This window comes from Spermophilus citellus, assembly GCF_964194105.1.
Source record: "Spermophilus citellus genome assembly, chromosome: 13".
Taxonomy (NCBI): Eukaryota; Metazoa; Chordata; class Mammalia; order Rodentia; family Sciuridae; genus Spermophilus; species Spermophilus citellus.
Window position 1 is genome coordinate 95,688,444 of NC_138193.1, and position 125,312 is coordinate 95,813,755.

At 44.1% G+C, this 125,312-nt stretch overlaps 1 protein-coding gene across 1 annotated transcript; it reads right to left on the reverse strand.

Annotated features, from left to right (window-relative positions):
* Window positions 1–15,732: 15,732 nt before the first annotated feature.
* On the reverse strand, window positions 15,733–99,225 carry DPYSL5 (dihydropyrimidinase like 5). The gene is made up of 13 exons (XM_081265388.1): window positions 98,942–99,225; window positions 63,406–63,670; window positions 38,686–38,844; window positions 36,491–36,670; window positions 35,607–35,675; window positions 34,128–34,172; window positions 32,334–32,409; window positions 31,007–31,163; window positions 26,928–27,069; window positions 24,906–25,048; window positions 24,236–24,443; window positions 20,746–20,914; window positions 15,733–18,400 (listed from the first exon to the last, which is right to left on the reverse strand). The coding sequence occupies exons 2-13, from the start codon at window positions 63,664–63,666 to the stop codon at window positions 18,315–18,317; spliced, it is 1,695 nt and encodes a 564-aa protein (XP_081121514.1). The 5' UTR covers window positions 63,667–63,670; window positions 98,942–99,225; the 3' UTR covers window positions 15,733–18,314.
* Window positions 99,226–125,312: the final 26,087 nt, after the last annotated feature.

Sequence of the window (125,312 nt, forward strand, 5' to 3'; positions counted from 1 at the left end):
AGGGTTCTAGTGGACAATAAGTTTCAAGACAAATCAGTGACTAAGAGAGTAGAAACCCAGGCTACACTTATTCCTAGGAACAAAGGTGAAAAACTGAAGCTGTTCCTAACTGCACCTACAAGGTTTCTGGGAGCTCTAAAGAAAGACAAGGGAGAAAATTCAAGCTCAGATTATTTTTACTTCCTTCCCTTTTCTGAAGTTCCAGCTCAACTCAATGGTTGTATATGAAGAGTTGAGAGGTATAGACTTCCCGAGTAACTCTGAGAAGAGGCAAAGATCCTCTTATCCCTACAAAGTGGAGGACAATTCCACAAAGAATCACTATATACCAGTACCTAGACTCTTCACATGTTCACATTTTAAGCTGTGCCAATCATCTATTTCTACAAAATGAATCACTCAAACTTGTTGGTGTAAGACAACAACCATTTAATTATCTCTATTTCTGTGGGATGGGAGTTCAGTAGGAGCTCAGTTGGGTGGTTCTAGCTCAGGATGTAATTGCAGTCACATGGTGACTGGAACTCAAGCATCAGGGGCTAGCTGGGCAACCCTCTCTCATCATGTTGTCTTAGAGCTAGTTTGAATTTCTCACCACATGGTGGTTTCAGTACTCACTTACTTGGTAGTTGAAGGTTTCAAGTTAAGTATTTCAGTGAACAATAGAGAAGTTGTATTCTGAATCATACACTTATTCATTGGAAAAAAAATCACAAAAAAATCACAGTGGCCTATCCAATGACAAGAGGAGGGAACATAGAATTCATCTCTCAATGGGATATAAATCACATAAGAATGCAGTAAGTCTCAAAGTCACACAATAAGTTGTGAATGGAAATATTGTTAAAGCTGATATTTTGGAAAATATAATTTGTCACACCTTGCCCTCTGATCACAATTTGCCGCAGTCTGGCTGGGCAAAATAACCGGGAGGTGACAAGCAACTTGAAGGTTGAAGCGGGAACTGCTTTATTGCGAAGGAACTCAGTGGGAACTCAGCGGGCACCCAAGGTAGCGGGAGCCGCTTCATTGCAAAACAGCAGAGGTATATATACCTAACTGATTACACACAGCTTGACTCAATTAGCATCATCCAGTTACAGCAATCAGCCAATAAGGAATCCCTACCATTTTAATGGCTCCGTGGCATTGCCTCACAAACTACTCCTCCTGGCAAACTGCCAGGTGCCATCTTGACTTGATTTGCGGCCCCCAATAACAATTCACATCACACTCAATGCAAAATACACTCATCTCCTCCAAGACCTTCAAATCTCATCCCATGACATCATCAGCTCAAAATCAGAATCTTGTGATCTGAATCAGGTCCCAGTGTGGATATAGCTCCTTAGGTCAAGGACCTTGGGTACAACTCCTGAGTACCAGTACCACTCCTTTGATCTGAAGACCTGTAAGGTCAGGAGACACACCATCTACCTCTTATATACCCAACACACATTATTGGCCCAGGTGTAGGATAATTGTTATGGACATTCTCAACTCAAGAAGGAGGAAAACAAAAGGCACACACAGCAGTTCTTAGTTCATAGTGACTCTGAAATCTGGCCAGGTGCATGATACCAGGATCATGATCCAGGTTCAGCTCTACTCCCATTTATTTGTATCAATGAAGATATGGATTTCTTTGCCAGTGGGTTGCAATTCTTTCCTAAGATTATTTGATTTGATGTTCAATATATCAAAGATTTGACCAGTGAAAGAAACTTCAAGCAGTCCCGTGTCCTTAGGAATTGTCCCCATTTTTCTTTGAGCACTTCCTAACTTCTGGTACAAGATGTTACAGGCTCATCTTGCACATCCCTTGCCCTAGCCCTGGAGTCAGCTACTTCTCCAAGAAGCCATAGATTCTCCTGTTCTTATTTTTTCCAAATGCTTCATGTGGTAAAATATACTTAAAATATACCATCTTGCTCTGGAGTTGTAGCTTAGTGTTAGAGTACTTACCTAGCATGTGTGAGACTCTGGATTCAATCCTCAGCCCCGCATAAAAATAAATAAAATAAATGTATTGTGTCCATCTACAACTTAAAAAGTAAAATATACCATTTTAACCATTTTAAAGTATATAGTTCAATGGTATAAATCACCACTGTTGACTGTCATCTTTCTGTCACTGTGACAAAATATCTGCAAAACACAACTTACAGGAGGAAAAATTTACTTGGGCTCATGGTTTCAGTCCATGGTCACCTGGCTCCATTGCTTCTGGGTACGTGGTGAGGCAGAATGTCATAGTGAGCAATGAGTAGTGGAACAAAACTGCTCACCTCATGGTGGCCAGGAAGGAGGGAGAGAAATAGAGAAAGAGAGAGAGAGGGAGAAGGAGGGAGAGAGATAGAGGGGGGGGGCAGGGAAAAGATACACCCTTTCATGGCATGCCCCCAGTGACCTACTTTTTTCAACTAGGTCCCACCTCCTAGTTTCTCCCACCTCCCAATTATCCCTTCAACCCAAGTCCATCAGTGGATTAATCCACTGATGATATCAGACCCCTCATGATTCAAGCATTTCCCCAAAGCCTCATCCTGAATATTGCTACATTGGGGACCAAGACTTCAACACATGAGCCTTTGGAGAACATTTCAGAGCTAAACCATGACAACCACTATCCATTTCCAAACTTTTTTCATCTTGTAAATGAAACTCTGTACCCATTAAACAATAACTCCCATCCCCTTCTCCCTCCAGCCCTGGAAACCACCGTTCTCTTGTTTGTCTCTGATTTTGACCAAGTGTCTCATATATGTAGAGTCATACTGCATTTATCTTTTTGTACCTGTCTTATTTCACTTAACATAGTGTCTTCAAGGTTCATGTAGCATATGTATCAGAATTTGTTGTAGCATATAATAGAATTTCCTTCTTTTTTAAGGCTTAATAATAGAGTCCACTATATTTTTATAACACAATTTGCTTATTCATTCATCCATCAAAGAGTATTCTGTTTGTTTCTACCTTTTAGTTGTGCTATATGTTGCTATGTACATGGGTGTACAGACATCATTTTTAGACCCTGTTTTAAATTTCTTGGGGTATCTGATCAGAAGTGGAACTGAAGGATCATATAGTAAACCTATGTTTAATATTTTGAGGAACTGCCATACTGTTTCTGTAACACCTGAACAATTTTCCACTTCCACTAACTGTGAAAGCATTCTATTTTCTCCAAATCTGCACCAACATTTATTATTTTCTGTTTTTTTGATAGTAGCTTATCATAATGGCTGTGAGTTGGTATTTCATTACAGTTTTGATTTGCATTTCCCTAGTAATTATGATATTGAGCATCTTTTCATGTGCTATTTGGCCATTTGTATATCTTCTTTGGAGAAACCTTTATTCAAGTCTCGTTTTCCAGTATTTAATTTGGTGGGGGTTTTGTTTTTTTGGTTGTTATTGAGTTTTAGGGGGTTTCTATATATTCTAGATAGTAACCTCTTAGCAGATCTATGACTTGCAAATATTTTTTCCCATTCTATGTGTTGCTCTTTTATTCTGTTGATAGTCTTTAGATGCACCAATTTTTTAAATTTTCATGAAGTCTAGTTTGTCCATTTTTAAAATTTTGTTACCTATGCCTTTGATATCATACTCCTGACCTTTTGACATTCCTTTGCCCAGTCTCCCTTGTTCCCTAAATCTGCCATTAGATATTGATGATTCCCAGGGTTTCCATCTCACTTTCCTCTCTCTATCCAGGTTCTCTGAGTAGCCTCATCTATTCAGTGACTTCTGAGTCTATATCTCCATCCTAAGTAGTTCTCCCAACTCTCAGACCTGTATGTGCCATTGCCTTCTAGACAGTTTTACCCCTCTTTCCATAGTCACCTCAAACTCAGTGTGCTTAAATTATTTGCCCTTCCCCTATTGTTGTTAATAGCATCATTCTCTAAAACACATTGGGGGTAGTCCTAACCCATCTCTCTCCCCAGTTCCCAGGACAGTTTTCTATTATTATCAGTTCTACTTCTTAAATGTCTACTTCTTAAATGTCTCTCAAATCTGTTCCCTTCTTTATCTCCCTCATCTTGACCATCTCTGGCCTGGCTATTACTGCAGAATGTCCAACCTGCTCTCTCTTGACTTTCCTTACCTTTGATCCAACCTCAGCACTAGTGCCAGAAGCCTCTTTCTAGAAGATAAAGCTTTTCACATAACTCCCTGCTTAAATCCTATGACTCTCTTAAACTGGCTTAGACAACTTCTGGGAAAGGGAGATCCATGGAAGTACATAGGATGGAAGAGCTTTAGAACTGGTAAAGTCTAATTTTTTATTTGGAGTTTCAGGAAAAGAATATTTTTATATTAAAATGAATAGACATATGTAATAGAATACAAAAGACTTTTTAAGGGAGATGGGCTTGTTACAGTTTAGATCTGGAATAGTCCACAAAGCCTCATGTGTTGAAGTCTTGGTCCCCAGTGCGGCAATCATCAGAGATGGGGCTTTGGGGAAGTGCTTGGCTCATGAAGTCCCTGACTTCATCAATGGGTTAACCCATTTATGGACTCAAAATTGAATAGACTATTGGGAGTTGGTAGAAACTGTAGGAAGTAAGGTCCAGTTGGAGGAAGTAGGTCACTGGGGGCATACCCTGGAAGGGTGTTTCTTGTCCCTGGACCCCTTCCCTCATTCTGCTTCCTGCCACCATGAAGTAAATAGCTTAGGTCCACTACTTGTTCTTTCATGATGTTCTGCCATACCACAAGCCCACAAAGATGGGGACTGAAACCTCTGGAACCATGAGCCCAAATAAATCTTTCCCCCTTTTAAATTGGTTTTCTCAAGGATTTTGTCACCGTGGTGGAAAGCTGATGGATACACGGCTCAAGACTGGGTGCTGTCCACTCCTAGGCCTGTGCTGCCCACTGCCTTTGGGATTCTTCAGTGAAAACGTTTAAGAAATATTGACTTAAAAGTTCAGACGCCTTCATATGGTGGATGAACCCTTACAATCTGGCCCCTACCAACCACTTTCACTTCATCTCCACTCCTTTCACGCCCTACCCCACCTCACATTTCTCATCTTGTATGTCAGTCATGAAAGCAACCACTTGCAGTTGTCCAACCAAACAGTTCTGCTTTGTGGCTGAACCTACAAGGGGTCATTCCTTCTTTTTCTTCATCAGACAAACTTCTAACTATTCTCCAAGACCAGCCCTAATATCAGCTCCTCTGTGGCTCTGTCATGAACTCCCCCAGTCCCATGCCAACCCCAAAATGGCAGATTCTTTCTCTTTGGCACCAAGTACATTTTTTGTTAAGTCCCTCTTTGTGTTACTATGATTGTTCACATCTTTCTCTGAGGAGGCCCTCACACTCAACACCATGTCTTTATTTACCTTTGTATCCTTAGCACCTTGCACAGGACTGGAAACAGTCACATAAGTTAAAAACAATCTGACCTTTTTATGCTTTTCCTAGGGTGACTGGGGAAGCCAAGAGAATGGCTAAGAGAAGGGGTTAACTCTGCTGATCGGGGGGATAAAGGTAGATTAGAATTTGGTTTTGAGATACTGTGGCCTTGCTGTGAGGTAGAGGTGAGGTGTTGCAGGACTGGTAACTGCTACCAACCCTGTTCATTATTTATGGGAAACTAGCTAAAAGTGGAACAGGGCACTAAAATAGGACTGGTGCTCACAATATAGTAACTCCTCAACATGGTTTTGAACTTTTATAGGGGACTCATATAAGCAATATGTAATTTTGCCATGGAAATAGATTTTAATTACACACCTTGAGTAAATGAGTCTTTATTTAGAGAGTGAATCAACCCTCCACCCTACTAGAGCCCCATGAACACCAGGCCCAATACTTTCTGAGTATGTGACTTTGACCTTGGTTTTCCTATGGTTGTGATGATGGCTAAATGAGATAATATATGAAAACTGCCTAGCAGTATCTGATACACTGTAAATACACAATACATGGTGATTATCATTAATAATCAAAACCGAATTGGAGTCAATAAGTCATTTGTCACCCTTCTGCCTCAATTATGCTTTATTATATTACAAATTTGCAAACTGAAAATTTGTGAAGTTCTTCTTAAGACAAATCTCCTGTGAACATTAACAACTTAGTGTACTCAGAATGACCAACAACGCTAGTCCAGTGGCTTAGATTTCAATATGTTAACCTGCAGAGAGCTCTGCCCTTGAGAAGCAGGTAGGTGATAAAAACTTGGATGAACCTGGAAGAGCTTGAGGCAGTGTCAGGACCTCAGGACTCTTCTTCCATCTTCTCGTCTTTTGCATTTACATCAGCTGCCCTTGCAGCTGGGCAGACACAAATGGTACTTTTTTTCTCAAGTGATCATACACTCAAACCTCAAGGGCCAATTCATGCAAGGTGGCATAAGTTGTAGGTGAGGGGTAGGGACTGCCTGAGTGGAAATGCTAAATCTTCCACTTAATGGCTCTACAGCAAGTTACTTAACTCAGTTTCTCCATCTGTAAGGTGGAGATCATAATAGTAAGTACCACAGAGAGTTAATGTAAGGATAAAACATGATCATGTTTATCAGGTGCTTAGGATAATGCTTAGCATGTTGTGAACATTTGATAAATGATATCAGCTATTATTTTTATTTAAAAAATGAAGCATTACTTCCTTTGTAAAGATCTTCTCAAAACTCATTTCTACTATGGCATTTTATGTGCCCTCTATTAAATAGCATTTCTTATTTGTAAAAGGGACACTAGAGGTTGGGGATACAACTCAGTGGTAGAATGCTTGCCTAGCCTGGGAAAGACCCTGGGTTTGATACCCAGCACCACAAAAGGTGGGTGTGGACTAATGTTTATTTAGCTCCTACTATAGCCAGGCATGAAATGTGTATAATTTTTGATGACCTCCTTGGTCTTAACAGGGTGGTATTATTCACATTTTCTCAACAGAAGCCCAGAGGTTCATAACTTGACGAAGACACACAATTAGTGGCCATCATATGTGGACTTTGAATCTAAACCTAACATGAAAATCCAATTTTCTTCCACTAATTCTTTGCTTCCTATACTTTCTATACTATAACTGTCAATATGTCTTTTCCTCAACTCACTTTTGAATGCAGGAGCTGCTTTGATTCATTTTTGTGGGGTGTAACATAAGCCTGGTAGACATTCCATTAACTCATTAAACAGAAAGGGGGAAATTCACGTGCATAAGCCCAAACCAGAATTTCCAGATAAATGTATGATACCTTAGAGAAAGCTAGGGGGAATCTCATGACAATTGAAGGGAGATCAGTAGAGTAGAGAAAAGGGACCAAGAGGGAAAGGGGAGAGAGAAGGAGAAATTCTGGGGAATGATATTGGCCAAATTATATTGTTATATTCTGTGTATATATAAATATGAGACAACTAATCCCCCATTATGTACAACTATAATGCACCAATAAAAATATGGAAAAAATGTGAGACAACTTAGTTAAATTTGGATTTCAGGTAACTTTTTTTTTCAGCATTAGTATTCCACAAACACTATTTAGGACATATTTATACTTAAAGAGTATTTTTATATGAAATTCAAATTTAAGTGGGTGTCCTATATTTTGATTTGCTAAATCTGGCAACCTTATCCATATATGAAAATAGACCACGAAAGGGACAACTTCCCCAGAGGAGTTCCAGATGCGAGAAAGGTCACTCCTGCCCTGACCCTGAGCAGCTCTGGGGGCTGGGACTGAGGATGATGGTACCTTGACCAGAACTACCTTTTGCTGAGCCTTACCTGTTATATACTTAGGTTAACGTTTGCATCTTTAAACCAAAGAAGCAGCCATCAATGAGCTTAAAGCACCCTCTGGAGGTCTCTCTGGGTGGTGCATGGGAGCAGAAAAAAGCCAAACAAGGCATTGACAAGAGGAAGGCAGTAAGAAGAGAACCTTTCCTAGCATTTTCAGTTTGCTGCTGCTGTTGCTGCTCTGGCCCCTGGGAACTGAGGTATTCTCCAAAGGAGGTTACTACCAAGGATTTCCCTTTCCCAGAATCCTCTAGCAGTTCCCGGCTTTTTCCCAGGCCAAAATCATTGTTTTAGGAGAAAGGTCATGATCTGGATTGGCTGAGAGTACTATGGCTCATGCTTTTTTTTTTTTTTTTTTTTTTTTTTTTTTTCATTTTCTTTTTGCACTGCTAGGGTTGGAACCTAGGGCCTCAGGATGCTAGGCAATCCTCTTCATCCCCAGCCCATGGCCTGTGCTTAAGTTTGGTTTTTTAAACAATGTTACTTTTCTTCTTAGAGGTTTGTTAGACATCATTATCTTCCAGAGAAAAACAAAATCTTTGGGGCCAACAATAAAGGGAATTTCTGCCCATCTGACATCAAGAACACATAAAGTCTACAGCAAAGTACTTGGCACATTGTAGGCTATTAATACTTGTCACTTTCCTTTTCCCTAGGGATGGGGATGGACTGTTGCCAGTGGGAATGCCTCTTTTTGTCTCCTTGTCTTCCCAGGCTACCCTCAGAAGTACCTTCTTCCTCGGTGTGTGTGTGTGTGTGTGTGTGTGTGTGTGTGTGTGTGAGAGAGAGAGAGAGAGAGAGAGAGAGAGAGAGAGAGAGAGGACTTCCTGCTGCCCAGAGGGCGGTTCTCAAGCAAGCAAGGCCTGCCTCTGTCCATCGAATCCTCTCAGAGCAGTGGAAAACCAGCTTCTCATCATCTCTGGCAGCTCAGGGTTCAGATTTTGGATCTGGTCTTGGAGAGATTAATAAAAAGCTGTGGCAAATAATCCAGGAAAACAAAATCATGGAAGAAATTTAAGGGTGAGGAAGAGTCACAAAAATTGAAAGACTGGGAAGGAGACATCTTGGAGGAAGACATGTTCAAGACAGTTCATTCCCAAAGATGTCCACCCAAAGCATTTCCCTGGGGGTGGAAGTCTTGGGCCAGAGAGGTTCACAGTTCCTTGGAAACCTCAGTAAGGGCCCTGAACAGGCTGGCTGGGACTCTTAAATTCCTGGGGATGGCTGTTTTGGAGGAGTCCCCAGGCAACTCCTGTATACCAGCTGAATTCATCACTGCTCAGCTGGTTAATGGTTGGGGGCTCTATCTTTGCTCCTGCAAAGCACCATCAGTCCTTTCCTCTGCATTGGTGGGCACTCTCTCCTGGATGCCTTTGGTCAGAGAACTCTGTTCTGGTGCACACATTACAGTGCTGGGAATCAAACCCAGGGCCTCCTGGCATGCTGGGCAGATGCTCTACCACTGAGCTACATCCCCAGGCTGCTACATTTTAAGATGAAGATGAGTGGCATGAAAAGAATTCTATGGAGGAATGGGAGTTGTTTTTTTAGAGCAGTATTTCTCAAAGCTTAGTTTTCAGCATACTTGGGAACTGGTAAGAAATGCAAATTCTTTAGTCTGACAGAGCCACTAAGTCAGAAATTCTGGGGGTGGGGCCCAAGAAATTATTTAAGCAAGCCCTCTGGGTGATTGTGATGCCCTCCCAAGAACTACTGGCTTAGAGAAAACAGTAGTGTGGTAGGCACAGACAGAGTCTGCAACAATGTGCAAATATTGTTGCATGAATAAGATTGTGGCTCTGGAGGGAAGAGTTAGGACAAATGGGCACAAGTTGCAGAGATAAAATTCTGTTTCAATTAAGGAAGTAATATTGGATAAACAGCTTGAGGGCAGAGGCATAGTAAACCTGGTAAAATCATTTCCCTGTCACTTATTTAAATGTCCTGTATCCTAGGCTAGATGATCTGTCAGAGATATGGTAGAAATTTCTACAGAGGATAAATTATATGTGTGTAAGAAACCTCCAAACTCGGAGACTCCATGATTCATTCTTCCAAATAAATATGCTTCTTAGGTTCTTAAAAATATATATATATTTGTTGATGGACCTTTATTTAATTTATTTATATGTGGTACTGAGAATTGAACCCAGTGCCTCATACATGCCAGGCAAGTGCTCTACCACTGAGTCACAACCCCAGTCCCTCTCTGGTTTTTTTTTTTTTTTTTTTTTTTTTTTTTTTTTTTTTTTTTTTTAGAGAGAGTGAGAGAGGAGAGAGAGAGTGAGAGAATTTTTAATATTTATTTTTTAGTTCTCGGCGGACACAACATCTTTGTTGGTATGTGGTGCTGAGGATCGAACCCGGGCCGCACGCATGCCAGGCGAGCGCGCTACCGCTTGAGCCACATCCCCAGCCCCTCTGGTTTCTTTATCAAGAGCTAGGGCTATACTTGCTGGTTGTTCTGTCATTTCTGAAGAAATTTGTCAGCTAGGTATTTGTAAAACATTGTTACAAATGAGCAAATACTGAGAGCAGGTGTCTGTCTTAGCCTCCTGGTCAGGATTTTCTCAGGACTGTGTTCCTCTGGACCAGTTGTTCTCTGCTGCACAGTTGTCTTCTAGAGCTTTCCCTCTGCACTACCCCAAGACTGCTTTTCCTCTCTCACCTCTCAGCTATATGATTTGCAGATGTTCTCTTCCATTCTATGGGTTCTTTTCTCTTTCTTGGTGGTTTCTTTTGAAGTACAAAAAAATTTAATTTTGATGAAGTCGAATATTTCTATTTTTTTTCTTTTGTTGCTTGTGGTTTTGGTATCTGACCTATCAATCTATTGCCATATCAAGCTTATAAAGGTTTTTCTCTGCATTCATCTAAGAGTTTCAGCTTGAGCTCTTAAATACTTGATCCATTTTGAGTTATTTTTGCACATAGTATGAGGCAAAGCTCCAATTTCATTCTTTTGTATGTGGATATCTAGTTGTTTAAGCATCATTTGTTGAAAACACTATTTTTTCCCCATTAAATCAACTTGGTATTTGCTATGGTTTGAATATGGTTTAAATGTTACCCCCAAGGGCTAATGAGCTGGAAGCTTGGTCTCCAGAATGGCAGTATCGAGGTGGTGGAAATTTTAAGAGGCAGGCCTAGTGGAAGGTAATTAGGTCATTGAGGGCTCTGCTCTCACGAATGCTTTAATTCTGGTCTTCCAGAGTGGGTTGGGTCTTGAGGAGTTAGTTCCCACAAGAATGGCAAAAAAAGAGCAAGCCTGGCCTCTTTCACCTTCTTCCTTCCCATCTTGCCACATGATACTTCATTCTGGAATATACTCCTGTCATGATGCCATCTGCCATGTTGTCCTGTTGACAGAAGGTCGACAAAGCTGAGCAGATGCTGGTGCCGTGTTCTTGGGCTTCAGCAACTGCAAACTAAATAAACCTTTTTCCTTTCTTTTTTTTTAAAAAATTATCCAGCTTCAGATATTTTAGTATAGCAAAACAAAATGGACTGAGACAGTATCTTGTTCAAAAATCAGTTGATTATAGACATCCCCCCCCCACTTTCAATTCTATTCAGTTGATCTGTAGTCTCTCCTTCTACCAACTTTACACTGTCTTGATTACTGTTTTGTAGCACCTTCTGAAATCAGGTAATGTGAGCCCTCCAGTTTATTCATTCATATATATATATATATATATATATATATATATATATATATATATATATATTTTACCCTTCTGGATCCCTTGTAATTTCAAATGAATTAATTGTAATTTTACAATGTAAAATTTATGTAATTTTACAATGTAAAATTTATGTAATTTTACAATGTAAAATTTATACAATTTTACATTGTAATTTTACAATGAAGGTGTCCATTTTTATAAAGAAGCCATCTGGGATTCTTACAGACTATAGTGAATCTATAGGTCAATTTGGGGAGTACTGCAATCTTAATGATATTTAATCTGATTTGTGGATACGGGATTTTTTCATTCATTTAATAGATCTTTCAAAATTTCTTTCAATACTTTCATAGTTTTCAGAGTACAAATGTTGCATTTGTTTTGTTAAACTTATCACTAAACTTTGGGGAGCCACTCTGAATGATTCATGGCTTTCATACTGGAGAGGAGAGGTTTTGACTGGTCACTACACTAAACACTTTATTCTTTTTGATGCTACTGTAAATGAAACTGTTTTCTTCACTTTTAAAATTTTTCATTGTTAGTTGGTAGAAATAAAATTGAGTATTGTATGTATATCATTGTGTTCTATAACTTTGATGAATTTGTTTATTAATTCTAATAGCATTTTAATGGATTCCTTGTGATATTTCTGAACATAAGATCATGCTATCTACAAATAGTTTTATTTCTTCCTTTTCAATTTGGATGCCTATATTTCTTCTATTTTCCTAATTACTCTGATTAAGACCTTTAGTATAATGTTGAATGTCTTATTCCTGACCTTGGGGAGTTAGTATGTCTTTCATCATTCAGTATGATGTTAACTGTAGGGTTTTAATAAATGTCCTTTATCAGGTTGAAGAAGACATCTTCTGTTTCTGGTGTGTTGAGGATTTTATTTTTACTTTTTTGTAGTTGTAGATGGACAGCATGTCTTTATTTTATTTGTTTATTCTTATGTTTATTCTTATGTGGTGGATTGAACCCAATGCCTCACAAATGCAAGGCAAGTGCTCTGCCACTGAGCCATAGCCCAGCCTGAGTTGTTTTTGTTGTTTTGTTTTGTATAATAATGGAATAGTTTTTCCTGCATTTATTGAGATTATCCCATTTTTTATTCTATTGAGATGGTATATTATATTAATTGAATGCTGTCATATAAGGTAGTACCATAAACTGAGCTACCTCTCCCTACCTCTTAAATTTTCCCTATATGATTTTCTAAAATGACTGACTAAATCTCCTTTTACCTGTAAGCTAGACAGGGGTTTCTGAAGCTCAGTGCTATTGACACTTTGGGTTGGATAATTCTTTACTGTGGAGGCTGTCCTGTGTATTGTAGGCTTATTAGCAGCACCCCTGATCTGTACTCACTAGATCCCAAGGGCCCTAAGTTGTCCCCCGCTAAGTTGTGACAACAAAAAACTGTGTTTGAACATTGCCAAATTTCTCCTGGAGGACAAAATTGTCCCTGGTCAAGAACATGGGGCTGGATTGACCTATGGGTTGCTTCAGCCCAAGGGCAGGAAGGGAGCCCGGTCACTGCTCAGATCATATTAAATCATTCTGATTCTCAACATACTGGATTTGTTTAAAGAATGGAATTGGAGAGCAGGATGTCCAAATTACCATCATCTTGATCGTTCACATGATAATGATGCCAGATGTGGTATCTGTCAAAAAGTAAGAATTACAAAAGGCAAAACTCTTTCATTGCTTCCCACACTGGGAGATGGTGCAAACCCATGTTATAGACATAAAGTAGGAACAATAAAGTGCTCCTAAAAGCATAAGCTCAAACCCTTACAACTTAGAAGAGGGAGCCAACAGGTCACATTGGGGACAATTCATCTATGGAAGTCTGGCCATTGGAACACTAAATGTCCAAATAAACCTCTGCAGCTCTCACATATTGGCACCTTCTCCTAAGATACCCTTGGTGGAGCCTCCAGATTTCCTTTCCTTCAGACCAGAAAATGGCTGATGGAAACAGGCCCTCAAGGCACTGCCACTGAGGTCTCCTTTACTCTAGGGCTCAAAATACCCCAAGAAAAATTGTTTTCCAGGGGCTTCTACACTCTGAGCTGTGAAAGGATCAGACTATCCTGAGAGGTCTTTGTTACTGATATTGACCTCTCTCATGGTTTGAAACTTGATGTAACTAGGAACTGATCAAAAAGGAGTAATCTACATGGCAAAACTTCGCAGGTAGTGTACAATTAAGAATTTCATCTGAGTGTGGTGGCACATGCCTGTAATCCCAGTGACTCAGGAGGCTGGGGCAGGATGATTGCAAGTTCAAGGCCAGTTTCAGCAACTTTGCAAGACCCTCAGCAATTTAGCAAGACCCTGCTCAAAATAAAAAACAAAAAGGGTGGGAATGCAGCTCAGTGGTAAAGAACCCTAGGGTTCAATCCCCGGTAATCCTCCCAACCCCCAAATTTTCATTTTAAGGAAAAATATCTCAAGCATTTGTATGATTCTAAGTCAGAAAGATAGTACTAGATGAGTGTATTTATTAAAGCTAAAAACTGAAACACAAGATGTTTTTAAACCAAAACTTTAGCATAGACTTAAGTTCAGAAGGAAAATGTATGTTATCAGCAACGCCATCAAAGAGTTTTATTAACATTTGTAACATCTACCCTTCCATATTGTCTAACCTCATGAGGTTTCTTCTTTGTGCTTAGGGTGCCATGATGCCCTTCCTCCTCCAGACTGCAAGGCAGTTCTTAGCATCAGCTGTACTGCATGTGAAAGTCAACCTGCGACTCGGAGTTAATAAATTAAGGCTGTTGGTTACTTAGCTGCAGACTGGCCTGGGTTTCTCACAATGCAAATTCTCCTAAATAACTGAGCCTTAAAGTCTGAATCTGTGGTCTTTATTTTTCAAACACATACATGCTAAAGTATTCACTGTCTTCATAAGCACCTTCTTTTTTCTCCATAGACTGATAAATGCACATGGCTCGTCCCACGTTGGGTCATGCTATTTTCCCATCCAAATGTTTACTATGGATTTTAGGCAGTTAATATCTGATGACCTCCCAAATGTGGTGTGCAGAGTCCCCACACACTACCTACAATCCCCTCCACAGTATTAGAAACGATTTCATTTTCTTATGAGTGTGAAAGAGTTGGATTGGATAATCCCTCCCAACAACAGGCTTGAGATCTAAAGAGAAGATGGGAGTGGGGGTGGTCTGGACGCTGGAAGAGACTTGAGGGTATAGCAGGCCAACCCCTGTAGCAGCTGTACTGCATGTGAAAGTTTTTTTCTATCAGGTATTGAACCCAGGGATGCGTAACCACTGAGCCACATCCCCAGCCCCTTTTATTTTTTGAGACAGGTCTCACTAAGTTGCTTAGGGCCTTGCTAAGTTGCTGGGGCTGGCTTTGAACTTGTGATCCTCCTGCCTCAGCTTCCCAAGCTGCTGGGATTACAGGCATGTGCCACCGAACTCAAGGTGAGGTTTTTGAAAGCCAAAGAGCAGTCAGAAGGCCCTGCAATGACACAGAGGCCTTGGGACAGCCCCTTTTCTTGTGATTTTTGTGAGGCCATGAGTCAAGGTTCTGATTTGAATGGAGAGGGGGCATGGGCTTCCAGAATGGTAGCCAAAAAAACAAGTGACAAAGGGTACATGGAGGGAATCTGGTTTTTTACCCTCTTAAATCTAATGATTCCCCCTAGTTATTCCTGTTTCAGATGATTGAGCAACCTTGTCCTGGGAAATCTGGCACCAAAAACTTTGGTTTTATTCCCATAAGAAATTCTGGGATTTCAGAAGAGAGGCTGATCTTCAAAGCAATTTTTTTTTTTAAATCTCCAGACTCTGATCAAGCCTCTCAGAGAGTTGCCACTCCACAGGAGTGATGGGTCAAAGCTGAGTTTTCCTAGCCACTGCAGAAAGCTGAAAGTCTCCGCCACCCACTGCAGAAGAGGTCCCCTGCCAAACTCCTTCTTCCTTGAATAAACACAACAGAGACCGAGTGAGAAGTAGCTACAGTTTAATGCAAACCTGCACCAGAACACAACGTGTCGGGCTGTTTTGTTTTTGCCTCAAACGGTGGCCAAAGCACAGGGCTGTGTGTCATCTTGGGGTTGACACTGTCTTAGCACCATGACATTTACAGAGGAGTGAGGAAGTCACTTGGGTGCTGGAGGCTCCATCCCGACCCCAGGGTGTGCCCGCCGCCTTGGCAGCTGGAGGGGGTTTGGGTTTCCGCGTGGTTCTGTGGTTTCTGGGTCAGTATGGGTCATCATGGCATCGGCTCGACAGAGACCTACTGTGCACTCCTAGCACTACACACACGCACACACACGCACACACGGTAGCACAATTTTCTGGTAACTTAACCCCACAAACCTAGAGAGCAGCTAAGGCAAGAACAACAGTATTTATTCAGTAAGTACAAGACCAGTTTGAGAGCTGCAGTCGGTGCAACCAGAAACCCTTTCCATCCCAGCAGGGAGCCGTCGGGGCTGGGGATGGAGCTGGCTGGGATCTGCACGGGGCAGGGAGTGGATGGTGGGGATGACTATTCGTTTGCTCCTTGAACCTCCTTCTGATTTCCATCTAGAAGCTCCTGGGTGAGGGTCGGGTCTATGCAGGGTGGGAGTGGATGAAGTGGGAGGCCTCCAGTGGGCCCCTCCAAGATGTGGTCTCCCAGCACCCTGGGTCATGCATCTCTTGGGCGGAGGCACTCAGAGAAGGTAAAGCTTTGCTAGCCCAAGCAGGGTGCTCTGCCCAGCTGGCCTCACCACCACTTGGCTCTTTGGCATCTGCCCAAGGCCCATGACCCAGCTAGAGCTGAAAGGGATAAAGATGGTGTGCATTGTACCAGGGGTCAGTGTCACAGTTTCCCTGTCCATTGTGGCTTTCCCAGGCCTGGGTCCCTACCTACTGTCCCCATAGCTGCCTCTGTTCCCTGGGTTACCATCTATCCTTTCAGCCCCTAAGTGAGATTAAGGGGAGTGAAGGGAGGATGTGGATGAAGCTCAGATGACACAGGAGGACCCCAACATTTGGCTAGTCCTGACTCAAACCAAGAATGTGCATTAATTTGTTTACAACAGAGAAAAATCTATTTGTGCAAAACAAAGCAGAATGCCTACCGGGGAGTAAGTCTTCTAGTTAGTTGTTGGTGGGTTTGACAGCAGACACCACCCCATACCTCCTTCTCCATAGGCTAGGCTAGAGAGCTATGGTCACAGGGCAGTCATGGGCACTTCTGGGGCCAGAGGGTCTAAATTTTCTGGGCCTCAGTTCCATCATCTGTAAAGTGGGAAGAATAATAGGTGTGCTCTATTGTTGTGAGGAGTGAGTGAAATCTTTATATGGAAGAGCTTTGATATGCAGAAGCGCTCTAGAAATGCGCAGGGTATGACCTTTAACCAAGAGTCCAGGGGCCTCCTGAAAGCTTGGGGAGGATCAAACCAAAGGCTCGACATGAAATCACTTCCCGAGGGGGAAACAAGGCTTATCAAGGGGAGGTGGCTGGGCCACTTCCCATACCACCAGGGATAGATGGACATCACCTGCCTCCAGGGCTCCCGTGAGAATCTCTATGGAACGTGGGAGGAGATGAGGCCACCAGCCAGTGAAGGTGGGGTGCTGACTACGTGAGTCCACGGCACTTATGCAGTGATGTGGATTTACCATTGTCCCTGTGGCTGGCGTCTCCCTCCCTGGCCCTGGGCATTTGGCCAGTCCCTCTTCCACTCCCCCTCTCTCAGCAGGCATGAGGCCTCTTGCCAATCACACAGGAGGAGTGGCCAGGCCTCTGTCCAGCAAGAGGAAGTTACAGGGAGCTGTGTGTGTGTGTTGGGAGTGGTTAGTGCTGGGAATGACCAGGGCCAGAGATGGGAGGGGCTGACCTGCTGCCTGAAGGTTTCAAGGGCCAGTGTCCGGGTCCCCTCTTAGAATGAAGAAAATACAAATGAAGGAGGGAAGTGGGTCCTGGCCCAGGAAGCCTGGGGGAGGGGCCCATGGGGCCTGGCCCCATCAACTCTGCCCTGTGCTGTCTGGTTGGTGGCGAGTGCAGCATCTCCTAAGGACCACATCTATTCCTGTTTCTATGCTATGCTAGTGACACGAAGCACCGTTATTTTCCACAGGATGCACAAACAAGTCAAACCAAACCACTGCGCAAACCAAACGTGCAAAACAAAACCATTTACACGCGCCTGGCACCAGCCTTACACCCCTGCCCAGCTACCCCTTGGGGCCTGGGTCTCACAGAGGGTATGGGTTTGGAGCTGAAAGAGGCTGGCAAAGGGCACAGGGTGTCCCAACCACACCCACACCCAGAGTGTCCCGACTACACCCACACAGGACTAGAGGTGTGTTAGGAGAGATAGGATGTCCTAGGCGTGGCTGGGAAGCTGACACCTGTCTGACTTGGGAAATGTCACCAAGGGGCCTAAGAGGGTGGGGGAGGGAGGCCATTACTTATAAAACACATTTGCTAAAGTGCTCTGGACACCTGGTGGGGTGGCCAGGGGCAGGGCACTAGAGTCTGGGCCTTCCCAGAGCCAGCAGAGGTGGCAGTGGTGGGAGGAGGGGCTGGGCCAGGGCTATGCATTGCTCCCCTCCATGCATAGTGTGGGCTTCTGGGGCCGGAGAAGCCCCTGCCGCAGGAAGGGAGCACAGCAGGAGGGATAGCTCAAAGTGCCTGTTAGGGTGGCTCGAAGCCCAGCGAATCACGTTCAGATGTGGGGAGGCTCCCTGGTCTGGGGGGGGCCCCCCCCCGCAGGTGGTGCTGCCAGCCCAGCCTCTCCAGCCCCCTGTAGCTGTGGCCGGAAGGTGTGCAGGTGGGTGGCAGTGGCGCATCCTCACTTGGGGGGCCGGTCAGGGCCTTTACCAAATGCCGCTGGACCTGCCTCCAGGGGGCGCGAGGATCCGAGCTGAGGCTCGCTTTGGAACATGGTCATCAATCTGAGAACCTGCAGGGAGGGAAGCCGAGGGTGAGCCACGCAGCTCCTGCTTGGGTAACAGGCCACGGCTGCCTCCAGGAGACAACCGACTAAATTAAGCCCCTTGTAGGTATTATCTCAACACCATCCCATTTTACAGATGAGGACTCAGGCTCAGGGACAGTGAGTAACTGTCCCTGTTAAGGAGTGGAGCCTGAATTCGAACCTAGGTTTTCCTGACTCAGTCTACTCTATCAGCTGCCCCCCTCCCTGTGGGCTTGTGGCCTGCAGCCAGGGCACAGTCTGTCACCATGCAGACCACGGATCAGCCTCTCAGCCAGGACCTCTATACATGTGCCTCAGTGAGTAGGTGAGAGGGGGAGAAGGGAAGATGCTCCATTGTTTTGGAAAATGAAAGACCCACACCCCAAAGGCCCCCTATCTGAAATTCCAAAATTTACTTAGAAAGGGAGGGGCTAAACTTAGTGAGACCTTGTCTCAAAATGAAAAACAAAAAGGAAAAGGGGCTGGGGTGTAGCTCAGTGATAGAGCACCCCTGGGTTCAATCCCTAGAGTCAAAAAAAGACAGAAGTGGCCCAGGGAGCACAGTGGGGCAGCGGGCAGTCTTTGGCCTGACCCATTTGGAGTAGACAAGAGAGGTGAGGATGGGCTGCCTGAGCCTGCAGTGCTTGAGCAGAGCTCTGCCCAGATGTGGCTCTTGGGTGGGGGCCACAGGGCCCTGAGGTCGTGTTCCTTCTCCTGGGGCTGGGAACTGGGGGCAGGACTGTACCCAGGCAGCCTGGGGGATTCACACCTCCAGTGAGGCCTGAGGGTGCCAGGACAAGTCCTCCAGGCACAGATGCTTCTGACTCCCTACATTCATGTCCTGTCACAGGTGGAAGTGGCAGTGGCCCTCAGCGTGTTTGTGTGTGTGGACCCTGACCCACAGGTCACCACTACCTCTGATGGGAACTTTATGGCGGCGCTGCCGCAGGCTGCTCCTACTGTGCAGGAGGGGCCTCTGCAGGCAGGTTCCCTCGCCAGCCCTCACTCAGCCTCTGCCTGTCCTAGGGAGTGGTCTGTGCTCTGGGTGGGATGATGGGGGTCTTACTTTTCTTGCTGTCCCCACCCCAAGCATAGCCCTGGCAGAGAGGACTCTCTCTGGGCTGGTCCTGAGGGCTACTGGGCCGAGGTTGGGAGGACCCAAGCCCCCTGCTCCTTTCAAGCGGTGGTGACAGTTTCCACCAAAGTCTCCAGAAGGACCAAGACATCTCACAGCCTCTACCTGTCCTCCACTGAAGGCTACCACTTATGAGGCAGTGATCGCATCCCAGTTCCATACAGGGAGGTCCCTGTGCACACATGGCCATGGCTGAGGGGAGCCTAGGGCTCTGCTGTTGGTGTCGGTAGGAGATTATGGCATAAAGAATGGAGACAGAAGGGCTAGGGACATATCTAAGTTGGCAGAGTGCCTGTCTGGCATGCACAAGGCCCTGGGTTCAATCCCCAGCACCACAAAAAAAAAAAAAAAAAAAAAAAAAAAAAAAAAAAAAAAAGAATTTGGGGCTGGGGTTGTGGCTCAGTGGTAGAGCACTTGCCTAGCATGCATGAGACACTGGGTTCAATCCTCAGCACCACATAAATGTAAAATAAAGATATTGTGTCCACCTAAAACTTTATTTCTTTTTTTTTTAATTTTAATATTTACTTTTTAGTTTTCGGCGGACACAACATCTTTGTTTGTATGTGGTGCTGGGGATTGAACTTGGGCCATACACACGCCAGGCGAGCGCCTACCACTTGAGCCACATCCCCAGCCCCCACCTAAAACTTAAGAATAAATATTAAACAAAAAAAAAAAAAAAAAAGAATGAGGACAGGACACAGCCAAGGAGCTCAGAGATTCTGCAGACAGACGGGGGCTAGGACATGGCCCAAGGGACAGAGAGATAAGAAAAGGAACTGGGAGTCAGAGGTCAAGAGACAGAAAATATTTAAAATAAATGGAGTGTGTGTGTGTGTGTGTGTGTGTGTGTGTGAGAGAGAGAGAGAGAGAGAGAGAGAATTAAATATATATAATATAGTTCCTGTTTTTTTTTTTTTTTTAAAGATGGAAACAGAGGAAAAGTGAGGATGGTGAGGCAGGGTCAGAGAGAAACAAAGAGCAGGATGACCGGCCCCCAGAGGAGCTGCCGAGGGCCGTGAACCGCAGCGGCCCGCGCATCGCTGGGGCACCCGTGTGTGGGAAGCCCTGGTGCTGCTCATCCCTCCCCATATTTGTGTGTCTACAGCAGGCCCAGCGCTCCTCCCGGGGGAGGAGGGATGCCGAGGACCAGCAGGCCTTCCAGGCCCTGGCCCCGCCATCCCACCCTTACCAGAGAGGCTGAAGCTGGATTCGTGAAGGTCCCGCATGCCCCCGTGCCGGGTGACCGGCCGTGTGGGCGTGTCTGCCAGCGGTGTGCCCATCTCTTTTTTCCCAGGATGCACAACGACAGCGACGTCCCCCAGGTAGGGAGTACGGTCCACTCCCCTCACCTTTAAGGTCTGGTGAAGGCAAAGGACAGTAGTGTCAGAGTCGAGGGAAACGCGAGGGGACCTGAGTCAGGCGTCAGCGAGGCTTCCCGTGCCTCAGCTCAGAGGTTGGGGGTTCTTTTCTTGCTCCCCCTAAACAGCGCCTATCTGCATGTGCTCAGGGGGTCGTGTGCTAGAGAGAGACCCAAGGCTCCCCTCAAAACTGGCGGAACTCTCGTGACTAGTCTAGCATGGGACAATGCTACCCCTCTGTGCCGGGCTCCCAAGGGGCCATGCCTTTTACTATGGTCTGATAACTGTGGGAATAGAGGCTCTAGAGCTGATCTGGAGACCCTGAGTTGGAAGGCTAGTTAATCCTATACTCCCCAAACCAGCAGGGTTAAGAGCAACCAGGCTGCCTGGGTTCCAATCCTAACGGCCAGTTGTAAGCCGTGTGACGGTGTGTAAATCACTTAATCTCTCCTTCCTCTTTTTGCAACATTAGGATGGTAACTGTACCTACATCACAAGAGTTGTCATGAGATACAATAAATGAATAGGAGTAAAGCTCTTAGAACTGCTCCAGCCCAGGTTGTTTTTGGTGCTTCACAGTGTTCAGAAGTGCTGTTGTGGGCAGGAAGATGTGTGTGGGGGTGTGTGCACGTAAATGTGAAGGAGCAGCAGAGACCATCTACACTCTGCCACCCCTCAGGGATGCAGCGTCAACTGCATTGCTGCTTAATGCTTATTGACAATCTTGTTAAGAGAGAACAGATCTGGGTGATTTCTCAAAGTCCATTCCTTCATGTTCTCTGACAACAGATTGTTTTCCTCTTCCAAGTGGGAAAGAGAGTGATCATATGTATCAAGCACTCAGATGCCATTATAAGGACTTGATATTTATTAACACATTTAATTCTCACACAACTTTATGAGGAAGTGCTGTTATTACCCCACGTGGCAGCTGAGTTCCAGAGAGGTTAAGCAATTTGCTCAAGGTTACACAGCTGTTAAACAGTAGAGCCAGTACACAAGTCTAACTCTGGGGCTTGCTGGCCAACACTGGCTGCTACACAAGCTGGGTGACATCCTACTTGTTATTGATTTCCAGGCCTTTGCAGCCTTACCCCAAACCTGTTTTTTTTTTCTTTTTCTTGTTGTTCATTAAAAACTTTCTCCATCTATCTATAGTCTTGTCACTTTGCCCAATTTTCTGTATCATGTTTTGCAAAAGTAACCCTCCACGGGGGAAGGTAGCTTGATCCCAGCTTTGCTATCAGCAGGGCTTTCTGTCCTTGGGTCCATTGTCAGGTTTCCTGAGCAGCGCTCTGGCTGCTCTGGGCCCCACCTTCCCCACAGCTGACCAGCTGGACATCAGAGATTGCAGTTTCACTGAAGTCCCAAGGTCAAGGTGGAGGAAGGAAGTGTTGCTCAAAAGTGGAGATGTGGTCTTCCTAGGTTGCTGGGCAGGCAGAACAAATTCCAGACACCCGGCCTGTGGCGGAAGATCAGGTTCCTTAAACGGGCAGCGTTAAGGACTCTGTGGTCTAAGTGGGACTTAGTCACACTGCACATTTGGCAGGGTCTGGACCTCAAGGCTTCCTGAGTCTCAGCTGGGGCGCTGCATTCATGAGACAGCAAGAACATCCTCAAGATCGGCAGACCTTCCTCTGTAGTATATTTCTGAGAACATGGGGACTCAGGTGCCCTCCCAGCGGGCAGGTTCCATCCCTTGGTCTGACCTGCAAACACAGTCTGTGCCTTTCCCCCTACTTGCTGCTTCTTGGAACTGTCACTGGCCTTGGCCCACAAGCTCTGGGGAGCTTCCTCCTGAGGCCCGGGGCTGCTCCCCCACCCACTGGCCCACAGTGAGGCTGGCTCCTAGAAGTCTGAGATGCGTCTTTGGCTCTTTTCATCCTATTTCCTGACTATATTTGTTCAGGAATTGCCATGGACCCTTGTCAGAGATGATTCTTCTTTTTTAGTTGAGACATAATCAGAATATTACACAATTCACAATGTAAAGTATAAAATCTAGTGGGATTTAGTATTTCACAAGGTTTTCTACTGTTGCCACTAATTCCAAAACATTTTCATTATCCTGCAAAGAAAACTTATCACTCCTTTTTCTCCCCTTCTCCCAGTCCTAAATAACCACTAATCTATTTTCTGTCTACAGATTGTATTTTCTTCTGGGCGTTTCATATACTATCATATAATATGTTATCTTTTGTATTGGGCTTCTTTGACTTAGAATAACAGATTTATCCACATTGAATGTACTGTTTTTATCCATCTTTATTCCTTTTTGTGGCTGAATCATATTTCACTGGATGGATATATCACAAGTTTACCCTTTCAACAGCTGATGGACATTTGGGTTGTTGCTACTTTTGGGCTTTTATCCATAGTGTTATATGAATGATTATGTGCATGTTTTCATTTCTCTTAGGTAGATACCTGAGAGTAGAATTGCTGGGTCATATGCTAACTGTCTATTTAACTTTTGGGGAAAGTGCAAAACTCTTCCACTGTGGCTGAACCATTTTTACATTCCTTCCAGCAAAGACTGAGGGTTCCAGTTTCTCCACATTCTCGCCCACACTTGTTATTCTCCTGTGTTCCGAATATGGCCTCCCTCGGTCAGACAATCTTAAGTGCAGATGCCCTGCTTTTCCAGCTCTTTCTGGCACCTTCTCCAGAGGTACGGCTGAGGCCTCCTCCTGCCCACTGTCTAAGTATGGGGATCAGCACCTTAAGATGAAACTATTTGCCTGCCTGCCTGAGATACCCTGAGTTTGTGCTTGGATTCAATGCTACGGTAACTAAAGTCACGCCTGTTTCTGGCAGCCCAAGCCTCCTCCCCCAGTGCTCTATACTGATGGGGTTCTGTACCGTTGGCCTTGGTGACTCAGGGAGCTCGGGCCGTCTCATGTGGAGAGCTTTCCAGCAGTCTTGGTCTTGAGGGTCAGCAGACCTGCTTACCCTTATGCTCTGGATGACGGCCTTCGAATGCCCGCTCCACCCGCCTTCACACATAGAAAGTGTGGGAGGAAGCAAAGGCTGTCACTCCAGGGCCAGCCTGTGTATAAAAGGATCTCAGCGGTCACAGACACACGTTTCCCTAGTGTGTCCAGGAACTCAGGACTCCCTGCTTGCCTGTTCTTAAAAAATTCTATTTCGTAATCAAAGATGGGAAATGGAAACCAGAATTTTCCAACTCTAGCATTCTCCCTTCTCCTGCCTTCTCAACACTGGCTAGACGGCAACAGGACTTTAAAACAGTCACATGAGCTGTCCACCAGTGGAAGCTTTGACCTCTTCCCACCCATCTTCCTGCCCTGCCCACCTCACCTTCTCTCTCTGGACCAGTTTCTTGTAGACAGTGTCTGGGAAGGACCGTAGGGGACAGAACTTGCCGGTGCCCTCGGCACACATGAAGACACCGTTCTCATACACAACACGCCCCCGGCTGATGGTGACCAGCGGCACGCCATGGCAGCGCATGTTCTCATACAGGTTGAAGTCCCCTCCTTGAACCTGGGTGCTGGCGGAGATGGTCCTGGTGGGAGGCAACGGCGGGAGAAAAGGCTCTGAGAAGAGGTCAAGATGCCACCCCTTGATGGAAGGGGATGACAGAGCATGGGAAGGGATGGCCTGCAAAGGCTGGTTGTCATGGGCTGAACTCTGACCCCTCAAAAGTTACATTTTGAAGGCTTAATCCCCGGGACTCCAGGATGTGACCATCTTTGGAGACAGGGCAGTTAGCAAGGTAACTAAGGCAAAAATGAGCTCACAGGACAGGTGGGTCTCAATCCAGTCTGACTGGGATCCTTATAAAAAGAGGAGACACCACACATGAGGTGCCCAGAGGAAACAGAGGGAGAAGATGGCCATCAGTAAGCCAGGGTCACATTCTCTAGGCCAGAAGTGGTGCGGAGACCATCTGCTTTGGGAGTTCTCCAATACAAGCTCTTTGAAATCCCAAGTCCCCTTAGCCCTGGAGACCAGCAGCAAGTTTTACTTTGTGGCTTCCGGGTCCCACACCACCACGTCGGCATCAGCTCCCGGGATGATGCGGCCCTTGCGGGGATACAGGTTGAGAATCTTAGCCGCGTTGGAACTGGTAACAGCCACGAAACGGTTCTCGTCCATCTTTCCTCCAACCTGGAACATTGTAGAGGAGTCACATCAACCAGGCTCCAGGTGGGCACCCCTCATCCTGGTCACTTTTGACCCTGGCCCTGTGGCCTTTTAGATCAGGGTATGAGAATTATGATCCCAAGGAGGACACTGCCGTGAGCACCGTCTCAGATCAGCCAAGGAGCCAGGCGTAGTCTACTCCTGTGCCCACTAGGGACGTGTCAGGGCCTCCCTTTATCTGCAAACGGGTTACAGTAGTTCTCCCTTTTCTGTGAGGGAGATGTTCCAAGACTCCCCAGTGCAGGCTTGAAACTGCAGAGAGTACTGAGCCCTATGTAACCTGTGCTTTCTCCTATACATACAAAGCTGTGAAAAAAATTTAACTTATAAATTAGGAACAACAATAGATTAATAATAATAACCAATAATAAAACAACAATTATAATAATAGACTGTAATAAAATTATTTTAAACTTATGAATTACTTATTTCTGGAATTTTCTATTTGTTACTTTTGGACTGAGGTTGATGGAATGTAGCTAAAATGGTGGAAAGTGGCACTGGATAAGAGAGTACATAATGAGGTGTATTTCTGTGCTCTGGAGAAGCATCCTATTACCCAACCCTCCCTCCCTGAAGTGCGGACTCCCCTCAAGGGGCCCTAAGCCAGCTCTTGGGCCTCCTCTGAGCTGGTGGACTTCAAATCTCTTTCAGCTCATATTTTGTGTTGAGTTTAATCCGTGATAGATCAAGACCAAAAATAACTTATTCTTCATGGGCAGAACAGGTGGTATTCAAATGTAGTCCCTATCTTTTTTGAAATTCAATTAGATATAATATACTAAGAACCTTACAAATGTTATATCCCTTGGCTCAGAAATCCACTTCTAGGAATCTGTCCTACGGGAGCATTAGAAATACTGACACACACTCATGAACAAAGTGGTTCTCTATGGCATTATTAAGTACAAAAATTTGAAACAGCCCAAGTTCTGAATACCAGGAAGGATTAAATAAAGCACAGTACTTCAACTGGAGGGAATATTATTCAGCCTTCAAAAGATGTTTAAAAGACCTTTTACTGATATAAGATATTCAAGATATACTAATTACAAAGAAAATACATCCTCAGTTCTTAAAACAATGTATGGTACACACCTCAAACTAGAAAGAAATACACCAAAATGTTAATAGTTTAATTTCTAGGCCTGGAATGACAGGAATTGTTTTCCTATACTTTTTTGTATTTTCCCAATTTTTATAATAAGTCTTATCACCTTTCTAATCAGGGGAGAAAAGACCTTTTTTGTGTCATGGATTTTTTGTTTTGTTTTGTTTTGAAGCTGGGGATCGAACCTGGGCACTTGCACCTGCCAAGCATATTCTCTACCACCGAGCTCACCTTGAGCTTTTTCTTTTTCTTTTGGGTACCGGGATTAAACTCAGGGGCACTTGACCACTGAGCCACATCCCCAGCCCTATTTTTGTATTTAATTAGAGACAGGATCTCACTGAGTTGCTTAGCACCTCACTAAATTGATGAGGCTGGCTCTGAACTCATGATCCTCCTCCCTCCCCCTCCCAAACTACTAGAATTATAGGCGTATGCCACCGCGCCCAGCTGAGCTTTTTCTTTTTATTTTTTTTTCGTAGTTGTAGACGAGCAGAATGCCTTTATTTCATTTATTTTTGAATGTGGTACTAAGGCTCGAACCCAGTGCCTCACACATACTAGGCAAGTACTCTATCACTGAGCCCCAGCCCCAGCCCCACCCTGAACTTTGTTTTTGGGTGGAATAAGGAGCTGTGGCTGAAGCAGCCCTCCTGAGGATGGTCTTTGGCAGGGTCCTCAAGAGTGAAAACTTGCCCCCATCCCCCGGGAGCCAGGTCCCGAGATACGTACCACTCCTCTCTCCCAGATGACGCTCATGCGGTCTTGCACGCCGCTCACCCCGTGCGGGATCTTGGTGAAGTCCTCCTTGCCCATAGCTTTCTGCTTCGTGGTGAATGGCCGGTGATCTGATGCCACAATGTTCAGAGTGTCACTGGGGAAAGAAAAGCAAACAACCAATGAGGGGAGGGGAGGCCAGGGTCCCCAGAGGGAGGGACAGGTACAGGGGAAAAGCCTGGGCTTGGGAACCAGGCTAAGGTGACTCCGATCTTAGCGGTGCCATTTAGTAGCTGTGTGACCTATAATGAGTTTGCCTAAGTGAATTCCAGTTTACCCATCTACAGAATGGGAATATGTGCACTATGCGTCACAGGAGACTTTAGTGACAGCTTTTGAGAAGGCGATTTTTATGAGACAGGGCAGAGAACAACCAAACTTCGGGTTCAGCTGAAATGAAATGACGGAGGTGGTTTTCTATCATGGAACCAAACGCTAGAGTTCCTCTCATCAGTTCCCCCTGAGACCCCCAACCCTGTTGGCAGCAAACGGGTGCCAGTGAGACATTCACAAGTTCAAGGTGAAGCTTTGCTGAGTGGCTTGGAGCCACAGTCTTCCGTGGATGCAGAGGCTCTAAACACCCAGAAGAGAAAGAGGGACAACAGAAGAGAAAGGGACATCATTAATTGATATGGTCTGAAAGTTGATTGGTTCGTCACTAATGCTGTCCATGCTCACAGTCCTCAGATGGTTATTAGGGTTGTGGATGCATAAGGCACAGGTCAGGCTTGCAATGGCTTGCAGGATGACTAAGACTCAGGGCAGGACAATTCACACTGTGGCCTGCCCTCTGCCAAAGGAGGAGGAAGGCAGCTGGCTCCTACTCGAGATATCTGTGGGCAGAGGGCTCAGAGGCTGTGAGGAGCAGAGAGAGAGAAAGCCCATGTCACCAAGGTCAGGCAACCCTGGGAGGAAATGCCCTAAGAGGGCAGGAGGCCGGGGAACTGCTGGAGTGCACAGTGGGGCCCTCGTGGGTCTGCTGCAGGAGCCTCATTTTGCCCTGTGGGAGGCACAAGGTGAGTGTGCACAGGCCACCTACGATGCCTGCTTTGAAGGGGAATCTGGAGCAGAAGGCCTTCCCTGGTGGGGTCAGGAGGCATAATCTTGAGGCTCTCAGACAATAGCCAGCCAACATCACGCATGGGCTATCTCCATGGGGCCTGGCAGGCTCATCAGTTTCAGCTCTTGCCAAATGATTAATGTGCTTGGTCAAGTCCACAGTAAGATGACATAGCCCTTTCTGCCACTAAGGCTGACAATCCCCCGGGCTTCAGAGACAGCAGAAGAGACTCTTGCACCAAGCAGAGGGTGTGTTCTAGAGCCCCATGGCTCCCCGTGTTCTCCACACCTGCAAAACCCACCAGACAGCGGGATCTCCAGGGCTTTCATGGTCTCTCTAGGAGCCTCCAGATACCAGGGACGGCTTAAATCAGGAAAGACCCCACCACAGAGTCAGGGGTTGCAGGTCAGGACCTTGCAGCATGGGATCGACGCCAAACTTTCTCAGAAGGCTCCCCAACAAGTAGGAAGGTGAGAATGAATGCATTACTTTCTGGAAGAGCATTTGAGTTCTCCTAATACTGCCCCAAATCTGGGAGACGGAAAATACCCATCCAAAATCTTCAAAGCTTAAAAACAAGACTGGGTTTGACAAAGATGTACTTCAATGTTTTACATGTTCAAATTAAAAAAAAAATTCTGGGCCTTTTAAGAAGACAGATTTTTTAAAATATATATTTTTAGTTGTAGTTGACACAATATCTTTATTTTATTTTTATGCGGCACTGAGGATTGAACCCAGAGCCTTGCACATGCCAGGCAAGTGCTCTACCACTAAGCCATAACCCTAGCCCCAAGACAGATATTTAAATAAAGGACAAATCCTCATATGTATAGATTGTGGTTTTTTTTTTCCTATTTAGCATATGACATCACATCTTAAAATAGATAATGATAGAGTAACTCTTATTCTCTTTTAGCAATAATAATTGGTGTCTGGGTTTTCTATCAAGTATTTTGCATCATGGAAATTATACCAACAATATATCATATAGTCAAAATTATAGTAACCACAAATTCCTATAAATAATTAAAATGTGAAAAGTATGCTCCAAATCCTATAAAATAGCACACATTTTACAATATGTACTGATTAAAAAGGGTTTCAGATAATTCTAACAAATAAAATTGCAATTCTTCTTAAATGAATAGAATTAATTTAAATTCTGGGACAAAATAGGCTAGATATAAAAACTTCAGTTATTCAATTAATAATTCTTGATTTGTGTGGGTTTGGGGCACTTATTATCTTTTGCTATTGCAGTAAATTTGCTTGTACCAAGTGGAGGCATTTCAAAAAATTCTCTGACTTTGGAACCAAGCCCAAGTTATTATATATGGTGGGTTGTTAATAATTATGAAAAGGAGGTTGGTTTCTCCCAAGGAAAAGCAAACCTACTGCATTCTCTCTTTACCTCTTTACCCTCTGAATTTGTCTAATGAATCTGTAAGAACTGCTGCTGCTGCTGCCTAGTACCACACCCAAACTATGAGACTGAGTCTAACTACTGCCACTAGACCATGGTGCACACTGGCCTCTACCCCAGACTTTACCCCACAGAGAGCCCCCTCCCCACACTTCTCTTTAAGGCCTTAACATGTCAAGTGTTGAGATTCCAGTTGTTGGCAACCAGGACTGAAAATCAAGGACAGGGATGAATTAAGTGCCGCATGATCTAAAGAGAACCACCTTCCATTAGGGCCTATCATCTCCTTCAACTCCCTCTCATCGTCCCAGAAGAGGTACCTTTGCCTTCCCCCAGCCCCTGGTCTGTGGGAGACAGAGTGTCCACTGGATGCAGTGGCCTGGTGTCTTGCCCTGCCTCCTATTCCAGGTGCAGCTCTGCTCCCAGACTCTCCACCCCAGCGTCAAGGAGGAGCATTTCAAGAGGGCAGAGGAGACAGTGATGGGCACTTGCTGGGGCAGTGGACTGGCAGCTCTGCCCCCAACCTCTGGGTGAGGAGTGCTGGGGAGGGTGGGCCAAGCTCTGTAAGCTTCCACACATACGCTGCCTTGCCAGGGTCCTCGATAGCACTGGGAGGAAGGAAAGATGCAGGCCTGGGCATGGGGGAGAGCCCTCTTTCCTCCTCATCCACCTACCCTAACCTGAGTTGAGCTGGGAAAGGAAGGGGAGGAGACTAACTTTTTTTTTCTTTTTTTTAGATTGTCTTTTAAACTAGATGTCACTTTAACCGCCAAAAGTGAAGAGAAAGCAATGGCTCCTCCCCCAATGTCACTAGAAAAGAGAAAGAAGCTGCAGGAAGTTACTGGGACAAAACATTTTTTTTTTTTTTTTGTACCAGGGATTGAACCCAGGGGTGCTCAACCACTGAGCCACATCCCCAGCCCTTTTTTATTTTGAGACAGGGTCTTTCTGAGTTGCTAGTTGCTGAGACTGGCCTTGAACTTGCGATTCTCAAAACCTTTTCATGGTTCTGCCTTACTGAATTCTGACTGTTCACTGGACCATCTTCTTCAGTTTGGGACGGAACAGGGAAAGGCTGTGCTAGAGAGGTGCTGGAGGGAAGGGGACCTGGAGGGAGGGTGGGAAGAAAGAGGGAAAAGGAAAAAAGGGAGGAGAGGGAAGAAAGAAGCGAGAAACACATAGAAAGAGGAAGAGAGAGATGCAGGGGGAGAAAAAAAGGACCCTTCTTATGGGCCACATCCTCCAGCTCCTCACTGGGCTTTGGAGTGTCATTGTCCTTTGCAATGCTGACTCACCACTGCCCTCAGCTCTCCACACTCTTCCTTCTCACACCCCAGAAGCTCCTTCTCAAGGGGTCAGAGAAGCCCAAGGGATTATGATGGGCTCAGGAGAGGGAAATACAAGAAACGCATCTCACGGGCACAACAAAACCAAACCTAGGTCAGGTCTGTTTCCTGGACTCTGGGACATCTTCCTAAAGACCTATGAATCCCCTGCGGGGCATGCACAGTGGGCCGATGGCTGTGTGATCCTGCTGGAATGTCTTACTTGGCCAGCAGACTCATGAGGTAGGTGGAGGTGTTAGTGTCCAGTCTCAAAGGAGGCACGGTGACATAGGCGGCCGCATGGGACCAGTCCTGGTGGTAGTAGTGCAAGCCTGTCAGTGTGGCATGTGCGGTGGTGGTCTCAGCCAGCACCACCTTCCCTGGAAGAAAAAGGGGCAAAATTGTAACTTGGAAGCCACTGAGCCCAAGAGATCACTGGCCTGAGCATCTCGTTTAGAGCTGAAGAAGCTGAAGGCGGAGATGGGAAGGGACTTCCCCAAGCTTGCTGGGGCATTTGAAAGCCTGGCTCGGTCCAAGCCCAGGGACTTCCCTACTGTCCTACTAACTCTGGGCAAGGGGAACAGCAGGGCATAGGCTCTGAGGCCAGGGAGCACTGAGCAACGCTTTGAGGAACCCAGTTTGGCCAGGGTATGTGTAGGGTACCACAGGGAGCTGAGGCTTGGTGGTGACTGGCAGGATGCAGGGCGTGAAACCTGGGCTAAGGGGCAGTCTGGCCTGTTTCTGAGCTGGCAGATGCTGTGAGCAGCTCCAAAAGAACTGCTGGGGTGGGATCCGTAGTAAGGCTAGACGGCAGGGAGATATGAGGGGGATCCACCCAGCAGGGTGGGGCAAGAATCCAGTGGGACCCCAACAAGGGGCTTCAATTAGGGGAGAGGCAAAGGGTGGGGCCTAGAAGGTAAAACTGTGGAACTCTGGGGTGATTTTGCTTCTGACTGACATCCCTAGGGTGGTGATCATGACTTTGTTTTCCCCGTTACTAGGCCCTTGCCAGCATCCTGTGCTGGGTGGACCACACACAGCCATAAAGCAGGTACTGCCAGGGGATCAGCACAGGGAGCTACACGAGTGCCCTGCAGGGCTTGCACATAGGGCTCCAGACGGCTGGAAAGGGAAGTTGGGCTCACACACTGTCATTCCTCCAGGGACTTCCTTACACCCCCGGAAATGCCCACTGGAATTGGCCCAGGGTTTTATGGTAGTTGTCAAGGAAACTGTTAGTAAAATCTGAGGCCAAAAAGACACCAATTAATGAGTCAATTTAAAACTTAGATAATTTTATCAGACCCAGGCGAGGTGACAGACATTTCTACAAAGCTGTTACACATACAAATGTGCGGAGGAGAAAATTCCTGTTTCACAGAATGAACCCAAGCGAGGGCGGGGCACTCTGAGGCCCACAGGAGCACAGAACAGGGAAGAGTGGGTACACATCCCGACCTCAGAAGCCAGACCTTAGAGTGCACTGAGCTGGTGTGCCCTGCAGTTCTCCAATCCCACAACACAACATGCACCCAAGCCTGAGCACTTACCTTGCATCTTAGCAGCTGCAATAACGTCACCAGCAGAGATGCTGGACACATTGACCAGGTAGATGGGACAGTGAGTCTAAATATAAGAAATGCAGGAAGTAGAGCATCAACCCCAAAACAGGTAACAAGCACCAAATTAACCCTGGCACAATCAGTCCCAGCATGGGCATCACCACTGGCCCATGTCACTCAACCCCACTGTCCAGGTGACAGTCTTATGCTGGGATGCAGGGCTGGCAGCAAGGAGGCAGCAGGTGGCAGCCAGCAGCAGATCTGCCAGGGAGGCCAACCCCGGAGGCAACCTCAGGTCAAGACAGTCGAGTCTGAACCTCCCATTTTCTCCCATCCAACGGCCTGGACTGTAATTTAAAGGGAGGGACTATTTTTCCTATTTTAACTTCCTGTTTATAAACATGATGACCTAGAGATAGTAGTGTATTATATCCTATATCTAAAATTACAATGCCTGCTGTCTATGGGCTGCCTTATCAGGAGACAGCTGTACCCTGGGGAAGAACAAAATACAACAGAGGGTCAGGGTTCAGAGTGTAGGACAGACAAGACCCATCTTGTGAGTGGACACCTGGATTGTCAAATTGATTAGCTTTTCCTCTATTGAACTGTGTGGCTATGGCCCATGGCTTACCTTCTCTGGGCACACGTTTGAGCTAGAAACCAAAGAGCTGCCTTTTCATTGTTCTAGTCTTTCCTTATTCTGGGGTAAATTCCCATCAGGAGGTAATTGCTAAAGTAACTACTGTCACAATAAATGAAATAAGGTCCTTGGCTAACTGCCAGAGCTATAAAGAGCTAATAGAAACTGTTTCATCAAATGTTATTTGGATGCTTTCTTTGCTAATCAAATTAGGAGGATATAAGAGTTTAGGAACTGGCTTTATATCATGTGCATGTTACAAGTCAACTAATTCTGGGGCTGAATGACTTACAGCCTCTTTGTCTCCCCCCTCCCCCTGCCACCAAATTCTTAAGACCACATCTCCCTGTTTATAGGCTTTGGGTGGCCCAGGCCATTCCAGAAGGGAAGGTCCTATAGAATCACTGGGGGGCTTATTATATACAAATTGCTGGAAATCACCCTCAGTTTCTGATTTAGTGGGAATTTGTGCTTCCAAGTCCCTAATTCTGATAAATGATGCTGAGACTGCAGGTCCAGAGACCATGGGGTGAAAGCTGCTGTTCTGGAGGCAGTAGTCAGATTATCTGAGCAAATCGACTCCTTCAGCGCTGGCTTGGGGGCAATGACCTGCCTGGGCTCTACTGTCTGTGAAGTGCTTTCCCTTCCTGGGCTCCTTTGATCTTACAACTCCCCTGTGAAAAGCAAGTGACACTATTATTCCAACTTTATATAATGAGATAGCAGATCAGAGGGCATGTGGTCAAAAGCTGTGATTAGGTGAAGGCCGAGTCTGGAACTCTGACATCACCATCCCGTCATCACCCTCCACCAGTGCCTTCTCAACCCTTCGGGGGCTTTACCTGAACTAGACCAAGGAAAAATGTTCAAAAACAACGATGTAGCAGCAGAGGTCTAATTGTGATTTTCTAAGCTATAAGTCTACCTATTCCTCCAAAAGGAATAGATTCCAGTTGCAGAGAGTCTCGGGGTTCCCCACCTTCCTCCGCCTCCCTGGGCCATTTACCCTTGAGCAATGAACTAGGGCTTCAGTTAGCTCAAGTCAGTGGAACAGAGAGCAATAACACTCCACTCAGCAAACAGCTGGGGTCCTTGGGGCCACAGCAGAGTGAGGCCACTCTGGGATCCGGGCTACTTACCCTGTTGGCAATGGTGATGACTCGGTGAGTTGCTTCTGCTTCCAGCTGTTAGAAACAAAGAACAGGAAGGAACTCAGCTTCAGCATCTCCTTGAGCCACAGTAGCCTTGGAGGGATGCCAGGAGGGGCTGGTTGTACCCTCAGGGGCTGATTGGGTTGGGGGTTGAGGGTAAGGCCTGGCCACTAGGCTCCAAAAACTTCTGCTCCAATGGAGAGAGGGTCCTGGGACTTAGAATACTATGCACATCCTTGCTGGACGCTACTCAGGGCATAGTTAAAAGGCACCGCTGTAATCCCAGCGGCTGGTACCAGCAGTTCCCTTTAACCAGCAGATGTTGTTTGTCATCACCTCAGTGAAAGCCTTGCTCTTTCCTCATGTAACCTAACAAAGCAAGTACAGGCCTGGGCACATCCCTGCTCACCAGTTCTCATGGGCACCCTCAGGGGATTGACTGTTATTTGGTGCATCCTTCTCTACCGATTCTGAGGTGCCCAAACAGGACCTTTATTCAGAGACAGGTGCAGGGCAGGAGGAAGGCGGGCCACCATGGCTCCTGGGTGATAGTGGGACCACAAATCCCATCTCCTTGACATTGTTGATATCCAACCACCACTCTGCATTTGAGGAATGGAAAAGCACTTTCCCTTACACATAGTAGAGGATGTCGGAACACTCATGGGGCAAGAAGGCATTGTTTATCTGATACGGAACCTCCAGAGCAGAATTCTGTAGCAGGGGCACTATGTGTGTCAATACCCTGCAAAACTGTATGCAAAGATAAAAATCAGAGGGCAGAGGAGAAAGGGCTTTTATTTCTTTAAATTTTTTAAAATTTTTTCTTTTTAGATATACATGTCAGTAGAATGTATTTTGACATATTATACATACATGGAGTATAACTTATTCTATTTAGGATTCCATTCTTGTGGTTGTACATGATGTGGAGTTTTACTGGTGGTGTATTAGTATATGAACATAGGAAAGTTATGTCAAATTGATTCTGCTGTCAGCGCTTTTAATTTCCATCTCAATGAGTAAGCAGGGCAGAAGAGCACGGACAGGCAGGTGCCCCTCGTTTCTGGTGGGAATGGTCCAAGGTGCTCCTCAGATGGGATCTGATTCCCCACATGCTAAGTCCCTGACTCATGGTTTGGACTTCCTTCTAGCATCTAAAGTCCCTTTCAGTCTCTCTGTCTCCTGATTCAGTTTTGGGCAAAGCAACTCCTGGAACCAATGACATTTTCCCCAGAATCAAATGGGGTGGGGTCTTTATGATGCCCCACAACTATCTCTTTTAAGGAAGCTCGAGATCAGGTTGGCCTCAGCATGGAGGAAGTTGAACCCTGGGAAGCTTCCAGATGGAAATTTCACCCAGGGAGGAAGTGATATGAGTTATATTCTTGACCCCTCTTCCATCCTACAAGATTCTGTGAGCCTGCAGGAGAGAAGCTGACAGAGGACACAGGAACTCTTCCTTACCTCCTCTGGACGGCTGATCTCGATTCCTTCCGGGCCTGTGATACCCAAATCTAGTGCCTCCTTAGCACCCTAAATAATAGCAAAGGAAAACTGAATCATAGAAATACAAGAAAATACCTAATCCAAAGGACAAAACGTATGCTAGACACTGCTATCCTCACAGGGTGGCCACAGCCCTTATTTCTATAACGCTTGTCTTCAGAAGAGTAAACCCAGGACCCCAGATAGTAATTGAGGACCTTCCTGCTCTCACTTCTTTACTGCCAAGCTACATTCCAGCCCCGATTCTTCTTCTTAATGGCAGACATACATTTTTCTGTTAAAAATATAATTCCATAACTATCCAACAGGACAGGGATGTCAAAGACAAACACTGTTGATTGGCTTGAAAGTCAGTATTTCCTCACTGGAAGTCTAGATACTCTAGCTTCAGCAACTCCTAGACCAACCCTTATCCCAAGACCCAGGAGAATCCAGAGGTCTATCCTTCTTGGCATCAGAGAATAGATCTCTATACTAATTCAGTTCCTCCAAAGAGATATAGGAAGGTAGAAAGCTTGATTCTTGTTTGTTCTGTATGTCAAATCTCATGAAAAATATCTCTAAGAGGTGTTCCAAACTCTTTTGTGATAATGGACTTTAAACATCTTGCCATTAGAACTTAAAAAAGAGGTATTTGCTTTTTATATACAGTATATAAGTTTGGATTTTCTGACTACCATTTGGCACCTACAGTGTTTGCATCTCACAATTCATTTTTTATAACTTGTTTTGCCTGAATCTTGCAGTATCAGCGACAGGTGGTCAGGACACTCCTCCTCACACCCCCAACAAATTGTCCCCACTGGTGCCACCCCATCTGCCACCCTCTCCTGCACACTTGCCTCGGCCACAAGTTCCCCATTTTCAGCATGGACTCGGGGGATGGCCCCGATGTCCTTGCAAGCGTGTAACACTTGGTATAGCTCGTTGTCCCGAAGCATGTACAAGTCCTTGTAGGTCATGAACATCTGGAACGAGTTGACGCCTTTCTCTCTCACCAGGGTTTCCATTTCTGCTTTTACCTGGAGAGTATAACGCAAGGTAATGCCAGGTGAGTACTGAGATCCCAGAGGCGATGGGGCAGGCACTGGCCCAGCATGGATACTCAGGGCCAGTCCCAGCTCGGCAGGTCAAATCACCTTATGACTCCCCTCAACCTCGCAGTGTCTCACTGTCCTTCCACCCCAGGCTGCTGTGAGGTCACTTGACCAAGAGGATGCCTAAATCCTTTGAACTTAGATTATAAACTGTGTTCTTAGATTATCAACATGCTTTTCCCATCACACAGACTTGTCCTGGGTCTGCACCTCCAAGCCAGCCTCCTTGATAAATGTAGGAAAAACAACTTTTATTCTTGTGGTCTGTTCCCCAGCCCCCAGAGTGGAAGTAGGGTCACAAAGAAGGCATACTTACACTAAAAAACCAGAGACTGGGAAAATCAAATTAGGAACAAAACAAAACATGAACAAAGCTATGCAAATAAGGGCATTCATCCGAACATTATTTATGTTATGGGGGAAAAAATGGAAGCAACATTGTTCTAATGGTAGGAAACCAACTTGAGGTTCATTTGCTTGCTAGAATGTTAGGTGGCCATTAACATCAAAGCTCATAAAGACTGTGCAACAAAAATAGAGAGTGCTCACAGAGCTGCTATGGAAAAGCATGGACTAGACTGAAAGAAATAAGCCTAAATGGATGATGTGCTTCCTTTTTTATAAAAAAGACGTGATTAAAAAATGATGTTATTAAAAAAAAGAATTTAGAATTTTAGATAAATGAATGTCTACACAACCTCTGGCAACTTAGGGACAGCTGATCTGGCCCTAGTGTTGCTGGGAATCTGCATGGGTCCTCAGTTCCAGGCCAATTCCAGGGGGAGGCAGAGGGGCTCCAAGTAGGGGTCACAGCCCAGAAGGGTGTCCAGAAAGGAGACTCCCATCTGAGATAAGCATGCTCTGCACCATTAGCCTGGTACAATCAGAGGGGCCTTCGTGTGTGAGGGTCTCACTTTCCATAAGTAACAGGTAGGAAATGATGGGAGAGGCTGGGCAAGCCCCCAACTCAAGGCTAAAACCAGAAGGGCAGAGGTAGCATGGGGCTTTTAGTTACCATCTCAGAAGGGGGTTGGAGGACCCTTTAGACTAGGGTCCACAATTGCACATTTTGTGAAGCTTACATGTTAGTTATGGTATGGGGCATCCACCAAACTACTGGCACATTGAGCTTAATAAATAAGGGAAGAATGAATGCACAGTCTACTTCCCTGGGTAATAAGCAATAAAACTCCAGCAATGAAGCAAAACCTGAATGCCTATATACTATTTTCAGGAAGAAAAAGGAAGTAGGAATCCAGGGAGGAGAGCCTGGGGTCTGGCCCTTGGTCCTGGGCAGGGGGAGGACAGGAAAGCCAGAGGCCAAGGGCAGAGACACAACATGGGCTCAGAAGCTGGACTGAGAAAGGGCTCAGAGGCAACCAGCCTCAGGGCAGCCCAGGACAGGTTCAAGTCTTCTCCCAGTAAACGCTAGGCTCCTGTAGGAAAGAAGCATCCCCTGGGCCATTTGTCCCAGGCAATGCTGAGCCAGGACATGAATGACCCTCAGTTTAGAGACCTCAGCTCAGTGTTATCAACTTCCAGTACAAACAGGACACCACCCTCTGCACCTGAGCTGTCTCAGCCAGCCAATTGGCATGCTCCCCATTAGACATCAGTGACACCTCATATGACATATATGCTGAAAGCCTATGGTCAGAGCAAGGAGCCAGTGCTCTTGAGGCCTGGCCTCTGGTCCCTAGCCTTGGACTCTGTTGCAGCCTGGCACTCCCTGTGTCTGCTGCAATATGGGTAAAGCAGGGTAGGCCCACCCACTGTCCTTGTGGAACCCCAGGTCAGTTGCTTTGGCAAGTGGGGGCATTAGTGGGCATCCCTCCCCACCCAGGCAGGAGAGCACCAGGGCCCAGCTGGCTGAGTCCTGATGGCCCCTTTGCCCACAAGACCTCTCACGCCTTCTTTGAAGATTCTACCAGCAGAAGTACCTTGGGTGCCCACCAGGTGATCCCCACATGGAGGGCGTAGTCACAGCAGACCTTGGGGTCGGCGAGACCCCTGCACTTCTCATAGGCATCCACAAGGGAGGTCTCCTTGTCAGGCAGGACATGGCCGATGATCATGGTGGTGCCTCCAACAAGTGCTGCCTGAGGAAGAGAGGAAAAAGCAGTCTTGGCACGGTGCCACCTGAACCCAAGTCACTGATGTGGCGAGATGTGGTCCTGAGGGACACTCAGGACAACCACAGAGCCTACCTCCCAAGAGGCTGTGAGGACCAAAGGCAGCAAGATTTGGGAAACCATAGTGGTTGCACCAAGAACAGAGCCAGTGTGTGACTGACTGCCATCCGCCTTATTATTACTGTGGGTCCAGCACACAAGCCTGTCTCTTCCCCATTCGGGTTTCAATGTGCTATCCTGGGAAACAACTTAGTGTGTCACCACGCCCAGAGCAATCTCTATTTGCCAGGTAGGATCTCCCCCAGATGACTCTTTGTCAACCTGAATACAAAGATGACACAATCAAATGCTATCATATAATTTAATGTAATATAAAGCATAACCAAATGACCATCGGTAACATTTGCTAATTTAGTTATACACAAATACTTAAACCACAAGGTATAAAATGTTAATTGGGATATACTGTTTTGTTTTATTCTCTCACACTTCGCCAAAGAATCTTACTCTATCTTTTTAACCGGATCTTCAACATCAGGGTCTCTATCTTCAGTTTTTACAAGCACATTAGCTTTATTTAGATCGAGTACTTTTTAGATGCTGACTCTAATTTATCAGTGAAAAATAATCCAATTCACAATCTCCACAAAATTCTACATTTTAAAGAAATTTTTAAAAAGCCTTACTTGCAATCACAAAACACACTGTTAGGGAAAATTACTAAACATATATCAAGTTCCTCTCAACTTTAAAAAACAAATTTGGCCAGGTGACATCCGAGTTTGTGTTTCAGGTAATGTGTTGTTCCCAAACAACACTTTGTTATTAAAATGAAAATAACTCAGAGTGATTCGGAATCGGGGCTCCAGGTTGGAGTCCTGCTCTGCGACCTCATAGGTGATCACTGCACCCAGGCAACTTCTGAGATGCAGGTTCTTTGTCTATACCTGGGTCAGCTTCCTACTGGACAGCTGTAAAAAGTCAAATAGGTCATCACTTATGGAATAGATCTGGTAAAGTGTCCTGATGTGTGTGTTTAATTATTCAGAATGTAGGTGTTCACCTGTTTTCTGTATGGGTAAAAAACATAATGGAGTTGTCTTCATGATTTCATGCTTCTCTATTCAGTTAAATCCTTGATCACAATTCAGAAATACTGCTAGGAAATAAGGCACTGAGGACAACTAGTTTCGTGGCCAAATAAAAAGGAAAAAATAAAACTTTGCAACCTTGGTTGTCTACACTGACGTGACTGGGGCAGTGAGAATACTCTCCATGCCCTCTTGGGGGCCTCAGTGGCATGACTTCAAGCCACCAACAGAGGGTGGTGGTTCTGTGACACAGTAGGAATAGAGATGGGTGGGGGAGAGAGAGAAGGGAAGCAAGAGGCAGATTGTAGCTTACTCGCTGGCTTCTATTTCTGATTCTGCTGGATGCTGCCAGGCTGATTCATCTGCATAGCAGGTGGTTGTAAAACTCTATTTTGTCCTGAAATGCATTTCTTGCTTGTACATGTGCAAGTGGGGGTGTTTGATATATTGGGATTTTACACACTAAATTGTTTTATTTTTCTGTGGTTCCAGATTGCTTTCCTTTGCATTCTCCATCAGTACATCCGCAGGCTTGGAGAGAAAAAAGGGAACCTAAACCACAATACAGCGTGCTAAAAGACCCAGGACCGTCCTTGATATTTGGGGATCCCAGGGAGAGAGTGGAAAAGGAGGTGCATGTGCCAGTATAAATATTCAAAAGACACAGAGCGAGCTAATGAATTGTGACACAGAGTATATTCTATCCTTTGACAAATATATCCTTATAATGATCGAGAGGGCAAGGCTTGCATCTAGAATTTTTTGGGGGGGGTCTTCAAAATTCCTAGCTACACTGAGGGGGAAGTTGGCCTCAGCCTCTATGCCTGCCCCACCCAGCCCTCACTTTCCACCCCGGATTTGCCCTGCAGCCCACAGGTCTAAGCTCTGTCTGACCCTGCAAAATGCTGCCCCCGGGCTTAGCGTGCACACACTCGTGGTCTGGGTCCCTGGAGGAGAGATTCACATTTGTGCAGGCCCTAGAAGGGCTCAGGACCTTGGTCAGGGAATTGCAGGGATCCCAGTGGCCTGGGAGTGGGCTGTGGGGGTCTGGGCAGGCATGGCTCTTGAGCCCGGGAGGAAGGGGAACAAATTGTCAAAAGGTCCAAGCAGCGTCCTTGAGAGTTCAGCACCTGGGGCAGAGTCCCTTCCTTCCTGGGTCTAGGAGTTCTGGAGGGAGTGTGGGACACCGGGTGGGTCTTAATTCTCCACAAATCATTTGAGATCCAGGAACAGCCATGTGCCCGCTTTGCACCTCAGCCCCCAGGGTGCAGAGAGGGTCAGCACACTCTCCCAGCTGGAGGCTTGGGAGCCCAGCCTGGAGCCTGGCTGCACAGTGCTCATCTTCTCTCAGATAAGACACACAGAGCTGGCTTTTAAATTATGTGCAGTTCCAACCCCTGGATGAATGCTGCAGGCGCTGTCTCCACAGGAATATGATATCACGGATGCGACAGACCATTTCAGTGTCAGCCCCACAGCCAACCTGAGATCATGCGTGGAGCACGGCCCAGCTCTAGTCCTGAGGCTTTCAAAAGGATTGTGTTAAGACCATGCAACTGTGTAGGTGGGGGAAGGGCGCTGGGGATGCACTCAGTGGTACAGGGTATGCTCAGTGTGCACCAGGCCCTGAGCTGGATCCCAACACACAGAAAAAAATTTAAAATGAAATTAAAAAAAAAAAAACAAAAAACATCTAATCCCTCCAGCCTGATGCTTAAAACAAAACAAAACAAAAAAAGAAATGAAATAATTCTGATGAAGCTCTCCATCCTATTCCCACCCCTACTTCTCTGAGGTTGATATAAATTCCTTCCATTTATGTTTTTATGCTTTTACTATTTTTTTTTAAAAGAATGTACACAAAAGGCCTGCCGGGCATGGTGGTGCATGCCTCAGCTCGGGAGGCTGAGGCAGGAGGATCATGAGTTCAAAGCCAGCAAAAGTGAGGCCCTAAGCAACCCACTGAAACCCTGTCTCTAAAAAAATACAAAAAAAAAGCTGGGGATGTGGCTCAGTAGCTGAGTGCCCCGGAGTTCAATCTCTGTACCCAAAGAACAAACAAACAAAAGGTATCCTACTGTCTATCTCTTTGCAAGTTGCTTTTTTTCTTACTCAATATTTTCTTTATTAAAATTTATTTCATTCCTTTTAATTCATTCAAGATCTGAACATCCCTCCACGAATTTATCTGTTCCTGAGTTCATAGACACTTAACCTGATATTTGAACATTCTTGTGCACCTATGAGCAGAGCCCACACTCTGCCAGGAGGTGGGGTTGCAGTCTGTGGCGTGCACACTGCCAACTACCCCAGACCCTCCAAGGAGAAGCTGCCTTGCTAGGGCGTCCTGGGGCCTGTGGCTGACCAAAACTGCCCACTCAACAACCCAAGCCCTTATTATTATTTTTTAAATTTAAACTTCTGTCCAGCTAAGTCTTCGCCACTATGAAAGCGAGCATGTTTTTGTCCTCATGTAGGACTTCACATGTCTGTGAATACCCAGAATATTTAATCTGGGTACTAGGACTGTTTGTTTAACCAACAGTCACAGTACACCATTCTACACATGGGGCAGGGTACAAAACTTAATTTTACTATTTCAAAGGGTCACTCTTTTTTGCTGTTGACATTTATGATGCACTGCTAGATAAACCTGGATTTGTTTGATACTCAGTATTGCCCAATTTGCTCCCTAAAAACACCCAATATATAGAATGGTAATCCAAATGACACAATTTCCAGGCACATACTTAGCAAAGAGCAGGATCTTATATAGAACTCAACCTAGACCTTTCCTAAATGTCATCTTTATGCTTCGGAAGTTTATCAGACCATTGTGGGACAAGCAGGTCTTTAGGTCAAGCAGGACTCGATCAGCAATTGGAAAGAAATTTCAGATATTAAGTCTGTTCCTATGTGATTTACTTGCCAACCTCACAATATTAGAGAAAACAATGTATTGATACTTCCTCTCTTATCAGGGCAGAGGTCTCTGATCTTACCATCTTCCATATTGCCACGGAACAAATCGTGCTTTTCTGAGTTTCCTGTAGCCATGGTTTCCTCCTCCTCCTGCAACCTCCCTTCCTCCGGCCACATGCGGTTGTCTTACTCCAAAGCCAAGAACCCATGGGTCAAGGCACAAACTTTGTGCTACGCTTTGAGAAAGCAGTTGGGCCAGAACCAATCTGTGGGATTCTCTTCCACTGGAGGAGGGGAGGGGCTTTCTGAGCACATTTTCCTACAGGTGCATGGTAAAGGGGTGTGTGTTGAGGAGGTGACTGGAATCAGAAAAGCGGGGTCTGCTACTATCCAGATGCATGGATTAAGGGCAACGCGATCTTTAAAGGGGGATACTGCACTGAGAATCAAATGACAAGTATTTAGATTTGCCATGGTTTGGATATAGTTTGAGTTCAGGTGTTGAAATTTAATCTCCATTGTGAGGTTATTAAGATGAAAACTTAATCCTATTATAGTGATCAAAGGTGGAGACTTTGGGAGGTGATTAGGATTACCTAAAGTCTTCAGGGTGGAGCCCCCGATTAAATACTGATGGCTTTATAAGAAGGGAGGGACCAGAGGATATACAGACTCATACTCATATTCTCTCTCTCTTGCTATGTGATGCTCTTCCCTGTCTCAGGACTCTGCCAGCAAGAAGGCCATCACCAGATGTAGTCCCTCAGCCTGGGACCTCCAAAACAATGAGTCAAAATAAGCCTCTTTTCTTTATAAAGTATGCAGCCTCAGGTATTTCATTACAGCAATAGAAAGCAGATGAATACAGTTATGCCTCATAAACTAGTCAGTGAAATGAAAACATGTGCATCTCTTAATGTGGTTAGGGAATCCATCATTTGTTCAGATGGTGCTGTTTCTCTGAGAATTGCTGAACTGTATCTTTTTCTTTTCATATTAAAATTATCTTCTTTTTTTTTTTTTTTTTTTTTTTTTTTTGTTCACATCATCCTTAAATATAAGAGGGGAAGAAAATGTACCAGCTCAGTAGTTTTTCTCTTTCTTGGGGTAACTTCCTTCACCTTCAGCAGCTGTCTGCTGCTTACTGGTCCTCCAGGAGACCTGGTTTTAGCACCATCTTGTCTTGTAACAGAAGTAGCTTCCAGAAAGAGGGGTCAAGCATTATCACTAAGTGAGAAGATACATACAGGGCAGACAGAACCATGCCTGACATGGGGCAAACACCCTTCCCATCCTGGACCACAAGCCCACAGCCAGGCCAGCTTCATGGACCTCAGGTACTCACTTGGTTTAATGTTCTGCAGTCGCTCTCTGGAAATTCTTAATTATTTTTTCTTTAAAAAAGGAATTCCCATCAGGCATGGTGCTGTATGCCTATAATCCAGGCAACTCAAGAGCCTGAGGCAAGAGGATCACAAGTTCAAGGCCAGCCTCAGCAACTTAGTGAGGCCTAAGCAACTTAGCAAGACTCTGTCTCAAAATAAAAATGAAAAGAGCTGGGAATGTAGCTCAGTGGTAAAGCACCCCTGGGTTCAACCCCCAGTTAAACAAACAAACAAACAAACAAACAAACACCAAACCAAAAAAGCAGTTCCACATTTCTCTTGTGCACAGGCTCTGCAAATAGTCATTCCTTCCACCAGCTCACCATCTACACGGGCTGACACAGTGACCAGGCAACTCACCAGCACACACTGGAGCTGTGGACACTCAATCATTTCCCTAATTAGGTTGCTGGGATGCTGACCCCTGCTCCACCTTCTTTGAGCCCCTCCCCCATATATATGTAATTGATGGACCTTTATATTACTTATTTATTTATATGCAGTGCTAAGAATCAAACCCAGAGCCTCACACAAGCTAGGCAAGCACTTTACCACTGAGCCACAACCCCAGCCCTCTCCCACCCTCTTTTATCAAATGCCTCTCTGAAGCTTCTTCTAGGGCACCCAAGTACTTCATCATCAGTTTCTCAAGGCCACTCTCACTGTCCCCTCTGGCCACATACAGCTCTCAAGTCTTATCTTGAGTGATAATTAGCAGCCTATTGAGTTTATCCAGCAGCTGATGGGTTTTCTCTAACTTGTGTACTAACAAGCTGATTGCTCTTCTGAACTTCCTCTTATTCTCCACTCCTACCTTCTGGAGCTATAGTCTCTACCATATCTTCTAGGGAAGGTCTCACCTCCTGACATCTTAGTGTGGTCACTCTAAGCATTACCAGGTCTAAAACTCACACTTTATTCTTTCAACTGTTTTGGGGGTAAACAGACAGCATTCAATCCACAACATACTTTAGTAAAGTCACATTTTCCCATACTTAACTCGACTGCTATTTAAAACACATTAGTGCTATGTAGAAGCAAACTAGGCTAGTGACATGAATGAGACTGTCAGGCAGATAGACCTAGGTTTAAATCCTAGCTCCATCACTTATTAGCAGTAAGACCTTGAGCAAGTTACTTAATCGCTTTGAGTTCCATTTTACAAATGGGGATAATAACATATTCCTTGAGGGGGTTCTATGAGAACCTAATGAGACAATGCATGGAAAGCATCCAACCTGGTGCCTGCACATAGTAGGAGCCCAGTAAACTGTGGTGATTGTTGACTACAGCATAACTGGTAGGCAGCACTAACACACACGCTGTGCGCCCCTGCACTGAGTACCAGGTGCTCTGGAAGAAGTGAGAAATGTAAGCTTAGAGTCCAACTCACAAACAGGACAGGAAAGCAGTTAATTTTTTTAATAGAAATGACTTCTGAATACTATGAGAGTACAAGATAATATTCCTCAGTAATGATGGAGAACATCAAGTTCAAAAGAAAACCAGAGGAAGGAAAGACCACATTAGGACCAGAAGGCTGTGAGCCATAAGGTGAGCATGACATCCAGGTCAGGAAGCGATGTGGCACAGTCAAGGACACAGCCAGTGGACAGAGAATGGACCTGCTTGGTTTGGGCTGAGGCAAATCTGATTAAGACCAAGTGTGTAGACTTTGATTAACCTGGATTCCATCTAATCCACAAGTTTGTCAACTTGTAAGTATGGACACTTGTAAGTATAGTAATGAGGGAGTTCAGGAGGTGTGGACCAAGGAGTTCATGTGCTGAGAGGACCCTGGCCACATCCTGGGACAGCTCCTTTCCCGGGGATGGCCGTCTCATGGACCTCAGGTTTCCAGGCAGAGGAAGACCATGGAAATCAGACTTAAGAACATTACTCTGGCTGTGGGCGCAAGTTCAATGGCAGCGTTGGGATGACAGACCTGAATTTGGGGACTGAGACAGAAGGGGCATATTTCCTGGAAGAAGCAAGTTTTGGTAACAGAGGAGGAGGTGAAAATAAATAAGGGGGTAGAGTTTTCACAGTGTCTGAAAAACAGTCTCACAAGAGGAAGATCAAATTTAGCGGGTGGGCAGTTTTTAGATATATTGAGATATGAGCTCATTAAGAGACCTCAAGTAGAGATGAAGAAAACTAATAACTAGTACCATCACTGAGCACCTACTCTGTGTGTTTACTTCTTATAGTTCCTTATGAAATGGATGCCCTTAATCTCCTTGATCAGACAGGGAACTGAGGGTTGACATTCATATGGATTAGGCTGGGAGACTTCTTCCCATCCATTGAGGGAATGTGGATACAGGAGACAGTCACAGGTCACATGGAAGAGAGCTGAGAGAACTAGGCTTCTCAGCAAAATAGGAAGTTAGGTGACTTGAATGTAGGAGAGAGATTGTTAGTGAAGAGGAAGGGGATGAGAGGGAGGGGAAGGGAGAGGATAAGGGCAGGTGATGGGGCGGGATGGAAATGATCAAAATATGTTACGTGCATGCACAAAAATGCCACAACGAAAGCCACTATTCTGTATAATTAATATGTACTGACACAAAAAAAGAAGCAAAATAGGAAAGAAGCCAAATTCCTGAAGGGAAGGTTTTGGGCAACCAGGAGTATTGGTGTGAGTCAAGATGAAGTTTAGGACAACCACATGGAAAATGCCCTGCACAGTTAACAAGAGGGGAAGTCACCTTGGCTCAAGCCAAGGTGGTATGCTGTGACTTAAGAAATGGATGCTGAGGAGCTGAGGCCTAAGGAGCTGAGGCAGAACTAGGCTGGGATAGCTGAGAGCAGGGGTGGCCAACAAAGGGGTCCTGGTAGACGTCCAGCATAGTTCCAGAATGGGGAGGGGTCCCAAGGCAGGCTGAATTTGGTGGGGGCTGAGGGTTGAAAGTAATATTTGCACTCTCGAGTTTGCTAGAAATGCAATTCAATTCTGTGATCGTGGGCAGGGGCGGGAGGTGATGGCGGGAGAAGCTGGGAAGTTTGGAGGCTGTCTGTTATGGTTTGGCTAGGAAGTCTCCCCCAAAGATTCATGTTTTGAGGGCTTGGTTCCTGATGCAGCAAAGCTCAGAGGTGAGGCTGGAGGAAAGTAAATGGATCTTGAGGCCTCTGACCTCATCAGTGGGTTAATCCATTGAAAGCCACATGGACTACTGGGAGGTAGTGGAAACTGTAGGCAGGGGGCATGGTTGGACGGTGTAGGTCCCTGGGTGCACGGAGACTATACCTGTTCCTAGCCCATCCTTCTCTGTCTCTTCCTGTTTCCTGGCTGCCATGAGCTGAGCAGCTTTCCCCCACCATGGCCCTCCACCATGATGTTCTGCCTCAACTCAGTCCCAAAACAATGGGGTTGGTCAACCATGGACTGAAACCAGGAGCCAAAACAAATCTTTCCTTCTCTACGTTGTTTTTCTCAGGTAGTTGTCACCGCCATGAAAAGGAGACCGGCAGACCTGGAGTGCAGTCCTGGCTGAATTACTCAGGTACCCTCTGTCTTGGGCTAGGAAGCCCTGGATGGAGTGATTGGGGGTGCCATCTCTGGAAGTGGAGCAGGCCATGATGGAGAGGATCCCAGTGGTGGGAGTGTTCAGTTTGAGGGTCTTTTGAAGTGCATGGAGGTGTCTAGGCTGTAGCTATAAACATGGGAATCATCAGCAACTGATTCCCTGAGAAGTGGCTGAGGAAAAGACCATCTGGTAAGGGTCAAGATGAAGACAAGACCAGGAGGGAGAATGGGAAGGAATCTCCAAGAGGAAGCCCAGGCTGGCACAGGGTTATGGAAGTCAAGCTACCTTCTTGCCAAGGTACAGACACTCCCTGTGCTCACGAGCTTCAAGAAGAGGGGAACTTGGAGGTCAAGATGCAGCACCTTCCTGGGACCCCTGAGCCTTCACCCCCCACAGATAAGCAGACCAGGGCTCCTTCTGTGTTTCAAGGACAATGAGCACATCTTCTCAGGAAGGCCTGCTTAACAGGTAGACTCCAGGTGCGTACCACACTACCTGCAACAGCCGTGGCTGCCAAGTAAGAGAAAGCTCTGTGAGGCTGTGTGAAACCCCCCACCTCCTCCAAACAGCCTTGCCAACAAGGAGCAGGCTCGATGGCTGCGCTGTGGAGCAGCCGGGCCTACATGGTCAGGAGGCTGCCTCTGCCTTCTGCCACAAGTTCCTCTACACAGACAGTTGGCTCTCTCCACCGCACAGGCAGCAGGGCTGGCAGCAGAAACATTGGCTGGAGCCTGGAAAGATCACTACAGAGCACCCACAGGGAAAGATGGCTCCAAGGCCTGGGATCCTCACCTCTGAGGGTTCCCAGGCAGCAGGTGGATGGATACTCCCCAAAGGATGCTTTCAGATGAATTAGACCCAGAGAGAATCTCCAGAGATTTGCAAAACCAGCCCAAGGCCCTGTCCCTTCTGTCACATGCATGGAGCATTCCAGGAATGCAGGGTCAGTGCAGTAAAGTACTTGCCCCTTTTAACCTTCAGACACCATGAGTGGCAGTCACTGCCATCATCTTAGCTTTTTAATGATCAGTCAAGTCTGAGATCCAGGTATTTTTACTCCAAGCCTCACACTCTCCTGTGATACTGAGTCTGATCCAGTAGCTAAGCACTGAGCCTCGCAGCCTGCAGCCATCCAGCCCAGCTTCGGAGTCTCCCAGAGGGTATACTTAAAATAGCCACAGATGAGGAGGAAGTGTACACAACAGCTCTGACATTTCCTTTTTTCATTTTGGAAGTAGGAATATAAGGGTATCAATTGGTAGGAGAAATATATAAGCATGCTTGTTTTTATGGTGCGACATGATGGCCATTTCCATGGTGAAGACACATATATCCTTAAACCCCAGAATGAATGAATTTCCAGGCTGTCGGGCCAGCAAATCCCAGGGGTACAGAAGCAGCCTGCTAGCACAAATTGACGTCCCTCACCAAAATCATCAGACCAGGAGTTTCTGGGTTTAACTACAGGAAAGGAATTAGCACTTAATAATGGCCTATTATGTGCAGGGTTCTTAATATTTATTATTTGATTCTCAATGACTTTGTAATTTAAAGCAGGGACTCAAACAGATAAATGTACACTCACGTGTCTCAGCATTTAAAACAGCAATGCAAGTATCCATCCATGAATGAATGGGAGAGAAAAATGTAGTTTATGCACACAATGGAATATTATTCAGCCTTGAGAAGGAAGGCAATTCTGACATGTTGTAACATAGATGAGCCTCGGGGACATTATGCTAAGTGAAACAAGACAGTCACAGAAGGATAAATACTATATGATTCCACATATATGAAGGACCTAGAGTCATATTCATAGATTCAGAAAGTTGAATGGTGAGCCGGGCACAGTGGCACACGCCTGTAATCCCAGCAACTGGGGGAGGCTGAGGCAGGAGGATGGAGAGTTCAAAGCCTCAGCAAAAGCGAGGCTCTAAGCAACTTAGTGAGACCCTGTCTTTAAATAAAATATAAAAAATAGGGCTGGGGATGTGGCTCAGTGGCTGAGTGTCCCAAGTTCAATGCCTAGTACTGCAACCCCACCCTTAACCAAGAAAAAGATAGTTGAATGGTGGTTGTCAGAGGGAAGAGGGAGCAGGAGTTAGTATTTAATGGGTTTGGAGTTCCAGTTGGGGAAGCTGAAACAGCTCTGGAGATGGGTGGTGGTGTCAGCTGTACAATAATGTGAATATGCTTAAGCCCAGTGAATGTATGCTTAGACACGATTAAAATGGAAAATTTCATGTTATGAATATTCAACCAACATAAAAATTTTAAAAAAGGACTTTGTAGGGTAGGGACCGCTCTTCTCATTTTACAGACAAGAAAACAGGCACAAAGGAAATCGCACAGCCAGACTGAAAGAGGGTCCACCTGACTTCAGAGCTCCACGTTCCTTTACATTAGGCCATCCGCCTTCTGAGCTTGTGGTACCCCTGGCCTGACCAAGGTGTCCCCATCTCCAAGATTTCTTGGTCAAAGAATGGAGAAATTCCACGTGAAAAGAAACCTAGCTGTAGCTTAGACCCAGAAGAGTAGGTGTGGCTGGGGCTTGAATTATGGGGCTAAAAATGAGAATTGTGCCAACATTTAAAATTATGAAATGAGGAGCTCCATGCTCCCCTCTAATCCAGAATGATTATCTTCACTGCGGAGCATCCAATTTAAATTCATTGTGTTTAATACAAAGCCCCAGCACCAGAGCAGACTGTCTCCCGACATGCAGTTGCCATGGAGACTGCAGATGATCCTCAAAGGGAGCTGGGTGGCAGAGGGAACCAGGCGAAGGGGCCTGCGGAAGCCATTCTAAAATAGAGCTGCACAGAGAGGTCCTTTGTCACTCAACTCCGCGACAAAGCTCTTTCTGATCCCGTGGTGGGGAAGTTTACGGGCCAGCAGGCCACAGTGATGTTTATTGAGTGTCCGGGCTGCCCACAGATGCCACAGAGGAGGGACTCATCAGCAATCTGGAATGAAACACGTGTGACCCCATTTGCTTTCTGTTCTTCATTTGTTTCGGCACTGTCAAGGTCCTCTCCAGTCCCACGGCAAGGTGGTGACAGTGCTGTGAAGCTGCTGAGGCAGGCTGCCAAGCCCCCTCCCTGGAAACTGATGTTGAAGAATCAGGGCTACGAGGCCAAGGGAGGCTGGCAGACCTGCCCTGCACCTATCCGCCCGGTGGGTTATTTCACCTCTGCAACCCAGCTTGCCACCTGTGAGGGAAGGATCATGAGATCCACCTGAGCAGGGCTTCAAGGATCAAAACAAACATAATGGATACAGGAGCACTCTAATCAGTAGGCCCAAGGCACAGGCCTCCGTGCTCAGGTGCAGCCGCACTACAGGGGGAGACAGCAGGGGGGTGGAAGCTAAGGCTTCAGGTCGCATGGGGAGTCACACGCCACCAGGTGCCAGCTGGGGTCTGGAATGCCGAGTCGGCCAGGGACTGAGTGTGCCCCACACTCAGGACACTACATTTCCCACAAGGAAGGAAAAATCTACTCTTTGATGGCCACTGAGTCTAGGGCACAGAGATTCAGAGCCAGAGCACCCTCCTGAACACAAGTCCTGGCTTGTGCTAAGCCTGGCAAAACGGAGTCAAGACAGTAAACCCAAAAAGGAAAGCTACAGCCCAGTCCCCATGAGAAGAATGGAACCGAAAAGAACAGAAACCTGACACGGCAGATGGTGGCAATGGCACTGTGGTTAGAATTTCAGTCCAGGAAAAGTTTTATCCCAATCTTGTCTGCTTGGGATACCCCCGTTTATCACTACTCTCCGCTGACCCTAAGGCAAAGAGGGTATGGAACCAACTGTCCCCAATGATGTCATCACACTGCACTTTAAGATGTGGATTATGTATCTATAATATCTATAATCATGTCATAGATTTTTTTTTCCTCCAAGTAACTTGAGAAAGTTTTTACTCTTAGCCAACTGAAAGGGACCATGCTAATGACTGAGAATGTTTATTAGGTGCCTGGTTCATGAGCTCTGTTCACAGTTTTTGATTTAGAGCCTGCACTAAAAGCGGTTGTTTCCAAGGACAACAATTAGCTAAACCAACTTTGAAATTGAAGAACAAAGTTGGAGAACTTACACTACCTGCTTTCAAGACTTACTGTACAGCTACAATAATCAGGTGCAGTACTGCTGTACAAAGATAGATAAATAGATCCACAGAAGAGAAAACAGATTCCAGAAACAGGCCTACATGATTTTTGACAAGGGATAATATTTTCAACAAATGGTGTTGGGACAACTGGATAGTCTTATGCAAAAAAATTAGGAACCTCAACCCTTCCTACATGCTGTACATAAATTAACTTAAGATGCTTACATGCATAAACTTAAATGCATTGTAGACCTAACCATAAGAAAACTACTATGGTTTTCATGTATCCCTCGAAAGTTCCAGTGTTAAAACTTAATCTCTAACTTCCTGTTGATGGTTTTGGAAGTGGGCTTTTGGGAAATAACTAAGATTAGATGAAGTCATGAGGGTGGGCTGGATCCATAAGAAGAGGAAGGAAGACCAGAGCTAGCACCCTTGCACTTCTTGCCCATATGATGCTCTCTGCTTTGCCAAGATGCAGCAAGAAGGTCCTCATCAGATGCTGGTACATGTTCTTGGACTGGCCAGTCTCCAGAACTGTGGGCCAAATAAATCTCTATTCTTCATAAATTACCCAGTTTGTGATATTTAGTTATAGCAACAGAAAATGGACTAAGACAGAAAATATAGGATAAAAATTTTAAATGACTTCAGATATCATAAAAAAATTGATTATAACACAAAAAGCATGAACTATAAAAGAAAAAAAAACAATAAATTACACTGCAAAATTTAAAAATTTATACTTCAAAAGATACTGTTAAGAAAATGAAAAGGTTAAATTAAACATACTGGAAGAAATTATTTGCAAAACATATAATCAACAAAAGACTTATAACCAGACTATATATCTTACAATTAGATAAAAAGAAGACCAGCAACTCAATTAAAACATGGGCAAAAAGCGTGAACAGACACTTCACCAAAGACACAGAGATAAACAAGCACATAAAAATACTCAATGTTAGTGATGAGGGAAATGCAAATTAAAAGCACAATGGGATACCACTTCACACCCACTTGAGGCTAAGATGGAAAAGACTGAACATAACAAGACAGCAGAGATGCCGAGCAGCTACCACTAGGAATATCCACTGTTGCAACCGCTTTGGAAACCAGTATGGAAATTTCTTAAAAAGCTAAACATAATCCAGCAACTGAGACATTCCACTTCTAGATAATTGCCCAAGTGCAATGACAGCTTATGTCCACATACACGTGTACATGAGCATTCAGAGAAGCTTTAGCCCCAGACTTACTAATGCTGAGGGAAAGAAATCAGATCAAAAAAGGAATACACACTGTATTGTTCATTCCATTTACATAAAACTTCTAGGAAATGCAAACTAATCTGTAGTGACAGAAAACAGATGAGTGAAAAATGACAATAAAACAGAAGGAAAGCCAAAAGAAAAGAAAAAAAAAACCATAAAAAACAGATCAGGGATTACCTGGGACAGGAGCAGGGTTGGAAGGAGAGATGATTACAAGGACATAAAGAAACTGGGGTTGGGGAAGATGGATGTATTTATTATATTAATTGTGATGACTTCATGGTGTATACATGTCAAAATGTATTAAACTTTATAATGTAAAATGTGCAACTTATTGTACATCAGTGATACTTCAACCAAGTTTTTTTTTTTTAAAGTAAGGTGTATATTAAAAAAGAAAAAGAGTGGTTTCCCAAGTTATTTATTTCTGACCCCTCTCTCTCTCTCTCTCTCTCTCTCTCTCTCTCTCTCTCTCTCTTTGGTACTGGGAATTGAACTCAGGGGCACTCGACCACTGAGCCACATCCCCAGCCCTATTTTTGTATTTTATTTAGAGAAGGTCTCACTGAGTTGCTTAGCACCTTGCTTTTGCTGAGGCTGGCTTTGAATGCATGATCCCTCTGCCTCAGCCTCCCAAACAGCTGGGATTATAGGCATGCACCTTGCTATGACCTCTTACTTTCTCTACATATTCTTTTCTAGAGCTCACCACCTTATATCAATTTTAATTTTATTTTCAAATATTAATTGAGACTACTCTGGAGAATTTGAATCAAATAGGAAAGTTATTTCTGGATCAGGGGTTGGATTAATTCATCTCTAATGGTACTTCTAAATCTAAAACGGGTGCATAAATGTGCAAGTGAGAGGATGTCCGAATGAGAGATGTGGAATGAGAGGAAAACACTGGTCAGCGAGAAAGCTCTCACTATTGTTGGCCCTTTGTTTTATCTTCATATAGTCATTAAGTATAGATTTTGTTTTAATTAATGAGAAATAAAAAAAGGATCAGAAGGAGAGAAAAACACAGTTGGCTGCAGTGATAACCCAAGGGAAGGAGGAGGCTGAAACCACCCAGGGGAGAGGGAATAGCTACACTCAGGTCCACCTGGTATGAACCATTCTAAGACATATACCTCGTGTTCAACACAGAAATATGGCAACTTAGAAAAGTTTGGGAGAAAAGATACTTTCAACTGAGATTTTTTGAAATTTTCCATAAGGTCACATTCAGAAAAAATTTTTTGAAACTCTAAAAAATATGTAATCATGGGCTGGGGTTGTGGCTCAATGGTAGAGCACTTGCCTAGCACATGTAAGGCACTGAGTTTGATCCTCAGCACCACATAAAAATAAATAAATTAAATAAAGTTATTGTGTCCATCTACAACTAAAAAAAGTAGGAATTTAAGAAAAGGGAAAAGAAAAAGAAAAATACATAATTCATATGCCATATGTATCACGGAAGTGCACATACAACACATGATATCTTTTCTTCTTCCTTTTTTCTTTTTAGACTCAAGGACAAGAGCAAAATGCAGGTTTCTTGTCCTAGGCATGAATGGTTTCCAAGATGCATACAGGTGTTTCTATTCTGAACTCAAGATTTTAAAAATTCAAAGATCTCTCTCTGTCGATAGATACTTTGCAAATACTCTTTGTTCTGAGAACTGAGGAGCTGCTTTGTCACCACAGGAGGTTATTTCCACTATAAATGCAAAAGTTGATAAAAGAGCTAGATCCGCCAGGAAGGATCAACCTGGCTTACATTCTGGGCAGCCAATTAACGCACAGGGAGGAGGAGAGTTGCCATCGAGTTAAGCAAGATAAGTGGTTTGAAGTGGACGTCTTTAAATGCCAGCAAAATTTATAACCGGCTCTGTCTGCTTTTAGGAGAAAGAGAAAACAGAGAACATTAGAATTTCTCACCATTACTAATAGGTTCCATTTGAAATCTAATACACAGAGTTGACCCTTACGGTAGAAATGGAATCCAATTTTTCAGCTACTATTTGATGCTTAACAGTTTAATATGTATGCTCGGGAGGAAACTGCACAAATGGCTTTTTAAGGGGTCTGTCTTTGATCAATATGATCCATTTATTTATTTTTAAAAATCCATATAATGCTTAGTAAGTACTAAGTACTAGTTTGAGTTCTCTACAAATAGCGGCTCAACAAATCCACAGAAAGTGCCGTTATAGTCTCCATTTTCCAGATAAGGAAATGGAGGTCCAGGAGACATTAACTTGCCCATATCACACACCTAGTTAAGTGGAGTTGAAATTCAGTTCCGGCAGCCTGTCCAGGGCTCTATTCTAACCATCAGGCTTAGCTGACAGCGAATGCATGGATGTCTACCATATGCACAGACTATACCATCTGTGTGTCTGTGGGGACTCACATATAAATCGTGGTCTCGGCCCCTTGGAGTCTTCACCCTCACCTAGAGACAAACTTAACATGGGAACCAATCTGAAAGCCCCGGGATGACACATGACTTTAGCTGGTGAGAAGCAAGATGCTAGGCTGAATCTGCCAAAGAAGTGCAACAAGGGTGACTGAGCTTGGAAGGAGGGGTTCTGTGGACAGGTGGGGAGGGGATGCTCACAGGGGCAGGCTGAGAAAACCGTCTCCCTGATGTACCGGCACAGGCAGAGAGCAGCTGGCTGTGAGGGATGCCTGGCCAGGACAAAGTCAGATCAGGAGTTGCCCAGGTTGAGGGTCCAGAAATTCAAACTTGATGTCTTAGATAACAGAGAACCATTGCAGGTGCTCAGGTGGGGACATGGTACAAAGCAGAGAGAGCTGTGAGGTGACAGTGGCTAAGGTGATTTTTTATTTTAAAAATGGAATCTTAAACAGATTTAAGTAGTTAAAGCAAAATTGGTGAGCAGAGGCATATCAGGGCAAAATGTCTATAGGGTGGCCATGTTAGTACATGTGGCCCCTGGTGGCAGAAAGGCTTCTAAGATGACTCCCATGACGGCCACCTCTACAGTCCTTCCTGTTGAGTGAGGAAGGGACCCAGTGAATAAGATGTGAAACTCAACCTATGAAAAGGTCATATTCTGTGTGGCACAGTGATTTCAAATAAGGGAGCTGACCCTCAGTGGGCCTAAACTAGTCATGAGAGCTCACACAGGGAAGGGGCTCTTTTTTTTTTTTTTAATCTTTTTTAGATATTTATTTTTTAGTCTTAGGTGGACACAATGTCTTTATTTTATTTTTATGTGGTGCTAAGAATTGAACCAAGTGCCTCACACATGCTAGTCGAGCGCGCTATCACTTGAGACACATCCCCAGCCCGAAGGGGCTCTTCTTGCTGAGAGAGATTCCAGCCAGGGGCTTGATGTGGGAGAGGGATTCAGGGTGAGAGCATCAGGTGATGGCTTTATGATGGAGGTGGCACATGGCATGGCCTGCTGGCCTCCTCTAGAAGCTGAGATCCGTTCTTGACTGACAGCCATCAAGGAAATGGAGATCTCAGGCCCCGAACTTCACCACCACATAAGCTTGGGAGAGGAGCCTGAACTCTGGATGAGAATGAAGCCCAGTGACACCCCGATGTCCCATGTGGGGACAGCGAACTCAGTCACACCATGCCCAGACTTCAGACTACAGAACTATGAGCTAATAAATGGGTATTTTAAATAGCTAAATTTTCAGTATTTAGTTATACAGAAGAAAACTAACACACACCCTGCAAGTGGACCAGATAACACAGGGAAGGGTAGAAGGGATGTTTCCCCCTTGGGGAGGGAAAGCCAAGTCATGAAGCACTCATAGCACTCTCTGGTGGGACTGTGGGTGACTCGGAGAAGAAAGTGATCCTAACCAGCACGGCCAGTGGCAGAGGGGTAGAGTGAGCAGAAAGGATGTGATAGCAGCTGAACCGGGAAAACAAGCTGGGAGGTGAGGACAAATGTCCAGAGAAGACCCACCAGGGTGTACGGCCAGGGACCCAGGCAGCATGGGCACAGGTGGGTGGCAGATCAATTTCACTGTGGAGCCAAAGTGGGCAGATTTTTTCTCAAGGAACTCAAGAAACTGGAAGACAGGCCTGGGGTGGAAGTAGGCAGACCCCAATATTTATTCTACGTGTATTCTGCACCAAGCACTCTGAAGTATTTGTCACACACCACCTCGTTAATCCTCACAATCACCATTTATCAATGGTCCTGTTCTGAGGCACCAACTGCGTGCGATGTTAGCCCTGCAGGGGGAAATGCTGCTTCTCAAAGCCACCATCTTGGGTGGGCAAGCAGTTTGTCAGCCTCTGCCTGAGAGGTCTCAGTTTCTTGACACCCTCATCTGGTCCAGGCAAGTTTAGAGTCATATTGGGTGAAGGAAATTATTTGTATACAGCCAGCCAAGAGGTCACAGGCTGTCTAATGGAATGACTATCCAGTCAGTTCTGGGGTTTCAGAAGACCCTGAATGGATTGGTGAAAGAATTAGTCTTATACTGAGAAACCTGCATTCAGGTCCAGCTGTCTTTGGGACTGGGGGCAATGCATTCATTTTCTCTGGGCCTCCTCTGGGAGGATGGGTTCATGATTTCTTTCTTTTTTTTAATATTTATTTTTTGGTTAGACACAATACCTTTTTTTTTTTTAATTTATTTTTATGTGGTGTTGGGCCTCACTCATGCTAGGTGAGCACTCTACAGCTGAGCCACAACCCCAGCCCTGGGTTCATGATTTCTAAGGTCCCTTCCAACATTATAGAATAATGAAGGAATATGTGAACTTGGGAACACCAATCAATAAATAAGACCACATAAGCATGGGTCACCACAGGCTGGAAAACACAGCAGAGTTTCAAGACTGGAAAGATATTTTGGCCAGAATTAAATAGAGTCAAAGAAAAAGAAGAAAGGACATGAGCAGCATTTAAAGGTTAAAGCCAAATTTCAAAGGCAAGAATAGTGTGCCCAATGGATGGATGGGATCCTTTGTAAGGATGCTGGCAGGGCTGCACACCAAAGGGAGTTTGTGTTTACATCTATTTATGTGGCACATCTTAGGATTCCACCACAGAGGCTCCTCTGCAGTGGGAGAGGAAAGGGAGAGCCAAAATCCTCAGCTGCGTTGGGACCCAGCACGTCATTCTAGTCTATGCCACTGAACGTCCACCAGGCCAATCCCGTGCGGGACAAGCACTCTTCTGCTTTGGATTTGGCTTCCTCTATAAGTTGACTGTAAGATCTCCTACTGGTGCTGATTTTTTAGTTCCTGGGAGGCTGTCTGTCTCTAAGACTGTAAACCTCTGGCACAGACTAGATAGAGGTTGTCTCTGGCCCTCCAGGAAGTGGGCCAACCCCAGTCAATCTTCCACTTGATGACACCTCTACCACTGCCAACTTCTCTCACCATGAAGAACCCATGGGGGTATGGAAGAAGGGCAAACGTCATGCCAGGGACACTTAGCAAGCCTAAGGGATCTAGGCCCTAGGCTGGGGTTTGGGTCTTGGAATGTGAATGAAAAGAAAGAAGCAAATAAGACAGGCAAAGGTCAGGCAAGGCCTATACTTTCAAAGGAGATTCAGGTGTCAGTCTTGGCATATAAGGTGAGGGTCAGATGGGCACCATAGTACAGCCAGGTTGTTAGGCCATTCCAAACACCAAGAAAGTTTCTGAATAATCTTCTGGCCAGTGATCAGAATCACCAGAGATGTTTTAAAAAATACCTATGGGGGAGGAGGCAGGCCTAGAGACATGGATTTAATTGATCTGGGCTGGGGCCTGACACTGACATCTGTTAAAAATCCCCCAAGTCGTTCTAATGTAATTTGCTTCCAAGGGTTGAAAACCATTGGCCTAACTGTGGTTCTTAAAATATTTTTGGAGGAGAGGGAGGCAGGGAAGGGATGCAGAATTTTTTCAGTTGTCTATGGCTGCTCCTTCTCTACTGACTTAGTGAAGGGGCTAGTGCCTCTAGCTGAAAGGACTGATTCTGTATTTCCACCTGGCCATGAGTACCCCTGGTCGAGAGCCTATATGAACATTCTTTGTGATGCAATATTAAATATGTAGGAAAGAATAAATGTTAACTTCTATGTAGGTCAAGTCCCCACAACCTGACTGTAATCCCAGGCCTTTACCAACACAGGTGGGTCACTGGATCCCCTCAGTACCCCTCTCTTTGTCTCCCCACTCTATAGAATAGAGTCTATATTATCAGCAAGCAGGTGGTCCTGGCACCTCCCGGTAAACACTGCTTCTGGCCTTGGAGGACGAGGTCTGCAGGTTAGAGGTGAAGAGGGAGGTGGTGCCTGGGGCAGGGCGGACGATCAAGTGACCAGGCTGTGAGCAGGGGAGCCAGGCAGAGCCTGTCGCAGCCTCAGAGGCTGCTGCGGCATGGAAGGCGTTTGCTAAAGTGCTGGAGAGAAATCCCTTCAGGCTGAGTACAATGGAGACCCAGATGTTCTGGGCAAAGCCAGGCTCTCAACTGTTTTGTTTTTCTAGCCCTGCCTGCTGCTGCCAAATCCACAAGTACTCGAAAGCTGAGGGGGTGCAAGGCTCAAGACCCGGAGGATCTGTCTGATAAGCACAAAAAGACGCAATGTGATCCCTCCATCTCTCTTGGCTAATTGCTCAGTGAGCTCTTCCTTGGGATCATTCTTCTATTATAATAATATGCTTCAAGTGAGCCAGACTTTCTTGGTGTGAGCTGAATAGGCGGTCTATCAGGGCACATGGCCTCTGCACAAGTGCCAAGGTGGAGTGAATAATTAAACCCACACGTCCCTGTCAGCCAGTGTTCTAACAGGAGAGCATTTTCTCTTCCCAGGAAATTTTCAGGAACCAGAGGAAATGGGAAGACAAAATGTTGAGCGGTAGGAGCAGCCATGTGGGAGTGGAGGGCAGAAAGGTGCAAGGGCAGGAATCCTTCTTGGAGGCCTGAGGAGGACTCTGGGCAGGTCTACTAAAGGGGTCCAGGAGGCTAGCTCAGGGGTTGGGCAACAGGAAGGCTGGGGCGTAAAGACACATGCAATCTTGCTGAGGGGATGGATATAATAGAGTCTGTTTAGGTGACACCACCAATCAGGTGGCTTGGTGGGGGTGGTCTATGGTCTAAATTCAGCACAACTAGTGCCTGATATGAAGGCAGCCCAAACCTGCAGAAACTGGAAGGTCTGGAGCCTTTAATCACACAGGGTCCTTCAGATGTTTTCTGGAGGAAGCCAACCCCAGTAACAGTGGAGAAGCGTGTAAAAGATCAAGAGTTACCCTCCATTTTGCACAAAGATTTGTGTGCAGAGCTCTTCTTTGGCTCTGAAGAGCTGAAGGCTCTCAGGGGAAAACCTGTAACTCCTGGCTAATGAGGCTCTGGCAGATGACAATGTGGAAAATAAGACTGAGAGGGCCAGGCTGCCCTCCATGAGGCCGGCAGTCAGCATAGGGACAGCATGGCATCTGGCCCTGAACTAAAGGCCCCCCAAAGCAGGCACACTAACCATTTTTTGGTACAAGGCCTCAGCATACCACCCCAGCATAGACCTGTGTCACTCACTATCAGAGGCATGTCAATGTGAAATACTGTGGCCTTTCTTTCATACTGTGGGGAGCATACACCGTCACAGTTTGGAAAACTGTTTGGCAGTATCCACTGAAGCTGAACATTTTGTGTCATATTTTGACCTGTTAATTCCACTCCTAGGAATATGCCCAACAAATTGTGCACATACATGTTTGCCAAAGATGTATACAAAATGTTCATAGCACGATGTCTTAACCTCAAACCAGCAAGGACCTAAATGCCCAGTGACAACAGAATGGGTAAGTACATGTAATCTGTCACACAGTGGAATACTACAGAGCAACTAGAGTGAAAGAACCACAAACAACACACACACACAACAACATGGGTGAATCTGAGCAAAAGAAGTCAATGCAAAGGCACACCTGGCTTGATTTCATTCACATAAAGTAATGATACTCCAAACCGATCTGTAATGAATGTACTAAAAATCCCTGGCTCCTACAATTTAGATGGGTGTATATAATATGTGAATTAGATTTCAAAAACTTATGGTATTTAAAAAAATACTACAGTATTCTGATTATAGTTAGAATAGTGGTTACCCTTGGTGGGGACCAGTGACTGGAAGGGGCTTCTGGATGCTAATAACATTTGGTTAATCGACAGGGAGCTGGTTACAAGGGTGTGTTCAGTTTTGATAATTCTGTATACTTAATATCTGTGCACTTCTCCATATGCAGGCTACATTTCAACAAAAATGACATCAAAAATAACCACAAATAAAACTGTCCTGTCCTGTCCTGGTGCATAGGACGGCAAGCTGGATAGGCTTACTCACTTTAAAAAGGTACTGATTACCACCTGGGTACCATGCAAGAGGACCCCAGTTTATGAGGATGGGGTTATCCACTTCATTAGCAAGACATCACCTGCAGGGTCCAAGGGAGTTCTCAGAGGAGAGTAGGAGGATCTTCCCACTGCCTGACTTCCCTGGGCTTGACAAGAGAGGGCAGGTGTGCTCTCGGAGGCCAGGGAATATCCTTATCCAACTCAGATTGGTTTCTGGCTATTGGGTCCTGACTCATCACAGCTCAACCTTCCAAGGGTCTATTCTGCAGATCCTGGACAGGGGAAGAACGTGTTCTTACCTCAGGGAGACTGTCAGGCCACCTACCTGGGGCAGATGGGTCCATAGGGGCCAGCCTCTCCTATACATACAGTCCCAGCCAGACTCCTCAAGGGTGGCCTTGAGGGGCCTCATCAGCTGCTGCCTAGCATCAGGAACACCTGAGCCCCCAAGAAATGAATCCCAGGGGGAAATCCCTGAGCACAGGGGAAGGGTTCTCTGACAACGCCCCTAACCCCAGATAGAGTACTAGTAGGATTTTAGGTTTTAGGGCCACGAGGGGTGGGGGTTTGAGTCTGTCAGCCTATGTAGGACCAAGAACTGGTGAATTCCTCTCACCCAGGGAGCATTAGAGGCCAAGCCCACTGTAAATAGTCAGCATAAGGAACTGCTGCCAGGGTTGGAGACTTGCGCCCTTGAGATTCTGAATCAGTTCTGTATTTGAAAACAACTTCCTAGATGAATCTGACGCCCCCTGGGTGTAGAGAGCCATCTGGATATGCAGCATTTGCCCATTCATTCTACAAATATTCACGGGCAGCTAGGCTCCAGGTCAGTGTGAGCTCCAGAAAAGCTGACGAATGCAGAGGCTTTGCCCTGCATGTTCCCGCTGTCTGACGTCCAGGAAGAGGCTGGAATGTGACAGATCATTATGATGAAGAGGAATGACATCAATGATAGGTTTGGAGCACAGAGAAAGAGTGAAAGAACCCATCTGTGTGGCTCCTGATTCCTGTTTCACAGGCTTGAATTTTTGTCCTCTGCATTCAGGAACAGCCCAATTAAATATTGTTCCTGATAACTCACACTAAAAAGAGAACAATCAGTATTTTTTAAGTCATTTATACAAACAACAAACAAGCTAGGAGAGAAAACAGAAGATAACTATGGCTTTTTCACGATTTCTGCTATCAAAACCAACTAGAGAGGTGACTTTATAATCTGTCACACTTTGGGGATTCAATTTAGCTTATCAAGCATAAACAAGTCCACCAAGCCAACTCTTCCCTCCTACACAATAATAAACACAGCTGATCCTCTTCTTTCTCTAGTTCTGTATAACATAACATAAAAATATAAAAATAGCTGGGTGCACGCCTGTCTGTAATCCTAGCTATTTGGGAGGCTGAGGCAGGAGGACTGCAAGTTTAAGGCCAGCCTCAGCAACTTAGTGAGATCCTCTTATGAAATAAAACTTAAAAAGGGTTGGGGGGTTGTAGCTCAGAGCTAGAGCACTTGCCTAGCATGCATGAGGCCCTGGGTTCAATTCCCAGTGTTGTGAAAAAAAATTTTTTTTTAAATATATGAAAATACAATCAGTTCCTGGCCTGGGTACAAGGGTAAGTAATGCAATCAACAAACAGGTTTAAATTCTGTCTTTTAAACTGTCTGAGATAAGTAGGTGGAAATCCCTACCCTAGTTGCCATAAAAGCCCCTAGAGACACCCTTCTTCTGGTAGTAACAGAGTGGGAGCATCCACTCTTGGGTTCTGTTCCCACTGAGTGACTGAGACTCAAGGCCAAATGGTATCAGGGTTCCATCTGGAGCAGCCCCAGGAGCAGAATAAAGAAGCCACTTTTGGCAAACAGGAGCATTACCTTGGTCCCATGGTAGAAGTCATCCACGCAGGTGGCATTCATGAAGGTCTGGTGGAAGTGGGTGCTAGTGTCGATGCCTCCAGGGATCACCAGTTTCCCAGTGGCGTCAATCACCTTGGCCCCTCCAGGGATCATCAGCTCTCGGCCCACCTGCTGGATGATGCCATTCTCAATGTAGACATCGGCCTCATGGGTGCAGTCATCATTCACCACCTTGCCTCCCTTGATGAGAATACGCACGCTGGCTGAATTGGCAAGCATGTTCCTATGGAAGGTGACAGGGGAACCAGTCAAGGTCAAAGTTCCTTTCACAGTCACTAAGGCCCACTCCTTCCTAGCCACACTTCAGTCACCCTTTCCTAGAGCCAAACTCTGTGGTCAAGGTGAGCAGAAATGGGGAGAAAGTTACTCTTGAGCCTCAGAAAACTGGTCCTACAGCCAACTGGGGGTCATGAGCCTCCCAATGACCTCACAATGGACTCATGACACAGTGGCAGTAAAGGGGAAGCTGGGGCCCACAAAAATACCATTTTTACCTTCCAGAAATGCTGTGTGAGTTCTAAAGCACTTTCATATCCACTATCTCATTTTAGCTCCCCAATAACTCCAGGAGTCGCATTTTACAGATGAGAAAGTCAAAGTGCCAAGGACTTTATGTCTACCAAGTAGCCAAGCCAACGAGCAGGTCTTACAAGACCAGTGTCTCTACTATGCTCCATGGTGTCCCGAGACATCAGAGGCTCCTGGGGCGAGTCTCAGCCAGATCCTCCAGCCCTCCCAGCTGCCTAATTCATAGCATTCTTCAGATGGACCCTCTCAGTTCACGCCTCAGGGTGGGCCTCCAGAAGGCTGCCCTCGCCCATGGGGCTCCACAGCCGGCTGCATGGTCAGCTCTTCTGAGAGCTATTGAAAACACCTGTGGCCAAGCCCCACCCCCAGAGATTTGGGGGTTGAATGAAGGCCACTTTTATACACAGCAAACTTCTCATTCTTTTTTTTTTTTAAGAGAGAGTGAGAGACAGAGAGAGAGAGAGAATTTTTTAATCTTTATTTTTTAGTTTTCGGCGGGCACAACATCTTTGTTTGTATGTGGTGCTGAGGATCGAACCTGGGCTGCACGCATGCCAGGCGAGCGTGCTACCACTTGAGCCACATCCCCAGCCCAAACTTCTCATTCTTTAGGACTCAATTCAACCGTCTCTTCTTCTAAGCAGCTTTCACTGATTCTCTGGGTCTTCATGGGATTAAATGCTTCTACAGCTCTGGATTCTGTCCCCACCAAGTGACTGGGACCCTCAAGGCCAAATGGTATCAGTGATCTTTGCCTTCACCTCCTCTTCATCCCCAGCCTCTCTCAGAAGACACTTGAAACTGATGAATAATCAAATGAATAACCTCATCTTCTTGTTGCACTCTGACACAATCAAAATATTAAGGCACTGAGTAGGCCGATTCCATATTTGTTTCCTGGGCTATTTGGCATCTCTGTCTAGGATAATGGTCAACTTCTTGAATACAACAAATAACTGTGAACATATTGTCTCTCATTCTCGTCACTTCATTTTGTCTTCCACCAGGCAAGTGTCCAGGATGAAGAGGCCTGAGGACCTGTGGAAGGGACTCCTCTTGAAAGGAGACACATCATCTCTCTGCTCTCGGCCTGCTCTCATGGACACAGTTGGCTTAAGCAGTTGGCTTATTCTTTTGCCAAGTGGGCCAGGCTGGAGCGCATGGAATCTCAAGACCAAGAAGCTTTCAGGGCCCTCAGAGCCTTGAGCACCAGGTGCTCCTGCAGTTCAGACAGGCTGGCCCTTGGGGCACTGCTCAGGGGAGCTCTGGGAAACAAGATAGGTAGCTGGGAGTGATAGTTGTACCCTATGAACACCTGCTCTTTGCAAGGTATCATTCTGACCTCTGGGGAGAAGAGATCTGCTCCCTGGTGTGGAAGGGCAGAGAGGCCATGGGAGGAGTTGAGCTGGAGAGACTGGGAAGAATTGGGATGGCCACAGCCACAAGTCTGTTTATTGATGAAAACTGGGCATATTTCTGAGGATCTTTTGTCTCATGATCTGAAAACCAGAGACTTAATTTCAGAAGCAATAATTTTGAAATGGTTGGGTTCTCAGATGATGGACAAAGCTACTCTGACCAAATCTCTCTCCCTTTCCTTCTCCCTCTCCTTCTCCCCTCCCCCTCCCTCTCCCCCCTCCCCCCCCCCTGTTATTCCAAAGCCATGCTCAGGTGTGACTATGAAAACACAGGTCCAAGTTCTTAGTTTGCATCACAAGAGGGGAGTGATGATAGTGGCAGGGGTTGCTGAAAGAGGACACACATCTGATCCTCTGTGCAAATATGAATCCTTACATTTCCAGAACAGTTTCAGGGTAAAAGGAGCATAGTTCTTAAGTCCCTGTTGGAAATAACAACATTGGTTTGCTTCCATTTCACAGCACATGCCTGGTGCAGAACCAGGAAGTGTGTGGTATAGTAATGACTGAGTTTTGCTACTCCAATCCAAGACAAAGGCATCATCTTCAAGAGAAGCAAGAGCAATGGCTCTCAGTACCACACACCCAGCACTACACATGCATTTTATCTACACAGCAATTCTACAAAATGGGAACAAGGGAGGGGGGTAAATGTTCGCATCATTAGAGGAGCAGGAAACAGAATTTGAAAAGTAATAGGAAATAAGAGCCAACTAAGGGTCACACAACTCCAGGAGGGGGTGTGGGCTTCAGACCAGGTCTGTCTGGCTGCAAAGGAAGTTGGAAGTGTGAACTCTGCATAAAAGAGGTGGGGGTGATTGTTATGGTCTTCATAAGTTACTATTTTTTTTTAAAGAGAGAGAGAGAGAATTTTTAATATTTACTTTTTAGTTCTCGGCGGACACAACATCTTTCTTTGTGTGTGGTGCTGAGGATCGAACCCGAGCCGCACACATGCCAGGTGAGCGCACTACCACTTGAGCCACATCCCCAGGCCATAAGTTCCTATGTTTTCAAAAATTTATATAATAAACTTGGGTTAGTCTGAGCATTTATGTTAAAGAGCTTTTCCCTTTTTTAAGCTAAATAGAAACCAGAAGGAATCCAATGGCCTTCACTCAGGTCCAACTGGTGCCGTCCCTTCTGCCACATCCTTTCTGGGAGGAGACAGAGCTGCTCCACCAGTCCCAGCACTTACTCCCCTTCTCTTGGCCCTTGCACTGCCACCACCTGTTCCAGCTCCTGCCGGAAATCTCAGAAGGTTAACCTGGCGCAGAAGAGGGTTGGTTCCCCTAAAGAATAGAGGAAAGTTCTGGGACCTCCCTGGCCCAGAGATCCCATTCCCACAGGCTTGGACTAGTCCTAGAAATCCAGGCTGGACTGCACTCCTGTAACTAGTGCAGAAGTAACTCATCTCAAAGCAGAGAGGACCTTATGAATAATGTTAACTTACGGTCATTAAGCACCATCTACTCATGAGACCTTTCACTAAGCCCATATATGCACTATCTTATTTAATCCTTACAATGCCCCGGACAGCACCATGACCACTCCATTTTTTTACCAAGAGGATGCTGAGGCTTAGGAAAGTTAAGAAACTTCCTTAAGATAAAGTTTATAAGAGTAGAGATGGAAAGAGAGTTTGTCTTTGGAGCAGTTAAGGTTTGTCTCTCCTCATCCCCAAATTCATATGCTGAATATCCCTAACCTCCAGTGCAGTTGGCTACATTTGGAGATGCAGCCCTTAAGGAATTTAAGGTTAAATGAATCTAAGGGTGGGGCCCTGATCTGATGTGAGTAGTGACCTTGGAGGAGGCGACATTGGAGTATCCTCTCTCTTTCTCCATGAATGTGAACAGAAGAAAGGTCATCTGAGGACACAGTCATCTACCAGTCAGGAGGACAGTCCTCACCAGAAATGGACCCTTAGGCTTCTAGCCTTCAGACTGTGAGAAAACATTTCTGTTCAGCCACCTTGTCTATGGCATTTTGTCATCCAGCTCTACAGATGAACACAAGTGCCTACACTCTTAGCTTTGAACCATGCTGCCAGTATGGAAGTAGGGTCACTCAGTCCCCAGATCTTCAGCTACCCAGTAGAAATACTTCAGTGTAAATCATAACCCACCCTGGAGGCCTGACTGAACCTGGCATGGTGAGCTCCACCCTTGCCTCCTGGGCCACTTCTAGTTACAGGGAATGATGTGGCCTGCTGTCATCAGAACCACCTGTGGGGCTTCAACTTGTCCGGTTCACCCAAGCCTTGGGACCCTCTAGGCTTCGCTGGCTTATGTGGATAATATTGTAGCACAGTTGCTTAACATATTCCTACCTATGTGCATTTGGAGAATAGCTTTTGAAAATGAACATTTGTGTGTGGTATAATAGTTCATAACTTCATTCCTTTCCACTGGAGACAACTCTGGCAAAAACACAGGCTCTGCTTTCAAGAAACTCAGCCTATTGGGGGAGAGAGGCAACTGCTTCACTAAGGGATTGAAGGATGAGCCGGACACTAACTAATTTGGCAGGTGTTGGTTTAAAATGGGGTCTTTCCCTTCAGAGACCAGAGCCGGCAAGGGTGACACCAGCAGTTCTGTGGTCATCAATATTCTCCCACACATTTCTACATTTCCAAGTTATGCCCAACCGCTTCCAATCCCCTCTGGCTGTTGACTGTTGACCTTCATTCTTCTGCTCCCCACCTCCCCCTGTAACCTCATTAGCACCTCCTCCCTACAGCTTTCCCTGTTAGTCTTTGCTAAACTAGACAAAGCAAATGTCCCTGGCATCTCTCTCTGCAGCATACATGTGGTCTGTGCATGGAGCTGGGGGTGTCTGGGTGGGGTGGATACTCTGCACCTCTCAGGAGAGTCCCCACAAAGGGAAGGATTTAAGGGCAATTGTAACATTGGCTCTTAAACGATAAAGACCACCGGCTGCCTTTCTCCCTCTGCTCTCTGATGGAGGCCATGTATCCAGAGAACACTCTTACCAGAGGTTGTGGTCAGAAGGAAATAGAAGCTCTCCAGAAGGTCAGTAGCAGATTTACCAATTTATGATGCTTCAAGTCACCTGGTTTATTCTAAAATGCAGTAACTGTGAAGACAGAGCCAGCCATCTGGCCCACTGGGTCACTGCATGCTATGAACACATGTTTGTGCTCTTCCCCCACCCCATGCCCTGAATCCCTAATCCCCAATGTGATGGTTCTTAGAGGCAGGGCCTTTGGGAGTAATTAGATCATGTGGGTGGAGCCTCATGAATGGGATTAGTGCCCTTATTAGAAGAGACAGAAGAGATCTCTCTCTGCAGCATGAAGAAACAACAAGAGATCTGTCCCTTAGCCAGGAAAAGAACCCTCACCAGGAACCAAATCAGCAGGAACCTTGACCTTCCAGTCTTCAAAACTGTGAGGGAATGAATGTTTGTGGTTTAAGTCACCCAGTCTATGCTATTTTTGTTACAGCAGTCAAACGCACCAAGATATTACACTAGACAGAAACGAACACTATAATCAAATCATCACTAAGGAACAACTGGGCCTTAAAATAAATGTCACTTCCATTAAAGACGTCTGGCTATATCACACATGCCCATATGTTTAACGAAAAATTTTAATCATTCAGCTATTTTGTCTATGCAAACAAGAATCCAGAACACATGTCTATCCTCTCAGACAGAAATGATGAAAAATGTTTGATAGTTAAAGCTATAAGAATAAGTCAGAAGTAAGGAATTCTAGCACTGTGCAGATTCATCCAGTTTGCCCTAACTTTCCCTCCAGTCCCCAGATTTTATCAACAGTGACCTTGAACTGAAGGGCAGTAGTCCAGGACTAGCAGGGTGGTGGTACACGGCAGATACAGGGACCTGAAGGATTTTACAATTTATTCAGGGAAGCAATGATGCCTTCCATGGCAAGATGGTGGGTATCTTTGCTATGCCAAGATTTATCCAACCGTACACAGCCTGCATCCCATGATTTCCCAGTTCTGTGGCATAGTGTTCTTATGCTCCTGAACCAGTTATGGTTCAGAGTGAAGGTGATGTGCGATGCTGAAACTGGGATTTCCAGGTGGGGACAACACTATAACCAGGTCTTTTATGAAAGAGCCTCTTCATGTTTAAAATAGTAACACTCTTTTGCTACCCAACAACAACTTTGCTGGATAACAAATCCCAGCTCCCCAACCCTTTTTAACTGCCTTGGAGCTGTTCCCATGCAGAGAACAGCACAGGGAGCATCGTGCTGAGGGGACAGTCAAGGTTATGCCGGCTACCGCTGTTTGCCCATGACAGGCGAACACCCTACCCTCCTACAAGGCATGCAGTGTAGTTCTGCCAAGGAAATGCCAACCCCAACACCGCATTTTGGAGTTGTCTACTTCTGTCATCACCTTCCCAGTTTCCCGGGCCTGTGGGGAGGTGTGAGACAAGGGGAGCTGAACGGTCTGTCCTGCACAGCTGGCCCTGCTGCAGCTCAGCTGGAGTCTGCACAGACACATGGGGCCAGAAAGGTGCAAAGGGGACCCTTCTTGCATAAAGACCTGAAAATAAACTTGATAGGTATTAGTTTAACACATGGATTTCCTCTTTCTAACAGGCACAGTTTGACTCGAATTCCCTCTTTGGATCGAATCCAGAGAAAAATGTGTGATTTTTACATATAATCTATCACTGTGATGTCCTGCGAGAGGAGAGCTACAAAACTAACGTGACATGAAGCCAAGCCTAATGGCAACCTGGGTGGCAACGTGAAGGGCAGGTGAAGTCAGCACAAGTGGCAGAGGACACAGGCTGGCTCCAGACAGATGACACTTCTAAAGGATCAAAAGGCACTCGGCACACTTGTTTGGGAACCCTAACCCGAAGCTATTTTTCTTCTGATCAGCAGCTTTCAGAAGCCTTCTCTCTGTTCTAATTTAGAGCCAGCCCTAACGGGGAGGGGAACGTTGGCACTTGTAGCACCCTAGGGTCACTCAGGAAAGGGATTCTCTTTTGAGATAAAACATGACAGCAAATCAAAGGTTCAACAGATCCCCCAAATCAAAGGGGAGTCTGAGATGAGTGGGAGACGTTGAAGGTCTAGGTTAATACATTTAATTTAAAAAAAAGTAAATTGCTTTCCAAATTTAGAAAGCACTAAATAATATTTAACTAATATTAACACACAGTATAATGTTATAATTAATTCTTTATTTTTTAAACCTTTATTTCAATTATATTTTTTTAATGTGGTGCTGAGGATTGAACCCAGTGCCTCATACATGCTAGGCAAGTGCTCTACCACTGAGCCACAACCCCAGCCCTCTATATTGTTTTAATCAAACTATTGAGTAGATTTAATATTTATGAGGCTGGGGATGTTAACTCAGTAGTAGAGAGCCTGTGTTCAGCACGTGCAAGGCCCTGGGTTCAAACTCTAGCACCAAACACAAACAAATCAACAAAATAGAATAAAAAAATATTTCTAACACCCAAGTAAGGCATACAGAATAATAATACAAAGACTTGTGGACTCAGCATTGTTATCATCCAAGTCCCCACACCTTATTCAACTAACCTCATGTCCTCCTTCTCAATTCCCTAGTGCATTTATATAAACTAATGACTCATAACAATCAGGTCACCAGTAAAAAAAAAAAAAAATAGATTGTAGCTATTTCTTCCCCTATGACCTCCTCTCCCAGAGACCCACCCCACCTGCTCTGTGAGCAAGTTCTTCACTACCCTCTCCTCCACTTTCCAAAGCAGGCAGAAATCTGAAAACCTATTGACAGAGCAGGGGCATTTTACTATTGTCCAAATGCCCACTGGACCACTTTTTTAGGATGTTCCACAGGCAGCAGGAATTCAGCCTGTCCAAAAACAACCCCACTATCAACCATCATGGTCCCCAGAAATCTGGAACTCCTCCTAGAGTCAACCCAACCTGGTGGGGGACCTGGTACCAGGGCCTGGAACAGGAAGATGGACCAACATATGTTAGAATAGCACATGGACAGAGGCTACAGAGAGGCTGTGGCCTATACTATGTCCACCATGACACACCCTGGGTCCATAAGCATAGTTCCATGTCAAACTGGCTAGTCAGGAGGCCTCTTCATGTCTCACCAGGTCCTTTTTATTAACCCAGAGGCTGAACAAGGTCAAACCTATAAGATGGCCTGCATCATTCTTGGGGAGGACTGGCCAAGAGTGTTTGTAGTTAGGGATCATGAAGCATCTCCATCCAGAGTACTGCCACCACCTTTGTCACTGTGCTGCATAGAAGGTGGAGAGGACCAAGTTGGTCAGGGGAGGGCAGGACTACAGTTTGGAGCCAGCACCAGAACAGCCTCTTCAGAACTGTCAGAGGAGAGAGAAGCAAACACCATCCCAACCTGTCTGCACGATGGGTGTGAACACAGTGAACAAGGGCTTGTTCTTGAGGAAAATTTAAAAACAAACTTAAGGACAAAGGACTGCTACAAGCCCACCCAAGAGAAGGCGCCTGGTGGGCCCAGCCAGAGTTGAGTGAAACAAACAGCTTCTGGGAAGGAGAATGTAAATCCAAAGGATTGAGTCCTTCACAGGCTAAGATGGAGTAAGAGGTTTTAATCCCACGGGTTCATCTGGATTGGCCTGGCTCAGCACGGCAGGACGTAAAGAGCAAGCACCATCAATGTGCACAGGACAAAAGCTAAATTCCCAAGGATTAGCTCTGAGAGAGGGGAAAGAAATGGAGCCACAGACCACTTGTTCAACAAGATTAGCTCTGAGGCGCAGAAGAAAAACTGGCAGTTGTCGTTGTGGAAAGCCAAAGCTGAGTCAGCGTGGTGGTACATGTTGGAATAGGTCAGGTTTAGTTGTGTGTTAGTGCACGGGTACCTAGGTGTGCATCCGATCCCAGGGGTGTGTAGTGCAGACCTTGGTATTTGTGCAGAAACCTGGCTCCTTGTAGGTGTTACTCACTCATCACCATCAGGAGGCTACATCTGAGGCTCAGGGAGGCTGAATACTGGGAAATGTAAGTCTGAATGATCCCACTTCCACGAGGCCAGTTCCTGCAGAACCCTGAGAACGACAGAAGGGGTGTGCATAGAGGGGTGATGAGGACTTCGGGCTGTTGGCAAAAGTTTTAACCAGAGAATACCAGGTGGCCGGTGGAGTCGCCACCGCTGACGATCCCCTGGCAGATTCCTCACCCTTGCCAAGCTTTCCAGGCCCTCGCCAGCTGTCCCTGATCCCAGGAAGAATTCCATCGGCTCCCTTGGAAGAAGAGCAGCTGCATCTCCAAGGCTCCAGTGGCCCAGAGTGGCTGCTTCCCAGCAGGCCAGCCAAAGGGTGGAGGGGCCGGCCCCCCACTGTGGGAAGTGATGGGGCAGACTCTTCTCAGCTTGGGACTATGTTCACAGATGGGGTGTGATAACTGCGCATATATCCTCTGCACTCTTCTGTGAGTCACTAATAGGAGAAAAAAACACCTTTTCCCAAGTATAAAGGTACTACAAGTCCGGGCCACTTGACAAATCTAGATTTGGGAAAAAATTGAGCATGAATATAAAATTTCTATTTTTTTCTCTTTTAAACTAAAAATTAGTATCAACTAACTATAGACATTTGCAATATCTTGCAAGCAATAATTGAAATAAGTAGACATGAAATAGTAAATAAAAGTATGATTTCATTCAGATAATGATCAAGACCAGACAACAAGTGAAATAGAGTTTTAGCATATAATGGTAAAATCATGAAGAAAAAGTTGTGATGACCAGAAAAGTCAGGACAGTGGGGTTCCATCTGGGGGGAGGGAGGGGCTCTTGGGCAGAGGGAGCTCTCAAAGGCTGCAAGTGTCAGGTACAAGAGAGGACATAGAAGTGATGCAGACAGCTTTAGTCTTTAAACTGCACATATATCCTCTTCACTCTTCCATATATAATTCATCAAACACTTAAAAATTTTTAAATCTTGGAATAATTGCATGTTTATACAAATACATGTCAAGTATTATCAAAACCAAAATATGTGTGCAAAAACAGACCCCATGAGAATAAACAAGGGTTTATATTGAGGGGTTACAGGTGATGTTTCCCCCAAGAAAATATTGTGGCCAGGTGCAGTGGTAAATGCATATAATACCAGTGACTCGGGAGGCTGAGGCAGGAAGATAGGCAAGTTCAAGGCCAGTCTTGACATCTTATAAAGACCCTGTCTTAAAAAAATAAGGGATTGTGACTGGGATTGTGGCTCAGTGGCAGAGGACTTGCCTAACATGTGTGAGGCCCTGGGTTTGATCCTCAGCACCACATATGAATAAACAAAGTTAAAAATCCATTGGAAATTTAAAAATATTTTTAAAAATAAAAAAAAAATAAAAGGGCTGGGATGTAGCTGGGTGGTAGAGCACCCCTGGATTCAACCCCCAATGTGGCAAGGAACAAAAATAGTAACTATTTTAAGCCATGCTGGTACTTTATATTGTTTGGGAAAAAATTGCAATAAAGTGGAAATTTTCCCCTCTTCTTTTCAAGAAGTCTTGCCCACACCATGATGTCACCTTCTCGAAGGTTTTGAGAAAGGGCTATTTGACTCTTGAAATTAAGTAGATTTCAGGAGGGCACCTGCCATCTCCTCTGAGATATAGAACTCCTTCAGAGTGTCAGGTACCAGGTAATTTCATCTTCTGCTTAAAACATGTTTCCCCCAATTGAAGCTGCTTTTACCTGCCAGTTACTGAGATCCAAGACTGCTTCTGCCCAATCAAGGATGTCCCTATCCCTTGTGCCTTTCTCTGCTACTGCCTTCTCAAGGGCCTCTGTCACCTCCCTCACTGAGGCAAACAGACACGCTCATCCCAATCCAGAATTCCTGAGCCTGAGTGCCAAGTCCCTTCAGTACAAGTGGAAACACACAACTAATGAAACTCAAATCTGATGGGATGGGTGACAGGTGGATGGGCTACTGTGAGCTGGGTCACTTGTGTGGGACACCTAGGCTCCTATGGGGAGCATGGGGCCCACCAGAAGCAACAGGCCAAGTGAGCATTCAGGACACTTTAAAAAAGGCCTTGGGATGAAAATGTCCAACTTTCCCTAGACTAGGGCTGATGCCTCTAACATTTATGTGTCCTGTCTTAGAAGAAGTGGGGATGCAAAGGATGCAGAAGGAGTATGAAGGGCAACTGGAAAGGGTGATAGGGTGGGGCAGAGCCAGGAGCATCCGTCCCACTTGGCTCTGTTTGCCCTCTGGCCACGTGACTGTGGCTGTCGGGTGACATCCACACCATCAGCACATCGTCATCACTTTGAACTCTTATGTGTCAGGCCCACACACAATTCACATAAATCCTACAACAGCCTCTGAGTTAATCAAACACCATCCCCTTGGGGCCCAGGAAACTCGGGTTGGAATTCCTGCCCTTCACACTGGAGCTCCTCGAGAGCAGAGCCTTTGCCTCACATCATCCTTCTCGGGGCCTGGCCCATGGAGGGGGGTCTCACTAGATGCCTGGTGAAGGCAGACATGCTCTGGGGCCCTGGAGGACAGTGAGCTGGTGTGAAGAGCTCTGTATATGTGACAGTGTGGCCGCAGGAATGCACTAACAGGGAGGGGCAGGAAGGATTCTCCCAAGAGCCCTTGGTGCAGGATCTGAGTGTTTGTTCATGGAGTGGGTCAGAAGACCAGAGGGCTCTCTCTTACTGCTCTTACAGAAATCAGCAAGTATGAGTTGGGGGTGGTGGGCAGGCTCTCTGCCTTGGGGTGACAGGTGGGCCGGGGATGAGAAAGGCGCTTGGAGAGCTAGGAGATAAAGTCGAGGGGTGCAGGGCCCAGAGATGGAGGCCCCAAAAGACTCACAGCTCACATGATGCCCTGCAGCAGCCAAAGCAGGAGCCTGAGTTTGCTCACAGATGAAAACATGCTTTGGGGGCTGATCTCCCACTCTTTTACCTGGCCCAGGCTGACTGCAGGCAGAACAATGGCTGCGATAGCCAGGCATGAGGACGCAACTGGGCTAACTAGGTGGTGCCCGCAGAATAGAAAAGGAAGAAGCAGAACTCAGAAAGGACAGAATGCTGGGATGTCCCTGGAGGAAAAAGAGAATAGCTTGGGATGACAGTGGCAGCAAGGATGAGCAGAGCAGAGCATAGAGCCACGTGGACAGGTGAGGACCTGCTGGCCAGGCTGCACCCATGACTTATGGAAACCCATTAACAAAAGCGGATTTTGCCTTCTCTCCCTAGGAGTTCTTCAGATCAGTCAGGAGATGGCGCTAATCCAATCACCCAAGGTAACTGGGTGGAGGAAAGCACAAAACCCTTGTGTGTCAGGGACTGGAGGGCTCTTAAACATGGTGCTTCAAGGAAACCACCTCACAGGTGGTCTTGGAGGTGGATATACTAGCCCCGTTTTATGGATGATGACACGGAGGGTTGCTAGATAAAGTCACACAGCTTTGTGGAAGGGAAGAATAGGGGTAATTCTAAACACACACACACACACACACACAAAAAAAAAAAAAAAAAAACAACAACAAAAAAAAACAAGAATCAAAGATCAGGATTGTGATGTTGGGCTAACTCACTGATCTCCTGTGCTGAATAGTTAGGGGACATCACAACCCAACACTGCTCACACTGTCAGTTCTACCTACTTGATCTGTCTCTCATCCGTCCTCTTGTCTCCACCTACGGCCTCACTCTAGCCTTTATCTCCTTCCTAGACACTATGACAGCACCATTACGTGGCTGTTCTAATCAATCTTGAGGCCTCCACACTGTTAGCAGATTGAGCTTTGCTAAGGGCAATCGGATCACAGAAGCAGGTTAGCACCTACGACTTGCCTTGCATCGGTTGCCAGATACTGAGCCAACTCTCAAGGAGCTCAGAAGTTCACAGTGGAAAGGAAAGCACAGACATTTCAGTGTAAGACAAAGAGGTGGGAGGGCTGTGTCAGGACAGGAAAGGTGCGGAAGCATTAACACGAATTGGGGTAGAGGACTACTCCTCAGAAGAGCCACTGAGGTGAGGCTTAGGAGTTCATCCAGCATGACGAGGAAGCCAAGAAAGGCATGCTGGACAGAGCTGCATGGTGCCCTCGTGCTCGGTGCTTTCAGGAGGGCTGGGGATGTGATGGTTGAGTGTGGGTCTCCAAGGTCTGGGACATGCCATTTGAGAGTGTGACCTAGATGTTGAGGGTATTGGGAAGGCTTTCTGGGGATTCAAGTAAAGAAGTGGCATCATTAGGTTTGCATTTTTTACATAAAAATATAACAGTATAAAGTATTAGAAGAAAACATAGAAGGGTAGGTTTATAACTTTGGTTGAGTTATGCTTTTCTTAGCATAATCCAAAGCCCGAAAACATAAAAAATAAGACTGACTTAGATGAGGCTACTTAATAGTGAAAAATGGTGATATAGCAAGAGATACTATAAATTATTTTTAATAAAGGCAAATAAAACTGGTTTGTAACATAACCAAGGATTAATATCTGTAGTATATAAGAGCGCTTATGAATCTGAAGAGAAAAACAAATGCTTCACTAGAAAAATCTAGGCAAAGGATAAATAAGCAACTCACTGGAGGAGGGGAGAAATACATGGTCATGGGCAAATAAAAGATGCTCACCTTTGTTAATCATCAAAGAAATGCAAATCAAAACAATATCACATTTTTCACCCGTCATAATGGCACCAATGGAAGAGAAAAATGTTCAGAGCAAGTGAGAAAAGCATATGCTCTTAACGGGAATTCAAATGGGTACCACCTTTCCAGAAGGAAATCTATAGGTCTATAATGAAAACTCAGAATGTACATTTCATGTCTAAGAATCTCTTCTAAGGAAATAATTGAAAAGTTGTACAGGGCTGGGGATGTGGCTCAAGCGGTAGCGCACTCGCCTGGCATGCATGCAGCCCAGGTTCGATCCTCAGCACCACATACAAACAAAGATGTTGTGTCCGCGGAAAACTAAAAAACAAATATTAAATTCTCTCTCTCTCTCTCTCTCTAAAAAAAAAAAAAAGAAAGAAAAGCTGTACAAAGATGCATTGTGAAGTTATTGCACTGACTGCATTGTTGTTTATAATGGCAAGTATCTGTACAAGAAGCTCAAGGTCTGGTGACAGGAAGACAGTGCAAATAAATGATGAACATACTACAGCAATACATGCGTACCCACGTTTATAGCAGCACACTTCACAGCAGCTAAACCATGGAAACAGCCTAGGTGTCCATCAATGGATGAATGGATAAGGAAAATGTGGTACACAATGAAGTTTTATTCAGCCAAAAAGAAGATTAAAATTACGTAATTTAAAGGAAAATGGATGGAATCTGAGAACATTATGTTAAGTGAAGTAAACCAGACTCAGAAAGTCAAGGGTCATATGTTTTCTCTCATATGAAAAGGAAGGTTGGGGGTGGGTCTCATGAAAATCAAAGGGAGAGAGTAGAAGAAAGGGACCAGGAGAGAGAGGAAGGGAGAGAGCAGGGAAATACTACGGAATGATATTGGCCAAATTATATTGTTGTGTGCATGTACGAGTATGTAACAATGAATCCACCATTATGTACAACTATAATGCACCAACAAAAAAAAAGGTGGAAAAATAAAAAATAAATACATGATGGTACATTCACACAACAGAAGGCTATACAGTCATTGGAAAGGACTATGTAGATCCCTAAGTTCAATTTGGAAGGTGATCTGATACTAGGTGAGGAAAGTAGGTTCCAGAACAGAACTCATGGTACATGTGTGTGTGTATTTATGTAAGAGAAATTATATGTGTATTATGAGTGTATTTCATATATGTGAAATCTTATTTATATAAATATAATTCTGCATAAAATACTGGGAAGGTTTTCCAACAAACCTTTAACTGCCTTGTCCCAGAGAAAGGGAATTGCTGTGGGACTGGATCTCTGCACTGTTCAAATATCTTTACAATAAAATTGCCATGGAATCAGCAGTAGCCCTGCAAGGGAGCTACTGCGCTGGAGTACGTGCTGAGGAAGTTAGTGCCAGGGCCAGCAATTCATGAGCAAGCCCACACGTCACATATAAATACACAACCATTCATCTGCACATCTAGAGGTGTGTAGATCTCTCTATTTTGATGTCTTACTGGTTCATGTCTAAAACTAAGTTCATCAAGCTCAGTCTCCACCTGGCTCCTGTTCCAGTGTCTCCCATAAGTGAAAGATGCCCCCACCCTACTCTGCCCTGGGACCAGTGGCAAGGTCACCTTCGATGAGAAGAGCAAATGTTAGGTCCAACTCCATGAGCCCCCCTTCCTTCATTCTGTTTATTGGGCCCTGGATATGGCAGCATCTTCTCAAAGGGCTGCAAAGCAGATACCCTGTGTGACCTGGCCAGCCTGGCTGCTACCTTCCTTGAACAAGGGGATGAAGAGATTCAACAGATTGTTTGGGTTCCAAGGCTTTTCCTAGTGGTTGAGTCCGAAAAAATGCAGACAACTTCATTTACTTTTAATAAAAAGAGGCAGGGAACCTTCCCTTCCAGACTGTGCTGTGCTGTTGAGCAACTGCAGAGCGCCTCCCAACAAGAGGGATGCCTACAGCTACATCTTGAAAGCAAGCAAATGGCAGGAATAGAGGTCTGGCTGTCTGCACATCTAATTCATTCATCCTGATTGCTTGCACTTCCTCTTCTCTATCTGCTCCTGCTAGAGGACAGGAAAAGCTGGAACTGATGACAGATACCCAAATTCTTTTTATAAATGCTTTCAATTAATCTCTTTCCACCTCCCAGCGAAGCTGCTTAGATTGTCTTGGTTCCCAGTCCCTGGCAGCCTCCTTTCCAGGCAACTCCTGATCCAGGCCAAGGACCAGAAGGCAAGTTTTGAGTCATGTTGAGACTCTAGGTTCGGACACCTAGTGCTAGATTAAACCCTCTCTGCCTGCTCCAAGGTTGGACCTGAGTGTTGGACCCCGGACTCCACATTATATACCAGTTCCCTGTGCTCCAGCCCCGGTTATAAAGGTGAAACTCCCCTCCATCGTTACCCACTGCTTTCTCCAGGTGCTGAAGCCTACCCAGCTGTGTCTGAGGACTTCTGACTACTGGACTCCAGCTGCTTGCCTGCCTCTACCTGTGCCTACACTCCTGCCACTGTGCCCTACCCATCTGTTTTCATGGGTCACCCCCAGCTGTTCCCTGCCATCACAGGTGTGTACAGTGGAATGCAGCTGCTCTAGTGTCTGTGACCGGTGGTCCCCTCACCCTGCCCCACCCATTCCAGGCCTAGCCCTTTTCAATCTGCCTTATTTTGTCACAGGTAATCAAGTGATCATTGCTTTTCTGTGAACTGACAGAATGAGGCAGCTCTCAATATTAAAATATGTTCATCTCATTAAAATAACATCAAAAACCAGGATGGATTTTAAAAATACATGAGAAATCTGTATAAACTATACAATGTTGTTAAAAAAATTGAGAACTAAAAAATAAAGACTTTTCATTGGAAGACTCAATATTAAGGTATCACTTCTCCCTAATTCAACTTCTAGATTCAATATGGCCTCAAAGTCCTAATAGGCCATTTGTAGATATTGATAAGCTGATTCCAAATTTACATAAAAATGCACAGGACCTAAAAGAGGCAAACCAATTTTGAAAAACAATAAAGTTGGAAGATAAACTACTGCTTTCAAGACTTAATATAAATCCCCAGTTTCAAGATGGTTGTGGTACTGGTGTAAGAACAGGCAAACATGTGGACTGGGGATGTAGCTCAATGATAGAGTACTTGCTTAGCATGCAAGAGGTCCTGGGTTCATTCCCCAGTATCACTGGGAGGCAGAGGAGAAAAGAATATTACAGAATAGAGTCCAAGTACTTACACATATATGATGGATTAATTAAAAAAATGTTTTTAGTTGTTGATGGACCTTGATTTTATTTATTTGTATGTGGTACTGAGAATCCATCCCAGTGCCTCACCCATGCTAGGCAATTTGATGGATTAATTTTTGAAAAAGGTGCCAGTAATTCAATGGAGGAAAGAGTAGTCTTTTTAATAAATGATGCTTGAACAAATGATGTCCATATAGGAAAAAAAAATGGACTCAAAAGGGATCAGAGACCTCATCATAGATGTAAAATATATGCTTCCATGGAAGAAGAAAACATAGGAGAAAGAGAAAGTCTTTAGGACCTTGAGTTAGAAAAACCAAAAAAAAAAAAAAAATGAACCTCAAAAGATAACACTGAAAAAAACAGAATTTTATCAAAATTTAAATGTTTGCTCTCCAATAAATACTAATAAGAAAATGAATTTAAAATTTACTCTTCAATTGACACTGTGAAGAAAATGAAAAGTAAGTCACAGATCAGAAACGAACATTTGCAAATCGTAAACCTGATAAAGGACTTATAGCCAGAATATAAAGAGAACTCTTACAACTCAATAAGACAAAAAATGCAACAGGAAAATGAGCCAAAGATTTAAAGAGACACTTCACAAAGAGGATTCAAATGGCAGATAAGCACGTGAAAAGATGTTCAACATCATTGATTATCAGGGAAACACAAATTAAAATCATAATGAAATACCACTATAGGCCCATTAGAATAGTGTGAAGGCTAATTTTATGTGTCAAGTTAAGTGGGGGTTAAGGGATGCCTAGAGAAATGTCAACATATTATTGTCTGGTGTGTTGGCGAGGGTGTTCCAGAAGAGATTGCCATTTGAATCAGTAGACTTGAGAAACGAAGATTCACCCTTACCAGCGTGGAGAGGCATCAACCAGTCTGTCTACGGCCAGAATAGAACACTGGTCATGATGTATCATTCTTTTGATTTTTTTTCAACCACTTAAACATACAAATACCATTTGTAGCTTTCAGGCCACACAGAAGCATGCAGCTAGGCTGGATTTGGTCTATAGGCCATCATTTTCATACCCCAATCTCTATCTATGGCAGGGCTTCTCAATCTTGGCACTGTTAAGTTCTTAGCCTCTACCCATCCAGGTAGTGGGTACCTGCTCTATTGTGAAAAACAAAAAATGTATCCTGTCATTGCCCTATATCCCCTGAGGGGCAAAATCAGCCCTGGTTGGGAATCTCTGATCTACAGGGACAGCAGGTCATGGTTGCCCAGGGGGTAGGGGTGAAGGGGGTAGGGGTGAAGGGGAAAGGAGATTGGCTTGAAAGAAGCACAAGGGAACTCTTTGGGGTAATGGAAATATGCCATATCTTGATTATGGTAGTGGTTATATAAGTATATAAATATGTAAAACATATTTACATATTTAAAATAAACATACTTTGAAAAGGCTGTTTACTGGATGCAATTTAAAACTTTAAAAAAGTTGATAGAAGTAGAAAGAAAACAAAGAGGAGGAGGAGGAAAGTAGGAATTACATTTAGCTGTAAGCATCCTGGCAGTTCAAGCAAAGAAAGAAACCCTCATTATGGTCAGATAAAAGGGAGGTTTCTCATTTATCTGCTTGGAATGTCAGAAAGAGGTTTCAGTCAGAATATTTTAGTGAATTCGAGTCAGCTCTAGAAGGAATTTCACTGCTCACGTGTAAAAAGAACAAGCTACCAGAAAAAAAAATAATAATAATAAAAAAAAATCATCCTGATGGCTAAAACAGTGAAGTCATAGTCATTATAATTAGGAAAAAGCAGGGACGATTTCCCTTGACCACTATTACTAAACAATGTTGTAAGTTACTAGAAAATATAGTAACATAAGAAAACAAAATCTTCCGAATAAACATTGAAAACAGATAAATTGTGTTATGACTATATACCTAGAAAACTTAAGAAAAGTGGTAAGATAATAGTTATTATAAATATAATAAAGTCAGTATTTTGTATATGAGCAAATAGCTAGCAAGAAATAGGAAAAAAATGTATTCACAATAATGAAACACATTTTACTATAAGGAATAAAACATTAAGAATGGTTCAGAGAAGGCACATCTAGATAGAGCGTATCTTCTCTATTTTGATCTATTTGATTAGTGGCTGCCTAGGATTGAGAGTTGCAATAGGAATTGAGGACAAATGGGCTCAAAGTTTCTTTTTTTTTTTTTTTTTAAAGAGAGAGTGAGAGAGAAGAGAGAGAGAGAGAGAGAGAGAGAGAGAGAGAGAGAGAGAGAGAGAATTTTTAATATTTATTTATTTATTTTTTTAGTTCTTGGCGGACACAACATCTTTGTTGGTATGTGGCGCTGAGGATCGAACCCGGGCCGCACGCACGCCAGGCAAGCGCGCTACCGCTTGAGCCACATCCCCAGCCCTCAAAGTTTCTTTTTGAAGTGATGGAAATTTCCTAAAATTAGACTAACATAACTGTAAATATCTAATCAGTAAATTATACACTTTTGGTGACTAGTATTGACTTTCTTAGTAAATATTAAATATGTTATATGAAATCATATGAAAAACTGTATGACATCAGCATCAGACTAGACAAAGGGAGAAGAGCAGAACAGACTGCTCGGGTGGCAGATTTAAATTAAATACAACGAAAGCGATATTTCAATTCAGTGGAAATGATTTATGCAATAAAATACTGGCTATTCATCAGGAAGAAAATAAAATTGGCTTCCTGTCTTACAGCATGCACCAAAATCTGTAATCTATCTGAAATTTATTTAAATGTAAAACAAAAAGCCATAGAAAAATACTAGAAGATGTTCCAGGAAACTACATGCACAACAAAGAAACAAGGGAGACTTTTAAACTCAGCCTGGAAATCCAGAACCCATAAAAGAAAAGACACATTTATGATACTATAAAATAATTTTAATTTGGTAAAGTAAAAGGCGCCATAGAAATAAAATTAATAGGTAATAAGTAGCCTGGGAAAACATGTGCAGTGCATTTGACAGCTATGAGCTCTTATTTATCAACTGGAAAAAAACAAGAAACAAGAGAAAGTGGAGCTTAGGACAGAGCAAATGATACACAGCAGATCAAATCTAAATGACCACAGTGTAGGAAAAGAGGTTCAAACTCTGAGTAGCCAAGGACAAGCACGTGAGAGTAGCAATGAGGTTTCATATTTCACTTTCGTTAGATGGCAAAATTCAAGAGGGATTCCTGACACTGGCAAAACTTGGGAAAGGTGCAGGTCGGGTTGTGAGAATGGTCTGACACTGCTGATGGAAATACCAAGTCTTACACCCCTCAGGAAAGATCTGAAGAGACCTCTATTAAAATGTTAAAAAGACCCTTTTTAAGGTCCTTTTAAGTCCTTACGCTAGGGCTCTATGCATAAAAATAAAAGCAACAGAACATTAGGAGACAGCTACTGAGATGGCCACAGCAGAACTGTCGGTAGGGCAAAACACAAACAACCAGAAATAAACTGAATGTGGATGAATACACAATGGTTGAATAGACTCTGGTGGGATCCATGCCTTAGAATGTTCTGCAATTTTTAAAATTTAGATCTCCACCACTGACAAGGTGGGTTGCAGAGATACATTTTACCCAAGTAAGATCCAATATTTCCCCATATATAGGCATAAATAACCAGATCCCATTTTGGTAAAATGAACAAGAACAAAAAAAAACCTACCCATGTACATGTATTTATATTCACTGGCTTGTGAATGAAGTAAAGTATGGGTGGGAACCCCCTGTTGATGTTGATTTCCTCAACATAATATTTAGTTGGTGTTTTAGTCAGCTATTGAGTCACTGTGACCAAAATATACCACGAGAACAACTCAGAGGAGGAAAAGTTTATTTGAGGCTCACAGTTTCGGAGATCTCAGTCCATAGACAGGAGACTCCATTGCTTTGGGACCAAGATGAGGTATCATATCATGGCCCAACATGGGGCAGAGGAAGCAAAGAGAAAGGGGCAAGAGGGGCCACAGGAAAGACAGAGCCTACCAGGGCAAGCCCACAGTGCCCACCTCCTCCAGCCCCACTCTACCTTCCTACAGTTACCACCCAGTCCATTCAAACTAGGTTGACCTGATTAGGTTTCTGCTCCCCCAATCATCATTTCACCTCTCACCATTCCTGCATTAACACAGGAACTTTTGGGGGACATCTCATATTCAAATCATGAAGTTGGAGATAATGATAGAAAAAAATCTTCATTATTTAAAAAAAGAAACAAAAGCTACCAATAATTAAAACAGAGTGAATGTTGAGTATGTGTATCTGCATGATGAAATGGAGGAAAGTGGTCACCAAATTACTAGGTGGCTATATTAGGGTTGAGGGATTTGGGGTGCCTTTCTCTTCCTTATACATTTTTAATGTTATGTTTTAACTTTTCGAAGTGGATATGTATTGTTAATAAAGTCAGAAGAAAAAAGCAATGAAATGATTTTCATTGAGGCAAAAACAATCTACTCATTCTTTAAGGCCTATCAAATTCACTGAGCCTTATTGTGTGCCATGAGTAGGAACAGAAGTTTTATACACAGCTGTCCCTCTATATCCACAGGTTGGCTCCAGGACACCCCTCTCTGCATGACACCAAAATCTGTGGAAGCTCAAGACCTCTATTTGCATAGAATATATATATATATATATATATATATATATATATATATATATATATATCCTCCTGCATACTTTATTTTTCTTCTGCTTACTTTAAATCATCTCTAGATAACTTTTAATATCCAATCCAAAGTAAATGCTATGTAAATAGTTGTTATACTATATTGTTTAGGAAATAATGACAAAAAAGCATGTTATCTGTGTTCAGTACAAAATTTTTTTTCCAAGTATTTTCCATCCATGGTTGATTAAATCTGAGGATGCAGAATTGGCAGACATGGATACCACAGTACTTTTTCTCTAATCCTTATGGCAACACTATAATGGAGGAGGCCTACGGGCCTCAGAAAGGTTAGGTAACCTGCCTGTGTCTCACAGATTACTGGTAAGTGTGGCAAGACAAGGTCTAAATGTAGGTTTAACTCCAAGACATTCTCCTGCACTGCTTTCTCACCTTGGGAGCTCTGTAGTTCACAAGGCATTTATTCCCTCATCTGGCCAACCCGTGTGTCCCCTCATTTACCATGCATATAAACCCCCGGCAGGTACCTCTCACTATCCTTGATGCTGGGGTTCAAAACAAGTACTACAGGGTCCTGGCCTTCAGGAATCTCAAGGCCATTAGCATTTCAGCCTGTGACTGCTTGAGGAGGCAAGGACAGTGTAGTATCGATGTCTTGGCGCAGGTCTCTGTACATGTTTGAATCATTGATTACTAACTGAAGAGTGAAAACACAGCAGAAGAATCCATGAGCTGTTTTTTCCAGCTCTTGACTCTCTCTTCACCCATAGTGTCTTTCTCATGGGCCTCACCCATTGCAATATAATTTTTATATAATATTTAATATGCTCCAATTATTCCAAGCTCACCCTAAACCTAAAAACAAACATAAAACCCTACCTCCACATCTTAACTGGGAATAGGACTCTACAGTTAGGAGGAAAATCCATATTTTATGTATTTTTGTTGGCTATTTGGAGCATGCACAAAAGTTCCCAGAGGAAGGAGGAACAAAAGATGTTAATTTAATACAAGTTCAAAGGAGAAAAACAGTTGCATTCATGCACACAATTTTCTTATACACACACAGAAACGAATCTATATTTTTCAAGCTTGTCACTGATTTTAATTAGCAAAGAAAAATTTCTGAGCGTGGTCAGGAGGCTCAGGACAACAAGGGTTTGAGTTAATTAATACAGATAAAGCCAGGTTCTGCTAATTTTCCACCCTCCTGGGCCCCTTCCTTGGGTCCCAGACTTGTACTCCCTGTAGCACACAGATTCCAACTAAAAAGATCCAGGAAGAGATGAAATTGGAGAGTAGCAACATGCTTAGTTGCCAGGGCTGCGTTGGGTATCTTTCCCTCTGTTTCTGCTCCTCTTCCTCCACACACCTTCCAAGCCAATCCCTCAGGTCCTTGGAACCTGCCCTGCAGCTTCATACCCATCCCTCTGTCTGGCATCTTATCCCCCAAATTCCACCCACACACCTGGTTGTGAAGACCTTGGCTGGATCCCAATGGTTAGGATGGTTCTCTTGCCTGCAGCCCCATGGGCCCTGCCCCACATTAGCTACATTCTGCCTCTTCACTGCCCACTGCATAGTCTCCAGACAGGAAGCAGCTGAGCCTCCTTAATGGTTGGGGCTCCTATCCATCTTTTCCTTTCCATGGTACTCTGATGGGCCTGAGATTGGCAGATGCTCAGAGAATGTCAGCTATCTTCCCCATCATCTATTCAAATAATTCTACTCTGGGATTTGCACCTGCTCTAGATGGAAAGTCATCTAGATGTCCTCAGAATTGTCTATGTCTGCTTCTTTCAGATAGGGGTCCAAAAGTGTGGCATTAATTGAGACCTTAAGGACAAAAGGGCACTTCTTCCCAGAGCATGCTGGTGGGGCTAACCATTTAACTGTATGTAATTTCCAAACTACTTTATATCTTTATATTAAAGCAAAAAGAGCATATTGTGAACTAGACATTGCATTATTTTTTAAAGATTAAAACACGAGGCTTTAACAGTCATAAAAGACCACATACATACATGATTTCATTTACATATGTCTAGATATGCAAATCCATCAAAGCAATTTTAAAAATTACATATTCTGACTCTACCCAATCACTTATATTAGTCACAGTATTAGTTAGGGCACTTTTTTGGAGAAGGGATGTATACAGTTCCCATCCTGGTGGAGATGACAATCCAACCACTGACCTGCTTAGTTCCAAAGCCACAGGGCTTCTTACTGATGAGGCTGGCTGAGTCTGGCTAAGAGAATGGTGTGTGTGTGTGTGTGTGTGTGTGTGTGTGTGTATTTGCAGACTAAGCCCTTCTCCCTTCTCACAGGGGCCTTGGGAGCTGTAGGGCAAAGATGCTTAATGGAGTAAGAATGACTTAATATTTAGCAGCCCCTCTTTGGAATTTGCTATCAGCTCTGCCTCCTTGGCCACACAGGTGGCAGTGCCCCATAATCTTCCTGTGACTTTCTCAGGTCCTGATGCAGGCACCTCTACCCTGACCAGGGCCAAAGGCAGGCAGATAGCTGCCATCCCCAGGGACTGACCCAGGGAGAGCCAGGGAGGAGGTAATGGTGGAGTCTTCAAAGAAGAAGTAGTTTCTGCTCAGTTTGGAAGAAAATTCCCTAAACTGCTTATCTGAAGAGAAAGAGAGAGATGCCTTTTTCTGGAAACCACTATTATATTGTTTATTGTATCAGGCATGGGGAGGGGGAACAGAGTGATGAATGAAAAGTCATTTTCAAATAATAGAAATTTAAAAATGAATTCATTTTTAAAAACTAAATCAGGCATATAAAAGCAGGAGATGAGAAACTGCAGTGAGAAAGGGAAGGAAAAATAATCGGATTACTTAAAGACTAATCTGTTGAGAAGAATCAGGGGGGGGGAAAAGTGACTGCCATTTGCTATATGGTAGCTATATGACCTTGGGAAAAATGGGGGGGAAATATATGTAAGGGAGGGGATGGGATTAGGAAAGACAGTGGAATGAATCAGACATAACTTTCCTATGTTCATATATGAAATCATGACCAGTGTAACTCCACATCATGTACAACCACAATAATGGGATGCTAATTAGAATAAGTTATATTCTACATATGTGTAATATGTTAAAATACACTCTACTGTCAAGTATATCTAAAAAGAACAAAGAAAAAGAAAAAGGAAAGAAAAAAGTAGCAAATATAAAGAAAGATATATATTTCTTAACACATTATGTGTGTGTGTATGGGTGTGTATGTGTGTGTATTTTCTTAAAACCTTATTATTGGCGGGGTACAGTGGCACACATTTATAATCCCAGTGACTCAGGAGGTTGCAGCAGGAGGACTGCAAGTTTCAGGCCAGCCTCAACAACTTAGAGAGGCCCTGTCTCAAAATAAAAAATAGAAAGGACTGGGGATAAGGTTCAGTGGGGTAAAGTGTCCCTGGGTTCAGTCACCAGTACAAACAAACATACATATTACTGGGCCTGACATGATGGTGCATCCCTGTAATCCCAGCTACTGGAGGGATAGGGGCAAGAAGAGCACAAGTTTAAGGCTAGTCTGGGCAATTTAGAGAGACACTGTCTCAAAACACAATAAAAAAGTCTTATCAGCTGGGTAGTAAAATCATGTCTGTGATTGTCACGAGAAATGAACAAGGATTTTCCCTGCTATTTTTTTCTGAAATAATAAAAAAAAATCAGACACAGTTTAAATGTCCATCAATAAGTAAATGTTTAAATAGAAGACAGTACATTCCAATGGAAGGGTAGACAGCCATTTAAAAGCTTACATCTGTAAATCAGGTAGAGATGAGCAAAACTATTTTCTAATGTCAGATTTCTGAAAGAAGAGAATATGAACTAGAATCCAGTGTGTTTACAATTCTGTAAGAATTAGACCAGCATTTGGACAAGGATTTGAATGGAACAAGCAAAAATTACATTGGCTGGGTTGGTAAACGGTTAATTGATTAAATATTGGAATATTAGATTTATACATTTTAGTGTACAAAATTAAATCCTATATATAAATAACATGAAATATCTAAGTGCTTACAGGGTTCAGAGTTTAATCATTAAGTCTAGGCTTTAGAGCAATGAACTGATCTTACATATTTGCTTGTAGGAGGACCAACACCAAACAGGGCTCATGCTAAGAAAAAAAAAAATCTTTCTCAGGAATAACTTGGGATGTGAACAGATCTTCTAAGAAAAAAACAGCCAAAAAAAAAAAAAAAAAAGAACGACAAAAAGAAAGAAAGAAGAAAGAAAGAAAGAAAGAAAGAAAGAAAACAGCCAAGTTTTGAATTCATGACTGCCTTGTTAGAATCCTTTGGTATACATGTTTCATTACCGCCATTGTCTAGTTACTCCTAAATCACTGCCGTGTCTACACTGGCCATAGTTATCACTGCCATGCTTCCTGGGCCACACAGTGAAGACCAGTCACGGAGATGAACTGGCTTTGCCTTCTATCCACAATCTAAAGGTTACTGCTCAAGTGTCCATGCCTGATCTTTATGGCTTTTCATTAGTCGCAGAGGTTCTTTCTATTATAATTCAATTGGAGGAATCATATCTGTTTTAAGTCTTTTCAGAAGTCCATTAAAAAATGAGATATATTCTTTCTTTCTCTCTCTGCTCCCTGGATATCACAAGCTGAACAATCTTCCTCCACTGCTACCCTTCTGCCATGATGCTCTGCCTCACGTGGGCCCAGAGCAATACAGTCAGTGGACCCTGGACTGAGACCTCTGAAACCACTGCCCTCCTTTTGAAAGACTTGTACAGTGAAACCTAAAAAACACTGATAAAAAAAAAAAAATAAAAGCACAGACTTCCTGTTCATAGATTGGAAGAATTACAATTGTTAAAATGTCTATACTGCTAACAGTGATCTAAAGACTCAATGGAATCCTGATCAAGATCTCAATGAAGTTTTTACAGAAATAGAAAAAACAAAAACAAAAAAACAAAACCCAAAATTCATATGAAACCTGACAGACTCTGAAAAGTCAAAGCAATTTGAATCGCAAACAAAAAAGCAGAAAGACTCACATTTCCCAATTTCAAAATGCATTATAAAGTATTCAAATCAATGTGATACTAGCAAAAAACCTGGGACCTATAGACCAATGGAACTGGACAGAGCCCAGAAATAAACCAACATGTATACTATCAACTGATCTTTTTTTTAAATTTGTTTTTTTTTTTTTTTAAGAGAGAGTGAGAGAGGGGAGAGAGAGAGAGAGAGAGAGAGAGAATTTTTAATATTTTTATTTTTTTAGTTCTCGGCGGACACAACATCCCTGCCGGTATGTGGTGCTGAGGATTGAACCCGGGCTGCACGCATGCGAGGAGAGCGCGCTACCGCTTGAGCCACATCCCCAGCCCCTATCAACTGATCTTTGACAAGAGTATCAAGAACACACAATGGGGAAAAGATAGTTTCTTCAATAAATTATGAAAAAGCATGAAATTAGGCCCTTGTCTTACACCATACATAAAAATCAACTTGATATTATACCAAACTAAAAACTTCTACAAAGGAAATAATCAAATGAAAAGACAACCTACAAAGTAGGAGAAAATATTTGCAAACCATATATCCAATAAACAGTAAATTGTCAAAATATGTAAGTTACACACTAATGTATAGCAAAAATAAACATTGACTGAAAATGGATAAAAGACCTGAATAGACATTTCTTCAAAGAATGGCCTAAAGATACAGAAGAGGTTCTCAACCTCACTAACTAGTGAAGTGCAAACCAAAACCACAAAGAGAGATCACCTCACTCATGTTAGGATGGCTATCATCAGAGAGAGGAGAGAAAAAAAGGATCATGGAGAATGTGGGGAAAAGGGAACTCTTGGTGGGACTGAAGCTACTATGGAACATGGAATAGAGGTTCCTTTAAAAATCAAATAAAACTACTATAGGATCCAGCAACCCCACATCTGAGTACACATTCAGAGGAGTTATAATTACATCTTGAAGAGGTATCATGTTTATGTGCACTGAACATGTTCACAGCAGCATTATTCTTAACAGCCAGGATATGGAAGCAAACTAAGTGTCCCTAAGTGGATGGATGGAGAAAGAAAACGAGGCAGACATGTGCAATGGAATATTATTCAGCCTCTAAAAAGGGAAAATATCCTTTCATTTGCAACAACATGGATGAACCTGGAGGACATTTCGCTAAGTGAAAAGCGTCAGTCACAGAACAACAGATACTGCCTGTGTCAATCACATGAAGAAACCAAAATAGTCAAATTCACAGTAAAGAGTAGGGAGTTGCTGGAGGCTGATGGGGGCGGGGGTCACAATCTACTAAAACAGAACATGTGTACTTTGACTCAGCAATTCCACTCATCAGTATATATCCAAGAGGAAAACACACATATTCACCAAAGACACCTACTAGTAGAACGTTCATAGCAGCAGTGTTCTTAATAGCCCCCAAACTGGAACCCTACCCCAACACCTGTCAACAACATAATAAACTGTGGGATGTTTATAAAATGCAATGCTTTGTATTGAAAATGAGCAAATTAAATATAACAATAAGAGGAATCTCACAAACATAACCGCAAAAGAAGCCACTCAGGAAGAGTGCCTATGATTCCCTTTGTAAAAAGTTTGAAACAGGCAAAGTTGATTGACTCTGTAAGTCAGGATAGTGGTTAGCTACCTTGAAGGAAACATTAGTCACTGGGAGATGATACAGGGGCTTTGGGTACTTGTAATCTTCTGTTTCTTGACTTGAGGCTGATTACATGGGTATATTTAGTTTGCAAAAATTCATCAAGGTATGCTTTTATGATTTGCATACTTCTCTATGTATCTGTTATATCTCACTAAAAAGTTTTTAAACATATTTTGGGGGCTGGAGGGAAACCTACCCCAACATTGGTAGAGTGCTTGCCTAGCATATGCAAGACCCTGGGTTTGATCCACAGCACCAAATACACATATTTTTAAAATGTAAATTTATTTATTTATAGTTAATTATAGTAGGGCTCAGTGGCACATGCCTGTAATCCCAGCGACTCAGGAGGCTGAGGTGGGAGGTCAAATTTGAGGCCAGCCTTGGCAACTTAGACTCTGTTCTCAAATTAAAAAATAAGCTGGGTATGTTGGCACATGCCTGTAACTTCAGCAATTCAGGAGGCTGAGGCAAGGGAACTGAAAGTTTGAGGCCAGCCTCAGCAACTTAGCAAGGTCCCAAGCAGCTTAGTAAGGTCCTAAGCAGCTTAGGAAGCCCCTGTATCAAAAAAAAAAAAAAAAAAGAAAAAAAAAGGGGGGGGGACGGGGGGGGGGCCTGGGGATGTAGCTCAGTGATAAAGTACCCCTGGGTTCAATCTCCACTATAAATAAATAATCAGATAGATAGATAGATAGATAGATAGATAGATAGATAGATAGATAGATAGGGCTGAAGATGTGGCACAGTGATAGAGTGCCTCTGGGTTCAATCCCCAGTAATGAAAAAAATCATCTATCTATCTATCAGTCTATCTATACATATTTTTATATATTTACATTAAATACATATACATACATATTTTAATATACCCTCAGCCAATCTCTCTCCCCCAAAGTCAGCATTTTATGTATATGTATTGCCACTTGGTAATGTGGTATGCTTAAATCAGTCCAAGTAACTTCACGAAGGTTACAAGGATTCCACAGATGTTGGAAACAAGACCAAAATGATCTGAAATTTTAAAATCAGCTGTGGTGTTTTGGTTTAACAACAGAATGAGTACGTCAATCCACAAGGATGGAAATCCAAAGTGGTAAAAATGAGAAAGAAGACAGCTTTTGCATCAATAGCAGGTCTTGCTCTGCAGAAGGACAAAGGGAAGGACAGGACCAGACAAAGAAGTGAGAATAAAGACCCAGGCCTGAGAAACGAGAGTAAGCCCATGGCAGATTTGAAAGCAACAAAGGGGCAGCCTGGAATGGACACTGGCGTGACACAAAGATAGTGTGATTGAGGGCACTGCTAATGTGTGGAAGACACACATTCACACGCAGTCCAAGCCGGAGAGACCCAAAAAACTCTGCCAAGCCAATGAAAACGGACAGATGTCAGGGGGCGGGGAATGACATGGATCAATTTGGAATGCAGAAATGCTCCTTTTTTCAAGAGAATCTAGTCATTCATAAAACCTCAACTTCACAAGGGCAAAATGATTTTAAATTTAAAGGGGAACCCATTGGTCTCAATGGCTGGAAAAATCCCATAAAAATAATATCTAGATCATTCAGTCATCCTTTCAATATTATCTATTGGATGCCTGCTCTGAGCAATATTTTGTGTTAGAAACTACATGGCTGAGAAAAGAGGTACAAATTCTATTTTCAACATGATGAGCTGCTATTTGATAACCCACTGCTAAATTCTTTAGTTTATTGTAAACCTAATACCCAACTACTGAAGTTCTCAGGTTGGGGTAGTGTTTGAAAGCATGGAACTTGAGATGATTAGTATTTTTGTGTCAACTTGGTTAGGCTGTAGTACCCAGTTATCAAAGACTCATCTAAGTGTTGCCCAGAAGGTATTTTGTAGATGTAATATCCACAGTCGATTAGCATAAAGGAAACTTCCTTCAGTGATTCGAGTGAGCCTCATACGTTGAATAAGTGAAAAGCTGAGATGTCCCTAAGAAAGAAGAAATTCTAGTTTAAGATGGAAACATCAGCTCCTGCCTGCCTGTCCTCCAAATATCATACATGCCAGTCTCCTCCATCACACAAACCCTATAGGCTTCTGCTTTTCTGGGGAAGATAAACTGACAGTGATCCTGGGCACGCTTCAGTGTTAGAGCTCTGGTTCTGCCATTTCCCTCCTTCGATGACCCTTCTATCTCCATTACCTCATCTGTAAGATGGGAATAATAAAAGCCTTCTAACTCATAGGAATTAGAAACCCCCCCAGAACAGAGAAGGTATTTTGAAAGTGTTTGTGAAAGATGTAGCATCTATATTTCTTAGCTGGAAAACTACAGATGTTATATTTCTAATAATTTGTCATCAACTAGTCATTCCTTTCCCCTCCAAGAACAGAACAGCCTTGTACCATGACCCTCACCAGTCACAGGTGGCAGAGTGAGACATCAGACTAACCCCACACATAGGGACAATCTGGCAAAGCTGGGGTCAAAGCACTTCTGGAACATTCCTAACTCTCCAAGTTCTCAGCTGCTCAAAGCAGCTGCGGATAACAGGGTTACCCAGGAACAGACCCAGCACAGAGCTATTCCTACTATTTGCAAGGGTGGAGTTTTCAAAAAGGGGTCCTCATCATTCTTTCTGTCCTCACTGTTGATATTCTATCACAGCAACCTGCCCTGACCCCCAGGACCGAAAAATTCAATGGGGAATTAAAGTGTTGTTTTTGTGGGCATATGTTTTGGGGGGACAGGAGGATGATGATGGTGATGGTGATGATGATGATAGCTGACCTTTATTGATCATTCATTAGATGATCAATAAATGCTGTCAGGGCTCTCCAGGTAGATGCTACACCCACCAACCATGCTCATTGTGCAGAGGACCAAATTAAGTCCCTGATAGACAAACAACTCACCTAAGGACAGAGAGAAAGTGAAAGGGGTGTATTTGAGCCCAGGCTTTCTGGCCCAAGGTCTAGTTTCCCCTTCTGTGTACACTCTGAGCCTGGATTGTGAGGAGGGGTCCACAGAGCAAGAGGAAGCACAAACTGAGCTTTGATTGATGGCAGCATTTGACATGCTCAGGCGGTGCTATGGTTAAGTCAACCTATTTTAAACAAGTCTCAAGACTGAAATAGAAGAAATTATAAACAGGTTCCTTCATGGATTTTTGTTGAAATATATAATTTATGCCCATTTTTATACATAAATATCAAAGTTCATAAAAGATTCATACTTTACTATTCGAGTCTTTCATCTTTATCTAAAAAAACATAAGGCAAGGCCATTTTGAAATTACTTCTCATTTATTCACTAGCAGTGCAATAAAATCAAACATCCACTTTCTTGAAAAATAATAAAACACATTTATTCTAATTTGCTCTCCTATTACACCAATTTCTTCCTATAGGATTTCACATTGACAAAAGATGTTCTGTATTATTGTTCTCCTATTGGATCCTGTGAACTACTTTTCAAATTATTTTCTTTTTTAAAAATATTTTTTAGTTGTTAGTGGACCTTTATTTCATTTATTTATATGCTGTGCTGAGAATCGAACCCAGTGCCTCACACATGCTAGGCAAGCGCTCCACTACTAAGCCACAACCCCGGCCCCTCAAATTATTTTTTTTATAGCTCAGAAAACAAAAAAAAAAAGGATATACAGGATCAGATTCTATCAGAAAGTGATAATTTTTTACACCAGGAAGATAGACTGGGTCTCAGATACTCTTGTCTAATAATACCAACTCGACTGGCTCTCAATATTTTTCTAAGCCCAAATTTAAAAGAAAAAGACTTATAAAAACAGTTTACTTTTTGTCCCAGAGATTTGTCCACAATTACAATATCCTTTGGTCCATAGTTCTATGGCATTAACACAGGATTGAGCTGAATCCGGCATCAGAGGAGATATTAGGGAGGGAATATTCTCAGATACCCACATCAGGAGGAGTATGGAGACAGGTGGAGTACTACAAGTGAAGGCTACTCTAAGTCTCCAAACTGTAAATGTGCCTTGCTGTGCAACTGCTTCCAGAGATAGAAGCATGTAGCAGCACATTGAGAATCATGGAACTATCCTGGCTCCTCTCTCATCTGGGAGAGATTATGTTGAAAACTGCTTGGGCTTCATGGTCCATGAACATTTTTGTGTAGACTTAGCTAAGATCCCCAAAGTCAGGGAGACAAAGAGTTAAGAATGGCACTCTAGAATCCTAGAGGTATGAAGTCCTTCTCTGAGGCCACCTGTCTTTCCCCTCTTGGGTTCTGTGTCCCAGAAGTTTTCACAGGAGCAGCCTCAGCAGAAGAGATGGGGATGCTGCTGCTTTCCCTCCCTCTTCTCTGTAAAAATGAGCTGGCATACTGCAGTCTTCATCCTTAGACTCTCCTCCATGAGGATGGGTTTCTACTGGATTTTTCAGAATGTTTTCATATAATTAAACCCTCCTGAAAATCTGTTCAATTATTACACAAAGAATAAGCCTATAAAACAGTCCCTCTTGAAACTTTTCTCTTCGGACAATGACAGGAAAACATTTCTTTCACAAGAATACAAGAAAAACTCCACGTTTAGATTTCTGACTTTCCGACATTGGGATTCCTAGTTTTACACGCTTAGGATGCAAGTATGCAAACATACATGAGTGTATACATGAATGCATGCATGTATATTCATTTGTATTTCATTCTTAACTAAAATACAACTAAAAACATCCAATGAACAATGTTCCAGCTAATCCTCTCAGATCAATTTTGTAAATTCTGGGAGGCACCTCCTTAAAGCACCATCTTTTAAAAGCAACAAGACCTACCTACTGCTGATCCTGGACAAGAGACCTTAATGTGGATAAGTACTGTCTGGACTGGGCAAGAACCAACAGTGACATCACAGTCCCTTACTTTACTAACCAGGTTAGTAAATAAATTCCTGAGGTTTCAAGGCTACGATAAGACAGCCATAAGGTTCATCCATTAACTTAATGGCAAACGTAAGTGAGGTCGATCTGTTCTATTTTGTTTTGTTATTTAGACAAGTTTTCCCCACTCTTGAAACAATAATGCATCTACTTTGCTTTTTCTTTTTTAAACCAATGGCAATTTAACTTTATTTTAAAGATTCACCTTTAACTTATCAGTTAAACAATTATCACAGAAAACTTACATAACAGAATCCTGTTTGACTGACATTTCACATGTCAAGGCTCTGCAGCTCTGACACGCAAGGTGCTTAGATAGCTGGCAAGACTAAGTACACCTAAAGCTCAGCTGAATCCCTGTTCTGTGTTTCCACTCTGTTCTTCTGCTTTCCCATGGGCAAGCAGCCACCACCTATCGCAGAGCCATCTCAGTCTTAGGTCAGCAGACAATACAGGCGAAATCTGCAAAGAACGCACTGGCTTGGGTGTGGTCACCGGCAAATGAAAGCACTGATCCCCCGGTTGTAGGCTCTAAAACCAAGAGCCGCACCCTTGGCGGGTAATCCCCAAGCCTGTTTCTCCCCAGTTTTAACACCAGCCCTGATGACTACCCCTAGGAAGCACAGCAGTCCCTAGACCGGGGCAATCTGGTCAGACAAAGCCAGCTACTTTCGAGAGCAGACTCTATACCCAGGAGACCTCTGGCCTCTGGGACTTGCATTGCAACCGTCCGCTGCGCGCCGCTAAGCACAGCACGTCTGAGCTGCTGGTCAACAGCTTGGGGCAGACGGCGGCGCCTCAGCCTGAAGGCACCCTACACTGGGGAGGCGACTGTGCCCCAGCCTCACAGCGTGGGGACGCTCTACTCCCAAGCGGAATTCTCAACGGGGCCGAGGGCCCCAACGCAAACCCCAACGAGACAGCACGTGCCTTGAGGTTTCTCCGCGAGCATTTTCCATACCAGAACATTACACACCTAAATTCTGGGGGGGCCCTGTTTCGACGTCGGGCGAACACCACGGTCGGCTATTGTTCTCCGGGGCGGGAGACGCCCCCCACACCGCCTCCCAGGCAGCATTTGCCTCCGGGCAAAGCCCTTCAGCTCTGCCAGAACAGGGCGTGCCGGGGGCGCTGCAGATTATCACAAAATCCTAACTGAGTCCCTACGGGCACGTTCCAAGCTGGGAAACAAAGCTCCTCGCGGGGACAGCCTCACACCCGTCCCGAGAGCCGCCATCCTGGGTCCCTTGCCCCGTCCTAGGACTACGCCCAGCCGGCCACTTGGGCCGCCGCGCCCCTTCCCCAGCACTGAGGGTCTTTAGGCCCGAGACCCGCCTCTCAGCTGCCTGCCCCTCCCCCCGGAAGACGCCCCTTCCTAAGGCAGACCCCTCCCCCGCAGAGCTCTAGGCTCCAACCCCCTCCGGGCTTCCCTCCTCAAACCCAGGCGGTCTCCACCCTCCCGCATCTCTCCTCCACTTCTCATTCTTCATCGATCAGCCTCGCCCCGCGCCACCTGCACCGAGCTCCTTCCCTCTGTCCTCCGAACCTCCCTCACCGCCCCCCATCCCGTTCCCTTCTCAAACCCTGGTCCCTGCAGTCTTCCCTCAGACTCGGTCACCTGTCCCCACCCAACTCTCCAGCTTTCCCCATCTTTGCTCAAAACGAGGCCTTTGCCTCTGTCTCTTCCCTTCCCGGCTCCTCTCCAGCTCAGACTCTAGCCCCCTCCCCTAGCCCAGGGCGTCGAGGTCCTCGCCCGCCGGGATCTAAATTGCGGGTTGAGCTCTGGCTCAGGGCTCAAGGAAGGGACGCAGATACGCGCCGGGAAGGGGTCGGGTAGCGGCAGGAGGCCTTTTGTGGTTCCCGCAGGTGCCTCAAAGCGATGGCGGGAGTCTTCTGCAGGCGTCCGCTCGCTAGCCGGGCGGATGGAACGGACCGCGGAGTCTGGTACAGGCTTGGCATAAAGTGGGATGGACTGAGGTTGTGTATCTGGATGGTGGGTGGGGACCGGGGACAGCGCCGATCCAGGAACGCTGGCAGGACGAGACGGCGAACGGAGAAACCACCCTCGCCCCTTGCCTTCCAGCCTTTCACTGCACGCGGATCAACAAGGGTAGGGCACCTACTGTGTGCTGAGCACGAATCCCTTCCACCCAGCCACCTCCTCACCCCGATTATTTGCAAATCCCACGAACACATAAAACGCCAAGGCACGATATCCTGTGGGCGTACAAAGAGGACCTGCCTAGCACTCCCGTTCAGCAGGCTGGCCGCCCCCAATTCCAAACCTTCCGCCGCGTCCCCGGCAGCTGGGCCCCTCGACGCACCCCATTCCCTCCCTTTTGTGCACCTCAGAGAAAAACAGGGAGGGAGCGAGATGGAGGTCCCAGCCTGGGGAGACTATGCCCACCTCTACCCTGTGCCCACCGCCCTCACCCACTCCTCCGTGATGCTGCTGAGATGGTTGGTTGATCGTTCTGTCTCCCGGTCTCGCCGCGGCGCGGGAGCTGCCGGTGCTTGGGGCGCCAGCGGCTGCAAGCGCGCTCGCTCGGTGGCCGCCTTAGCGCGCTTGGCGCTGGACTCCGAAGTGGCGAGCGGGGGAGGGGACGCGAGTGGGGGCTGGGAGAGGCCTGGGCCAATCACGGATCAGATGGCTCCTCCCCAGCGCTCCCCACCTCTAGCTAGCAGGTTAGGGGGAGACTGGGACCCGAGGCATCCCGCACCCTCCGCGCGGCGCCTGCCGCCTTGGGACTACAACTCCCGACAGACCCTGCAGCAGAGCCGGGGTCCGAGAGGGGACAGAGGGCGCGGCCCGAGAACCCGGCTGACCCCCCCCCCTGCCCCGCGCGCGCCCTTCTCCGCGTTCCTTTGGGTTTCCATGGTGACTTGCAACATTTCACAAAGCCCGGGCGTTGGAACGCGCTGATGCACTGGTCTCCTGGGAGGGCTACGGGGGAGGGTTCCGAGGACACACTGCCTCCCCTCCCCCTGCAGGACCCCACCCGAGGGCCTGGAACAATGAGGCTGCAGCTTCTCCCTGGCAGTTACCGAGCTGCCCCTTCCTGTGGGGCCCCACCGAGGCCTCCGAGTTCGCGCCCGGACCCGGTGCGACGCCGGCGGAATTGCTAGCTGCAGAGGGCTAGGGTAGTCGTTATAGGGAAACTCTTCTCGCCAAGCGGGGCCAGCTGATTTCGCAGCTGGCCCCTTTGAGGTCTGGTAGAGTTCATTTTCGGACGGCGACGATTTTGACCAGCCTGCGCTGGGGTTTCCGCATCCAGAGCTTTCTGGCCCAGGCTGACTGTCCTATTTCTGGCATCTCCTTTCAAGGGATGGTGAAACCACTGGAAATATTTTGTAACCCAATTTCCATCCGCTTCACCTTTTTCTTCATGTTTTACACGCATCATTTAACAAAAACAATTTATAAAAGGAGTAGGAGGATCATCACCCCGTTCCTCACTTCGTTATCCCCGCTCAAGCCTTTGCTGTACATCTGCGTTATTTTCTGTAGTTATAATGATACTTTGGATATGGTTTAGTAATTTGCTTTTTTTCGCTTAATATCACCTCAGAGGTGTTTCAAAACGCGTTAAAATGAAGCATCTTAACCCCATCCGGGGACCCCCTAACCGGTTGCTGAAGAAGACCCTCCTGTCCCGGGTTCTCCTCCCCACTCCACTGTGGGGAGTCATCTTCCGCACCACCACCCAATGCCTTACTCAAGAAATAGTCTCGTGAGGTGACCTCAGGTTACTTTCAAGGAAAAGCATACTTCACGACTCCTGGGGGCAAGTCCTCGCCCCCGGCATCACAACCGAATCTACTCTGGCAAGCGGCCTGCAAAGCCCGCCAAAGCGGGGTCCAAGTGAGCTACTTTGCCAGGTGGAGCGGAGTTACCAGCCGCCTCCCTGCAGCTGGTCCGCCCGCTACCGCGCGCGTGCCACCACGCGCTTTTTGCCTAAGGCAGAGGGAGTCCTCTAGTGGCAGGAAATGTTTTCTGCAGTGTTTAGTGGACCTTGAATTGGTCCTACCTGCCCTGACCAAAGAAAGGGCTGGCTTAAGAGTATCTGTTGGCTTGAGAAATTGATAAAGGTCATACCCAAACCCAAGATTGCAAATATCCCCAAAATTGAATTATATATATATACATACACAACACACACACACACACACACACACACACATATATATATATATATATATATATATATATATATACACACATATACATATACATACAGTCTAGGTTCTCTCTTGAGTATCAAAAAGAGTGCAGAGCTTAGAATTACACAGCTCTTCTGCCTCAGCTCACTCCTTCTTCTTTCTCCCTCCAGAGGGCTGGATCTCCAGTGCAGAGACTGTCCTGATAGTGGATGACTCATGGAGAGGCTATTGGCAAGCCATCAGCCCCCAGATGTTCCTTCCTCTGCTGTGTGGACGGATTCATCCCCTGGGTGCCCTCAGGGAAAAGGGTCTCCAACATGCTGAGAAACTATATTGTTTTCTTCCTCAGACTTCTCTTTTCACCTATTTGCCCCTCTCATACTTCTTGGTGCCAACACCAATACGGGGAACACATTGTCAAGTCCATTAGCCATTGAAATCATCATGAGTCAACAGCAAACCTCTATATCCAGGTCACTTCCACAGATCAGGAGCCAAAAAATGGACTAGAAGACAGACAAACACACATTGGGAGAGGATAACAGGACTCAGAGGAAGCACAAAGAAGCTCTACAAACAGAAACGCAGCTGAGGGTCTAGCCCAATGGTAGAGAGCTTGTCTATTATGAATGAGGCCCTGGGTTCACCCCCCAGTACCAAAAAGAGAGGGAGAGATAGAGATAGAATAGAGATAGATAGATAGATAGATAGATAGATAGATAGAGAAAATTAGATGCAGAAACTGAGACGGGGGAAATGAGATCTAAAGAATTCTAGACCCCAGACCTGTGGCTACCCAGTCCCACATAGAAAATAGGGAAGGAGCCTGGAGAGGCTGGGAGGTGGGAGCTCCAGCAGAAAACATCAGAATCAATTCCAGTGGCTTATCACTACCCTTGAAAGGCCAATGAACTCCCTCCAATTTTATTTTATTTTATTTATTTAAGTACCAGGGATTGAACTCAGGGGCACTTGAACACTGAGCCACATACCCAGCCACCCAGCCCTGTTTTGTATTTTATTTAGATACAGGGTCTCACTGAGTTGCTTAGCACCTACCTCACTGTTGCTGAGGCTGGTTTTGAACTCACATGCCTCCTGCCTCAGCCTCCGAAGCTGCTGGGATTATAGGCATGTGCCATTGTGCCCAGCTTCCCCCCAAATTTAAATCATTCCTTCTGGCAAGTTTGATTTTAAAATAAGAATTTGTCTTCTCTTGGAATTAGAATGGCCAGACACCAGCATAAGGGAGGAATTGCAAGATGATGCAGCTGCCTGAGCCCCATAACAGAAACCCATAGTTCTCAATTTGCATTTATTTCACACACATATAACAATTCTTTAAGCCAAAGGGAACCTAGACATTGCAGAGTCTCACAATGCCAACATTATATGGATGAGGATAACGATGCTTTGTTTTATGCTTTTTTCTCCTTTAGTAAAATTCACTTGCGTGTTAGCAAGAATAACAATGAGGGCAAGAAACACAACTCTGATAAACAATCACCTTCAGAGAACAAGAACTTTAAGAACCAGATTTTTTTTTTTTTTTTTTTTTTTTTTTTTTTTGGTACAGGGAATTGAACTCAGGGGCACTCGACCACTGACCCACTTTCCAGTCCTATTTTGATTTTATTTAGAGACAGGGTCTCACTAGGTTGCTTTGCACCTCACTGTTACTGAGAGTGGCTTTGAACTCCTGCCCCAGCCTCCCAAACTGCTGGGATTACAGGCCACTACATCAGCGAAGAACCAGATCTTTTTTTTTTTCTCCAAAGAGAGAGTGAGAGAGGAGAGAGAGAGAGAGAGAGAGAGAGAGAGAGAGAGAGAGAGAGAGAGAATGAGAATTTTTTTTTAATATTTATTTTTTAGTTCTCGGCGGACACAACATCGTTGTTTGTATGTGGTGCCGAGGATCGAACCCGGGCCGCACGCATGCCAGGCGAGCGCGCTACCACTTGAGCCACATCCCCAGCCCCAGAACCAGATCTTTAATCATCTTTCCTCTGCCCCCACCAGTCACACTGTACAACACAATGCCTTATTAAACTCTACCAATGTGAGGAGCTGAGGACATTGGAAAGAAGTCCCTCATCTCAAATTGAGTTTTTAATAAAATGAATCCAAAGAAATAAAATAGCAAGAAACACCCATTGCTGCCTTTACCTGATTTTTTATTTCTGATAGTATGAGGCCAGCCATTTGTTGATCTGGTTTTTCCTTTTTAGTTGCATTAATCAGAACTTTTTCAATAAGAATTAAAGTTAGTTTGTAATCACAGCAGGAAGATTGCTTGGGCATCAGAGTTCAGGGTCAGCCGGGGCAACCCCATTTTAAAATAAATGAATAAGTAAAACAATTAAAGTTAATATTTATTGAACATTTCTTGAGTCCTTTATGTATGGCATTCATTCAACCCCACAGCGCACCTGTAAGACAGATATGGCTTCCACTTTATGGAAGAGGGAAATGGGTCCTTAAAGGCTGGTAACTCACCTAGTCAATTTGAAGGGGCAGAGCCAAGATCAAAGCCCCCGTTTGACTTCAGGTTCCATTACACCACACTGCCTCTCATGATCATTATTCCTTTTGTATTTGCCCTTTTGATATTTTGAATTCATATTGTAATTTTCAAGGCAGTGGGCTCCCCATGGAGCTTGGTGATTTTATTGGATTTGATTTCCCAGTTTTAATTAAAAAGCCTCTAGTAAGGTCCCCAGGGAACCAGGTGTCCTGCTGTTAAATCCTCCCATCTTCCAGAGACTTGTACTTTGGGGTCAGTGGAGAAAAGTGCCTAAATGACCTGGAAGGGGTCACTTCCCCCAGTGGATGCTTTCTTCCCCACTTAGGTCCATGATCTGTGGTTCTGTTATTTTGAGGATCAACAGAGAAGGGACAAGTCCCAGCCTGTCGGAGCTGGTGGACTATATTTGACACCTGCCTGAACCATTCACTCCCCTGTGAAAATATGTCAGGTTAAACAGCCTCTCTATGCCTTGGTGTCCTCCTCAGTGAAAGGAGGCCAGTTCAGTACCTACCCACAAAGAGGCTGCAGGGAATGAATAAGGATGTGTACATAAGGTGCTTGTGTATACAGTACATGTTCAGTGTCAATCTTTGATATAGATTCATCAATATAGATTCATTGATATATATTCATTTTAATAAGCTACAACTTTTGTCACAGTAAAGCCCATACAACCAAAAATTATTGTTAGGAGAGAGCACCCACTTTGCAGAGTGTGATGAGGATTGAATAAGTCAGAATGCTCAAGTAAATTCTCAAAAGATGTCAGCAATTGTAACTACGACCATTATTATCTGTTAGTGAACCAAATGCCCACCAAGTGTGAAACAGAGTATATAGATCCTGGTCCTGATAAGAATAAGAGAAGTCTACTTGGCTTTATTGTATTTGGAGTGGAAATAGTCTTTTGAGATCCTTGCCATGCTCTGCTGGGAATCTTGACACACCAGACTTGCTAGGTGTTCAGCCAGTACCTAACAAGGTCTGGGCACCTGTCCAGGAATTGAAGTTGGGCTGAAGTCCTTCAAACAAGCTTTGGAGATTTTGTTCTGTGCATCAAGAACCCAAGCAGAGGCCTCCACTTGTCTCACTCTCTTATCCCCCTCTCTGGCATGGACACCATAAGCTAAGATTATTGTGCCTGTCATTCAATAGGCCACACTTCCTGAAGGGGGCCAGGCCATGCCCAGCCAGAGGTTCTCCCATTAGAAGGATGAAAATGAGAACCATCAGCCAAACAATGGGGCTGTTACCCCAACCACCTTAAGGCCAGAATAAGAAGGGGACTAGCGTGTCATCTCCTTTAACTCACTTGAGCTGTTTTCTCTTGGGAAGGGGCCACTGTGCTCCAGTTGGCTAAAATTAAGGTTTTCTTTGAGCCATGTCAACAGATGTTTGTGCTGGGAATTGTGTTCACTTGAGCCCAGGCAGAGGACCTAAGGATCAGACAATGCCTTAGGACACATGATCAAATAAGGTGACTTTTAGGAAATAGCCTGATCTTGTTTTGAATTGAATATAAAGCATTCTGTTGATGCCAGTTATTACTGTCATGTGATTTGATCTGAAGCCTAAATTGTCACCAGGTTTTGTTCCCTTTTTATGTATGGGGAGTTGATCAGCAGGTGCTAGCCTTAGGATTACACACTACCTGGATTGATAGAAGGGGTGTCTTTTGTAAAGTTTGTTCTTCTCCTGGGCTGAAGTATAGACAAAATGAGTTAAAGAATCAATAAATTTACTGAAACCCCTTCTAGACAAAGACAGGTATAACTTTCCCTGCAAACACCAATTTAAACTTCAAACTGCTTTAAGATAGAGGATCCAGGTGTTGTGGTGCACACCTACAACCCAGTGACTAGGGAGGCTGATGCAGGAGGATTGTAAGTTCAAGGCCAGCCTGGGCAACTTAGCAAGACCCTGTTCCAAAATAAAATTTTAAAAGGTCTGGGGGTGTAGCTCAGTGGTAGAGCATCTCTGGGTTCAATCCCTAGCATGAAAAAAAAAAAAAGATGGAGAAGGAGGTTCATTGCTTGTATGGGAATCCTTCCTCTTGAGTCTGCAGGAAAGAAATGGCCATTAACTAGAGGGAGAGTCAGAACTCTGCATGAGGAGAAAAAGCTCTGAGGAGGAAAGCTAATCATGTGTGTGGTTGCTTTATTCACATAACAAGTCTTGTGGTCAACTCTTTAGGTGGGTTCCTATTACAGAATAGGGCCCCCTTCCCCACAGCCAGCACGGACAGGTGGCATTCACACTATAGAGTGCCATCAGTCACTAGCTCTTCTAAGGAAACGCACTCACATGTTGAGCCACCTAGGGGGACAGGCCCCATACTCTTGTGTAGGCCCCCAGCCTAGATGCTGGGCCAACATGGACAAGGATTTAGCCCTCTGACCAGCATGATGACTGGATGGAGCAGCCCTGTAGCCCTCAAGGGTCATTTTTTTCTTCTTTGTTCTTGGTCTTGTTTTGCTCAGGTCTCCTGTCCATCTCTATAATCTATATTTGGCATGAAGTCTTGAAGAGCTTCTCACACATATGTTTTACTAATCCTTCTGTAATTATTTCCTGCAGCAAATATAGATGTGATATGGGAAAGATTCTTCTCCATTGAATTCAGTCAAACATTTATTGAGGTCCTACAGTGTTATAGGTGTTATATCAAGAATGATATACAATCTAAAAATGATTAAGATTGAACCTAGGGGTGCTTTACCACTCAGCTTCATCTCCAGCCCTTTTTATTTTCTATTTTGAGACAAGGCCTCGCTAAGTTGTTAAGGCTGACCTCAAACTTGTAATCCTCCTGCCTCAGCTCTGGAGTCACTGGGATTACAGGCGTGCCATAAACATAAGCATTGTGTCAGACTGACCATGTGAGAAAGGGTCCCCGTGTCAGGACTGAGAGGCACCATGAGTCAACACTGAAACTCAGTTCCCATGTTAGTAGTATATTTGAGGTATTTGGGAGTAACCACTCACAAGGGCCATCTAGGGGCTGTTCTGAATATGGATTCTGGCTGTTTCCTGATTATGACACACACCCTGTTTTAGTCTATTCTCTGTTGCTATAACAAAATGCTTGAAACAAGGTACTTTATAAAGAAGGAAAGTTTATTTGTGTCATGGTTCTGGAGGCTGAGAAGTGCAAGAACATAGTGCTGACATCTGGTCAGGGCCATAATGCTGCATCATATCATGACAAAGGCATCACCTAGCAAGACAGAGCTAGCTCCTGTCTCCCTTCTAATAAAGCCACTAATGTCATCATGGGACCCCACCCTCAAGACCTCATCTAATCCCAACTAGCTCTCAAAGGCTCCATCTCTAAATTTGAGGATTAAGATGCCAATGTGTAAACTTTGGGCAACTCCAAGCCCTGCTGTGAAAAGTGTAAAGTCCAGGGTCAGTTTACCCAACATGATCAACCTTGTCACCTCCGGCATCCTGGGATAGAAGAACAGCTCTTCCTTTACTCAGAAGCTGCCCTCCAGGCACAGGCTGAGTGTGATGCCAACCCTGGCTCAGCCTGAAAGAAGCCACTGGCCTTGCTTTGCCCAGCAATTACTTGGGCTCCGTTTGCTGATGGCAGGAAAAGGTAAGCAAGCACCTGTCCTCAGCACTGACTCTCCCTCACAGCAACCCATGCTGCTGCGTCTGTCTTTGTTCTGGCCTCCAGGCTTCCACTTTCCCATAGTAACAATGTGGACAGTGAGGACACTGAAAGAGAGGCTGAGTCACCAGCCTGAGATCAGGAAATAGTAGAGACGGAGCTTGAACCCAGACGATCCTGCTCCAAGTTCCCAAGCATTGCCCCAGGGCCAAGGAGAGCTGGGGCCTTTTTTTCCCCATGATGGGAGAAGGGCTCTCAGCAGCTGGATAGGGAGAGAGATGTAAAAATCGACCCTGGGACTCCCCAGACAATGGTTCAAATGTGCTTGATGTACTTAAAGGCACAGTGAACCCTAACATCCATCTTGAGGCAGATTCTCTATAAGGAAGGAACTGCCAGGACCCATGGGGGATCTTGGGTACGTCCTTTATTACCTTAGCTTGAAGGACAGGGTACTGGGGTATAAAATAAATCCCAGACTCAGTGGTTATCACTTGGAGAGGTCCAGGTGAGAGCCAAGATCAGATTCTAGACCACAAAGGCACATAGACTGTTCATGAAGGACAGTGGTCAAGAGAAGCCACTAAGACCTGTAAACCCAGCTACTCGGAGCCTGAGGCAGGAGGACTGCAAGTTCAAGGCCAACCTGGGCAATTTATAAAGACCCTTTCTCAAAGATAATTTTTAAACATGGGGGAGGAACTAGGGATATTGCTCAGCAGTAGACTGCTTGCCTAGCATGCAAGAGACTCTGATTTCAGTACTGAAAAAGAGAGAGAAAGAAGCCAAGAAGGTATGTTCAACACAGCATTGACCTTCAAAGGCCATTTGATCTGTACCTCGTCAAGGCTGAAGGTATAGAAAGAGAAGAAAGGAAATAACATTTACTAAAAATTCCTGAAGATCTTGCGGCAATCTGCTGGAAACATTGGATTTCCATCTTAGGAAGAGTTTAATCATTCTTCTCAGAGCCTTTATTATTCTCATAAGGTCCTGGGGTTCTTTATTTTGTTTTGTTTTTTGGTACCAGGGATTGAACCCAAGGCCACTTAACCACTGAGCAACATCCCCAGCCCTTTTTATTTTATTATGTTGGTTTTTTTTTTTTAATTTTGAGACAGGATCTCACTAAGTTGCTTAGATTCTCACTAAGTTGCCGAGGTTGGCTTTGAACTCATGATCCTCCTGCCTCAGCCTCCTGAGTTGTTGGGATAACAGGTATATGCCACTATGCCTGGCAAGTCCTGGGTTTAAGAATAACCCCAAGGCCAGTTGCGGTGGGGCTCAGCCTCAGCAAAAGGCTCCAAGCAACTCAGTGAAACCCTGTCTCTAAATAAAATACAAAATGGGAATGGGGATGTGGCTCAGTGGTTTAGTGCCCCTGAGTTCAATTCCCAGTACCTGCCTCCAAAAACAAAAGAATAAGGATTGTTCCAGATATATCAATGGGCTGGGAGCACTTGGCTTGATATTGCATCAAAATTTGCTCACAGTAAATAAAATCTAGGTTAGAGCTTTTAAATGTCTTTTCAAAATTGCATTTTATTGATTTTTTTTAATGGTAGAAGCAGGATGTATTTGCTGTGGAAAATTGAAGAGGATAAATAAGAAAAAAAAAAGAGTTTAAAAAAGCCACCCACGATTCCATCACCAGAGAAAATCACAGTAAATATTTTGGCATATATCTCTCCAAGTTTTTTTAAGTGGGTTTTTTTCTACAAAAGATGAGATTATATTTAAAATGTAATTTTTTAGCCTAGCCTTTTTCTGTGTTAATTCATATCATTATTTTTTTAAGAGAGGATTTTTTTTTAATATTTATTTTTTAGTTTTCGGCGGACACAACATCTTTGTTGGTATGTGGTGCTGAGGATCGAACCTGGGCCGCACGCATGCCAGGCGAGCGCGCTACCCCTTGAGCCACATCCCCAGCCCCGATATCATTATTTTTTTTTGCCAGAAAACTTTGTGAAGGACTTTTAAAATAATGATCAAGTATCCTTTTGTTGAGATGCTGGACACTAACCACACTTGACCACTTGGAGGTGACTAGTGTGAAGTCCAATATACACACTGGATTTTAAAGACAGTACAAAAATGAAAGTCACCACAAATTAAACAAACCAGTATTTTTGTACTGATTCCAAATTGAAATGATGTTATTTTGGTTATATTGGGTTAAATAAAATATATCATTAAAATCAATTCATCTGTCATTCAACTTTTTAAAATATGGCAATAGAAAAAATTTAGTTTTACTTGTGGCTTGTCTTGTATTTCTATTTCTACTGGGATTTTCAGAGGACCTTATCTAGGTTGTCTGATTCTGTAAGGAACTTGTATCTTTCATTGTCATTGAATACTTTGCAACTCTGGAGATAAATTAACTTGTGGGCCTGGAGTTGTGGCTCAGTGGTAAGAGCATTTGCCTAGCATGTGTGAGGCCTTGGGTTCGATTCTCAGCACCACATATAAATAAATGAATCCAATAAAGGTCCATCAACATCTAAAAAAATATTTTAAAAAATAGAAATTAACTTGTGGATGACTGATGGTGATGCAAATGGTTCCTATTTATAGGAAGGCAAATGGGTTTTGTCTGGTAAAGATGAAATGGATTTCTGTCCAGTGAAAGAAGCCAGTCTTGCCTTATTAGCAAGTTTTTTTTTTTTTTTAGCTTGTCCAGTTGTCTATATATTTGTCTGTCTTTTGTATTCCTCTTGGAATAAGTTCTGACAGGAACTTATTCCAATAATGTACTGGACAGGGGGTGTAGCTCAGGGGTAGAACGCTTGTCTGGTATGTGCAAAGCCCTAAGTGCATCCTTAGCAACACACACAGACACACACACACACAAACACACACACACACACACACCACACACACGCGTGCACATACAAAGTCATAATTTGATCATTATTCCTTAATGGTTGTGAAGGTCCCATCAAGGCACCCAATGAATTCACCCAAGTGAGCTTACCTGAGGGCTGCTTATGCCCAGTCAGGTATTTCCCTTGGCTTTCAGAGTGACCCCCAAGTTGTAATTGAACTTTATTTTGCTCTCTATTCCTCTCTGTGCCCCCCACACCTTACAGTTTTATATTTTGCTTAAACTGGGGTGCCCAGAGTCAGTGTTTTTCTCCTGGGGTGGTAGCAACAACTGGAATTTATGGTCTGAGAATTTGGGAATCTCTGTTCAGAAATTATTCCCTTCTGGGTGACAAATGAGAGGGTTTTTAAAAATTTTTTTTTTTTTGGTCTATTTTGAGCTCAAACCAAATAAGACTATCATGCCCACTGGGAAGAACATCTCTTCGAGGTTAGAATTAGGTTTCAGGCTAAATTAGACCCCCACCCCAATGCTGGGGATGGAACCTAGGGTTTGGTGCTCGTTGGGCAAGTTGCACCCTGCACTCCCACCCCCTGAGTTTGCTACCCACCTGTGGCAAAGCTACTGAGCAGCTACTCTGAGAACTTTCTGTGTCTGTTATCTACATGCCTGATAAGCTTTAAGTTCACAGTAACTACATTTTATCATATATCTTCTTGAAGATTATTATCAAGATATTTAGGTGTCTTAAAACTTCAGGCTAAAACTAAATTGAATCACTTGATAATCATTGGATACTTAGAAAATCTTCAAATGAGATAAAATACTGAAACAAATCACTAAGGTAATTTTACATTTAAATGCTGCATTTGTTATTTTTTATGTGTTAAATGGAGGTTTTTATATGTTTAGTATGTCAGAGGGAAACTATATCTTTGGGACATATTAATGAAGGTGTTCATTTTTGCTCCTTAAAAAAGATATAAAAGGCTACATGAAGTTGTTATGTGTATTCTGCAAAAAATATGTATGGGTAACAGACATTTCTCAATTATTCAACACTTGTTTACTAATTTTGTGTGTGTAAAATAGAAATTAGTTACTTTATGTAACAGTTATAATTAATAAGCATTGTTGATGCTGTGTGCCTTTTGTTTTTCAAGGAAAAAGAGTAGTTTTCCTAAAGCAGCAGGTCTCAAGCATTTTGGTCTTAGAGACCTTTACATATAAAACATTATTGAGGATCCCAAAGGGCACTTGTTTATATGAGTTACATATATTAATAATTCCCAGACATTTCCATTAAAATGGAATTTAAAAAATATCTATTTGTTTGAAATGAGAAATGCTGAAATAACTACATGCTAACATATTGTATGAAAAATAAATATATTTTCAACCAAAATGGAGGTAACATTCTGTTGTTTTTGTTGGTTTGTTTTTGGTACCAGGGATTGAACCCAGGGTGATTAACCATTGAGTCACATCCCTAGCCTCTTTTATTTTTATTTTGAGACAGGGCCTCACTAAGTTGCTTAGGGCCTCACTAAATTGCTGAGGCTGGCTTTGAACTTACGATCGATCCTCCTATTTCAGCCTCCTGATCTGCTGGGATCACAGGCATGTGCCACCTTGCCCAGTGAGAAGAATTTGTATTTGCAGATCACGTTCAGCTGAATAGAGGACAGCTGGATTCTCAAATCTTTTGCATTCAATCTCCAGTTTGTCACGTGCCATGTAACTTTGCTCAACACTCAAGAGAAAATGAGAGAGAAGAAAAAATGTTTTAGTATGATTATGAAAATAGTTTTGATCTCATGAGTTCCCTGAAAGGGTCTGGAGGACTTCCTGGGGTTCCCCCTGATCATAGTTGTAGAACTGGTGTCTTAAAGAGAGTCCATTTGTTTTAGAATAAGAAAGATCATTATGAAGGATAAAATTCAGAAAGGGACTTTTATTTGCCTTAGTTTATTACAGCTATGTTTGAAAGATGTTAAATGAACATAGGAGATATGTTAAAATTTTGACAAAATTTATTCTGGTTTTGCTTACTTGATTTACTGATCATTATTGTATGCTTTCACATATAATAAAAAGGTAATTCTTTATCTCTGTAAAATCTGCCTAAATATGAGTGATTTTGTGTCTCACCAGTATAATTTTGTGAGCTTCATGCTGATTTTATTGTATCCTTGATTACTTAAAATAAGGGAAAAAACAAAGTCCTCATTTATTAAAAACTAAAATTTTTCACAATTGTTCTTTACAATTGTGTTACCTTCTGTGTTTGTTTTTCAATGTTTTATTGTCACTTTGATCAAACAGATAAGCAAGTATGGTTTCACAGTTGCCCATGATTGTACCTTAATCAGGTGCCCACATCTCCTATAACAAATCTGAATTTTTTTTTCTTTCCAAGTAAGACTCTAAATTTAGAAATAAATAAGGGAAAATTTTCAGGATGTCTTCTATACCTAAAACTATCTTCAAGATTTCCCAGAAGACATTCTGAAAAATCAAAAAAATTGTCTGACTTTCAGTTTATAAAAAAATTGTCTGACTTTCAGTTTATTTAATTATTTAAATAATTAAATTTTCTTTTCTTGACATCTTGCTATTTTGAGTTGTATGGAAAATATATAAATATTTCTAATTTTTTTATATATTAGGGCTTGAACCCTGGGTTGCTTTACCATGGAGCTACATCCCCAGCTCTTTTAATTTTTTAATTTTGAAACAGGCTGATTTTGAACTTGCGATCCTCCCACTCAGCCTCCCCAGTTGCTGGGATTACTAGGCTTGTGCCACCATACCTGGCAGAAATTCGTATTCTCTATGGAAAGTTTCTGGAAAAATTTAAATATCCCCATTGTCTGTAATATACTTGTATCCTCAAGGAAATCACTAAGCAAAACTCCTGTGAAATAGTCATGTTCTATATTTCAATAGAGAATTTTTCTCTCCTCCATTCTGAATTATTTATAAAACAACAAATTAACCACAATCATTTCTCTTGTGTTAAAACACCCAGTTTGTGTTTTGTAATCACCCCTAAGAAACTAATCCAGTATTTTCTTCATGGAAAGCCAGGCACGAATTTTTCTGAGTTATCTGATTCTATAGGGTCTATACTTTTTGTTAACTCTGATTGCAAATGATTCCTGTTTATAGACATACAAATGTATTTTTCATTATATATGCAATTTATTTTATCCAAAGAGGGCATCTATTAGTAAGTTCATTAGGCATCCTTTCTTATTTATGTATATGCTTTTTCTTGGATTTTCCTGGGAAACAATTTTTATAACTTATTCATTTATAAATTATTCATGACTCAGCAATTAATGAGTCAAATAAAATCTTTTAACACATAATAATTATATAGTATGAGTCATGATTTTACCTGTTTGAAAAAAATCATTTATTCTGGTTTTGCTTACTTGATTTACTGATCATTATTGTATGCTTTCACATATAATAAAAAGGTAATAGAAATAGAAACAGAGTGTGAAAGGATATTATTTTGGAATGTCTAATCCATTTTTTCTTGTTATTTCCCCAGGTCACTGTCTTAGTTACTTTGTGCCCTCCAAGTCCTGGGAGATGGCAGGGAGATGATGGCAAAAAGCAATGAGGATTAATTACGAATTCAGGAGAACTCATGAGTCTGGAGGAGTCTTCACATGGGGGGCCAGGTAAAGGATTTCAGATATGGGCAGAGGAGAGCAAGAGTGGGAACAGGGAGGGTATAGGCAGCTCATAGGCAACCTGTGCGGATACCAGACTTCTCTGGGTCCTACAGGAGCCCACACATAAGTTTCTTGTAGACTTTGCCCCTCTGCCATGCTGAAGGAGCCCAGTAAGTGCTTCTGGAGCAGTGAATCTGTGAGTTCAGCTCTTCCCTTCCAGTAGATTCTGGCAGACGAAGGAGTCCTGGCCAGCCATGCATGGTGAGGCCACTGGGGTCAGGAGAAACAAATTCAGTGAAGCCACCCAAGAAAGATGGATTTTCTTGTGACCTATAGAGGGTTTTGGTGGGATATGGCTGGCTGTGTCGTCCAGGTTGGGGAGGAGGGTCACATTGGGAAGCCAGGACTGAGGAGTGGGTCCTTTGGCCCCTTTCAAGGAAAGTCAATGCCAGATGCATGTAAGAGACTTGGAGGCCCAGGGTGGGGCTCTTCTAGGGACAGGCAGGACCAGTGAGAAGAGGACAGTAGATCAGCTGTGAGGGGAAAGGGGAGAGGGAGAAGCAATGGTTTGGAGAGAAATGGGAAGAATCATGCTTTGGTGACTGTCCTGGACGTGGACAGGCCAGGCTTATAGAAAAGCCTGAGATGACTGAGGATTCCAGCATCCTGGGCAGATGAAGCAAGAAGCTACTAGGGAAAGCTGCAAGATGGAAACTGGTCTGAGGAGAAAATAGAGGGTCTTAGTTTAGAAATATTGCATCAGAATACTCCAGGGAGTTGAGCAGGCATGGGGCTGGAACCGCAAACCGGAAACAGAACCAAATCTGGGAGGATACTGGAGCCAGAGGGATGGATTTGGGGATCATCTGCTGAAGCCTGGGAGGTTATAAAATGAGGTGCTGAGGGACACAGGAAGAGGCTGGGGAAATACAGCAGCTGGGGAACGGGAAGGGTGAGGCCTACTTGGTGCCGGGTGCCTACTGCAGCACAAGAAGGGGTTGTGACACAGCAGAAAATGCACTGCTGCAAGCTTGGGCCTAGGCGCTTACAGCTGCCTCATCTGTAACTGGGATAATACAACCCATTTCACAAAGCTGTTGGTGGGGGATAGGGGGGTGGGGGGAAGGCCTAGCACTTGCAGATAGACCCTCAGTGTACAGTTCTCATTACTTAGGAGAATGGGAACCATGGCTGGAAAGTAAGGATAGGAAAGGTAAAGAGTCATAGGTAAGTCCAGGGGCAGCTTGTGGGACAGGAAGGGGCAGTAGCTAAGAGGTTCATCCCTCTTGCTGGTTTCCCAGTGTGCAGCTGAGGACATAAATGAGAGCCTTCTGGAAAACAGAAAGAATTATAAAATGTCAGCATTTGTGGCTGATATCAAAGGTAATTCATAAGTAAAATGGGTTTTTTCTTCACTGGCTTCTTTTTCAGAAAAGTTTAGAGAAACTTATTTTGAAGTGCTTTGATCTGCTTGGCAGAAAGACACCAAATAAATTCAAGGTGTCATGGCACATTAATCCTTCTGCTTTGAAACTGAGGGTGACAAATTTTATTCAATAGCTAGAGACAATCTTTTGGGATTTCTTAGCCCTGACTTAACCCTGATCCCCACTGGGTCCTGGCCCTGACTGGCCTCTTGTTCCTCCTTCTGACCCGGAATCCTCACACTTGCCCCTTAAATAGGACCCAGGCTCCCCGTGAAGGTGATTTGAGAACTGACACCCTATGTTGCCGCATTCTTTACTTGGAATCAGGGTATCTGTTTCTGATAGTTATTGCTGTGACTTGAGTCTGCTGGCTGTGATCATGTCCTGGCTCTGCCCCATGGAAACTCAACCTTCCAGTGTGGCATTAATATAGAGCAGTAATAAAAACAATGGCTGTCATTTATTGGGTGCTAGGCACTTTCTCAACCTCAATAAGTCCAATGCTCACAGCTCCAGGGAAGGGGTGTCTCTTCTCCACATCTTCTAGACCAGGTGGCTGAAGCTAAGAGGAAGAGCACTGTCCCAGAGGATGGACTAACCAGGACAAAGTCTGAGCTCTCCCTGGTCTGCCCCTCACCAGGCCTAGATCCTTTCATGCTGATATTTTATCACCTCTTATGGAAGATGGGGGTCATAATATCCTCTCACATAGTTATCATAAGGTATGGAGCCACCTGAAAGTCCTCAAAACACAGAAGGTTCTAGTACAATGTGCTCGATGTCTCATTCTTATGATTCTTTTCTAATTTAAGCATCTGCTGCCAGTGTGAAGGTCTAATGTGGTTTATTTTCCTCCTGGGTCCCCCCCCCCCCCCGCCGTTGCTGTCTCCAGCTTTTAGCATTATCAGTGTAACCTTGGGTTCTTTTGCTACATTCGAGATAGAAATCATGAAGAGGCAAGAGCTACATCTGAATGAGGCTTTGTTAGGGCTCTGTTTGAGCATAAGAGATGGTGCACCGTAAGAGTTCACACTCACTTTCTGAGGAAGTAAATCTTCCATGGTCTGACAGGTGGCTGGCACAAGCATACTGGCAACTATTGAGCACCACTCGGGACTTCTGCATACATTATCTTCTGCTCTTGGGGCTGGGCCAGTGCACAGCATGGTTGTCTGCTGCTAAGCTCTGAGCTCATGGAGGTGTTCTGTAGTGGTCCCAGCCAGAGGCTGCAGGAAGTCCCTTTGCAAGTTTTACAGGAAGCAGGGAGCATAGATAGGGCTATCAAAAAACATGCTTCTCGGGCTGGGGCTACAGCTCAGTTGGTAGAGTGCTTGCCTCGAATGCATAAGGTCCTGGGTTCAATCCCCAGCACCGTGAATGAATAAATAAATAAATAAAACTCTTTCTCATTAAAGATGGAAATCAGGTCCTATTCTATCTCACCTGGAGGGGTGAGCAGTGGGGTTTTGAATCTCTCCCCCCACCACCAGTTATACTGGACTTGGGACTCCCCCTCTGAGAATTCCAGCAGGAAAGCTGCCACCCCCAGGGAGAGTCTGGGACTCCCTCCCAAACTCACAGGGCTCAGGGACCCATTGGATCCCGGCTGCAGCCCCATGTATGAGTGATTCTCTGCTTCCTTCATTCACGGTCATGTTCTCTGAGATGGGCCATCTTCTGTGGGTGCCTCTAAAGTGGTGAGATTCAGGTGGCAGATGAGAGGTGTGTATGTCTGCTGGGGCTGCCATAACAGAGTGCCTCAGACTGGGCATCTTAAACAGCAGAATTTATTTCCTCAGTTCTGGAGGCTGAGGTCCCAGGTGTAGATGCAGGCAGGTTGACTTCTTCTAAGGCTTTCAGATGGCTGTCTTCTCCTGTGGCTTCCTTTGGTCATCCCTCTGTATGTGTCTGTGCCCTAATCTCTTCTCCTTATAAAGACACCAGTCCTTTTAGATTAGAGCCCATCCTTTTAACCACTGTAAAGAACCTGTCTCCAAATACAGCCACATGCTGAGGTGGTGGGGGTAAGGACTTCAAAATAGGACCTTATTTATGTATTTGTTTACTTTGTGAATTAAAGCTGGGGCCTTGCACATGCTAGGCAAGTGCTCTATTACTGAACTACATCCCCAGCCTCTCAACATATGAATTTTTAGGGGACACAGTCCAGCCCATAACAAGGACCAAGGGGATATTTTACAGGGGTCCCCCAAATCAGAGTCCTGCAGGAGTGGAGGCAGTGGACACTGGTGAAGAAGCTCAAAGGGTGGGCCACTGCCTATCCCGGCATAAGCAGCATGTTGCCCTCCACCCTCTATTCTGATCCCTCTCTGCATGGGAGTGGACCAGAGAGGGCGTTCATACTGACACCTTTGGCAGAGGTTGAGTAGGGGAACTGTTTAAAGCACAATGGGAACCTCCTTGTGAGTTCTCTATAATTCAATTAGATACTCTGCTAGGAAATTCTCTTGGTTCTCTGCTGAGTGGAACAGCATTGGATGTCATTTATTTTTATTTATTTCAAAGTGCCCTTCTTAGCATTAGTTCATCTTACTTGATGGGCTCAGTAAAATAATCCCTACCTGTGGGCCAAGTTGGGAAGCCTGAGGGTCGCATTCTCAGAGGTGCCCCCAAGTGTCTATCGTGGATTCCCCATAAGCTGGTTCATCACCCAAACAGCAATGGTGGTAAAGTGGATTCTGGGAGGGAAGTCATGAGTGAAATGGGGTAGGATTGCTTTCCAATACAATGGAGATGGAAGACATCTCCAACCTACTATCCACAGGCATGGGTAGATGTGTAAAATTCCATGGGGTTGCAGCTTGGGGTAGTGGTAGTGATGGAGGAGGTGGGTGGGTTAGAGGAAATTTCATGTAGGCAAGGGGTGGGAAGAGCTGGGCAGGGAAGGAACAATAGCCATGGGCTCTCTTTGAGTGTCCAGTCCGCTTTCTCTGTCAGTATTTTTCATGAGTGACACTCAATAGCATTTCTTTTTTCCATGCTATGATCTGGGACCCTCTGTATATAGCTTTCTATAATGGATGACTTGCTTTGCCCATAGGGGCAAGAAGTAAGAACTGTCAACTCCTATCTCTCCAGTACCCTCTTGGATACTTTGATTTTCAAATATTCTGATTTTGAAACAAGTCTAATTCAGTTTTGAGACTTAGCAGGGCTTCCAGAGGCCAACAGATGCCCAGACATATGGAAACCCAGAACCTCTAATGTCAATAGCAAATGTGTGTTCCAGCTACAACTCATTTATTCACTTGCTCTTTCATTCATATCTTCATTCAATGGGTATTTATTCCAAGTTGGATCTTGGGTTAGGAACTGAGAAGGCAGATACAGCATGCAGAGGCTCTGTGTTCCAGGAGTTTGGAATCCAGTGGAGCTGCTCTCTAGCTTTAGGGGAGTCATTTCCTATCTCTGGAACTCAGCTTCTCTGCTTTTAGTAGAGACTGTTCTTTGCTTTTAATAAAGACTTGAAAATCCAACTATTAAGATTCTAAAATTCAGTCAGCCAATCCCCAAAAAAAAACAAATGCCAAATGTTTTCTCTGATATAAGGGAGGTGACTCATAGTGGAGTAGAGAGGGAGAACATGGGAGGATTAGATTAATTCTAGATAGGGAAGAGGGGTGGGAGGGAAAAGGAGGGAGAAGGGGATTAGCAAGGATGGTGGAATGTGATAGCCATCATTATACAAAGTATAATGAAGACTTGAGTTGGGTGTCAACATACTTTATATACAAACATAGATATGAAAAATTATGGTATGTATGTATATTAAGAATTGTAATGCAAAAAAGTACATGTATAATGGCATAAATTGGCATACTTTTTATATAGATACAAAACTTTGTGCTCTATGTGTAATAAGAATTGTAAAGCATTCCATGTATTTAAAAAAATTCCATGTATTTAAAAAAGATTCTAAAATTCCACATTTATTAAATTTAGACTTCCAGATGCACTGTCATACCCTGTCAGATCCTAGGCAAAATAAGGAACCTGGCTGCAAACTCTATTCAGAAGGGAAATTTTAAGGTTCTATGGATCTGTCAATTCATTCCAGAAACATCTACTGAACACTTTCTGATCCATAGCAGAAAGAGCAAACTTCAGTCACTGATGCCTTCCTGAGGAAGATTCTTGTCACCAGAGAGCTCAGGCCTCTCTGAACAACAATACTACTTAACAAGCCCTGCCCTTTGAGTTTAACTCTAGAAATAGAAGTGTGAGGTAGGTTTGGCAATAATATCAGCTTCAGAACTAAGACCAAGCTCCCTGATTTCCCAGCAGTGTCTGGTCTCTGAGGAGCCCTGACCCAGGGACATTCCTGTGGGGTCCTGCCAGGAAAGGGGAAAGAGTCAGGGAGGGCAAACAGGGTCTCCAAGTGTGATGAGTTTTTGAAGCTTTGACAAAGACTTTGACCCCACCAGTCTGTTTTCTCCTGGTATCTTCTGCTGCTTCTCCTGGCTGACCTCATTGCCATGGAAACAGAAGAGGGACATTTCTGAGTCTGGTTTAGCAATCCCTATGAACTCTCCTCCTGAAAGAGTGGGAAGCAAAGGCGGCTATTATCTTAGGAGGAGTTAGAAGATTTCTTAACTTTCAATCAGTATGATCAATCTGTGTTACTTTGTAGAAAGAAATATAAACAGCTTAGAAAATTCTTGCTGCTTCTATTGCTCCATTTATCAAAAAGCATGCTCAAGCAAAAAAAAAAAAATTAAAAAACAAAAACCATGCTCATATTGAGGCTGTCAATTTAGCCCTACAGCTTCCTGTCCCACCCTTTTTCCCCCTTCATATAACAGCAACATTTCACTTACATTTTTGAGTATAGCCACATTGGTCTTCTCAAGTTTTACCATGGAAATATTAAATAGATCATGTTTACATGTAGCAGGTAAAATGCATTTAAATTGCCAATGAATTGGATTTGAACAATTAGAGATTTCTGAAACTTAATTCCTTGAGTAAATAGTGTTTTTTATTATTGAAGGTATTTGAAGAAAGGTTGGTGTGGCAGAGAGTACAGAAGAGATTCAAATAGGTCTGGGTTAATGACTTTTTAAGAATCCTTTTGACCCTGAAATTCTATGATGAATCCAAGCTAAACATAAGGTTTAAAAAACGAAAACAAAGGAGTCACATGAAAGGTCCTTTTAGCTGAAAATAATGATCCAAAGCACTTTTAGACCTATTGCTTTGGATGTAGTACCACCCTGGAAAGCACCTTGGCCGTTCCTTTTACCACTTGGATCCCCTTTCACACTGCTCATAGGTGGACAAGACTTGGGTGTCCTTCCCATGAGGCTCAACTACCTTGAGAATGGGAAAATCAACCTTGCCTCCCAGGACTACAGCCCTGGAGAATGCCAGGTACTGTCATAACTGAAGCCTGCCCTCCCCACAGTTTATGCCAAAGCGCAGGGATGAAGATACCAGCCCAGTGGAGGATTCCATGGTGCTCAGGGATGGATTGGCAAAGAATTAAAAAAAAAAAAAAAAGATCAGTAAAGTTTAAGCAGCTAAAACCCCAGTGGGTGCTGGTTAGGACTAGAGGAAGGATAGGTAGTTGGGGAAATAAGTGTGGTTTGAGATCAACTGGATTTGCTAGGTCAGGCCAATTAGCAGGAAAAGGATGGTGGCAGATGCTAAGTAGTAAGACTGCTTCCCTAAATAGATTGCAGAGGACATGGACTTAAAGCTCTGCAGTAATGAAGGTTGCAGAATGGAGAGGAACTTAAATTGATCCGAAAAAATTACAGATCTATTCCTCCCCTGTGGGAATCATATGGGACAGCAATATTGGCCCAGTGATGGGGAGGGGAAAGGAGAAATCCTCAATCAAAATGCTTTGGCTGCTCCTTTAAGACCAAGTTGATTTTTATTCCACTCAGTGTCTCTGAGCTCCAAATCCATCTAACATAAATGATGTTTCTCTGTAGTTGTAAGCACCAAGCCAGATGCTGACAGATCATTGTCAGTGAAAAGCTGTTTCCACTGAAGAAATTATTATCCCTCTGATGCTAGTAGAGGGGTGGAAACTTTCACAAAAATATGTCAAGTGGGCTTTGAACATTAAAAACAAAATCGATGTGAAAACTACAGTGTGCTTTTACAATACACTTATAATCATTAATATGAGTTTGAAGCCAAAATAACTCAAGTAATTCCAGAATGGGGTTCATAATCATTCATGGGTGGTGGACCTCATGAAAGTCACAGCTTTTTTTCAGAAAAGTGCAAAACATATATTCATGAGATTACACAAAATTTATACATACATATGTATTAGAAATTGGTTTCTTTCAAATATTTGGAACATTTGCAAAAACTTTACAATGAATTACATCTCTGATTTTCATAATTTTTTAAGGCAATGTTTTAGTCCCCCACCCTTTTTTTTTTTTTTTGCTGCTGTGACCAACAGACCTGACAAAAATAATTTTAGAGGAGGAAAAATTTATTTGGGTCTCCCAGTTTCAGAGATCTCACCTATAGACAGCCAACTCCATTGCTCTGTGCCTGACATATGGCAAAGAGTGTGGTGGAGGAAAGTGGCTCAAGACATGGCCACCAAGAAGTAGAGAGCTCTTGCTCACAAAGGACAAACTATATATCCCAAAGGCACGCTCCAATGACTCACCTCTTCCAGCCACACTCTACCTACCTCATTACCATCATTTAACTCCTATCAGAAAATGAATGCACTGATTATGTTAAAACTATCATAACCCAAACATTTCACTTCTAAACTTTCTCGCACTGTCTCTCACATGAGCTTTTAGGAGACACCTTATATCTAAACCATAACAGGCAATACAAATGGTCAATATTTCTTACAGTCTTAAACTCTAAACTACCCAAATGTCCAAAAAAAAAAAAAAAAAAGGGGAGGTACATGTAAATTTAGATCTACTATACAAGGGAACACAATTGTCCCTTGCTATCTGTAGGAGATTGGCTCTAAGACCCTCTATGGATGGATACTCAAATCCCTCATATACAAAGGCATAGTACTTGCATATAACCTACATACATCCTCCCATATATTCTAAATTATTGCTAGACTACATATAATGCCTCACACAAAGGAAATGCTATGTAAATGGTTGTTTTACTATACTGTTGAGGAAATTACAAGGGAAAAAAGTTTGTATATATTCAGTACAGATGTAATTTTTTTTCAAACATTTTTGATCTGAGGTTGATTAAAGCTGAGGTGTAGAATTCATGGACATAGAGGGCTGATTGTACAGCAGTAAAAATTAACACCTGAGAAATGTGAATTCTGCAAACATTGATTGGAAGATGCAAGGGAAAATATACTGTATGATTCCATTTAATAGTCAAAACTAATCTGATATTAAAATAGTAGTCTAGACTATGATATTAAAAGTTAGGAATATTATTATCCTAGACAAGGGAACTATCAACTAGAGTCAGGTGCAAGGTAGGCTTATGGGATGCTAGGAATGTGATTCCTGAATACTGACTACATTAGTGCTTCAGGTTGTGAAAACTGAGCTGTAAAATTGTGACTTGTGGTAGTTTGGAATATATATGCAATATTTAAAATTAAAAAAAAATAAAAATAGAAGTTTTTAATTCTTGGAAATAACATTGAAATGAAGCCAAACTTGTGTTAGCTTTCTATTGCTGCTATAACAAATTACCAAAAGTTTTTAGTATTTTAAGTATAATGCAAATGTATTCTTATAGTTCTGAACTAGTCTGAACACAAATTTCACAGGACTAAAAATTAAGGTGTTAGCAGGCCTATTCTTATTTCTGGAGGTTTTAGGGGACAGTCAATTGCTCTTTTCAGCTTCCAGAGGTTGCCTAGATTCCTTGGAGTAGTCACCTTCTTCCACCTCAAAGCCAGCAATGTATCTCTGATCATTCTTCTATTGTCTTGTTTGACTCTCTTGTCTCTCTCTTCTACTTCCTATGCTCCCAGCCCTCCTTGGTACTGGGACTGAACACAGGAGTGTTCAACCACTGAGCTATAACCCAGGCCCCCGCCCCTGCCTTTTTTTGAGATAGTCTTGGTAAGTTGCCCAGGCTGGCTCAAACTTTCTGCCTCAACTTCCTAAGTAGCTGGAATTACAGGCATATGCCAGCATACCTGGCTCCCTCTTCCACTTTTAATGGCCTTTTTAAATACACTGGGCCCAATGAATAATCTAGGATAACCTCCCTATTTTAATGCCAGTTGACTAACACTCTTAATTCCATCTGCAACCTCAATTCCCTTTAGCCATAAAACATAGTCATGGGATCCAAAGGCTTGCCTAAGAGGAACACCAGTAGAAGCAGCAATGCCAAAAGTGGAGAGGGATCATACTTTGATGGCATTGTACTCTCCTTAGATTTAGCTATGGCTAAGTCAGGAATACTTTGACTCTTAAGTCCCGTGAACCTTCTCCCCTCAAGTCAGTTTGGGTTGGTTTCCCCAAACTTACAACTTAGTTTTGATGTTACTTGTGATAGCATGGTATGTTTGATACTGAATAAATTTAAATTATTTTGTTTTATTTTAATGTTAATAAGTACATACTAAAGTAAGGATGAAAATAAGAAAATCAAGAAACACATTGAACCTCAATTTTCAGGAATAGTAGACTAGGCCATCAGGACCACTCTCCTACTGAGGACAACTGAAAAAGTAGGACAATATTTATCTTTGTCTATAACTTAAGAGTATTAAATATTTATCTTTGTCTATAACTTAAGAGTATTAAATTGCTAACAAGCTAGTGATTACTTATTAGTAATTACTGATGCAAGAGTGGAGAGAGAATGGAAATCTGAGATGGGTTTAACAGCAGATTAGGTGCAACATTTTCTTTAGGGGGTTTTGTGCCAGCCCTGAAAAGGTAGCTGAGAAATGAGCTGTTTTTGGCAGCCTTGGGTAGCTAGGGAGATGACAGCGGAATACAGACCCTCCAAAGTAAGCATGGGAAGCTGCCCTGGGAAGGCTGGCAATCCCTAGGAGTAAGGTGAGTAAGAAGCTGTTGAATTAAGATGTTTCTGAATGTTCAGTGCCTCCAGGAATCTGGAAGAAGAAATGTGAATTCTGCAAACATTGATTGGAAGATGCAAGGGAATATGTATGTCATATTTCCTCTTTAGAGTAGGCCTCAAATTATTTCTTCATACAGATGTGATAGGTAATTGAGCACTAATGAGAAAATAGATCATGAGCAAGAACCAAGAGAAAAAGACCCATAAGAATTGAAAATACTCAAATCATCAGATTTAAGAATCAGATCTAGAAAACAATGATGCTCATTCTGTTAAAGGAAATAAAGGCCAAATTCAACAAAGTTTCAGCAGAAAAATGGAAACTATAAAAATAACAGGAAAAATTAGAAAGAACCAAAAAGATATTGAAGAATTAAAAAATACAATGAATTAAATTAAGAAAACAGGTTTAAAAATAGGTTAGAAATAGCTGAAGAGAAAAATCAATTTATTACAAAGAAGGGTAGAAGAAACATAAATGTAGAAGAAATAATCTGTTACCACGGATAGACAAACAGATGGCAAAGAAAAGAAAATCAGAGGACATAACAAAAAGGACTAGAGAGCCAACAATTAGAGTTTCAGGAGAGGAGAGAAGAGAGAATGGGGAAATATTTGAAACAGTAACAGTTGAGAATAGGTGAAAAGACATCAATCCATATTCAAGAAGCCTAGTGAATATCAAGCAAGATTAAAAAGAAATCCACACTTAGACATAACAAAATGATATTGCAGAAATATTAATTTCAAAGAATCAATTGTATTGACAACTAACATCTCAACAGCAAAAACAGAATCCAAAAAACCAAGAAATTAACTTTTTCATGTGAAAAAAGAATACTGCCAATATGTAATTCTATACAGAGTAAGAATATCAACATCAATTCACAAAGATGGGGAGAACAAGAGATGCAAAACAGTAAAAAATTTAAAAAGCAAATAAACAAGTAGAAACTGATTTCATAGACTATAGAATCCTAAGGTAGCAGTAGATGATGGAAAATTATCAGGATCCACACTGCAAAATCTTCATAATGTTCAGAAACTGAGAGTTATCAAATACTTTTGCAACTGGGGGAAATGTTTGGCTAAAGTAGATTGGTTGTAAGCCATTTAGGAAAAAAACAAATCTTTGGACATTTTTCCCCTACCACTCATTCACTGGATGATTGCCTCTCCATCCCCATAGATGGGTCCTTGTTCAAGAGATGACGTGATGGAGGGTCTGTGGACTTATGGAGGCCAAATCCAGGGATAGTAAGTAGGCTTATGCATAGTAAACTTTGAATATGGGTATTCTCAGCTCTCCCTCTGCACTCAGCCCCTAGAAGCAGTTAGGCTTTAGCTTTCCAAGAAGGCTGGATGACTGTTCTCTGTGCATGTGTCTAGTCTAAGATAACAGGGGATTCCCATTCAAAAGGCTCACCTGATCACTTCACAGCAAATCTCAAAGTCAACAAGTCCCATTAAACTGCTCAGAACTCCCAATGAGCTTTTTTTTTTTTTTTCTTT

Excerpts from the sequence above, each read along its gene's own strand:
- DPYSL5 (XM_081265388.1), bottom strand. The coding sequence starts at position 63,666 with ATGCTTGCCAATTCAGCCAGCGTGCGTATTCTCATCAAGGGAGGCAAG. Across the intron at positions 32,410-34,127 it reads TCATCACCATTGCCAACAGG|ACTCACTGTCCCATCTACCT; the intron begins GTAAGTAGCCCG and ends TCTTATATTTAG. Across the intron at positions 31,164-32,333 it reads TGCAGCTGCTAAGATGCAAG|GGAAGGTGGTGCTGGCTGAG; the intron begins GTAAGTGCTCAG and ends TTTTTCTTCCAG.